The sequence below is a fragment of the Eleginops maclovinus genome, chromosome 13 (assembly GCF_036324505.1).
Source record: "Eleginops maclovinus isolate JMC-PN-2008 ecotype Puerto Natales chromosome 13, JC_Emac_rtc_rv5, whole genome shotgun sequence".
NCBI classification, from domain to species: Eukaryota; Metazoa; Chordata; class Actinopteri; order Perciformes; family Eleginopidae; genus Eleginops; species Eleginops maclovinus.
This window is the reverse complement of record NC_086361.1, coordinates 24,367,762-24,507,641: the sequence shown is the minus strand read 5'-3', so window position 1 is coordinate 24,507,641 and position 139,880 is coordinate 24,367,762. Positions and strand designations below refer to the sequence as shown.

The following is a 139,880-nucleotide window of genomic DNA, read 5'->3' as shown; positions in this document are numbered from 1 at the left end:
CCTCCAGCAGCTGCCTCTGCAGCATCTCCTGGGAAGGGGGGGGGGGTGTTACAACTATACACTCATCGTATGGGGGGGTCAGTTACTCTTCTTTTTCTATCTTTACTGATGTTTTCCAGTTTCTTGTTTTTGAAACTAAATGTCCCCCCCCTTTAATAAACCCCTGACTCACCGTCTCTCCGCCCTCGCTGTGGTTGTTGTTGGTCGCCTCAAGCTTCCTCTTCCTGGAGGGGGGGGGCTGCGCCTCCTCCGTCACGACCTCCTCCGTCACCGTGTTGGCCGGCACCGCCAGCACTGAAACAAACACACACATTAAATACCTAATCATGAGATGCACACACACACGTGCACACACACACACACACTCTTACTCTGCTGGCCGTGCTGCATGGTGACGAAGAAGGGGGGGGGCCATCCCCCCCGTCGTCTGCAGGTTTCCATGCTGGTCCGTTACTATGGTGATGACCCTCTGCCCCCCCTCGTTCACCACAGTGGCATGCTGGATGTTGGAGTCCAGAGCGCTGGCCGCCATCGCCTCCTCCGAGTCTCCTGAACACAGCGATCCCCCCACCATCAAAGTCTGTGTGCTTATTTGAATCCTGTGTTTCCTGGTATTAGTGTGTGTGTGTGTGTGTGTGTGTCGTACCGTGGTTGGCCTTGTTGAGCAGATCTGCGAGGTTCACCACCCCCCCCTGCAGAGAGGGGATGCCCTGGATGATGAACTGAGGCTGGTTGGTGTTGCCGCTCGTGTCCACGTTCATGCTCACCTGGTTCATGTTCACCTGGTTCTGCATGCCCTCCTGTGTACACACACACACACACACACGTTATAATCAGGGACTGCCCTTTTTTTGTGGGTCTGAGAGATGGGGTGGGGGGGCTCACCTGCAGCAGCAGCATCAGCTCTGTATTCTGGATGTCCACTGAGATGTCGAATGGCGTCTTGTCGAACTTGCTGAGCGCGTGCACGTCAGCGCCGTGTTTGATGAGCGTCTCTGCCACGCCGTGATGCCCATGCTGCGCCGCCCAGTGCAGCGCTGTCATCTTCAGCATGTCTTTGGCGTTGATGTCGGCGCCGCTCTGAGGATCAGAACTGAACCGTCAGAGCAGAGCAAACCTGACAGGACTCTGACAATAACACCCCCCCATACTGAAGTAGAATGACCCGGTATTCTCACCCGGACCAGCAGCTCCACGATGACGGCGTGGCCCTCGGCGGCCGCCATGTGCAACGGTGTCCGGTCCACTTTGGTGCGAGCGTCTCTGCTGACGCCGGCCCTCAGCAGCACGTCCGCCGTGGAGTAATGACCGTGCTGAGCAGCCAGGTGGAGCGGAGACGTCCCCAACTACAGGACAGACACACACACACACACACACAATTTCTTAAAGGTCCCCTGTGATGCTGCTTTTCAGGTCCATGTGAGTCGTAGGGCTGTCACTTTTTGTAAAAATCACAATCGATTTTTTAGCCTTAAATTTTCATTGAATCGATTATCCACGTCTACGTTTTAATTTTCAAAAGAGGCCAACACACTGCCATTAGGACGAACGTAAAGAGGGCGCAAGAGAGGTACAGGTCAGCATGTCTGATTATTTATTGCGTGAAGTTCGTGCAAACAGGAGCATTCTCGAAAAACAATGAGCAGTATGGACTGCCACAACATCGATGAGGAAACATACTGCAGGCTTCTGGCTGTTTACCAATAAATATGAAACACATTTCACAGGCAGGCGATGGTTACACAGTTTGAAAATAAAACTTAAAATTCACTTGAGGACTAGCCCACATACAAATAGGTTGAACATATTTCACTGAGCCAACACGCAGGATCGCTACAGTCCCCACAACAGACCGTGGACCAGAACACACTGAGTCTGCCCCCTCATAGCTGCAGTGCCGCTGTGATATGGGAACTCACGGTCGCACAGTTTGCATACCACTTTGTCCTTCTCCATAGTTTTGCCTTCTGCCCAAAATCCGAAGTGCTTCCATATGGAACTCCTCCTGTGATTAGGGGTTATCATTTGTCTCTCATGTCGCGCAGGTTGATCGCCGTTGCCCTCCATTTTGTGGCAAAGCACTGAGCCACGGCAGCCGACACTATCAGGCTGTTTCCGGTGCGGACAGTTGGTGGGGATTTACTTTTTAGCCCTCGCATGCCTACTGCACTTTCGGAATATTTTTCTATTCTGCTTGTTTGTGAGTTATGTCAATAATAATCATAATGAAATAAAATATTTTTTATTTGTTTAATTCGTTAAAAATCGATTCCCTCTTTTCATTTTCGAAACGTGTGTTGGTCGGTACAATCGATTCTCGAACGTAAAGTGACAGCTCTAGTGTGTCGTTGATCCACTCTGACATGTTTGCATGCTTCAATGTTGAAACAGCGCTTTATTTTCCTCACACTGCCTGTACATAAATGACCACTTTTCACTCGTCTGAAAATGCTCTGAAGAGCCCATGCCCCCACCTTTGCAAAAGCGCACTCTGCTCTGATTGGTCAACCGCTTAGAGATTTGTCTAATGTCCCGCCCCTGAAAAAAACTGAAAAAATGGCATTGCTTGCTGTGCCGTACCAGTGTATTAGAAATAAACACTGATGGATTATCAGTAATCATCTCACAGTGACAGAGAGACGTTAACATCCACTCTTTCTTGGCTGCTGGTTCAGTGAGTTCTGGTCGTACAGTGATGAGACTTATATCAATGGAATCTGTGGAATCTCAGGCTTTATATGATATGTGTTTTGTGCAGATAGCATCAAGTAAAAAAATCGCCGTAGCTCACTCGGTGCTATGTAGCATTGGCTCGTTTTCATTCAGTGCTGATTTAGACGCTTGGTGTTGGAATTATGTTTCGTTTTGGTAAACATGGTTACTATGGTCTGGTAGCTGAGTTTCTTCCCGTTAAGTGGGTATGCCACATTAGTAGGTTGTTAAATGTTAACATGTCCTGAGACGCTGTTTCTTACAGGTTGCTGCGTCTGGGCTTAAGAGTTTACCGTGCTGTGATGAAAAACCATCTCCGTATTTCTGCACAGTTCAGGTAAAGGTAGTGTGCATACAGCCTGAAAGCTCGGTAGCGTAGCGTTGATAGCGTTAGCTTGCTGCTTTGCCGAGGCTAGCAGTGTGCTTGCCGCTGAACTCCCACAACAGTTCCTCAATTCACTGAAATGTGGCGAACGCAACCATCATTTGGGTTTCTGCTCTCGGGGAATAGTGGTAAAAATAAATGCAGCCACTTGTTCTTCACATCTTCTTCCTGAGGTATGGGAACAAAGGAAGGTTTGGTTCGCAGCGAGAGTGTCTGCGTCTTCTCGCCATGGCTCCTCTGCTCGAGTCGGCTGTACGGAGCGGCCCGCACTGCTATTGGCTGAGTTCAGTTTCGTACCACGGTGAGGTCAGTGTGATATGGAACTGAACCAGGAAGTACAGAAAGGAATCCAATCCAGGCGTTTCAGGCAGGGGGGAGGGATATGAGAAATAATCTCCCTCCGGCCTGAACTTTGGGATTTTAGCTTTTGCAGACCTATTACACACACACATAAATAACACACTACAGGAAAGGGAGAACCCCAAAAAGCATAATATGGGACCTTTAAATTACAATATCAGTTTGGACCCTCCTGTGACCCTGAAGCCAGGAATTGTTATTTGAGTTCTTGAAAGGTCTGGAATGTACAGGTGAGAGTGTGTGAGGTGTGTTTCCTCAGGTCAGTGGTGAAGTGCTTTTAGTGGTGGCGTGTTGAGTCAGAATGAAGCCTCACCCAGTCGGTGGTGAATGGCGCTCCGTTGGCCATCAGGTTCCTGACCTCATCGTCCTGACCTTTCCGAGCCGCCTCCAGCAGACGCTTCCCCAGGTCCACCAGCGACATCTGACACACACACACACACACACACACACACACACACACACACACACACACACACACACACACACGTGTCCCTGAATGCATCTCAGTAAAACACCACGTACAAACCACAGATTTCTGCAGAGCATTTACTGAATAAAGTTTGTTTGCAGAACCAGATAAACAATACCAAATAAAATCAATAAAAACAATTGCAGAATGAGCACTTTTACTTTTGGTTCTTAAAGTCTATTTTGATGCTGATATTTTTGTTCTTTTTACTAAAGTACCATTTTGAATGAAGGGCTTTTACTTTTAACTGTGTTTTAACGGTTAGGACTGTTGTGTTGGTACTTTAGTATGTAATTAATATGGGTACTTTACTACTTCAAAAACACTTGTGTACGTTCATATGCAACCAGAGTATTCTCAGGATGTAGTATGAGTCCTTTAGCTTCATAGGTGATCTCCATACTAATGTTATTTTGTGTTAAACTGGAATCAATGGTTTTCTTTACTGGGAAAAGAGCCCAAGGATAGCCGAGTTATTAGCCCGATGCTGCATGTCCGATAATGGACCCCGCAGCGGTACACAGCGTTCTGGTGGCGAGGCAACAGAGAGAAACGAGGATTTTTTCTCCGCGGCCGAGGAGCCATTTTACGCGCCTCTATGGGCAGAAATAGTCCGCCATGTGGCCTGTCTCCCCGGGCTGTTATTCATCACAAACACCGGTAAAAACCGTCCCAAACATTCACAGCCCCGACACACAGGAAACTGTTTGATATTAAGTTGTTGGTTTTCCGGGGGAAGTCTCTCAGAAATGTCCTATTTTAACACCGAGAAAAAACTACTTCCACATCCGGTTAGTTTCTGCAGGCGGACAGAGGTTAAGGCTCTAAATAAAACGGTATCCTTATATATTATAATATCTTCAAGCAGGTTAAACATGTAGATAAGAGCTAATATTATGTACTCACCGCGGAAAGCTTCTCTTCAGGGGCTACTTCTCTCTGCTAAGATAATGCTAACAGAATAAATCCCTCCGAGGCTGTGAAGCGTTTTGTGTGTCCCTCCGCGGAACAAACAGGTCTGTTATTGGTTGAATTGACGAAACAAATATATAGGATAAAGGGAATAAAAAGGATAACTGGAATAGAGGGAATAAAGGGAGTAAAGTGAACATTAAGGAGCTGCGGATCCTCCGGAGCTCCGTGTTGTTTCTGAGGGAAAGTTACCGAGCCGATAGAACACACGATGTTGTGGAAGTAGCCTTCAGAATAAGAGCATCTGAACGGTATGTGGGTTACAGAGAGGCAGGAGGATCAGAACCCCTTTATTCTTCCCACAAAAGATAGACTCTATTAGATAAAAAGCATGCAAATAATATAAATAAAAAGGATTAATTTGATCAATCTAATCTAGATAACACTATCTGTTATCTTCTCAGCTGCAGACCATCTCGTCAGTCCGTCTTTTAAGTTGAAAGTCCTGACCAGAAGTGCGATGGTGTTTACAGCTACTGTTAGCTGTTAGCACATTAAATAAACCGATGTTTACCTTCTCCTCTTGTTGAATCCCTCGATTTTAGTCTCCTGATATGACTCTGATCCCGACAGGTAGCTCACCTGCACATACACCTCAAATAAAAGCTGATTTTCTAAAAAACTGTTGTTTTCTTCCCCAAACTGTAACAAATATGGCGGCTGCACCGGAGCAGGAAGTGAACCTCGTGTGGGCGGGAACAGAGTGGGCGGGTGTAGCAGACTTCAGGTCAGTTTGAGCGGGAGTGTCCTGGTGTCGGCGGAGATCTTCAGGAGAGCAGACTGACCTCAGATCAGATCTCAGGGTTAAAAACTACTGTCTGTTTCAGCCTTTCACTTCAGAATATAACAGTTTGTCTTATTTTCAATGTTTTAAGTTTTCTATTAGGTTTTTACGTTATTTTGCATATTTACATTTGGTGTAAATAGTTGTGAAATAGTTGTTTAAAAAGATTTAGTTTTATAATCGTTATTTATGTACTCTTCAGCTTATTCTCTTATGTTTGTTTCACAAAATAATCGTATTGATATGATTTCTATCTCGATGTGATGACTTCTGATTGGACTAGTATTTAACGGTATTTGACTCTTGGTCATAGTATCCGTACTATGCTGTATTTGTTAAACGTTTGAGTGTGGAGGGGACACATTTTAGCGGGGGTCGGGGGTCGGGGGTCCTCCCCCCAGAAAATGTTGAAGGAAGTAGATGCAATTTGCTGCATGGTGGTGCATTTGACCATGTTTTTAGATTGAAAGTGATCTCCATCTTCCGTTGTTTTTCCTTGGAGCTGGCATGGTCTGCAATTACTGACTGCTATTATGTTCTGGTGTAATACACAGAGGACTGACACTGACAACTTTGTTGGCCCTTTATTCTCTATTTAATGAGAGCAAAAGATGAGGACTAAACAAACAGAGTGCGTTAGAAAAGAATGAGGTAACTTTGAGGCAACATATAGCCCAACATTAATGTCATGCAACCAAATATCATACAAGTTATGAGTAGGGCTGTCACCTTTTTTAAAAACAATCGATTCTTTTAGGCTTACATTTTCATTCGAACGTAAAGTGACAGCCCAAGTTATGAGGAAACATAAAATGTGTTCCTAGGAAAAAAGCTAGCAAAAGCTGGACATTTTGACTGACTGTTGCTGAAGTCTGTCTGTCGTTGATCCGACTCTCAACATAGGCTTGTTGCCTGCGTGATGCGGCTGCGTGTAGGAAACCAGGAAAACGCGGAGTGGATTTCTATTGAGATGGGTATTCCCCCTATGAGGTGGAACGGATTTGATTGTGAAGCGATGGAAAGAACGCTGGACTAAAATGCACCAAAAACACTGATATTTTTGATGGCAAATGTGGGGGGGACTTTTTTTTTAAGGTGAGGGGGACGTGTCCCCCCCAAATTATATTGTGGCGACGCCCATGCTGCAATGTTTTTGAATGAATGAAATGTACTTTGTATTCAGACGTTGTTTTATACCCGTGTTATTCTATATTCAATTGTTTTGTTATTTTTTTGTTACTTATTTGTATTATTGCTATAATTATTAGATCTGCATTTACATTTGATAGTAAATTAGTCTGAAGGAAAAACAAATGTAATTTCCTGTTGGGGATTTAATTAAATGAAGACAACGGGGATCAGAGCCACACGAGGAGAAGATTACGGGATGTGACCAAAAGTTAAAGCGAGTTGAGATTTTCTCTCATTGTGAAAATATTTGTTACTGAATAAAAAATAAAGAAATACAAGAAGTTGTTTTGATTCAAAAAGGAGACTTTATTTTATTTAATGTTGGCAGGTTTTTACATTCTGACCAGATGTGAGGCCTGCTCAGTAACACATGAGAAATAATAAATACATAAATAAATGAAAAAATAAATAATCAGGCTGATCAGGGACAGTGGTAATAAGTCAGTTTAGAGATAACTAAAAAGGCACAAATGGAAACAGAAACTCTTCAATCTCGGGCTTTGAACGCATCACCTCCTAAAGTGACAGAAAAACATTTCTCCTTCTAACGTCCCGGACTGTGTTTACATGCATCGGATTATTGGGAATATTCTGGTTCTGAAATGTGAATACTGTAGATTTCAGGTCTGTGTATGGTAGAGTTTTACTGTATTGAATAAAAATATCCACTATGGCAGGAGCATTATTTAGACATGCTTACATTCAGACCAATGCCTCACTTTATACTGCAGCACTGCCACACTTTATAAACATGATTTTATTACGGCATCTGCTAAACACACAGGAGGAGTTAGAAATCTAGTTTTGACGGCTGAATTTCATCAGTAATATCCCTGTTCACAGATCATCAGGAATACTGGGTGATGGATGAAGAGCAGGAACAGGATAGAGAGAGAGTGTGTGTGTGTGTAAACACAGTCAATCTTTTCAAACACAAACTCAGATCTCTTAATGAAAACATGAATCAGTGTTTCTGGTATTGTGTCCGCCTCAGAAGGAGGATCCTGCAGGAACAGAGCTATAGTTTATTCGACATCTTTAACTAACCAAATGAACACGTTTCTTCGTGCTGTTCGTTGGATCCTCACATTTTTATCTTATGTCTAAGTATTTGGGTTTGTTGTTGTTTACGGAAATGACTGATTTTAGTTGCTGTTAAGTAGTGGATAATCAGCTTAAGGAAACAGCTCAAAGAGGAACGGAGCTGGAGATGAGATATGAAACCAGATAATCAGAGAGCCGCCTCTGTTTTCACCACGCTCTTATTTTGGTGACTTCCTGTTTCAGAGCAGCAGGTTGAGGTCGGCCAGCAGAGTGTCCACGTCTGCGATCGGAGCTCTCCAGTAATTAAAGGAGGAGAACTCCTTCATCTCACCCTGCAGACAGGAACACAAACACACACACACACACACACACACACACACACACACACACACACACACACACACACACACACACACACACACACACACACACACACACACACACACACATACTTTAACACCATCATCATTCTGCTGACTCACATATAAAATACTGATTATATTCAATGTTTACATTTTGAGAGGCTGATAGTCTGGAGCAGCATAATATGCACTGCCTCTGCTCTGCATTAATAGTGTATTCAACACATACACTATAGATATATGTCCTTCGTTATCTATATGTATATTCACTGTTCTGTGTACTTCGTTTATTAAACTGCTTTGAAAAATTGGGATCAATAAAGAATATAACATCTTATTATCTTAAACACCCCGCCACAATAAAAGGGATTAAGCAGGTTCTTTAAACACATCCCTTGATGTTGACGCCACCCAGAGTCCGGACCCCTGACTGGGGGATTCCTCCCTGCAGCCCCTCCCCCTCTCGGCCTCGTTAATAACAAAGACAATCAGGAGCAGAACATAAAGTCCCCTCACTTCCTCTTCCTGTTTCCTCACTTCCATTTCCTGCTTCCTCTCCTTCCCGGTGGCGCTGGTGGCTAGTCCCGCCCCGCAACTCACATCCATCAGCTCGGAGAAGTCGAGCTCCGGCAGCGGCGCTCTCCAGAAGACGAAGGACTCATACTCGCTTTTAGACTTCTGCATGGTCTCGGTCTGGGGGTCAGGACACACAGCGGGGTCAGAGGTCATCAGGAGAATATAAAACAATAAACTGAACTGCGATGACGTCGTTGAATATCATCATCAGTATATCTCTTAATCAAATGTTGCTCTTTGTTGTTTAAAATGAATTTCATCTTTTCATTTCATGTAAAGATGATTTCTTCATGAGGGCTGGCCGGCTTTGCCGTGATTGGTCAACTGCTTAGAGCTGTCCCGCCCCTTAGTGTAATGTGTTGGAGCGGTAGCCAATAGAAGCACAAGTGTTCCATAGTGAGGTCACTTTGTTCCGGAGGGGGGGGTCTGGGTTTGAGTTGAGGTGGTGGATTCTGCAGCGTGACGGTCGGTTTATTTAAAACCTGTTTTGGTTTTATTTTTTGTCTGCAGCGTCAACAACAAGCTGTTTACTGATAAACACCAGCAGGAATGTGGTTATTATTATGGGCTGTTTGTGTCCCTTTATACTAACAAGGCAGGGTCTTACAGCAACAATATGAAGTATATCTTTTATACAGTAATAATAAAGTGCTGTATGTATTTCAGGTTAAATGTCTATTTTAAATAAGAAAACCCAGCGTAAATCACAGCCTCCGAGGCTGAACATCCCATAGTCAGGAGGGTTTCTCACTGGTTTCACACCATCTACGGAAAGAATCTGCACCAGTACCTCAAGTCTTTTAAATGAAAACACAGCTAATAAAGAGGGAACGACATCATATTGATTACGTTTCCTGAGATGCTGTGTAATATGAATGCTAATGCTAATGCTAACAGCAGTACTCCACAGACAGACGGTTTCTGACATGTTTTACAACAGATTAGTAAAACCAGATTCCCTGATATGGTCTGGCACTAAATCCAGGCCATATCAGGGAGTGGTCCCCCACCCCACCCCCCATGTGTATTTATATATTTAAATATGGAGATATTTTTAATCAGATTCTTCCAGACGTCTGTCAGAGTATCTGGGTCATGGTGTCCTGCAGACTGAAATACAGCGAGCTGACTCAGCACTTCCTCTGGGTTCTGCGGCTGCTCATCCCGTCCCAGGACCCGGACTGCTGGTTTCACCCAGACCACAGTATATGGCCCTGTGTCTCTGCAGCAGTGTGAACCCGGGCTGCTGGTGAGACCCGGCCCTGGTCTCTGCAGCAGGTCTCAGGTGGTCTGAGGATGAATGGGGGCACTGACCGGGTTTATGTAAGAGGCGTTGGCCGGCTCTTCAGCAGCCGAGCATGAACCAGATCAGACCCGGTTTCTCTCGATGAATGTGTCACCCCCGACCCTACTCAGAGACTCAGATCCAGTATCAGGTCTGGGGGAGCCTCGTTTTTAAAAGATCTAATTGGCAGCCGGTTGCACAATCCCGGCTCTCCCTCAGACCCGGGCCCGGAGGCTCAGACCATCAGAATAAATGTTGTTGTTTACCTTGTTGTTGTTGTTGTTGTTGTTTCCGTAGAGGAAATAAAGCGTCAGTGGTTTCTGCTCTTTCGTCCTGAGGGTCTTTGTTGCTGCTGCTGCTGCTGCTGCTGCTGCAGGTGAATCAGCTCTGCAAGCTCGCTCACACACACACACACACACACACACACATACACACACACACACACACACACACACACACACACACACACACACACACACACACACACACACGGGCTTCCGGTCTTCAAAATAAAAGTAGGGCGTTTCCTTTATACTTCGCTTTTAATGAAAATACAACAACCTATTTTAACGACAGTTCTATAAATATCCTTATCTTTGTATTCAATATTGATTCTGTTTAGTATTTAAAGTAGGACAATAATAATACATGTGTTTTAGTCATCTCTACAGAATGTTTCACAGGAGGTTTTATTTACATCTGAGGATGTAAAATAATTTACTGAATAGAATCTGAGTATTTCTGAGTGAAGCTGAGCCACAGGTTTCATATCAAACACAAAGTTATGCTTTTATTTTTAAGGAATATTAGTTTCTGGTCTTTTCATAATGTCTCTGGCACACACACACACATACACACACACACAAAAACACACAGACACACAGACACAGACACAGACACAAACACACACACACACACACACACACACACACACACACACACACACACACACACACACACACACACACACACACACACAGACACACACACAGACACACAGACACACACACACACACACACACACACACACACACACACACACACACACACACACACACACACAGACACACACACACACACACACAAAGGAGGGTGTTATTTTAGATCTGACAGTACATGATAAATAAGGAGGGGGCTGTTTGTCTGAGAGACACGTCATCAGGCTGCATAGGAAGAAACAAAATAAACCTCTGAAATATTTTAAAGTTTTGGAATATAATATATTTCATATTGTCCAGCTTAAATATGTTTGAGCGAAACAAAAAGGAAAGAAAGATGACCAATCAGAGCAGACTGGGCTCTGGTTTCAGAGGGGGGAGAGGTGCTGCAGCTCAGGCAGTCTGAGAATCTAAGAAGAATTTTACAAACATTTCTGACCTTTTTCAAAAAAAATCAGATTTCTTAATTTCTTCAGAATGTAAGTTTTTTTTTAAATGTGGACTTTTTGGGGGGAAATCGCAGAATTCAAGAATTTAGAAATGTTATAAAAAATCGTCAACGTTTGGAGGAAAAGGTTTTTGGGATTTTCTTAAAATCTGAGAATACTGACTCGACTGAAAATCCGTAAAGCTAACTTTTTCCTCAACATTTTAATTCAGAAAATCTAAGAAATTCGGAAATTTTTCTCAAAATCTCAATTCTGACTTTTTTCAGAAAATGTTTATTTTTTCTGATAATCAAAAATTTGGCCTTTTTTTCTAATGAAAATCTCATAATTATCACTGATTTTGACTTGAACTTCAGTATTTTCAATAATATAAATCGATAAATGGAAAAAAAAATGGACAAACTCAAGTAAAGTACCTCAACAAAGTAGCTGTTAATTAACTTTTTATGTGCAAACCCGATAAGTATAACACTAAGTATGAAAGTACTATGTGCAGGACAGTGTTCAGGTTAATCTGCAGGGTGTGATGAGTGTGAGCGGCCAGCAGGGGGGGCCGAGTCACTGACAGCCAACAGGAAGCAGAAACAGGAAAAGAGAAAAAATGTAGTCCTTTATAAAAAACTGTGGATGTACTTCCTGTTTGGAGCCACACCTCAGAGAGGGGGGGGGGGTTCAGCTGTTTCTGATTCAGAGCAGCTTTCAGTTTCCAGCCCAGCACCGAGGAGCCTCTTCTTCTGCTGCTGCTGCCGGTGAGTCCTGCTGATATCTCCTCTTCTTCTCTGGTGTTTGCTCTCTCTTTTCTGTAGTCTGACATGTAACATGTAGAGGTTTATAATCCAGATCTCTAACGGCTGTCTCTCACAGCAGAAACCTCTCATACACACCATTCACACACTCCTGTACACACACTCTGTGAGAGCAGCTGGATGCACAAAGGGGGCAGGAATAAAGACATCAGGATGTGGAGATTACCTTCATCTTGAGAATCAGATTTGATGCTTTCTTTAAAGTGAGTCTCTGGGATCTGGATTATGGGCTGGACGACAGAAGACTTTTAAAGAGTTATAATTATTTCACTTTTTCTGACGTGTTATATAAAACCCGCCCTTAATGCCCCCCCCCCCCCGAATGCCTGCTGATCACACCGAGGTTATTCCTGACACAGGCAGCACTGTAACTGGCAGGGTTTCCAGATGTTTGGGGTCATACTCAGAGACTCTGCAGAGACCTTTGACTCTGATATGAGAACACCATGAGAACACCATGAGAACAACACAAGAACAACAAGAGAACAACAAGAGAACAACACGAGAACAACACGAGAACAACACGAGAACAACACGAGAACAACAAGAGAACAACAAGAGAACAACAAGAGAACAACACGAGAACAACACGAGAACAACACGAGAACAACAAGAGAACAACAAGAGAACAACAAGAGAACAACACGAGAACAACAAGAGAACAACACGAGAACAACACGAGAACAACACGAGAACAACACGAGAACAACAAGAGAACAACAAGAGAACAACGCGAGAACAACGCGAGAACAACGCGAGAACAACAAGAGAACAACACGAGAACAACACGAGAACAACAAGAGAGAACAACAAGAGAACAACACGAGAACAACACGAGAACAACACGAGAACAACACGAGAACAACAAGAGAACAACAAGAGAACAACACGAGAACAACACGAGAACAACACGAGAACAACACGAGAACAACAAGAGAACAACAAGAGAACAACACGAGAACAACAAGAGAACAACACGAGAACAACACGAGAACAACACGAGAACAACACGAGAACAACAAGAGAACAACAAGAGAACAACACGAGAACAACAAGAGAACAACACGAGAACAACACGAGAACAACACGAGAACAACAAGAGAACAACACGAGAACAACACGAGAACAACACGAGAACAACACGAGAACAACAAGAGAACAACAAGAGAACAACACGAGAACAACAAGAGAACAACAAGAGAACAACACGAGAACAACACGAGAACAACACGAGAACAACAAGAGAACAACACGAGAACAACAAGAGAACAACAAGAGAACAACACGAGAACAACACGAGAACAACACGAGAACAACAAGAGAACAACAAGAGAACAACAAGAGAACAACACAAGAACAACAAGAGAACAACAAGAGAACAACACGAGAACAACAAGAGAACAACAAGAGAACAACACGAGAACAACACGAGAACAACACGAGAACAACACGAGAACAACACGAGAACAACACGAGAACAACAAGAGAACAACACGAGAACAACACGAGAACAACACGAGAACAACACGAGAACACCAAGAGAACAACACGAGAACAACAAGAGAACAACACGAGAACAACACGAGAACACCAAGAGAACAACAAGAGAACAACACGAGAACAACACGAGAACAACACGAGAACACCAAGAGAACAACAAGAGAACAACACGAGAACAACACGAGAACAACAAGAGAACAACACGAGAACAACAAGAGAACACCACGAGAACAACAAGAGAACAACAAGAGAACAACAAGAGAACAACAAGAGAACAACAAGAGAACAACAAGAGAACAACACGACAACAACAAGAGAACACGAGAACAACACGAGAACACCACGAGAACACCACGAGAACAACACGACAACAACAAGAGAACACGAGAACAACAAGAGAACAACAAGAGAACACCAAGAGAACACCAAGAGAACAACAAGAGAACAACAAGAGAACAACACGAGAACAACAAGAGAACAACAAGAGAACAACAAGAGAACAACACGACAACAACAAGAGAACACGAGAACAACACGAGAACAACACGAGAACACCAAGAGAACAACAAGAGAACAACACGAGAACAACAAGAGAACAACACGAGAACACCAAGAGAACAACAAGAGAACAACACGAGAACAACAAGAGAACAACAAGAGAACAACAAGAGAACAACAAGAGAACAACAAGAGAACAACACGAGAACAACACGAGAACACCAAGAGAACAACAAGAGAACAACAAGAGAACAACACGAGAACACCAAGAGAACAACAAGAGAACAACAAGAGAACAACAAGAGAACAACACGAGAACAACAAGAGAACAACAAGAGAACAACACGAGAACAACACGAGAACAACACGAGAACAACACGAGAACACCAAGAGAACAACACGAGAACAACAAGAGAACAACACGAGAACAACACGAGAACACCAAGAGAACAACAAGAGAACAACACGAGAACAACACGAGAACAACACGAGAACACCAAGAGAACAACAAGAGAACAACACGAGAACAACACGAGAACAACAAGAGAACAACACGAGAACAACAAGAGAACAACACGAGAACAACAAGAGAACAACACGAGAACAACACGAGAACACCACGAGAACAACAAGAGAACAACAAGAGAACAACAAGAGAACAACAAGAGAACAACAAGAGAACAACAAGAGAACAACACGACAACAACAAGAGAACACGAGAACAACACGAGAACACCACGAGAACACCACGAGAACAACACGACAACAACAAGAGAACACGAGAACAACAAGAGAACAACAAGAGAACACCAAGAGAACACCAAGAGAACAACAAGAGAACAACAAGAGAACAACACGAGAACAACAAGAGAACAACAAGAGAACAACAAGAGAACAACACGACAACAACAAGAGAACACGAGAACAACACGAGAACACCACGAGAACAACACGAGAACACCAAGAGAACAACAAGAGAACAACACGAGAACAACAAGAGAACAACACGAGAACACCAAGAGAACAACAAGAGAACAACACGAGAACAACAAGAGAACAACACGAGAACAACAAGAGAACACGAGAACAACACGAGAACAACACGAGAACACGAGAACAACACGAGAACAACACGAGAACAACAAGAGAACAACACGAGAACAACAAGAGAACACGAGAACACCAAGAGAACAACAAGAGAACAACACGAGAACAACAAGAGAACAACAAGAGAACAACACGAGAACACCAAGAGAACAACAAGAGAACAACACGAGAACAACAAGAGAACAACACGAGAACAACAAGAGAACAACAAGAGAACAACACGAGAACAACAAGAGAACAACAAGAGAACAAGTGGTGATATCTTTTCGGTTTATGTAACCCCTTCCTCTCCAGTGTTTCAGATCTGAAAACATCCACCTGCCGCCGGCTTCTCTAAAACACGGAGCGTTGAGGTGACGGTGTGTGTGAGGAAACACCTGGGGGTTTAAACCGTTTACACACAGCTGCAGTATCAGGGATCTCATGTGGGGGGTGGGGGTGGGGGGGGCTCTCATCTGGGCTGCGTTCATGTGCCGTTGGAAATGAGGAACCATGAAGCCTTTAATGTAGTTCCTGTGGCCTGTGAGCGTCTTTACGACACCCCCCCTGTCCCATGTGAAAACAGCTGTTGTGTTTACTGACTGCTCTCTGTCAGACCCGCTCCTCACCTCAGGAACTCAGGAAACACACATTTCATCCAACTGAACGAGAAGCTGTGATTGGCTGACAGGTGCTAACACGCTGCAGCTGGGTGACGTTCAGGGTCATAAAGCTGTCTGTCTCTGTTGTTGTTTACCTGAAATGATTTCTGGTCTTATTCTAACAACGTGATCACATGACTTCTTCTGATGTCACTGCAGATCTGCTGGAAGCTAGCTCGCTAACGTAGCTAGCCTTCAGAAACTCTGACCAACACTTCCAGTTCTGAGACAGACTCACTCTGAGACAGAGTCCAGCCTGGTTCCTGATCTCATGACGGTCAGGAAGTTGTGTAACAATGGACCCTTCTCACACTCAACCAGCGCCATACAGGCTAAGTAGGGGTAGCAGCGGCACTAGCGCATTAGCTCCAGGTACCCCACAGGTAGGTAAAGTTACACCTGTGGGGTTTTTCTATATTGGAGCGATGCACCACCTCACTGATGTAGAGGAAGCCTCAGGTGAAGTCTTTGAGCGGTCTGTCAGGATCTGATACTGATGGCCGCTAGCTAACGGTGTGCCCAGGTGTTTGGAGGCTGCGTCCTAAAGGGAGATTTATTTATTTTTTAAAGATATTTTTGGGGCTTTTTGTCTTTAATCGGAAAGGAGAGTGACAGGAAAGTGGGAGAGAGAGTCGGGATGGGATCCGGAAAGGACCACGGGTCGGGAATCGAACCCGGGTCACCAGCGTACGGTTCAGGTGCCCCAGCCAGTTGCGCCACAGCCGGAGCCCACACACTGTGTGTTTGGGGTTTCCTGTCCTGGTGTGTGTTTCAGCTCTGCATCAGATCTGGTGTGTGTCCTGGTTCTGGTTCAGCAGCAGATTTGAGTCGTGCTTCAAACAGAAACCGTGTGTTAAACACTCTGGATCAGAGTCAGGACTTTCCCTCTGACTCAGAGTGACTGTTCACCCAGAGGAACCTGTGGGAACATCTGTAGTTACAGTAGAATATGTGTGTGTGTGTGTGTGTGTGTGTGTGTGTGTGTGTGTGTGTGTGTGTGTGTGTGTGTGTGTGTGTGTGTGTGTGTGTGTGTGTGTGTGTGTGTGTGTGTGTGTGTGTGTGTGTGTGAGATAGAGAGGCTGAAGGTTAAATTAACTGTTCAATGACAAACATACCGGTCAGAGTCCAAACACAGACACACACACACACACACACACACACACACACACACACACACACACACACACACACACACACACACACACACACACACACACACTCAGGTGTTATCAGCTGCTGTTATAAACACATTCTGAAGATAGCAGGATTATATAAGTGTATTAATGTGTAATCCCTCTGAGACAGACGTTGGTTTAAAGTTAACAGTGTGTGTTTCCTCCAGAGAGCAAGCAGAGTCCTCTGAGGAGGAGACGGTTATTCTGCCCATATCTTTCAGAGGTTTTAAAAAATATTTTACAGTAAAATACTTCATTTAGCTTTAGAAGGGTGTGTCCTCAACACAGAAAGGAACAGTTCATCCTTTAGTGGAATAAAAACACCCAAACTCACACTGAGGCCTTACTGCAGGCAGACTGAACGTCCTGCCTCATTCAAACCTCATGACCAGAGTGTGTGTGTGTGTGTGTGTGTGTGTGTGTGTGTGTGTGTGTGTGTGTGTGTGTGTGTGTGTGTGTGTGTGTGTGTGTGTGTGTGTGTGTGTGTGTGTGAATATTTGTCCCATGATGTCAGTGTGAGGAGAAAGAACAGGAAAACTGTGTGTGGAGGGAAGGAAACACACACACACACACACACACACACACACACACACACACACACACACACACACACACACACACACACACACACACACACACACACACACACACACACACACAAGAGAGAGAGTAAAAACATTGAGCCCAGACTGTCAGGATGAATTCTGTAAATAAAGGTTGGGAAGTGACACAGGAGGGTCTGTGGTGAAAGTATATTTAGGTCCTTCAAAGGTTTTTAAGTTATTGTATTCTGAGACCAAAGTCTCATATCTCAAACACACTAGGAGTCACTCACTTAGAGACACTAGGAGCTTTATGAGTTATTATAAAGAGAGAACTTATATTTATTCTCTCTCTCTACTCCTGCTGCTGATTCCACTCCTGATGTTCCCAGTTTAAAACGAATGAAGCGACCGACTGCAGGAGCCTCTCTACTGCAGGGTATTTCTCAGAGCAGTGAGAGAATCTGCAGAAAACAGAGAGCTCTTTCATTCAGCCAACGGTCCTCTCTACCGTCTGCTCACAGCACAGCTCCCAGAGCACGGAGAATACAATCATCAGCAGGAGAGGACTCTTTAAAGTAGAGACTCTACATACTGATATACACCTGAACATCAGCAGGAGAGGACTCTTTAAAGTAGAGACTCTACATACTGATATACACCTGAACATCAGCAGGAGAGGACTCTTTAAAGTAGAGACTCTACATACTGATATACACCTGAACATCAGCAGGAGAGGACTCTTTAAAGTAGAGACTCTACATACTGATATACACCTGAACATCATCAGGAGAGGACTCTTTAAAGTAGAGACACTACATACTGATATACACCTGAACATCAGCAGGAGAGGACTCTTTAAAGTAGAGACTCTACATACTGATATACACCTGAACATCATCAGGAGAGGACTCTTTAAAGTAGAGATGCTACATACTGATATACACCTGAACATCAGCAGGAGAGGACTCTTTAAAGTAGAGACACTACATACTGATATACACCTGAACATCAGCAGGAGAGGACTCTTTAAAGTAGAGACTCTACATACTGATATACACCTGAACATCATCAGGAGAGGACTCTTTAAAGTAGAGATGCTACATACTGATATACACCTGAACATCATCAGGAGAGGACTCTTTAAAGTAGAGAGACTACATACTGATATACACCTGAACATCAGCAGGAGAGGACTCTTTAAAGTAGAGACACTACATACTGATATACACCTGAACATCAGCAGGAGAGGACTCTTTAAAGTAGAGACTCTACATACTGATATACACCTGAACATCATCAGGAGAGGACTCTTTAAAGTAGAGATGCTACATACTGATATACACCTGAACATCAGCAGGAGAGGACTCTTTAAAGTAGAGACTACATACTGATATACACCTGAACATCAGCAGGAGAGGACTCTTTAAAGTAGAGACTCTACATACTGATATACACCTGAACATCAGCAGGAGAGGACTCTTTAAAGTAGAGACTCTACATACTGATATACACCTGAACATCAGCAGGAGAGGACTCTTTAAAGTAGAGACTCTACATACTGATATACACCTGAACATCAGCAGGAGAGGACTCTTTAAAGTAGAGACTCTACATACTGATATACACCTGAACATCAGCAGGAGAGGACTCTTTAAAGTAGAGACTCTACACACTGATATACACCTGAACATCAGCAGGAGAGGACTCTTTAAAGTAGAGACTCTACATACTGATACACACCTGAACATCAGCAGGAGAGGACTCTTTAAAGTAGAGACTCTACATACTGATATACACCTGAACATCAGCAGGAGAGGACTCTTTAATACGGAGGTTTATTAAAAAGTTTCTGTGATTTGTTTCCCGGCGGCTGAAACATTCCTGAGAGAATGTGAAGCATGAAGCTACACGTTTCACATTCCTCTGTTATCTGCTGCTCAGAGCTGCACTCTGCAGAGATCTCTGGGAATAGAAACAGTTTAACCTCTGCACGTCTTCAGGAAATGCTGCGATCAGCTGAGAGCCATTATCTGAAGATACTCCCTCCATTTATTCTGGTGCAGGAATCATGAAAGACAGTTACAGCTAAAGGTCTTCAGCAGAGAGACAGGAAACAGAGAGTGAGTCTTTTATTGCAGTTATCAGTTATGTCACCTCCCACCTCAGGTCAAAGTGCGTGCTTGTGTGTGTGTATGTGTGTTTTCAACAAGTTCCCTTCAACATTTCTGATCTGTCGTCTGAAAAAAACAAGAACAAAACGTCAAGAAACTCTTTAATTTAGACTTTACAATCTCCAGGGTGTGTGTGTGTGTGTGTGTGTGTGTGTGTGTGTGTGTGTGTGTGTGTGTGTGTGTGTGAGAGAGAGTGTTTAGACCACACCCAGTGTTTAGTCATATGTAATGTCTTCACTGTGTTGACAGAGCTTTTGGTTCCTATGCAGCTCAATGGGAGTGTGTTCTCGTTTCTCTACCGTTGTGAGGACCACGTTTGAGTTTGAGGACTTTTACTTTAGGAGATTTTGTTTTGGTAAATAACTTATTTACAGGAACACTTACACTGAGCTTCCAAAATAAAACTGCTTTAATCGAAACTGGGATTGCGCACTGTAACGTGACAGGAACACGTTATTACCTGAATAATACCCAGAGCCCGACCTGTGCTAACACGCCGGACTCAACGTTCCCTCTGAGAGACTCAGGAACAACGCCTGTCCAGAGAGCTGAAGCCAAACCAAACACACCGAGAGAAACACACCTGAACGCACCTGAACACACACACACACACACACACACACACACACACACACACACACACACACACACACACACACACACACACACACACACACACACACACACACACACACACACACACACACACACACACGAGAGAGTAAAACATTATGCCCAGACTTGAGTTAGATCTCCTGAAGCTCCACAGACGTTTTCTAACATTAACACTGAACGTTGATAAATGTTATTCTTCTCTGTCCCCACAGATCACACCTGAAGCCATTTGGATTTTAAGCTCTTTCTGGATTTCTTCTTCAGAGGATAAAAGTTTGGCTACGGACATATTATTTTTTTGAGACCTTTTTAATTTTTGGATTCCTGAGGATCCTCCTGGAGTCGGCCCAGCTTCCTGTCTGAGGAGAGATATCTATTGTGGTTTTTTTTGCGTGTTGGTGCTTTGTGATTCTGATGCCCCAGGATTACCCCCGGGCTGCAGTTCCCCCCCCGGCCTGCAGGGCGGCAGCAGAGAGCAGCCGGACGCTGGACACCCGCACCGCCGGCATGAGCGACTTCTGGCACAAGATGGGCTGCTGCGTGGTGGCTAAACCCCCCCCGGTAAGACTGACTAACCCGCCCTGTTACCTCTTTATATCTGCAGAGGTAATGTCCAGGTATCTGAGGCCACACACACGTTCTTGTTTTCATATCGTTGTGAGAGGGTTGTTGAGATAACGCTTAACAGGACCTCGACAAAAAAACCCTTCCTGCTTTAAAAACACATTTGACCCTCACAGCCGGACCAAATCAGACTGAGGGATGCCCTCCCTCACTTTGTTTAATATAAGACGGTCACCTCACGTCGGGTCTCTCCCACACAGCCACATATAATTCACTGTGTTCGTCTTCGCAGCGTTTTCTCTCTGGTTTTGAGTCTATTTATTGTTGCTTGGTGTTTCTTTGGAGACACTTCTGTGTCTGTGCCTCCTGGAGTTGAGCGTTGTTTCTGCAGGATATTGTTCGTTCAGCATCTCTTGGTTGATGAGTTGTGTCTTCAGTCTCTTTCTGAGGTGGTTTTTTGTCTCTAATTGGTCTTTGTGTGTCTGTGTTTAGTTGGTTTGAGTTTATTTTGGTGACTCCGTGACATTTCTTGTTCATCTTGAGGGTCTTTATGACTTCCCAGTAACTGAGTCTCTTTACAAACTGCACACTTGGTTAGGTTGAGTAGATCTCTGAATAGCAGGGAGTCACTGAACAGGAAACAGGAAGCAGGTGGCAGCACTTCCTCTTCCCGCAGACCCCCTCATGTTTAAACGTATTTATTTATTAAACTGTTTGTTTGGAAACTGTTTCTTTTATTCGTGTCATAAAACTCCATGTGTTTCATTTTCGCAGAAATCTGAGATTTATTTTGTAAATTGGGTGATTTTAAGAAAAGTGTTGGAACATTTCAGAATAAAGTCAGAGAAATGGTCCTACCTGCAGGGGAGATAAGACCATCTACAAGCTGTTCTAAAAAGATTTAAACTAAACTAAAGATGCAGAATTAAATATCGATGAGCATCTTTTAAACTCATAAGTGGGACGCTACATCCGGCATATCAACCTTTTTCAGATTCAGCACAAAGCTTTGAATCCTCTCATGCTTTAGATCTTCAAACAACAGGTGGAAGAAAATCAAGATTATAATATATTTGTAGATCTCTGTCTATAATCCCATAACTCCCAGCAAGTCACTGGTTTCAGAGAGATGGTGTCACTGACGGTTAATCATCTGCACCAGTTGAGGTACAGAAACAAAGATGGCCGCCGCTGCAGTTTGTTTGACAGGAAGTCTCGGCCAGTTTCTTCCTCCGTAATTTGATAGTTTCTGTTTGTTCTATTGTGACCCCACAACAATACACACACACACACACACACACACACACACACACACACACACACACACACACACACACACACACACACACACACACACACAGCTGGCCAGTAAAAACACAGCAGATGTTTAAACCTATTTAAATCCAACATCCTTACTTCTATCTTTAATCCTTGCAGAGATACATGAAACACATTAATACAGAAACAGCAAAACAATCTGAAACAGAAGCTAAATGTCTATAAAAAAAACACCAAATACGACAAAAAACAGAAGCAAATGTCAACAAAGAACATTCAGAAGGACTACAGAGGGAAGCAGAACTACATAACATGATGCAAGACGATCAACAAGACAGTGATTATCTATAAAAGAGCACAAAATAATGACAAAGAGGATCATAAAAATAGCAGAACAACCGAAACCAGAAGCAAACATCAACTAAGAGACGCACAACTGATCCTTTCTTGCACAAACAGCTTCAGAGCGCCCACAGAGGCCATCTGTAAACAGATAAACAACAACAAGATGGAGAGGACCAAACACAGACTGACGTCAGACACCGTTACACAACAGAGTTATCCTCTTACTGAAGCGGTTCTGCAGAGACTCCGGTTCTGACCCACAGGATTACCAGACTTTAATGAGGCGTTCAGGGGCAGGCTGCCAGACGGTCCCTGAACGCACCGCACAGAGACTAACACCTTTACAATACAAGCAGCACGTTCTACCATTATTACCATTATTATTATTATTGATTATTTGGTATCAATTGAATCAGATTATTTTATTACTATGAATATTATTTTTGTATTTTATTGTTATTATTATTTCTTCTATAATTAATCATCTGTAGTTTTATTTTGGTAAACAAAGGGTTAACTCACTTTACCTCATGTACCTGTGTGTGTGTGTGTGTGTGTGTGTGTGTGTGTGTGTGTGTGTGTGTGTGTGTGTGTGTGTGTGTGTGTGTGTACAGAAGAAGAGGAGGAGGATCGATCGCACGATGATCGGAGAGCCGACCAACTTCATCCACCTCACACACATCGGGTCAGGAGAGATGGGAGACGCTCTGCAGCCGGTGAGACACACAAACACACACACACACACACACACACACACACACACACACACACACACACACACACACACACACACACACACACATCTTCTCTGTTTCGTCATTGAGTTCAGCTGCAGGTCTTTACATTTAATAAGAAAGTAAATCATATTTTAATATTATGATCTTATATCAGCTAAAAAATAAAGGATAGAAAAAAGAAAACCCTAGAATTTAATGTTTTTAAAAACAGAATAAAATAGACTCTAATGTTTTTAAAAACAGAATAAAATAGACTTTAATGGAGACAATAGAATATATTTAAGATCATCTGATGACATCATGTGCGTGCTGATTGGTCCCCCTCTCTGATGATGTCATTACCTTTACCTTACCTTTATACAAAAAAGTATTACGACTTTTTCTGCCAACTGTGACGTATTTTTAACATTAATTGTACTGTGTGTGTGTGTGTGTGTGTGTGTGTGTGTGTGTGTGTGTGTGTGTGTGTGTGTGTGTGTGTGTGTGTGTGTGTGTGTGCAGTCGGGGACGGTTCAGGAACAGATGAGGTCTAAAGGCCTGAACACGAATGGCAGGAACAGCCTGTTATAGCCACAGGTAAACAAACACACACACACACACACACACACACACACACACACACACACACACACACACACACACACACACACACACACACACACACACACACACAGAGTTTCTGACCCCTTGTCTGTTGTTTCTCAGGAGTGTGTGAGACCGCTCGCACCTCTCTGCTGAAGTTCCCTTGCAGGGCTCAGACCTGCGGCCCCAGCAGGAGGCGCTGACTCCCCCTCCTCTGAGGATGATCTCCTCCTGTGACTCCTTCACTCAACAGCAAAGTATTATCTACAGACAACCCCCCGGAGGCAAGGACTACATCTCCCAGCATGCCTTTCAAGTCCCTCTCGGTCCGCATTGACATCAGACCTTTCTGTTAAACATTGCAGAGTATAAAGTATTTGAAATTCAGAGAAAAAAGTTCTTCTGATGTATTATATTCATTCTAACAATCCATGATTCATTGGACTCCATTTCCCAGGATGCTGTTCTGTGGCAGGATTTATGACACGTGACAGAATGTCTGTATTTAACAAAGTAAACTGTCTCCACGGTGTTAAATTGTCTTTATAAAAGACTACATCTCCCAGCATTCATAGGGATTCTTTCTCTGAACACTTCATCAATGGACTACATCTCCCAGGACTCCCCTCTGTTAGAGGGCTATTATTGTTCACGAAGCCTCAGCGATGACATCATTGGACTCCCAGGATGCATCACTGTGTAATGGGAAAGTCCCCTGAGTGTGTGTGTGTGTGTGTGTGTGTGTGTGTGTGTGTGTGAGAGAGTGTATGTGTGTGTGTGTGTGTGTGTTCAGTGTGTGTGTGAGAGTGATGTCATATGGTTTTGATATCCCTCCAGTTGAAATATAGACCCTCCCTCTCAGGGTCTCTGTTTATCTGAGTGTGTATCGGGCCCCAGCGGCTCCTAGAGGCCCCTGCTGCTTGTGATGTCCCTCCATTGGAGTCCTTTGTTCACTTCCAGGAACATAGTGACATCACTGTGGAACACTGGCGCTCCAATCACAACAGAGCCGGCCAGTTAACCATTCAGTGCAGGCTGGGCTCTGGTTTCAGACAGAGGGTGAGCAGAGGAGCTGCAGCTGAATGTGAGCAGGAGAGGCGTCTCTTCAGGAGACGTGTTTAAGGAGGTCTCTTCCATCAAGAGTTTCATTTTCTTTATGTTTGAAATATTTGAAATGATTTCTGCTGTTTTTATCTTCTTCTGTCTGGTCTCTGATGTGAGACGTTGTGGGAAACACTGAGAGTTTCTGCAATCTGGATTCAAACCCTGTTCACTTTTATTTAAAATGTTACAGATTAAACCCCCCCTAAAAGTTTAAACCCCCCACCAAAGTCTACACAGTATTTATTATCTGATGGTCTAATATTTCAAAGCCTCCTCCTTCATTCACGGTGAGGGCTTTTATTAAAGAATTTGAACTTTATTTTATTTATTAAGATGTTTTGCTTTGAAAGAAAAAGGATCTTCATAGATATTCTAGAAATATATAAAGTGTAATATACTTTTTTTAAACCCCAAAAATGAGCAGAAATATGAGTGTGGATATTAGACACAAATGTCTCAGTGTTCATTGATTTCAGAACATTTGTACACTTTTTTTGAGTACTGAGAAAAAAGTTTTAAAAAATGTAATTATTTTTGTTTCTGAATTCTGAGGATAATAAAAATGGCCTGTCTGTTGGATCCCAACCGTTCCTTCCACATGTGACCCTCATGCTCCTCCTTACACTGTGGTGAGTTCACTGGACTCCTCAGAGTGTGGGAGTTTTTAAATGTTCCTCTTTCTCTCTAAGAGATCCTCTCTGACACCCCCCACCGTGTGACTCCTCCGATCAGCTGACGGCGTTAAAATCAACAACAGACCTGAAAACAGGAATCACAAGACAGCGAGCACAGAGCTCTTCTTCTGTGGTTTGTCCTGATGCTCAGACACCCTGAAGTCCAATCAGAGGATTCCTTAAAATACATCAGCAGGAGAGGACTCTTTAAAGTAGAGACACTACATACTGATATACACCTGAACATCAGCAGGAGAGGACTCTTTAAAGTAGAGACACTACATACTGATATACACCTGAACATCAGCAGGAGAGGACTCTTTAAAGTAGAGACTCTACATACTGATATACACCTGAACATCAGCAGGAGAGGACTCTTTAAAGTAGAGACTCTACATACTGATATACACCTGAACATCAGCAGGAGAGGACTCTTTAAAGTAGAGACTCTACATACTGATATACACCTGAACATCAGCAGGAGAGGACTCTTTAAAGTAGAGACGCTACATACTGATATACACCTGAACATCAGCAGGAGAGGACTCTTTAAAGTAGAGACTCTACATACTGATATACACCTGAACATCAGCAGGAGAGGACTCTTTAAAGTAGAGACACTACATACTGATATACACCTGAACATCAGCAGGAGAGGACTCTTTAAAGGAGAGACTCTACATACTGATATACACCTGAACATCAGCAGGAGAGGACTCTTTAAAGTAGAGACACTACATACTGATATACACCTGAACATCAGCAGGAGAGGACTCTTTAAAGTAGAGACACTACATACTGATATACACCTGAACATCAGCAGGAGAGGACTCTTTAAAGTAGAGACTCTACATACTGATATACACCTGAACATCAGCAGGAGAGGACTCTTTAAAGTAGAGACGCTACATACTGATATACACCTGAACATCAGCAGGAGAGGACTCTTTAAAGTAGAGACTCTACATACTGATATACACCTGAACATCAGCAGGAGAGGACTCTTTAAAGTAGAGACACTACATACTGATATACACCTGAACATCAGCAGGAGAGGACTCTTTAAAGTAGAGACTCTACATACTGATATACACCTGAACATCAGCAGGAGAGGACTCTTTAAAGTAGAGACGCTACATACTGATATACACCTGAACATCAGCAGGAGAGGACTCTTTAAAGTAGAGACTCTACATACTGATATACACCTGAACATCAGCAGGAGAGGACTCTTTAAAGTAGAGACTCTACATACTGATATACACCTGAACATCAGCAGGAGAGGACTCTTTAAAGTAGAGACTCTACATACTGATATACACCTGAACATCAGCAGGAGAGGACTCTTTAAAGTAGAGACTCTACATACTGATATACACCTGAACATCAGCAGGAGAGGACTCTTTAAAAAAGTCCCATTAACCCTCTGCAGTATTACAGACCCATGAACACATTCAGAAACAGTTCATGTTCAGCCTCGATTCTTTTTTTGTCCTTAGAATATCAGACGTGTTCTCAGGTGTGGGTACTTATTTTTTAACACACACACACACACACACACACACACACACACACACACACACACACACACACACACACACACACACACACACACACACACACACACACACACACACACACACACACACACACACACACACACACACACACACACACGCCTGGGAAAATGAATCTAAAGTCGTTAATTCCTCAATCTGGCGGTGAGAGTCGACACTGCGCCTAGCTTTGGATGGTTAATGCTAATAATGCTAACACCAATGCTAATGCTAATTTTCCATAAGAGTTGAAGCTCCAAACGAGGAGGTTATTAACAGCTTTTCAAATGGGATATGTTTTGTATCGTCTGTGTACAAATATGTTAGATCTTATCAACCCAAGCGTATTATTTTACAAACACTAGTTATCTTTCCATCACAAATAATAACTTTTATTGAGAAGTTTCAGATCCTGCTTTCTTTCGGACAAAACAACGAGTCCATGAAACAGTTACTTCATCACCGCGTGTCTGACCCGCTCACATGTTCCCTTCAACATGGTTTATTACAAACAGCTGTGCAGAGACTGCAGTGTGTGTGTGTATGTGTATGAGTGTGTGTGTGAACCTCTGTATATGCAATAGGTGAGTCAGTGCTGCCCCCAGTTCCTCAAAACATGCTAACGTCAGAGCTAACGTGCTAACTCAGTGAAGAGAGTCGCTGTGACAGGAACAAACCCTCGGTATACACACACACACACACACACACACACACACACACACACACACACACACACACACACACACACACACACACACACACACACACACACACACACACACACACACACACACACACACACACACACACACATCTGTGTCCTGTTTATTGGGTTTCCTCAGCAGCTACCTCACCTTCCTTCCTGTAAGGCTCCATTCCCTACCCCCCCCCCCCCCACACACACACACACACACACACACACACACACACACACACACACACACACACACACACACACACACACACACACACACACACACACACACACACACACACACACACACACACACACACACACACACACACACACACACACACACACACACACACACACACACACACACACACACACACACACACACACACACACACACACACACTAATAGAGTTACACCGTTGCGCTCTGGTTTTTATTTTGCCTCTTTCTTTGTTTTTTGTTATTTATTCCTGATTTTGCTCCAGCGAATCAAAAGATATAATTCTACATAAAAAAGTCATTCAGCAACAAGTTCTGTTTCTACAGGATGAAGGAGGAGCCGCTCAAAGATCCACTGAGACACCACAAAGAAGATCCAACGGTTTTATTCAGCACCACAGACAGAAACACAGTCAGCTGACCTGAGCCTGATGTTAAACCCCCTGTCAGACATCTCTCAACCCTCTGCTGGGAGATAACTGGAAGTGATCCCACTGTTGAAATGTCATTCCCAGTACAAACCACTGGGGCTTCTTAACTTAAAATCATTGTAAAGAAAACCCTTTAAACCCAGGAACAGGATCTGTGTCTGAAGGGATTTAAATCCAGTTTTCTGATGAGAACGTTAAAGATTCTGTCGGGAAATAATCAGCATTGTCTCAGTGAACTGGGAGTCTGGGTTTAACGGGATTATTTTAACTGCTCTGAATAATACGAGGCCGGGTCGTGGTTCTTCTCTCAGCAGCACATTAAATAACCCACAGGTTTTAATAACTCAAAGCGGATTCAGACGTCCCTCTGCTGCAGCTTCACCTGGACAGCTTCTGGTCGTACCTGCACAGCAGAAATCATGACTTTATTCTCAGATATTTCAGATCGTCTGAGCCTTTCAACCAGCCAGACTCAGACGATCTGCTGGGTCTTACCTGTGAGGCAGGTTAGGGCAACGAAGCCGATATCACAAATCCACAAACAGTTAAGATGGGACCAGAGACCACCGTCTGAAACACCACAGTCTGAAACACCTGAGACCACCGTCTGAAACACCTGAGACCACCGTCTGAAACACCACAGTCTGAAACACCTGAGACCACCGTCTGAAACACCTGAGACCACCGTCTGAAACACCACAGTCTGAAACACCACAGTCTGAAACACCTGAGACCACCGTCTGAAACACCACAGTCTGAAACACCTGAGACCACCGTCTGAAACACCACAGTCTGAAACACCACAGTCTGAAACACCACAGTCTGAAACACCTGAGACCACCGTCTGAAACACCACAGTCTGAAACACCTGAGACCACAGTCTGAAACACCACAGTCTGAAACACCTGAGACCACAGTCTGAAACACCTGAGACCACCGTCTGAAACACCACAGTCTGAAACACCTGAGACCACCGTCTGAAACACCACAGTCTGAAACACCTGAGACCACCGTCTGAAACACCACAGTCTGAAACACCTGAGACCACCATCTGAAACACCTGAGACCACCGTCTGAAACACCACAGTCTGAAACACCACAGTCTGAAACACCTGAGACCACCGTCTGAAACACCACAGTCTGAAACACCTGAGACCACAGTCTGAAACACCACAGTCTGAAACACCTGAGACCACAGTCTGAAACACCTGAGACCACCGTCTGAAACACCACAGTCTGAAACACCTGAGACCACCGTCTGAAACACCACAGTCTGAAACACCTGAGACCACCGTCTGAAACACCACAGTCTGAAACACCTGAGACCACCGTCTGAAACACCTGAGACCACCGTCTGAAACACCACAGTCTGAAACACCTGAGACCACCGTCTGAAACACCTGAGACCACCGTCTGAAACACCTGAGACCACCGTCTGAAACACCACAGTCTGAAACACCACAGTCTGAAACACCTGAGACCACCGTCTGAAACACCTGAGACCACAGTCTGAAACACCACAGTCTGAAACACCTGAGACCACCGTCTGAAACACCTGAGACCACAGTCTGAAACACCTGAGACCACCGTCTGAAACATCACAGTCTGAAACACCTGAGACCACCGTCTGAAACAGCACAGTCTGAAACACCTGAGACCACCGTCTGAAACACCACAGTCTGAAACACCTGAGACCACAGTCTGAAACACCTGAGACCACCGTCTGAAACACCACAGTCTGAAACACCTGAGACCACAGTCTGAAACACCACAGTCTGAAACACCTGAGACCACAGTCTGAAACACCACAGTCTGAAACACCTGAGACCACAGTCTGAAACACCACAGTCTGAAACACCTGAGACCACCGTCTGAAACACCACAGTCTGAAACACCTGAGACCACAGTCTGAAACACCTGAGACCACAGTCTGAAACACCACAGTCTGAAACACCTGAGACCACCGTCTGAAACACCACAGTCTGAAACACCTGAGACCACCGTCTGAAACACCACCGTCTGAAACACCTGAGACCACCGTCTGAAACACCACAGTCTGAAACACCTGAGACCACCATCTGAAACACCTGAGACCACAGTCTGAAACACCACAGTCTGAAACACCTGAGACCACCGTCTGAAACACCTGAGACCACAGTCTGAAACACCTGAGACCACCGTCTGAAACACCACAGTCTGAAACACCACAGTCTGAAACACCACAGTCTGAAACACCTGAGACCACCGTCTGAAACACCTGAGACCACAGTCTGAAACACCTGAGACCACAGTCTGAAACACCTGAGGCCACCGTCTGAAACACCACAGTCTGAAACACCTGAGACCACCGTCTGAAACACCACAGTCTGAAACACCACAGTCTGAAACACCTGAGACCACCGTCTGAAACACCTGAGACCACAGTCTGAAACACCACAGTCTGAAACACCTGAGACCACCGTCTGAAACACCACAGTCTGAAACACCTGAGACCACCGTCTGAAACACCTGAGACACCACAGTCTGAAACACCACAGTCTGAAACACCTGAGACCACAGTCTGAAACACCTGAGACCACCGTCTGAAACACCTGAGACCACCATCTGAAACACCTGAGACCACAGTCTGAAACACCACAGTCTGAAACACCTGAGACCACAGTCTGAAACACCTGAGACCACCGTCTGAAACACCTGAGACCACAGTCTGAAACACCTGAGACCACCGTCTGAAACACCTGAGACCACCGTCTGAAACACCACAGTCTGAAACACCTGAGACCACCGTCTGAAACACCTGAGACCACAGTCTGAAACACCTGAGACCACCGTCTGAAACACCTGAGACCACCGTCTGAAACACCTGAGACCACCGTCTGAAACACCACCGTCTGAAACACCACCGTCTGAAACACCTGAGACCACAGTCTGAAACACCTGAGACCACCGTCTGAAACACCTGAGATCACCGTCTGAAACACCACCGTCTGAAACACCTGAGACCACAGTCTGAAACACCTGAGACCACCGTCTGAAACACCACAGTCTGAAACACCTGAGACCACAGTCTGAAACACCTGAGACCACCGTCTGAAACACCACAGTCTGAAACACCACAGTCTGAAACACCTGAGACCACCGTCTGAAACACCTGAGACCACAGTCTGAAACACCACAGTCTGAAACACCTGAGACCACCGTCTGAAACACCACAGTCTGAAACACCTGAGACCACCGTCTGAAACACCTGAGACCACAGTCTGAAACACCACAGTCTGAAACACCTGAGACCACAGTCTGAAACACCTGAGACCTCAGTCTGAAACACCTGAGACCACAGTCTGAAACACCTGAGACCACCGTCTGAAACACCTGAGACCACCGTCTGAAACACCTGAGACCACAGTCTGAAACACCTGAGACCACCGTCTGAAACACCTGAGACCACAGTCTGAAACACCACAGTCTGAAACACCTGAGACCACAGTCTGAAACACCTGAGACCACAGTCTGAAACACCTGAGACCACCGTCTGAAACACCTGAGACCACCGTCTGAAACACCACAGTCTGAAACACCTGAGACCACCGTCTGAAACACCTGAGACCACCGTCTGAAACACCTGAGACCAATGTAAACAATCCTCCGAAGAACTCAAGAAGAAACCCTGGAAACTCTGCGGGACTGAAGAGGAGGAACTCACTCTGTCACGACCTTCGGGATCTGAGCGTGCTCCGTGGGGAGGAGGAGAGACAGCTCCTCCAGACTCTCCACAAACTGAAGCTTCCTGCTGAACTTAGAGCTGAGGAGCAGAGGAGAGGAGGACAGGAGGAGAGGAGGAGAGGAGGAGAGCACAAAGGATGTAAGAAAGGTAGGAGGCAAGGAAACAAAGTAGGTGAGAGGAGGAAGAGGAGGAGAGGAAGAGGAAAACAGAAGTTAGTTTGGTTTGTTACGGCTGCAGACTCATGGGTCAATAAGAGGAGGGGGAGGAGGAGCAGGAAAAGGAGGAGGGGAAGGAGGAGGAGAGGAGGAGCAGGAGAAGGAGAAGGAGGAGAGGAGGAGCAGGAGCAGGAGAAGGAGGGAGGAGGAGGGAGAGGAGGAGGAGAAGAAGGAGGAGGAGAGGAGGAGCAGGAGGAGAGGAGGAGCAGGAGAAGGAGGAGGAGGAGCAGGAGGAGAGGAGGAGCAGGAGCAGGAGAAGGAGAAGGAGGAGGAGGAGGAGAGGAGGAGCAGGAGGAGAGGAGGAGCAGGAAGAAGGAGAGAGGAGGAGGAAAGGAGGAGAAGGAGGAGCAGGAGGAGGAGCAGGAGGAGAGGAGGAGCAGGAGAAGGAGAAGGAGGAGTAGGAGGAGGAGGGGAGGAGCAGGAGGAGAGGAGGAGAGGAGGAGAAGGAGGAAGATGAGAGGAGGAGCAGGAGAATGAGAAGGAGGAGAAGCAGGAGGAGGAGGAGCAGGAGAGGAAGGAGGAGGAGCAGGAGAAGGAGGACGAGGAGAGGAGGAGGAGGAAGGAGGAGGAGCAGGAGGAGGAGGAGGAGGAGCAGGAGCAGGAGAAGGAGAAGGAGGAGGAGGAGAGGAGGAGCAGGAGGAGAGGAGGAGCAGGAGAAGGAGGAGCAGGAGGAGGAGGAAAGGAGGAGCAGGAAGAGGGGCAGGAAGAGAGGAGGAGCAGGAGCAGGAGAATCAGAAGGAGGAGGAGGAGGAGGAGGAGAGGAGGAGAAGGAGAAGGACGAGGAGGGACAGGAGGAGGAGAGGAGGAGCAGGAGAAGGAGGAGAAGCAGGAGGAGGAGGAGCAGGAGAAGGAAAAGGAGGAGGAGAAGGAGGACGAGGAGAGGAGGAGGAGGAAAAGGAGGAGGAGCAGGAGCAGGAGGACGAGGAGAGGAGGAGGAGGAGAAGGAAAAGGAGGAGGAGCAGGAGAAGGAGGAGCAGGAGAAGGAGGAGGAAGAGAGGAGGAGCAGGAGCAGGAGGAGCAGGAGAAGGAAAAGGAGGAGGAGGAGGAAGAGGAGAAGGAGGAGGAGGAGAGGAGGAGCAGGAGGAGGAACAGGAGAAGGAAGAGGAGGAGCAGGAGCAGGAGAAGGAGGAGGAGGAGAAGGAGGAAGAGAGGAGGAAGAGGAGAAGGAGGAGGAGAGGAGGAGCAGGAGGAGGACAGGAGAGGAAGAGGAGGAGCAGGAGAGGAGGAGCAGGAGAATGAGAAGGAGGAGGAGCAGGAGGAAGAGGAGGAGCAGGAGGAGGAGCAGGAGATGAGAAGGAAGAGGAGCAGGAGCAGGAGGAGCAGGAGAAGGAAATGAGGAGGAGGAGGAAGAGGAGAAGGAGGAGGAGGAGAGGAGAGCAGGAGGAGACAGGAGAAGGAAAGAGGAGGAGCAGGAAGAGGAGAAGGAGGAGAAGGAAAGGAGGAGGAGGAGGAAGAGGAGAAGGAGGAGGAGGAGAGGAGGAGCAGGAGGAGGAAGAGGAGGAGCATGAGAGGAGGAGCAGGAGAATGAGAAGGAGGAGGAGCAGGAGGAAGAGGAGGAGCAGGAGGAGGAGAGGAGGAGCAGGAGAATGAGAAGGAAGAGGAGCAGGAGGCGCAGGAGGGGGAGGAGTCTGACCTGATGAAGGGTCTGATGATGGTGGCGAGGGCCTTGATGTACCAGGTGGGATGGACCACAAAGAAGCCCTTCAGGTTCTTCCTCAGCCTGCAGAGAGAACAGAGAGGCATCAGAACCAGGACCTGAGACTGGGGGGGGGAGTTGCTGGGCTGACAGGGAGACACTTGGGGGGGGGAGTTGCTGGGCTGACAGGGAGACACTGGGGGGGGGGGGGGAGTTGCTGGGCTGACAGGGAGACACTGGGGGGGGGGAGTTGCTGGGCTGACAGGGAGACACTAGGGGGGTGGAGTTACCTGCGGTTGATGGTGGTGTAGCACTCCCTCAGCCAGCTGATCCCCGGCAGCTTCTCTTTCTGGCCCCCGGCACACAGGTACACCATGACGTAGTTCTCCGACACCATCAGATCCAGAGTGCCCACCACGTACCTGCAGAGGGGCGGGGTTAAACACTGTTCCTCCTCCTCCTCCTCCTCCTCCTCCTCCTCCTCCTCCTCCTCCTCCCTGCTGGGTTTACCTGAACAGGTGGTCCATCACCTGCTGGTAGTTGTGCAGGCTGTTCTGCGGCAGGTAACAGGAAGCAAACACGATGATGTCGTTCATCCCGTCTCCATAGTAACCTGAGAGAGGAGGACCACCAATCAGAGATGATAATGATGATGACATCACTCTTTTCTTTAAGACACAAAGTACACGAGGAGAGTCGGACCCCTGCAGAGGCCGCTGACGCCCCCCCTCCCTGAGAGACTTTCTGATCCCTTGTTTTCACAGAATTCTCTCTTTCCTAAATATAATATCTTGAATCTTTATTTCCACTATTAAGACTTTTTCTCAGAATTCACGAAATGTATTTCTGTCTGAATTCAGATTCTTTTCCAGAGTTTTGACTTTTTTCTCTTCGCATCATTCTCACATTTTTGTCTTTAATCGGAGAGGACAGGAAAGTGGGAGAGAGAGTCGGGGTGGGGATCCGGAAAGGACCACGGGTCGGGAATCGAAACCGGGTCGCCGGCATACGGTGCAGGTGCCCCAGTCAGTTGCGTCACGGCCGGGGCAGAATTTGTATTTTTACAAATAAAAAAAAAATCTAAACTTCCACTTTTCCTCAAATTTGGACTTTTCTTAGATTTCTGTCTTTTTCCAGATTTTAGATTTCTCCCTTTCTCTCCTCAGGTGGTCTCTCCTCAGGTGGTCTCTCCTCATGATGCTCAGAGGCTCCGGACTGTTTCCAGAGCTCGGACTGGTTTCTCTGTACCTCCGTGGGAGAGCACCCTCAGGTACGGCTGCAGGACGCTCATGTTGACCCTGCTCTCCTGCCCCCCGGTGGAGAAACAGCGCCACCTGGTTCCCTGATGATCCACCACGTCTTCCCGCTCCAGAGCCCCCGGCCCAGCCTGCCCCCCCGCTGCAGACCCGGAGTCGAACTCAAACCTGGACCGCGGGCCGGATCTGGACTCTGCCCTCCGCCGGGTCGCCACGCCGAGGCGCCGCAGATCATCTGAAAGAACAACACAATCTGTAAGGGGGGTGTGGGGGTCACACATACAGGGGGGTCATACCTCTGACCTCTCACCCTCCAGGTCCAGCTCGTACACGGGGAAGTGCAGCGACTCGCTATCAGAAGGCGTTTCCATCGCGTCCAGGTCGAAGTCCGGCCCTGTGTCGTCGTCGTCCGGAGAGAGGAAGGCGGGGGGGAAATCCTCGGAGACCGTCGACTCACTGCGACCTGAAGGACGTCCTTATTATTACTCACACACACACACACACACATGCACACATATTTGTGTTTTAAATGATTATCATTTATTTGTTTTCTCTAATTATTATTATTGATTTATTATAATCATATTTGATCCTCTATATCTTTCTCTAGAATACTGACCTAAAGACAGACTGAGCGCTGGAGCCACCAGGACTTTCTTCTTCGTTGGTCTTGAGAAGGCCAGATTGCTGGGCGGAGCTGCGGACAGGAAGTGAGGTCACACATTAAACTGGACCGTATAATAGTACATAGTAATATTCTGAGTATTATGAGTGAAGTATTTTAGCAGTAGCTTCTCAACCTGGTCGCTCTGCGGCCGGCGTCCGTGGTGTCTGATCAGAGAGAAGCTCCACGGCTCCTGGAGACAGGAAGTCATTTCAGACTTTTTCACTTTACACGTGTGATTTGTTAAATTGTGACATATTTTTGGGTCATTTTTCACATATTTGTCACATTTGTTCTACTCACAAAAATGTAAGCCGTTTTACATACTTACATACTTACATACTAATTCTTAAAGACTTTTTGTACGTGTGTGTTTACTTTCTTTGAGCCGTATTTCACACGTGACCCTAATCATCTGCTTTTCAAAGTTCACTCTTTTACATTTAGATTTTCTTCTCAAAATTCACTTTCTTTCCAAATTTGAAATGCTTCTTCATGTGGCCCTAATCCTTTCCTACGCAAAATTCACTTTTCTTTTCCAAATTTGAAATCCAGACATTTTTCCAATTTCTGGATTTCTTTTCTAAATGTCGACATTTTTTGAAATTTCCCCAAAATTTGGCTTTAAAAAAAGAATTGTTCGACTTTTAAAAATGTCTGATTATTTTCTCATTATTCTAAGTCCTTCATGTGGCCCTAAGCAGTCAACCCAATTTTCTAAAAGCATTCAAATAAGAAGAGATTATGATGCCGTGTTCATCAGTTATGCGTTAGCGCTCTGGAGGTGCGAGCGAAGAGGAGCTCACCCTCCGCAGCTCCAGCAGACGGTTCTTCCTCTACTGGTATTTCTTGGCGTTGTAGTTCTACTGTCTCCTCGTCTAACGGACAGAGAGAGACGAGGATTAAAAACAACAATAAACAAACTTTACGAATAAAACATTACATCAGAGTGTTTATTCCCTTCATGGTTTTCAAACCAGTTAAACGTTGTAACTGTAATTCATTTAGTTTACCTGTGTGACCAGCAGAGGTGGGTAAAGCACCGCCAGCAGCTGCAGTACCAGTATCTGTAGCAGTATTCACAGTACTCCCAGTACTGGTGGTGTCTGCAGTGGTATTCGGGGTACTGGTATTAGTGGTATCCGGGGTACTGGTGGTGTCTGCAGTGGTATTCGGGGTACTGGTATTAGTGGTATCCGGGGTACTGGTATTAGTGGTATCCGGGGTACTGGTGGTGTCTGCAGTGGTATCCGGGGTACTGGTGGTGTCTGCAGTGGTATCCGGGGTACTGGTGGTGTCTGCAGTGGTATTCGGGGTACTGGTAGTGTCTGCAGTGGTGTCGTTCACAGTCCTGCACACGGAGGCTTTACATGTTTGAAACATGACTAACACAGAGTCACTTTATTATTTAAAGTTATACTGAACATAAAGTGGACCTCTGACCTGGGGGTGTCTTCTTCCTCTGCGTCTTCTCTGGACTCCATGATCCTCCTGCTGAGAGACAGCCTCATTACTACCTCAGTGTTAGGGAGCCTGTGGCTGGGAGGGAGTGTGGGCATCTCTGAACCAGTAGGCTGCTGGTTGGATCCCAGCCCTGCAGTCCATGTGGATGTGTCCTTGGGCAAGATACTGAACACTGAGCTGCTCCCCATGGCCAACGGTGTGTGTGTGTGAGTGTGTGAGAGTTTGAGTTTGTGTGTGTGTGTGACAGTTTGAGTGTGTGTGTGTGTGTGTGCGTGTGTGTGAGCTTGTGTGTGTGTTTGAGTTTGTGTGTGTGAGAGCTTGAGTGTGTGTGTGAGTTTGTGTGTGTTTGTTTGTGTGTGTTTGTTTGTGTGTGTGTGTTTGGTGTGTGTGTGTGTGTGTGTGTGTGTGTGTGAGAGTTTGTGTGTGTGTGTTTGAGTTTGTGTGTGAGAGCTTGAGTGTGTGTGTGTGTGTGTGTTTGAGTTTGTGTGTGTTTGTGTGTTTGAGTTTGTGTGTGTGAGTTTGTGTGTGTGAGAGCTTGAGTGTGTGTGTGTGTTTGTGTGTGTTTGTGTGTTTGGTGTGTGTGTGTGTGAGTTTGTGTGTGTGTGAGTTTGAGTTTGTGTGTGTGTGTTTGAGTTTGTGTGTGTGAGAGCTTGAGTGTGTGTGTGTGTGTGTGTGTGTGTGTGTTTGTGTGTTTGAGTTTGTGTGTGTGTGTTTGGTGTGTGTGTGTGAGTTTGTGTGTGTTTGAGTTTGTGTGTGTGTTTGGTTTGTGTGTGTTTTTGTGTGTGTGTGCTGCAGTAATCTCTAAGTAGACGCTCATACCTCCTACAGGGCTGCAGGGGTTAAAAGAACACACTTAATACAAATATGAAGAAGATAAAACTCACAGCAGCTCGTGTTCCTCCAGAAGACGACAGGAAGCTCGATCACACACAGGTGAGGCAGACAGGTGAGACAGACAGGTGAGGTGACAGATGAGGACAAACAGTCGGAGACTCAGAGAGAAACCATCACAGAGACTGTTTATGAGTTTAAGCGGACTCTGACACCTGACCTGGGTGTGTGTGTATGGGTGTGTGTGTACTCTCAACAACAGGTCTTGCAGAGGCGTGGTATGTGACTGCCAGGGTGAGGCTGCAGCATGCTGCTACCTGCAGAGGGTGTGTGTGTGTGTGTGTGTGTATTGCACAAGGATGAGTTATTGTGTGTGTGTGGGTGTGTGTGTGAGAGAGGCAGGGTTGGGTGTGATTACAGTGAGTTGTTGGTTAGTGAATATTAACCATAAAGTGATGTAATCTATTTCCATGAAACACAAAAGGATCCTGTTTGTGTTTCTTCAGAATAAAGGTCGACAGGAAAGCTCCAGAAACAAAATGCATATTCTGTTTTTCTAACTTACTTACAAAATATCGCTATATGCTACCATTAGCATACCAACAGCTATATGCTACCATTAGCATACTAACAGCTATATGCTACCATTAGCATACTAACAGCTATATGCTACCATTAGCATACTAACAGGTATATGCTACCATTAGCATACCAACAGCTATATGCTACCATTAGCATACTAACAGCTATATGCTACCATTAGCATACTAACAGCTATATGCTACCATTAGCATACTAACAGCTATATGCTACCATTAGCATACTAACAGCTATATGCTACCATTAGCATACCAACAGCTATATGCTACCATTAGCATACTAACAGCTATATGCTACCATTAGCATACTAACAGCTATATGCTACCATTAGCATACTAACAGCTATATGCTACCATTAGCATACTAACAGCTATATGCTAACACCAGTTTTTTGGAGCACTGACACATCTTTCATTTATGGGACAAAGCTGCACTGAAGTTTTACTCTGAAGGGGCGGCGTGGGAACATCTACTTCCTGTTTGTGTTGTGAATCAGCAGAGGGCGACAGGAAACCAAACACAGATCCCAGACATTTAAAGGGGCGTATTAGTATCAGACTCCCAGAGAGACCCCCACCTCAGTCTGCAGGGCCGTGCTTCAGACCGCTGCAGGAGAGGAGGGTCCACCTGAGTCTCTCTGATCCCTCCCCCAAACAGCTGACCAATAAACCAAGTGCATTCTGATGGTTGCAGAAACAGGCTTTTATCAAACAGAGAGGAAGACAACCTGAACATCTTCAACATCTTTATCTTCATCATCATCATCATCATCATCATCATCATCATCTGTGTAAATCTGCAGAAATCAAACCGCTTTAACTTATTAAAGATTGAGTTTATTTCAACACATCGAGTCACCTTCATAAAACATCTTCATTTACATTTAATGCTGGTTTCATTTTTTGTTGTTTGTTTTGTTTGAATGTGTGTGTGTGTGTGTGTGTGTGTGTGTGTGTTAGTGATGCGCGGGTTAAGGATTTTTAACCCCCGCACCAACCCAACCCATCGTGACAGCCAATCCGCACCGCCCGACCCGCAAAATTACGCTCTGATTTTTTAACCCAACCCGACCCAACCCGCGAAAACGGGAGTAAAAAAAAAAAAAGATACCAGTGAGTTTACGTCGTGATTTGCCAAACGGTAGGCCTATTAACGAGGGGTTTTGCTCACCTTGTACTGCTGTTTGATTGTCCCAAACTTTTATATGATGCATTACTTTAGGCATTCACGGAATCTCAATCATGGAACGGCAAAATGTTCCAAACAACATAGTTTTATTCTTAACACACAGCAGTGCACGCACGCACACACAACAGGCGGTCGCATTATAAAGCCAGAGAACATCAACCATAATGTAGCATAAACAAAACTGTCAAATGATTGGCTATGGAACACTCGCATTTTCTCCGCAATTTGAAGACGAAAAGAAAAGAAACTCACACAATACCGTAACATGGTAGGCTACATATCTCATTTGCGAGCCTATAATATTAGGCCACCTTCCCACTATGATGTAGGGCTATTTTCTTACCCGACCCGCCCGCTACCCGCATTTTCCACGGAAAAAACAACCCGGCCCACGGGTTTTGGGCCAGCCCGCGCATCACTAGTGTGTGTGTATCAGTGTCAGTGTGAGTGTGTGTGAGTGAGTGAGTGTGTGTGTGTGTCAGTGTGTGTGTGTGAGTGTTTCACTGAGTGTGTGTGAGTGTGTGAGCGTTGAGTGCCGGCCTCCACCTGAAGTGGCTCTCACACTGTGTGCAGCGGTACGGCTTCTCCCCGGTGTGAATGCGCAGGTGCTCCTGCAGCTTGTCCTTCCTGCTGAAGCTCTTCCTGCAGACGCTGCAGCGGTGCAGCCGCTTGCCGCCGTGCGTCTGCATGTGTCTCTGCAGGTGATTGGCCGACACCAGCCGCAGGCCGCAGACCGTGCAAGTATGGCGTCTGTTCTCCCCTGTGTGCGTCTGCAGGTGCAAGCGCAGGCGGCCCGGCTCACTGAAGCTGCGCCTGCAGACGCTGCAGCTGAAGGGCCGCTCCCCACTGTGAATGCGCATGTGGCTGCGCAGGTGCTCCTTCCTCTGGTAGCACTTCCCGCACTCCACACACTGGTGGCGCCGCTCTCCGCTGTGCGTCAGCAAGTGGCGCTGCAGGTGGCCGTTGGTGGAGAAGCGGTGGCTGCAGGTGCTGCAGCAGAACGGCCGCTCGCCGCTGTGCGTCTTCTTGTGCTCCAGCAGCCCCCCCTGCTGCAGGAAGCTCTTCCCACACTCGCCGCAGCTGAACGGCCGCTCGCCGCCGTGCGTCTTCAGGTGCGCCGACAGCACGCTGTTACTCTGGAAGCCCTTTTGGCAGAGCGGGCAGCTGAAAGGCTTCTCCCCGCTGTGGGAGCGCTGGTGGATCCTCAGGCGGCTCGGCCGGTCGAAGCCCCTCCCACACTCGCTGCAGAGATGCTGCTTCTTCACCCTCAGCTCGCCGCCCGGGCTTCCTGCTGCCCCCCCGCCGTCCTCATCATCCTCCACTTTAACCTCCACCTCCTGGCAGAGCTGCTGCTCAGGAGCCCCACTCTCAGGGGATTGTGGGAAATCCTCCTCTGAATAGAGACAAGAGAAAATAATTGATCCAAAACACAGAAATGTGGACAACATCATTCACACGGTCCTGGTGTTATTGCACCATCATCAACAACAGCCCCGGTAACTCCAAACAACTTTTCTACAATAAGTCACCTTCTCAAACCCCTTCACCCTCCCACTCTGAGGCCACCAAGGAGAGGTGCAACATGCACATCACTTTTTTCAGATTTCAGGTTAATAACATCCGCTCACACCTCTCCACCACTGCTGTCCTGCCCCCCCCAACTGCCGACCCACCGTTTGAGATTGTCCAGCCCCTCCGCCCCTTCTCTGATGTCACACAGCAAGAGGTGGAGGACGTCATCAGAAAAATGAAGCCGTCCACCTGTGCCCTGGACCCTTTCCCTTCAGCCCTGCTGAAGACCAACATCTCTGCCGTCTCTCCTTTCATCACCAACATTATAAACCACTCCCTCCTGGCCGGCTATATCCCATCAGACCACTACTGAAAAAACCCACCCTGGATCCAGAAGTCCTCTCCAACTACAGGCTCATCTCCAATCTTCCATTCCTGTCAAAGGTTCTGGAAAAACAGCTGCAGCAGAACTTCAGGATCACCTCAAACACAATTATGTGTTAGAGAAGTTTCAGTCTGGTTTCCGCCCTGGCCATAGCACAGAAACAGCCTTGGTCAGGGTCACCAACGACCTCCTGATGGCAGCAGACACCGGTTCCCCATCTCTACTCACCCTCCTGGACCTAACAGCTGCTTTTGATACAGTTGACCACAACATCCTCCTCCACTGCCTGTAATACACCATTGGACTCTCAGAAAATGGACACAACTGGTTCACTTCATATCTGACCGGCAGAACTGAGCACGTTGCCCTGGGTAAGGCAAAATCACACCCACAACGTCACCTGCGGTGTCCCTCGGGGCTCGGTGCTGGGCCCCACCCTCTTCTCCATCTACCTGCTCCCCCTGGGCAATGTCATTAGCAGGCATGGGATATCATTCCGCTGTTATGCTGATGACACACAGCTATACCTCAGGACAACCCCCACTTCTTCTGCTCTCCTGCCAACATCCACACGACCACCTGCCTGGAGGAGAGAGAGGCGTGGATGAAGCTCAACTTCCTTCAGCTGAACAGTTCCAAAACGGAAGCCCTCCTAGTCAGCACACCACATCAGCGCCACTCTTCCACCATCACCAGTATCACTCTGTCTGCCCAAAACATCTCCCTTTCCACATCTGTCACCAACCTGGGTGTTAAAATGGACCCTCAACTCACCTTTGACACCCACATCAAACACCTCTGTAAGACGTCATTCTACCACCTCAGGAACATCGCCAAACTCTGTCCAAAACTCACCCTGGCAGATGCAGAGAAGCTCGTCCACGGCTTTGTCTCCAGGCTGGACTACTGTAATGCACTCCTCATCGGGATCTCTGGCAAGAGCATCCAGAGACTACAGCACATCTAGAACAGCGCTGCCAGGATCCTGATGAGGGTGCGCAAACATGATCACATCACCCCCATCCTGAAATCTCTTCACTGGTTCTAGGGCTGTGCAATTTAATCGATCCTGCGATATATATCGATATTTTGTTTCCCGAGAAAGTATCGATATTTCAGCCGCGAGTATCGATACATTAAGTCCCATTCAAATCCCCCGTGTTCCGCGTGGCACTCTGCTCGCTGCCCATTACGTCTGCCAGCCGCTAGTGTCGCTGTAGAGCATTTCTAGATACACAGATCTAGTGTGTCTTCTTCTCGCGGTGAGTGCGAAGCGGTTCAGGAGAATGGCGGCGGACATTAACCCAGCACCTCCGCGCTTAAAAGCAGATGTGTGGGAGCACTTCGGGTTTAAAAAGAAGAAGGAAAGTGACAATTTAGATAAAACTATTGCGGTTTGCAAGCTGTGTCACACAAACGTGAAATACTCTGGAAATACCACTAACCTACGAACCCACCTACAACGTCACCACCCGGACAAGGTAATGCTAACTGAGGAACTCAAGAAGCTGCGGCCACCTGCTGCACCTTTGAATTCTCCATTGTGATACTGCACTGTATGTACTTATGTTTCAAAGGCTTGTAAGCTACAGTTTGCACTGTTTCAATAAATGAAACAAATTTTCTCACCACATATTTTGATTCATTTTGTCCAGCATTTGCAAGCTGTAGACTCTCTGTCTAGTCAGAGCCATATATTGTGTAATTGATGCTTTCAGTTGAATTAATTCAATCCAAGTCAATGGAACACTCACCAAAGATGTCACCAAAATCACACTGTCCCTTTAAAATCTTTCAGAAAATGATGTAAGTGTATCGAATTATATCGAATCGTATCGAATCGTATCGTTGGCTGAATATCGTCATATATATCGTATTGTGAGCTGAATATCGTGTATCGTATCGTATCGTGAGATTAGTGTATCGCTACAGCCCTAACTGGTTCCCTGTCCCACTCAGAATTGAGTACAAGTGTCCCTCCTTACCCACCAATGCACTCATGGACATGCCCCCCTTTACCGCCCAGACCTGCTCACTGCAACCACAAACACCCTCCACGCCCGCAGATCTAAGCTCTGCACCATGGGTTATAGGGCCTTTTCCTCTGCTACCCCGAGGCTGTGGAACCTCCCTGACCACCTGAGGGCTCCACAGACTACAGATGTTTTTAAACGAAACCTAAAAACACATCTTTTAAAAAAAGCATTCTGCTAAATGTCTTTTACAGGTTCTCCCTTTAACTATTTATTGACCTTGATATTTTTTTTTCATTCATTTTAAATGGGTTTTCCCGCTCTGTAGCACTTTTGCTGAAATGTAAAGTCAATACAAATAAAATGTATTGTGATTTTTACAGAATGTTTCCGGTATTTTATTATTTTACTTCTCTATCACCTTTAAACACTTTCACTGATACAGATGTTCGTGATGTAATCAGTCTCACCTTCCTTCATGCTCTCAGCTGACAGTCCGTCCTGGTCTTTGTTATTGCTGCTTCTGTTTTTTCCCGCACGTTGTTCTCCGGTCAGAGACACACCGGGAGACACTCGGCCTGTCTGCCTAGTAACCGGGGCTGAAACATGCTTTAACACTGGGATAAACTGAGTGATCTGAGTCCCCAGCTAATAACCAACAACCGTTAAACATCCGGCGCGGGAAACCTTTTCCGGTGCACTCCTTCTTCTTCTTCTTTGGGTTTAATGGCGGATCGCAACCAACTTTAGGTGCATACCGCCACCTACTGTACAACAGTGTGTAGCATCACGTCATTTACCCTTTCTTAAATTCTACTCACCAGCCTTGTGTCATTTACAAAAGTAAAGAGAGCCTTCCTGGTCCGGTGCACTCCTTAAAAATAAAATACGATTTAGGTATCAAATCATGGGGATGAAAATGTTTTAAATGATCATTACTATTTATTTAAATAAAATAAAAAAACATTAAAATAATTCAGATGTTTATTCTGTGTTTAAGCATCTACATCGTTGAGTCACAAGACATTTATTTTCTGTCAAAAATAATAATAATTAAACATAAAAATAAAAATAACACTGCTCTCCCCCGTGTGCGTCTGCAGGCGCAGGCATCACCAATTAATTAATATAGTTTCATTTAAAGTGTATTATTATTATTATTATTATTATTATTATTGGTTATTATTATTATTATTATTGGTTATTATTATTATTGTTATTATTAATATTATTATTATTATTATTATTGGTTATTATTATTATTATTATTATTATTATTATTGGTTATTATTATTATTATTATTATTATTGGTTATTATTATTATTATTATTATTATTATTATTGGTTATTATTATTATTATTATTATTATTATTGGTTATTATTATTATCATTATTATTATTATTATTGGTTATTATTATTATTATTATTATTATTATTGGTTATTATTATTATTATTATTATTGGTTATTATTATTATTATTATTATTATTATTATTGGTTATTATTTGTGTACCGCGGTCATCGCTGTTCCCCTGCGCTCTGCTCCGCCCTCCCGTGCTGCAGGTGGCGGTAAGAGCGCCCCTCCTTTGAGCCCGGGTGTGACGAGGTGTTGTTGGTTCCTGGTGGGCGGGGCCTAATGTCTGTAAACAGATAGCATATTAGCATGTAGCTCAGCAGCAGCACCGACACAGCTAATTAACGGACTCCCGGTGCCGCTGCTCCCGGTAAGACCCTCCTGTTTCCACAGACGTGATGTTCTGATGTGTGTGTGTGTGTGGGTGTGTGTGTATGGGGGGTTATCTGTGAAGAGATTCTCTGTTTGAGGAACAACAGCTAACTTAAGCTAAGTTAGCTTAGGATGCTGCCGTCATGCTAACAGAAGCTGCTTAAAGCTGTCTGTTCTATCTGTTCTCTATCCGTTCTCTCTCTGTTCTCTATCTGTTCTCTATCTGTTCTCTCTCTGTTCTCTCTCTGTTCTCTCTCTGTTCTCTCTCTGTTCTCTCTCTGTTCTCTATCTGTTCTCTATCTGTTCTCTATCTGTTCTCTCTGTTCTCTCTCTGTTCTCTATCTGTTCTCTATCTGTTCTCTCTGTTCTCTCTCTGTTCTCTCTGTTCTCTCTCTGTTCTCTCTGTTCTCTCTCTGTTCTCTCTCTGTTCTCTCTCTGTTCTCTCTCTGTTCTCTCTCTGTTCTTTCTCTGTTCTCTATCTGTTCTCTCTGTTCTATATCTGTTCTATCTGTTCTCACTCTCTGTTCTCTCTGTTATCTCTCTGTTCTCTCTCTGTTCTCTCTGTTCTCTCTGTTCTATCTGTTCTCTCTCTGTTCTCTCTCTGTTCTCTCTCTGTTCTCTCTCTGTTCTCTATCTGTTCTCTATCTGTTCTCTATCTGTTCTCTCTCTGTTCTCTATCTGTTCTCTCTCTGTTCTCTCTGTTCTATCTGTTCTCTATCTGTTCTCTCTCTGTTCTCTCTCTGTTCTCTCTCTGTTCTATCTGTTCTCTCTGTTCTCTCTCTGTTCTCTCTGTTCTCTCTGTTCTCTATCTGTTCTCTCTCTGTTCTCTCTCTGTTCTCTCTCTGTTCTCTATCTGTTCTCTCTCTGTTCTCTATCTGTTCTCTCTCTGTTCTATCTGTTCTCTCTGTTCTCTCTGTTCTCTCTGTTCTCTCTGTTCTCTATCTGTTCTCTATCTGTTCTCTATCTGTTCTCTCTGTTCTCTCTGTTCTATCTGTTCTCTCTGTTCTCTCTCTGTTCTCTCTCTGTTCTCTCTCTGTTCTCTCTCTGTTCTCTATCTGTTCTCTCTCTGTTCTCTCTCTGTTCTCTATCTGTTCTCTATCTGTTCTCTCTGTTCTCTATCTGTTCTCTATCTGTTCTCTATCTGTTCTCTCTGTTCTCTATCTGTTCTCTATCTGTTCTCTCTCTGTTCTCTATCTGTTCTCTCTGTTCTCTCTCTGTTCTCTCTGTTCTCTCTGTTCTCTCTCTCTGTTTTCTCTCTGTTCTCTCTCTGTTCTCTCTCTGTTCTCTCTGTTCTCTCTCTGTTCTATCTGTTCTCTATCTGTTTTCTCTCTGTTCTCTATCTGTTTTCTCTCTGTTCTCTCTCTGTTCTCTCTCTGTTCTCTCTCTGTTCTTTCTCTGTTCTCTATCTGTTCTCTCTGTTCTATCTGTTCTATATCTGTTCTATATCTGTTCTCTATCTGTTTTCTCTCTGTTCTCTATCTGTTCTCTCTGTTTTCTCTCTGTTCTCTCTCTGTTCTATCTGTTCTCTCTCTGTTCTCTCTGTTCTCTCTGTTCTCTATCTGTTCTATCTGTTCTCTATCTGTTTTCTCTCTGTTCTCTCTGTTCTCTCTCTGTTCTATCTGTTCTCTATCTGTTTTCTCTCTGTTCTCTATCTGTTTTCTCTCTGTTCTCTCTCTGTTCTCTCTCTGTTCTCTCTCTGTTCTCTCTGTTCTCTGTTCTCTCTCTGTTCTCTCTGTTCTCTCTGTTCTCTCTGTTCTCTCTGTTCTCTCTCTGTTCTCTCTCTGTTCTCTCTCTGTTCTCTCTCTGTTCTCTCTCTGTCTCTCTCTGTTCTCTCTCTGTTCTCTCTGTTCCTCTCTGTTCTCTATCTGTTCTCTCTCTGTTCTCTCTGTTCTCTCTCTGTTCTCTCTCTGTTCTCTATTCTGTTCTCTCTGTCTTCTCTGTTCTCTCTCTGTTCTCTCTCTGTTCTCTCTCTGTTCTCTATCTGTTCTCTCTCTGTTCTCTCTCTGTTCTCTATCTGTTCTCTCTCTGTTCTCTCTCTGTTCTCTCTGTTCTCTATCTGTTCTCTCTCTGTTCTCTCTCTGTTCTCTCTCTGTTCTCTCTCTGTTCTCTCTGTTCTCTCTCTGTCTCTCTCTGTTCTCTTCTGTTCTCTCTCTGTTCTCTCTCTGTTCTCTCTCTGTTCTCTCTGTTCTCTCTCTGTTCTCTCTGTTCTCTCTCTGTTCTCTCTCTGTTCTCTCTCTGTTCTCTCTCTGTTCTCTCTGTTTCTCTCTGTTCTCTCTCTGTTCTCTCTCTGTTCTCTCTCTGTTCTCTCTCTGTTCTCTCTCTGTTCTCTCTCTGTTCTCTCTCTGTTCTCTCTCTGTTCTCTCTCTGTTCTCTCTGTTCTCTATCTGTTCTCTCTCTGTTCTCTCTCTGTTCTCTCTGTTCTCTCTGTTCTCTCTCTGTTCTCTATCTGTTCTCTATCTGTTCTCTATCTGTTCTCTCTGTTCTCTCTCTGTTCTCTCTCTGTTCTCTCTCTGTTCTCTCTCTGTTCTCTCTGTTCTCTCTCTGTTCTCTCTCTGTTCTCTCTGTTCTCTCTGTTTCTCTCTGTTCTCTCTCTGTTCTCTCTCTGTTCTCTCTCTGTTCTCTCTCTGTTCTCTCTGTTCTCTCTCTGTTCTCTCTCTGTTCTCTCTCTGTTCTCTCTCTGTTCTCTCTGTTCTCTATCTGTTCTCTCTCTGTTCTCTATCTGTTCTCTCTCTGTTCTCTATCTGTTCTCTCTGTTCTCTCTCTGTTCTCTCTGTTCTCTATCTGTTCTCTCTCTGTTCTCTCTCTGTTCTCTCTCTGTTCTATCTGTTCTCTCTCTGTTCTCTCTGTTCTCTCTGTTCTCTCTCTGTTCTCTCTGTTCTCTCTCTGTTCTCTCTCTGTTCTCTCTCTGTTCTCTCTCTGTTCTCTCTCTGTTCTCTCTCTGTTCTCTCTCTGTTCTCTCTCTGTTCTCTCTCTGTTCTCTCTGTTCTCTCTCTGTTCTCTCTCTGTTCTCTCTGTTCTCTCTCTGTTCTCTCTCTGTTCTCTCTGTTCTCTCTCTGTTCTCTCTGTTCTCTCTCTGTTCTCTCTCTGTTCTCTCTGTTCTCTCTCTGTTCTCTCTGTTCTCTCTCTGTTCTCTCTGTTCTCTCTGTTCTCTCTCTGTTCTCTCTCTGTTTCTCTCTGTTCTCTCTCTGTTCTCTCTCTGTTCTCTCTCTGTTCTCTCTCTGTTCTCTCTCTGTTCTCTCTCTGTTCTCTCTCTGTTCTCTCTCTGTTCTCTCTCTGTTCTCTCTCTGTTCTCTCTGTTCTCTCTGTTCTCTCTCTGTTCTCTCTCTGTTCTCTCTCTGTTCTCTCTCTGTTCTCTATCTGTTCTCTCTCTGTTCTCTCTCTGTTTCTCTCTGTTTCTCTCTGTTTTCTCTCTGTTCTCTCTCTGTTCTCTATCTGTTCTCTCTCTGTTCTCTCTCTGTTCTCTCTCTGTTCTCTATCTGTTCTCTCTCTGTTCTCTCTCTGTTCTCTCTGTTCTCTCTCTGTTCTCTCTCTGTTCTCTCTGTGTTCTCTCTGTGTTTTCTCTGTTCTCTCTCTGTTCTCTCTGTGTTTTCTCTTGTCTAGTGTTAATCAGGTCTGTTGGTTGTAATGATCTGAAGCTGAGTCAGCTGACCCCCTCAGCACTGACTCAGTGTCTGTAGTCTTGGCAGTTTGGTGCAGGTCTTTCTGAGGGACTTGTTGGAGGGGCAGTCAGTAATCTGTCTGTGGTAATCTGCTGTCAGAGGAGGGGGGGGGGGCTGAGCTCCTGTTTATAGTACGGAGTCTCTTCATAAGGTCTGAGTTGTGTCACAGAGTGTCCTGATGGAATGATATGAAGTGTGAGGACAAAGAGACAGGAGGGGGACTAGAAATGAATCCTTTTGGGTCTGGTTTCATCTCTCCGTGCAGAGAGGAAATGTCCCTCGTCTGACAGACATCAATGATCTTCTACTTCCTGTGTGTTTCAGGTCTGACAGGAAGTCTGCTGACAGGAGAGGATCCTTCGACCTGCTGCATACCACCACAGAAGAAGAAGTTAGTCTCAGTTTACATTGAGTCATGTTCAGAGTCAGATAGAAGTTTTGTCTCAGAGGGACGAGGTCATCCAGGGTTGCCTGGGGGCCATGTTGGCTCAGCCCCCGTCTGACACCGACTTCCTGAAGCTGCTCCTCAACACGTGAAGTTCATCCCCTGCACACGTGTTCTTAGTGCTTCAGCCGTCTGGCCTTGTGTCGTCATGGCGGGGTCGAGCGCGGCGGCGGATCTGCTGATGGAAGGGGGGGGGCCTCCTCACAAAGAGCTGAGCAAGAAGACCCTGGAGGAGGAGGGGGGGGATACTGCTCTACCTGTTACAGTCCTGCAGAAGAAGAAGGAGGAAGAAGAGGCCACGCCCACTCCGCCTGATTCGTCCTCGCTGTCGTCAGAAAACGGGACGATGACGGCCGTCACCACCGAAGAAGAATCTCTGTCCACGCTCCTCAGACACAGCAGTCCGGACGGGGGGCGAGAGACAGGTAAATGCTTCTGTGCTGCCCCCCAACCCCCCCATCTGCAGGGATTAGTGCAGGTCAATGGTCTGCAGAGGCTAAAGTCCCCTAGGTTCCCCCCCCCCCCCCCCACAGCTGAAACGCTTCTATTGGACTCCTTTGTTTACTTCTGGAACATTGTGACATCACTAAGTTATTAGAAACTCCTCTCTGGAGGAAGCAGGGATTTGAGCCTCTGCAGACCATTGACCTGCACTAACACCTGTAGAACCACAGGGGGGGTATAGGACCTCTTTGAGGAGAAGCCTCTCTACAGTTCAGATGTTGATGTTTATATTTATATTTCTAACCTCTGGTCCAGACGTGGAGCTGGAGGAGGGCTCTTCGATGCTGGGGGCCTCTGAGGAGCAGAGAGGCTCCATGGACTCAGCCTCCTTCTCCCTCCCCAGCCTGGAGCTCTCTGAAGGGGGTCTGGCTGCAGGAGGAGGGGCGGAGGGCTGCTCCGCCATGGCGGTGGGGGCCAGCAAGGCCCCCCCGCTGAAGGAGGGGGAGACGCTGGAGGCTGAGGGTGAGACAAAAACACAGTTTATTATTCCGTGTGTGTGTGTGTGTGTGTGTGTGTGTGTGTGTGTGTGTGTGTGTGTGTGTGTGTGTGTGTGTGTGTGTGTGTGTGTGTGTGTGTGTGTGTGTGTGTGTGTGTGTGTGTGTGTGTGTGTGTGTGTGGTGTGTGTGTGTGTGTGTGTGTGTGTGTGTGTGTGTGTGTTGTTCACTGTGTGAGTGCAGTTCTGCTCCCGTCCACAGGCGGCGCTGCAGCGGCTCCGGAGGCGGGAGCCTGCATGCCGGCGTACTACCTGGTGAAGTGGATCAGCTGGAAGGAGAAGAAGACGCCCATCATCACTCAGAGCGAGAACGGGCCGTGTCCGCTGCTCGCCATCATGAACACACTGTTCCTGCGCTGGAAGGTCAGACACAAACACAGCATCCACACAACGTCTAACAACGTCCACACAACGTCCACACAACGTCTAACAACGTCCACACAACGTCTAACAACGTCTAACAACGTCCACACAACGTCCACACAACGTCCACACAACGTCTAACAACGTCTAACAACGTCCACACAACGTCCACACAACGTCTAACAACGTCCACACAACGTCCACACAACGTCCACACAACGTCTAACAACAAGTATTTGCCGTACTTGATCCTCTGGTCTGTTTCAGGCGAAGCTCCCGGCGCAGACTGAGGTGGTCACTGCTGAGGACCTGATGGCTCACCTGGGTCAGAGAACACACACACACAGTTTAGACGTCTTATTGTTGTGTGTGTACTATGTTCTGTATATTTATATTTACTGTGTGTGTGTTTACTACGCAGGAGAGTGTGTGTTGTCTGTTACACCCAGAGAGAAGGCCGAGGGCATGGAGCTCAACTTCCAGCAGGTACACGATACTCTGAGCTCTGAAAATACATGTACACTTTTACGACCTCTGTAGAACTGTGTGTGTGCGTGTGCGTGTGCGTGTGTAGAACATGAGCGATGCAATGGCAGTCCTGCCAAAGCTCTCCACAGGTCTGGACGTTAACGTTCGTTTCACCGGAGTCACAGACTTCGAGTATACGCCTGAATGCATCGTGTTCGACCTGCTGAATATCCCGCTGTACCACGGCTGGCTGCTGGACCCCCAGGTAAACACACTCACTCACTCACTCACTCACTCACTCACTCACTCACTCACTCACTCACTCACTCACTCACTCACTCACTCACTCACTCACTCACTCACTCACTCACTCACTCACTCACACACTCACACACTCTCACACTCTCACAGTAACAGGGCTTTCTCTGGGCAGCTGGAGTCGATCAAAAGGCACATTTGGGACAGTGTTGTAAATCAGTCTGAAATTAAAGTGTGTGTGTGTGTGTGTGTGTGTTCGTTCGTTCAGAGTCCGGAGACGGTGGCGTCGGTGGGCAAATTGAGTTACAACCAGCTGGTGGAGAAAATCATCGACTACAAACACTCTGCAGACAGTAGCCGAGTCAGTGAAGGTAACACACACACACACACACACACACACACACACACACACACACACACACACACACACACACACGCAGATATGAACATTTTGCACAAATATATGTTTGTATCTGAGTGTGTGTGTATGGCAATGTGGCAGCCCGTTGCTCCTCCCCTCTCCTCTCCTGCGGAGGACTAAGAAGAAGAGGAGATGCAAGCCTTCCGTACCGGCGGTAGTAATGGGGAACGTGAGGTCACTGGCAAATAAGATGGAAGAGGGCGTCAGCAGCATTTTGAGTGTGGAGGGGACACATTTTAGCGGGGGTCGGGGGTCCTCCCCCCAGAAAATGTTGAAGGAAGTAGATGCAATTTGCTGCATGGTGGTGCATTTGACCATGTTTTTAGATTGAAAGTGATCTCCATCTTCCGTTGTTTTTCCTTGGAGCTGGCATGGTCTGCAATTACTGACTGCTATTATGTTCTGGTGTAATACACAGAGGACTGACACTGACAACTTTGTTGGCCCTTTATTCTCTATTTAATGAGAGCAAAAGATGAGGACTAAACAAACAGAGTGCGTTAGAAAAGAATGAGGTAACTTTGAGGCAACATATAGCCCAACATTAATGTCATGCAACCAAATATCATACAAGTTACGAGTAGGGCTGTCACCTTTTTTAAAAACAATCGATTCTTTTAGGCTTACATTTTCATTGCTCTATATGAGAATGAACGATGGTGTAATCCCGGACATGTTACCGTGAAGGAGCGTTTCTGTAGCCCGGACATTGAGCTGTGAGCTGTTGGATTGCATCCTCACTACCTGCTCCGAGAGTTTCACTGCGCCGCTGTTGTTGTTGTTGTTTACATTCCTCCATCAGCTGATGCAGAGGTGGCCGGTGACGTCATCCACTCCACTGTGGCCAAACTCCAAACTCCGAACCCAAATGCTTTCATCCCCATCACTGGGGACTGTAACCAGGCTAAACTGGACAAAACTCTACCTACACTCACTCAGTATGGGAAATGCCCCCCCCAGAGACAACAACACTCTGGACCTTTTATATGCCGATACCAAGAATGCATACTGTGCCACTGCCGATCAGGAAACTGATCAGGAAAGCTGACTCTGTAATCGGCATTAAACTGGACCCTTTAGAAGCTGTGGTGGAGAGGAGGACTCTGAACAGACTGCTGTCCATCATGGATAACCCCCCCCCCACACTTCCAAGGTTCTGGAGAACCTTCCTGCCCTCTGCAGTAACGCTGTACTATAATTCCCCTCTGGCTGCAGGACTCTCTGCTCCACAGCCTCTCAGTGAGCTGGACTCAACGTGCACTCTGCACTCTGTACTCTTATATTATATTTATATGCTAATTATTTATTTTGCTTCATATTGTATTTTGCTGCTGTAACAAAAGAAATTCCCAGTTTGGGATGAGTAAAGTAGTTCTGATTGTGTATTAATGTGTGTGTGCGTGTGTTTGTGTTTGAGGTCTTGTTGCAGAGCAGTTCCTGGAGTCCACAGCGACGCAGCTGTCATATCACGGTCTGTGTGAACTCAACGCCACGGCAACCGAGGGAGAGATCTCCGTGTTTTTCAGGAACAACCACTTCAGCACCATGATCAAACACAAGGTACACACACACACACACACACACACACACACACACACACACACACACACACACACACACACACACACAGACACACACACAGCTGTTTCCTGGTGTTAACAAGGGCCCCCTCTCAGGGCCACCTGTACCTGCTGGTGACGGACCAGGGCTTCCTGCAGGAGGAGGGTCTGGTGTGGGAGTCTCTTCACAATGTGGAAGGCGACGGGAACTTCTGCGACTCGGAGTTCCGGCTGTGTCTCCCCCCCCAGAGAGCGCCGGCCGCCCTGCAGCCCAGCAAGCAGGAGCAGCAGAGGCAGATCGACCAGGTGACACAGGTCAACATCATGATACACACATTCTGTGGAAGCATATTGGGTCCACATGTTGTTATTTACACTTTTGACACATTGATCATGATTTCAGGCAGTATTGACACAGTTTTTAGGCAATTTTGATCAAACCTTCCTGAACATTCTGAGTGAGTATTCCCTCATGTTGGTGGCAGGACTACCTGGTGGCAGTGTCCCTGCAGCAGCAGCAGGGCGGGGCCCCGGGGCCCCTCAGCGACCTGGAGCTGGCCCGACAGTTGCAGCAGGAAGAGTACCAGCAGCAGCAGCAGCAGCAGCAGCAGCAGCAGCAGCAGCAGCAGCAGCAGAACCAGCAGGGGGCGCCGCAGCCCACACAGCAGGTACTAACACTAATACTACAGAGGGAATATTCAAAAGTATAAATATCACTTTTTAAATAATCTGTGTGAAAATAATAGTTCCACATGTTTTTACGTTTTCAACAACTTTTTCAACTTTTTACCCATTTTTCGCAATTCTTTCCATAAAGTGTGTGTGTGTGTGTGTGTGTGTGTGTGTACCAGTTACGGGGAATGTTGTTGTTAGCATCTGGAGCTAGCTGTGCTAACAGAAATGAGGAGCTGTCTGCACACTCATTATTCACACTACCCTTTGGTTTTTCATTTTGTAACACCATACTCCCTAAATGTTTGCACAAATGCAAGAAAATGGGATTCAAATCGATGACGTGTTTCTGTTTGTGTCCCCCACTTCTCAAACCAAAGTTACACCCTTGGCAACTTGCATATGTCAGTGGATGAACGCCAAGCTGCTGTCTGTGCCTGTATAGAGTCCGACAGCGTACCCCTCAGCATGTTGCAATGCTTTTCCAGTTCACTCCAAGGGATACAAAACAAGAGATTTGCTCTCCTGAAATTCTGTATGGAGGTCTGCCTTGATGTCGAGTCATGACAGGTGGAGGCAACAGGGCTAAACTATTCTCAGACCTGGTTCTTTGTCTGGTTCCATAAGCTGATGTATGGACTACCTCTCTTGAATCTTCAGCTAATCTTGAGATTGACAGAAATCCAGAAAAAGTTTCAATGTGGTCACGAAGTTCTCCATACATCCTCTCATGAACAAAGGAATCTGTAGCTTCTCTTTGTGTTCGTTCAACACACTCGTAGACATTATTAAAACAATGTCTGATGACATTTTCATTGCTACTTACTCCCCAAATGAAAAACTGCACAAGAAAACAGGATGACTTTGAATAGCATGATTGCATAGTTCTGCTTTTAACATCAGGATAAGCTGAGCAAGTCATGCCCGTGTTTTTCCTGATTTGAGACTGACCTCCTTCTTAAGGAGGAACTTCCTGTTTCAGTAGGTAATGGATACCAAAACAGATGAGACAAAATACATGCGAGTGTCAAGTATACACATATGTAGAAGTGACAATGTATGTGAGAATATGATGTGTGTTATACACGTGAGAATAAAAAAATACATGTAAAAGTTAGAACGTATTTATGTGAGAGGAGACTACACCTACAGCGGGTAAAATAAGTATTCTTAACTAAGTAATAAGTAACACGTCAGCGTCTCTCTCAGTAAATACATCTCTAAAGCTGCTGTTGACATCAGATGCTCATCAGCTGTCGGTAACAACCCATGCAATCCACACATGCAAAGAAATCAAACCATAGATGTCCATAGATAAAGTGATGTGTATTAAAATGGAATGACACAGGGGAAAAGTACTGAACACATGAAGAAAGGGAGGTGCAAACAGGCATGGAAAGCCAAGACACCAGCTGAAATCTATCAGTGATTGGAGAGCAGTCCTGCCCCTCGTCAGTGCAAATGAATATTGTCTGCTCAGGTGAGTCCAAAATGGAACTCTTTGGATGCCATAACACACAGCATGTTTGGAGGTCAGATGGCACTGCACATCCCCCCAGAAACACCACACAGGGAAGTTTGGAGGGGGGAGCATCAGGGTGTGGGGCTGTTGTTCAGCAAACGGCACTGGCAAACTTCATATACTTGAAGGAAGGATGAATGGAGGAATGTACAGAGACATTCTTGGTAAAAATGTGCTGCCATCTACCAGGATGAGGAAGATGAAACGAGGGCGGACATTTCAGCAAGACAATGACCCCAAGCACACAGCCAAGGAAACTCTCAACTGGTTTCAGAGAAAGAAAATGAAGCTGCTAGAATGACCCAGCCAATCTTGAGTCCAACAGAACATCTATGGAAAGAACTACAGAGTTCATAGAAGAGGCCCACGGAACCTCCAAGACCTGAAGACCGTTTGGAAGAATTGGCCGAAATCACACCTGAGCGTGAGACTGGTTTCTCCATACAGGAGGCGTCTTGGAGCTGTCATTACCAACAGAGGCTTTTGTACCAAGGATTAAATACATGTCCGTAAGCGTGTTCAGTACTTTTCCCCAGTGTCATTCCATTTCAATACACATCACTTAATGTATGGACATCTATGGTTTGATTCTTTGCATGTGTGGATTGCATGGGTTGTTACCGACAGCTGATGAAGATCTGATGAAGAGCACCTTTAGAGATGTATTTCCTGAGAGAGACGCTGACGTGTTCAACACTTATTTTACCTGCTGTATAAATGTGGAGGTGTACATGTACAGTATGTGTGTAGGAGTGAAAATACATGTGTGGCCCCTCATACTTTTAACACATATTTTCTAGGAAATCTTAAAATATATATTTCACGATCTTCCCCTTATTTCTGAAAGATTATACACATCATTTCCACCCACATTTCACATATTTTAGGATCTTCTTAAAATGTTTGTCACTTTTTTTAATATAAAAAACATCCCGTTCGTTTTTCATATATTTTTCCCTCGTTTACTGTTTTGACGGTGATGATGTCACTGTGTTTCAGGCCAGAGGACAGGGGGCTCAGCAGGGCGGAGCCAGAAGAAGAGAGAAGGACTCAGACTGCACCCTCCTATAGAGACAGACACACACACACACACACACACACACACACACACACACACTCAGCTCGATGCCAAACCCCCAGTGCTTTGTTGTTCAGACGTGATTTCTCCGGGTTGTTGCTCTGTAAAGACGGGTGTCTGATGAAGGTTATTATAAAGAGTCATAACAGATTTATTTATGGTCAATAAAATCTTTAATAAAGATTAGAAAAATACCTTTAGGATATCAGGGTGGAGAGAAGTATTGAGAGGATGTAAAGAATAGAAAAGTCATAATTTCTTCTGGTATGAAACTGATCGAAGTGAAGCAGCAGAACTCAGAGGCTACCTTTAAAGTTCTAAGAATGAATTATTATTACTTAACCAATTAATTGTAATTAAGGAGTTTTTCTCAAATTTTTCATCCACTTCTCAAAGATCTGAATTATTTCTATTCTTCTTTCGAGTTCACACTTGTATTCCTGACATTTACCCCTGTAATTTTAGGAAAGTATGTATTTAGCATTTAACAGCTTTTCCCATCAAGTCGCGTCTAAACCAGCATTCATTATATTTAATGTGTTGGCCATAAATACGTCTGTTATTCGTGTCATTAGGGAGGGATTTGTGAACACAGGGAAGGAAAGCTGTGACGTATTTAATGCAAATGAAAGGATTTCACTACAAAACTAAAAACGCCTCGGTCTGCGGAATATGTGTCATAAGGTTAATTATATTTACTGCAGATTCAAATTAAACTGTACATTGATCAATCCAAACCTCCTTCAGGTTTTACCTTTTTTCCACTGCAGGTTTTGAAAGAGAAAATAACTTCAATAAAAGCCTACATTTTAAACGTATGACCTTATATATCATAACATCTGACTATTATTTCTATTTCTGAATCACAATCTGATCATTTCTATTTTACAAGTTAGTATATCATATTTATGATTAAATATCTAATAATTTTGACCTAATAAATCAAACACATAACTCATCTCTAAATAAGATAATTATGGAATGGACCACATTCTGTCCTAAAACTCAGAATATGACTTCATATGTCAATTTGATTTACTAACTAATCATTTCTCACATTCATGAAATGGTGTTCTGTAATTATCTCTGTATAATCATGTCTTTATGAAAAAACATTACATTATACCTGATGTAGAACCTGCTGTGGAACAAACGTGAGGAACCTGTTGGGATGAATTTCAAAATAAAACATGTTTAATATCTGCTGAAACTGATTTTCAAAATAAAACATGTTTAATATCTGCTGAAACTGATTTTCAAAATAAAACATGTTTAATATCTGCTGAAACTGATTTTCAAAATAAAACATGTTTAATATCTGCTGAAACTGATTTTCAAAATAAAACATGTTTAATATCTGCTGAAACTGATTTTCAAAATAAATCTTCCTGTTTTGAAGCCACGTGCTTAAACCAAGTAATAAATACGTTTCTGTCGCTGAGCAAACTTTTCCCATCATGCCTCTCTGCGTGTGTTCGGAGGCGCTGCCGGTACTTCTTGTTTGTTGTCCGGTGTTTTTAAACGTGTCTGACCGCCGCGCGCTGTTGCAGCTTTGTATTTAATTTGTCATGATGTCAAATTATCAGTAAAAACTAAAGAAATGATGTCTGCTGTTGCCTCTGTTTGTTTATGTGTTAGCATCGTTAGCATTTTCCCATTGAATCCAATACAGCATGAAGCTAATTCACAGGATGACTCGACAGGATCAGTCTGCTGTGTTAGCATCGTTAGCATTTTCCCATTGAATCCAATACAGCATGAAGCTAATTCACAGGAGGAGTAATTGGGAAGAGCTGGAGGAGTCCCCATGCTGCTTTAATGGGTTTAGTGGTAAAAACAAATAACAGAAAACATTTTCATTCTGGATAAATGCACTTAAAGAGTTTTCACGTTGAAATTGTTAAATGTTTCGAGCTGATGAAAGGAAGATAAAAGGCAATGAAGGGTTTTTAGAAGCAGAGACGAGTTTTAACTGGTTTTTCTCTTATACAGAAACTCAACCAGCTAGTATTTAAATGCATTTTGGCCTTAATGTGCCTTTAGTGAATGTGGAAAAACAAAGAAATAAGATGCCTCTGACATCTTGTACTTTAAAGAATCAGTCTAGCTTCCAGGGAATAACTGTAATTACTTGTAGATATAAATCATTGTCCAGATGTCAGAGAGGAAGGCGTTAAAACTCGTCCCTGAAGGGTCAGATATAAAAGCACTTCTCAGGCCGACTGTCGGACCTCTTGGTGTCCGGTTGCATTGATCAGAGTGTGTACCTCCTGTGCGTCTCAAGGCATCTCATTTTACATTAAAGTTCATTTACATACATACATATTCACACAGGAACAGAACGAGATGGGGTTTGCTATTTAAGTTGCTTATCTGGTAAACTTTAGTCACAGCTGCGTCTCTGGAAAGCGCCGTGGTGTATAAAGTAGCGGCTAATGGGTAGCAGGCTAACGGTTAGCGGTAACATGGTTTCACAATAAAAGGTCTGTGCTTCTCCTTCAATAGTGGTCAAAACACACACAAAAACAACTGTACATACAATAATGAGGGTAACACCGAGTAGTGACGTTATTCCAGCTCTTATGTCTTTACAATCAGAGGGTAGTTTTATAATATTTAATGTTCACCACTGTGCTAACCGAAAACAGCTAGTTGTGATTACTTGAGGTTTTTTCTCTAATTGATGGAAACATAAATTAAAATAATCGAAGAAGGTAAACAGAAGTTGAGTTTGAACAAATAACTAACAGTTGATTGTTAGCTAGCCAACTAGCTTGTTAGGTTTATCTGTACATGGCTAACCTAGCTAGCCAGTCACTGTGCTTGTGCTCCACTCTAGCGTGTTAGCTACAACCACTAGCTCTTCTAAAACATACAACTATGCTTGAAAATATATATATTAAAAAAAGATAAAGTCACTGTCATGCTAATGGCTAACAACAAACAGCAGTCCTGGTATATTGATTGAAAATTACGTTTTGTTTTAAGTGAAAACAGTCCGTTCTTAATAGTTATATACTCTAACACTGTAAACGGTACTCATTACTGCTCTTGTTCAACAGTTCGTTCAGACGCTAGTTAGCTTGTAGGTAGCATAGGCCGTCCCAGTGTTAGAACAGTCCGTTACCATTATGAACAACTTCAACTTTGCGAGGAAATAAAACAGGAACTCAGCTGAAGTGTTTGCAAGCCGGGGAGGTTTTTTGTTTTTTCTCTACGGTAAAATGTACTATTAGCTTTTGCTTTCTAACTCACTCATAAGAAACTTATGCCAACTAATTCTGGGATCACAAGCTAATGTAGCTTTCACTAGGTTCGTGATCCGGTCCGCTGATTTCAAACTCACTAACAAATACTTAAATCGACATTCTTAAGGACACTAAACCCAGTTCATGTTAAAGTGTGATGGACTGGAATAAAGCCATTATTGTGTCACCAACATTAGTTACAACTTCATTATACGTGTTTAAGTTGCTCAGCAATACTAAGAACACATTAGTCTGAAAACAACATTTGTTTTAGTGGATTGGTATTATATAAAAAACATTCACATTCAGGAAATCCGTCTCCTCAAAAAGAAAAATAGATTTTCTGTCAAACACAAATCAGTCTCAGGAATGTTTCTCAGGGGGCTAATCAGCTAATCAGCCATCGTTAAATATGCACATATATCGTTAACAGACACGTCACTGTAACACATGAATCAGTTATACACAGATATCCAGTTAGTGGAAAGGAACATGTTCTTGCATAAATCTGTTGAAAAGGAATCGTTTCAGAAGTCACGTTGGCTTGCTCTAAGACTGCTGATCCATGTCGATCTTTGTAGTTCAACACTGTATAGTTGTGTTAGCGTTAGCATCCTTTATCAAGTCGTGAAGTGAATGGAACAAAATTACACCAAAGTTTCTCATGAAATTCAACACGGACCACGAGAACAGTTACTCAGAGACCAACGGCAGATCAATGGAGGCTCTTTCTCACCAGACACTCGAGTCAAACATTAGGAAGGGTAGCGGTTAGCACTGTACATAAATCTTATTAAAATAAAGATGTATAGGTCCATTAAATCTCAACATTACATGAAGCAATCTATTCACAAAGTTACGGTTTGGTTTTGGATCAACAAAGAAAACAACTGAGTTCTAGTGTTAGCACGTTAGCCGCTAGCAGAGATACTTTAGGCGGGAATATCTCCTACAAATCTTATCATCAGTGGTTCACCTCAAGTTAAAATGATGTTCATGTTTGTAGAAGTCGCTCTTGATATCTGACACCAGAGCATTTTAGCCTGCATGCAGCGCGGCATTTAGCATACCAACGTTAGCATGCATGCTCAGAGTTAGCAAGGTGCCGTGCTAACACTTAGCAGACGGAATGCTCGATCTGCTATGTGGCTTTTAGAGGATTCTTTTTAAAAGTTTGCAAAAAACTAACCGTGAAGAACCAGAATCCTCATCCAGCTGGAACTAGTTCAGATCTCCAGAAACAGATGATGAATGTCTGAAACATCTAAACTAAAACACAAAATAACCTGTTGGTGTGGAAACATGTCAGACCTTCAGTCAGAGAACACACGCTGTTCTCCTCTACGCAGCTCTTACCGCTCTGCTCTCTGAGAACACACTTCTTTATTTAGAGAGCCGTTTGCTATTTAGGTTCATATCAATTTAGGATTTGATCTCTAAAATGTCATTACATTTCACAAATTACCAGAAACTGAAGCGAGTTTCTGTCCGATCTGCAGCTGAATGTTCCTTGCTCATTACAGCTCTGTGGTTCAAACCATGTGTTGATGCTGGTTCAGAGGAACATCCAGGAGAAGTCTTGTAGTTTTTTTATTTAACTTGATGCCTCCAGTTTTGATAAAGTCCCAGACGCTGCAGTCTCTCAGCTGCTCATGAACCCAACACATCAAATCAGCTGATCGTCACATAAAGAAGAAACAGAGAATCCAGTAAAGCCCTTCAGCCCACACACTACAATTCTGCAGTGAAGCTTCGAGGTCAGAGGTCACATGATGCCGTTGGTGACGTACTGGAAGGAGTCGTACAGCTTGGTGGTGATGGACCTCATGGAGCCGTCCACCAGCTGCTCCACCAGCACCTGCAGCTGCTCCTCCGTCAGGGACATGTGGAAGCGCTCCTTCAGACCCCGGATGGTGCTGGAGCCGTGGAAGCAGGCCAGATGAGAGCCTGGGGAGACAATGTCGTCGTCAACAACAACAACAACAAGGGGAAACCTGAGTGAGACGTTCAGGTGGGTTTTGATAAACAAGATCTTTGTAATTGTTGTTTGAGGAGGACTCGTTACCCTGCTGCATGATCTCCACGATCTGCAGGACCTTCTCCATGTGCTTCCGAGCTGCGATGAGCCCCTGCAGCATCAGCATCTTGTAGTAGATGAACATGTCTCCGTCCAGACCCCCCATCACCTGAGACACATGTCACTCAGTCATCTCTCCAGACCAGGACGTAGTATTCAGAGGACACACAGAAAACAAACTCACGTCTACGAACTCCGAGGTGAGCTTGAAGGCGGAGGTCTCGAAGCCCAGGTTCCGAGGAGAGCTGGAGAGGATGAAGCCGAAGTCGATGTGGATGATGTGGCCTTCAGAGTCCAGCAGGATGTTCCCGTTGTGCCTGCAGAGAGACAGCATGGTTAGCTAAGCTTACCAGCCCCCTCACCTGTCTTTGACCTGCAGCCCCCCACCTCCTCACCTATCTTTGACCTGCAGCAGGTAGCAGATCAGAGAGTACCCGGCGCAGCTCTGCACGAAGTTCCTCTGAGCCGTCAGGAACTCCTCGGTGGTGAAGCTGCCGTGCTCCTGCAGGAAGTAATCCAGCAGGGACATCTGGCTCTGCTTACGCACCTGGAGGGGGGGGGGGGCACAAGAAGTCATTAAAAGGTTGTCTTGTGTCTCAGCACGGTTTATTGTTCTGTGTGAGAATCCTCATTTATCAAATGACTAAAGAATGTAAACCATGAACCTCCAACGTGTCTCTAAGCTTTAATAAAAGTACCCAGAGTACATGCAGTACACGTGTATTATCACCAGGTGCTTCAGAGTACATGCAGTACACGTGTATTATCACCAGGTGCTTCAGAGTACATGCAGTACACGTGTATTATCACCTGGTGCTTCAGAGTACATGCAGTACACGTGTATTATCACCTGGTGCTTCAGAGTACATGCAGTACACGTGTATTATCACCTGGTGCTTCAGAGTACATGCAGTACACGTGTATTATCACCTGGTGCTTCAGAGTACATGCAGTACACGTGTATTATCACCTGGTGCTTCAGAGTACATGCAGTACATGTGTATTATCACCTGGTGCTTCAGAGTACATGCAGTACATGTGTATTATCACCTGGTGCTTCAGAGTACATGCAGTACACGTGTATTATCACCTGGTGCTTCAGAGTACATGCAGTACACGTGTATTATCACCTGGTGCTTCAGAGTACATGCAGTACACGTGTATTATCACCTGGTGCTTCAGAGTACATGCAGTACACGTGTATTATCACCTGGTGCTTCAGAGTACATGCAGTACACGTGTATTATCACCTGGTGCTTCAGAGTACATGCAGTACATGTGTATTATCACCTGGTGCTTCAGAGTACATGCAGTACATGTGTATTATCACCTGGTGCTTCAGAGTACATGCAGTACATGTGTATTATCACCTGGTGCTTCAGAGTACATGCAGTACACGTGTATTATCACCTGGTGCTTCAGAGTACATGCAGTACACGTGTATTATCACCTGGTGCTTCAGAGTACATGCAGTACACGTGTATTATCACCTGGTGCTTCAGAGTACATGCAGTACATGTGTATTATCACCTGGTGCTTCAGAGTACATGCAGTACATGTGTATTATCACCTGGTGCTTCAGAGTACATGCAGTACATGTGTATTATCACCTGGTGCTTCAGAGTACATGCAGTACATGTGTATTATCACCTGGTGCTTCAGAGTACATGCAGTACACGTGTATTATCACCTGGTGCAGGGAGACGGCGTTGAGCACGGGTTCGATCATGCCGCTGTCCGATGACATCACCAGGATCTTATAGGGTTTGATCCACAGAGGAACCCTCTCCTGCTGCCAGATGCTCTACACACACACACACACACACACACACACACACACACACACACACACACACACACACACACACACACACACACACACACACACACACACACACACACACACACACACACACACACACACACACACACACACACACACACACACACACACACACACACTTAAAAAAAGTCGTAACTATCTGTGCCGCCCTCCACAGGCAGGACACCGGTACTACAGACAGGCTTCAGAAGACAACATCATCTATGAATGTTTAAAAATATTTCATTGGAACATAATGAAAAAAGGTGCTTGAAAACCAGACTAACAACAGTCAAAATGTCTTAATAAAAACAGAACCATAATAATATTAATGATCCAGCACGGTTACCTGCAGCTGCCGCAGCACCTGGTAGGCCAGCAGCTCCTGCCTCAGGTCGTCTCCACACTTCACGATGACCGACAGCAGGCGCCAGTTCAGCAGGTGACCGTACGGAGAGCCCTCCCTGATCCTCCTACACACACACACACACACACACACACACACACACACACACACACACACACACACACACACACACACACACACACACACACACACACACACACACACACACACACACACACACACACACACACACACACACACACACACACACACACACACACACAGGTAATCATGATTATTGATCTGGGTAAAACCTGCTCTCTTTAAAGGAGTGTTTTCGTTGTAGATTTCCCGCTCCATCACTTCCTGTTTAAAGCAGGCTCTGAGTTGCCGGCACTGATTGGCTCCACTAAAGGCTCACGGGTAAACAACACCTGGGATATTAACCAAGGGTGGCAGTGGCTTAGTCTGTAAGGGCTTGGACTGGAGTCCAAAGGGTCGCCGGTTCGTGTCTCGATTGGACCAAAATAAATGGAGTGAGCTGGTAGCTGGAGAGGTGCCAGTTCTCCTCCTGAGCCGAGGTGGCTTTGAGCAAGGCACCGAACCCTGAAACTGCTCGCTGGCCGAGTACCTGGCAGCCTCCCTGCTCTGCCAACTCTCCTGCATGTGTGTGTTTGTACATGTGTAGCATGTACACTACAGAGTTTCCCTTAAGTATTTCTTCTTCTCAATGAACAGCGAGGAACTCTCACCTGACTTTCTCCTCCCAGGGTTCTTTGAGGGCGACGGCTGACGGGTCCTCAGGGTCTCTGCGGAACGAGGTGGGGGTCTGAGCCAGGTTCTCCGAGAGCCGCCGCCTGAGAACCAAAGGAATCCGTCAGAACACTGAGGACAAATTGGACTTTATACTGGGAAATCAATCCAGTGAAGGGACTCTCAGTCGGGGGGACAGAGAGCAGTATTCAGTGTGTACTGGTTGTGTTGTTGTTGTGTACCTGATGTCTCCGGCGGCGATGAACACTGGCTCTCGGCTCTCCAGACTGGTGATGCTGTCCACGGAGAACTGGCTGATGTTATCGGAGCTGCTGGTCTGAGCCTCCACCTGAACACAACAATAAATATATCATGACACAGACTTAAATAAAGTGGTCTTCAGTACATCTATCCCCCGCCTCACCTCCACCTGCAGCTGCCCGATGTCGTCGGTCGCCCAGGCCTCGTCGTCGTTGTCGTAGTTCGGGACGGTGGAGAAGCTTCCGGTGCGATGCTCTGAGGTCATCGTGCTGAGGTTAGCGTTAGCCGCGGTCACGCCACCGCCGCAATCCAGGTTCTCCGCGGATCGAGCCGAGCGGATCCTGGTCTCCGGGATCCGGGCCGGAACCGCAGACGTCTCGAAGCTGTCACATTCCAGGACCTCCACGTAGATGATGTACGGAGCCTGGGGACGAGAGAGGCGTTCATTTCTACCTGTACTTTTCTAAGCTAGGCTAACAGTCGCTACCTAATGCCAGTCTTTGTTCTGAGTTTGTTGCTTCAGCGTTGATTGAACTTCTTGTAAGTCTAATTGATTTGTAATATGATTGAAGCTAAGCTAATGGTTTCCAGTCTTCATTTTATGCTAGGCTAACAATTTCCTCCTGCTTGCAGTCTTTGTGCTAAGCTAATGCTTTTCACACTGTAGTTACCTGTGTCAGGTGTAACCTTGTCTTTATGCTAAGCTAACAGTGGCAGGTGTGTTCTCAGGTGTTACCTTGTCTTTATGCTAAGCTAACAGTGGCAGGTGTGTTCTCAGGTGTTACCTTGTCTTTATGCTAAGCTAACAGTGGCAGGTGTGTTCTCAGGTGTTCTCACCTTGTCCTTGGAGTTGAGCACCACGGCCTGAGTGTTTGGGATCCTGCAGACGTGGTGCTGGTTCTCGGCCGTGGGCATCCAGACTCTGGCGGGCAGCTTGTGGTTGAGCAGCGAAAGTTCGGAGATCAGACGCTGAGTCTTCTGCTCTTTGGTCGGCAGCGTGGCCAAACGCCTCCCGATGCCGAGCAGAGATTTCACCAGCTCCCTCTGAGGCCGCAGACGCTCCAGCTGCAGAGTGGGGGGTTAGAGGTTCATTAAAGCATTTCCTTTTATAACGCTGAGAAGCAGATCAAAAAACTGCTTCCCTTCTGTTCCTCTTATTTGTTCGTTTTTTCTTCCCCCTGCCAGACAAGTCCCAACAATGAGACGAGTTTCAAAATAAAAGCCTCACCTCCTCAGGCACGGCCTCCACTCTCGGGTTACTTCCTGTCCGCCGGAGGCCGGATCCGAACCCGCTGCTGGCCGTGGTGGCGTCGGACTTGGACCTCTGGTGGGTCCTCCTGGAGGGGGAGACGAACACCTCCGACTCCCCTGGTACTGGACTGTCGGGGGAGGGAAAAGGTGAGGTTGAGTCCACGTTGTGGCTGTTGTGGCGGCGGTGGCAGCGGCGATTTGACGGGGAGGATGCCGGGCTTCCAGAGACGGACCCCCCCCGTTGAGGGTCGGCAGGGGGGGCAGAGGGTTTGAGCTCATCGGACAGGATGAGTTTCCGCAGTTTGTTTCCTCTGGAGTGACGCTGGGTGGAAATGTGCATGTCGGAGGAATACGCGCCCAGCAGCCAGGCGGTCAGCAGGGAGAAGGTGATGCCCCCCCGGCAGCGGTGGATCTGAGAGACAAAGAAGAAATAAAAACAAACAGGTATCAGGTTCTGAAGTCAGGAGGTTTTGTGTCTCAATAAAACAGTAGATATGAACATCTGTGGGGAAAGGGTTGGACCTCGACTTTTTGTGACCTTTCCCTGATTTTTGGAGCAACAGAAAGGATCTTGAAGTGACAGTGAGGTCTGCCTATTTGAAGGTATAAGTGTTCAACAGATGGAAAATGTTCTAGGGTTTGGGAAGGTTGTAGCATGAGCAGAGGAATCACCCATTACATTTTGGGCCAACAGTAACCTGTAAACTGGAACTCTGAAACTCTGCAAAGCAAATGGGAAACTTGCTGGGTAAAACTGGAACCCCCAACAACAGGAACCTCAAAAGGGACCTTCCGCCAGACTCACTGTAAGCTCTGCTACCCCACCCGAGACCGCCGCTAGACCAACAAGAACCTCATCCAGGACAACTGGAACCTCTGCGGCTAAAGGGAACACTCACCAGGCCAACATAACGCAGCCAGGCCAAATGCCAAATATCCGTTTCAGCGGTCCGTCGTCATAAGTCCAGTGTCTGATATCTAAACCCTGAAGTCGGTTGGACAGGTGAAGTGAAATCAACAGAATGCTGCTCAGGACTCACCAGGTACGGACTGATGGCGTCGCCCACCTCCGTGTCCATGTGGACGTACATGTTGAGCAGCTGCGGCAGGTAGAAGTCCACCTCGCTGTCAGGGAAACTGAACAGCCGGTTCCCGATGTAGGCCTGAACCCCCGGCTCCTTGGACTTGTACAGATAGGCGATCGCCATGGAGACGTCAAACAGCTTGGACTCGAACAGGCGGAGCAGCCAGGACTGTTTGGATGAAGACGAGGCCGACAGCAGCGAGGAAGACTCCAGCCGAGAGGAAGAAGGAGGAGGAGTGTCTCGCTGGGAAGAAGTGCCATGTTGTTTTACTTCATCTTTCCCAGAACCCCCCTCTTCTACTTCCTCCTCATCCTCCTCTTTGATGGAGCTGGTGTCAGGGCTGATGAGCCACTGAGGGCCGGAGCTCTCTGTGGGGTCTGTGCAGGGAGGGTGTGTTTGTTTTTGTTGATTGTCCTGTTGTTGTTGTTGATGATGATGATCGTCCTGTTGATGTTGTTGTTGTTGATTGTCCTCTTCCTCCTGTTGTTGTTGTTGTTGTTGGTGATCGTCCAGTTCCTGTTTGTTGTCCACTTGTTGCTGGTCAGGCACCTCCCTGTTCTGTAGCTTCACCTTGAGAAGAACCTCCTGGCAGGCCTTCAGAGCCACTTCTGGGTCGATCACTGAGAGCAGAAGAGAAGGAGGCGTCATAAGGATCGAAAACATTTACAAAACAAGAGTAAAGTGTTGCAGCTGGGGGGCGACATGATACCAGAAGTCTGGTGGTATCATGTGCTATGTGTAGGCCTGGGACCAGCCACAACGAGCCAAACGCCCTTAAGTGAACTGGTTAGATGGGAATACACCACCCACTTCGATCTACAGTGTCAGGATACAATAAGGTCTTCTCTGTGCTCTTACCCTGGTCCGCCCCCAGGTCCATCTCCATGGCGTCCTCAGATATGGCATCCAGCGGGGGGGTGGGACCTCTCTGTTCGCCGCTCGATGAGCCGCCGCTGCTGCCAATGCCTTCGCTGCTGCTGCCCAGGCTGCCGGTGCTGCCGATGCTGCCGCTGGGGGAGGAGCTGCGGGGGCTGGCGCTGGGGGAGGACGGCTGTTCGCTGTTGGGGGGGGGGGGCAACTGCAGCTGGGGGCGGTGGGGGTGTCGGTGATGATGGTGGTGGGGGCAGTCGGAGGAGCTCTCAGAACAACAGGAAGATGACGACGAAGAGGAGGAAGAGGAGGCACTGGAGGGGGAGGAGGGACAGGAGAAGGTGGTGGGGGAAGTGGAGGCAGGTGGGGGGGGCGGGGCTGCGTGGGAGGGGCTAAGGTGAAGCAGAGCAGGGGAGAGGGAGACTTCGGCGTCGGCCATCTTGGAAAAACAGACCTAGAGGGAGCGAGAGAGAGTATGGGAGAGAGAGTGTGTGAGAGAGAGAGAGAGTGTGTGAGAGAGAGAGAGTGTGAGAGAGAGAGTGTGTGAGAGAGAGAGAGAGTGTGTGAGAGAGAGAGAGTGTGTGAGAGAGAGAGAGTGTGTGAGAGAGAGAGAGAGTGAGAGAGAGAGAGTGTGAGAGAGAGAGTGTGAGAGAGAGAGAGACAGAGCGAGAGTGTGAGAGAGAGAGAGAGAGACCAAATAAATATACTTAAATACTTTAACTAGTGTTACTCAGACACGTCTGAGGAGTACTGTGGGAGGGAAACCCCTCCGGAGGGAACACGGGTTCAGCCTCTGCAGAGCATTAAGATTTAGTTCCTGCCTTTTAGTGAAACTGTGAAGCCATGAAGGAGAGGCTGGAACATGGGAGTACTCAGTATGTTTCTACAGTTTAGTAACAACTGTGGTCCCTTGGAAACATTGTGGATCTCTAGATTACATAATTCCCGATTTCCATAAAAAAGCAAAACTTTGTTTTCAGGATTAAAGGAAATAAAAAATGTGTTTTACGTCTGAGAGGAGTCGTGTTGTGTTTCCATGATCATGTGACTGCCTCCTACCTATACATCTGTGTGTGTGTGTGTGTGTGTGTGTGTGTGTGTGTGTGTGTGTGTGTGTGTGTGTGTGTGTGTGTGTGTGTTATGTAACATCATCCTGCTGCACGAGGACCTGTCATATCTGATGTCTCTGATCAGAGCTGCATCACTTCCTGCTGATAACACTCTGAGGGAGCGCTTGTTCTGTTGTGCTGCACCTCCCTGCTCAAACCCATCACAATCACTGCCTGAAGAGGAAGAGGAGGAGGAGGAAGAGGAAGAGGAAGAAGCTTGTGTGATTCTCTTTTCCTCCTCACACTGCTTCCCCTCTGATCATTTTGTAATTTCCTAACATTTGAATAAATCTGTATTTTTCTCTAAATTGAAGAACTTTTCGGAAAATCTTGAAATTCGTAAATTGTTCTAAATATCTGAAAAAATTAGATTGATTTTTTGAAATCTTAAAATTCTGAATATTTTCTCAAAATTGAGGCATTTTTCTAAATATGTTAGAATTCTGACCTTTTCTCCTTAAAATCTGAAATCCAGCCAGCTAACCAATCACAGCACACTGGGCTCTGGTTTCAGACGGAGGGGGAAAAGGGACCCTTTAAAAACACACAGTACCGTCCTCAGTAAATGCTGTCTGGTATTTAAATATGAAACTCCACATCATAAATCTGTCTCCTCCTGATGACATCATCTGATCACACACAGCTGAGAATGAGGTCATGTGTGTGTGTGTGTGTGTGTGTGTGTGTGTGTGTGAGAGATGGTTTCCAGATGTGAGGCGTGGGCTCCACACACCCTTCAGTATTTCTCTTACAGTTTGAATTCTGTTAGACTTATTTATGTTGATGCTTTACATCAGTCAGGTGCATTTGCAGTACTTTTACTTGCAGCAGTACTTGTGAGTATTTGTACACACTGGTAGTGCTACTCTATTCCCTGCTGTGATGACCTCTGACCTGCTGACTGATCATCAGAACAAAAGGCTGACCTTTAGTCACATGACAGATCTACAGAGCAGACAAAGGAATCATTTGAAATCAGTTTGACTTTAAGTTTGTTCTTGTTTACAGATTTAATAAACAAGATGTTTCTGACGCTTACATTTATTACTTCACTTTATTTTCTAAAGTAGAGACTCTACATACTGATATACACCTGAACATCAGCAGGAGAGGACTCTTTAAAGTAGAGACACTACATACTGATATACACCTGAACATCAGCAGGAGAGGACTCTTTAAAGTAGAGACACTACATACTGATATACACCTGAACATCAGCAGGAGAGGACTCTTTAAAGTAGAGACTCTACATACTGATATACACCTGAACATCAGCAGGAGAGGACTCTTTAAAGTAGAGACACTACATACTGATATACACCTGAACATCAGCAGGAGAGGACTCTTTAAAGTAGAGACACTACATACTGATATACACCTGAACATCAGCAGGAGAGGACTCTTTAAAGTAGAGACTCTACATACTGATATACACCTGAACATCAGCAGGAGAGGACTCTTTAAAGTAGAGACACTACATACTGATATACACCTGAACATCAGCAGGAGAGGACTCTTTAAAGTAGAGACACTACATACTGATATACACCTGAACATCAGCAGGAGAGGACTCTTTAAAGTAGAGACGCTACATACTGACATACACCTGAACATCAGCAGGAGAGGACTCTTTAAAGTAGAGACACTACATACTGATATACACCTGAACATCAGCAGGAGAGGACTCTTTAAAGTAGAGACACTACATACTGATATACACCTGAACATCAGCAGGAGAGGACACTTTAAAGTAGAGACTCTACATACTGATATACACCTGAACATCAGCAGGAGAGGACTCTTTACAGTAGAGACTCTACATACTGATATACACCTGAACATCAGCAGGAGAGGACTCTTTAAAGTAGAGACACTACATACTGATATACACCTGAACATCAGCAGGAGAGGACTCTTTAAAGTAGAGACTCTACATACTGATATACACCTGAACATCAGCAGGAGAGGACTCTTTAAAGTAGAGACACTACATACTGATATACACCTGAACATCAGCAGGAGAGGACTCTTTAAAGTAGAGACACTACATACTGATATACACCTGAACATCAGCAGGAGAGGACTCTTTAAAGTAGAGACACTACATACTGATATACACCTGAACATCAGCAGGAGAGGACTCTTTAAAGTAGAGACTCTACATACTGATATACACCTGAACATCAGCAGGAGAGGACTCTTTAAAGTAGAGACTCTACATACTGATATACACCTGAACATCAGCAGGAGAGGACTCTTTAAAGTAGAGACACTACATACTGATATACACCTGAACATCAGCAGGAGAGGACTCTTTAAAGTAGAGACTCTACATACTGATATACACCTGAACATCAGCAGGAGAGGACTCTTTAAAGTAGAGACACTACATACTGATATACACCTGAACATCAGCAGGAGAGGACTCTTTAAAGTAGAGACTCTACATACTGATATATACCTGAACATCAGCAGGAGAGGACTCTTTAAAGAGCGCTGTTGCTCTGATCAATAGCACTGATGTACTTTAGTACTGAATCAGTATTTAAGGGGGGGTTGGAGTGTGACGTGTGCAGTTCAGGGCAAAGTGTGAAGTTTACCACCACAACGTGTGTCCCACACTCTCTCTCTCACACACACACACACACACACACACACACACACACACACACACACACACACACACACACACACACACTCTTAGTTTTTGGCTATAGTTTAAAACAGGGCTAGATTACATGAGTATTGATGGAGTATTACAGTAGTTTTTAAATGTATGAAGTATAAATAATTCCAGAATGTCATATAGATGTTATATTATTATATTTATATATATTATATAAATATAATATATATGAATTCATTAGAGAGCACTCTGAGAAACAGCGGTATAAAACACAGGTACTTGATGGAGCCTCCAGCGGTCAGTCATACCGGTTCAGGATCGCAGTCCGCTCTGCTGGAGGCTCCATCAGAGTCACTGCACCAGGTCTAAAGAGTGACCCCCAGCAGGAGGAAACACCCCCGACCAGGAGCCTTTCCCCTGGCAGCAAGAGGCCCTCAGCCCGGGGACAGAACATCCAGAACATCCGGGGAACAGAGCGGCGCACCTACCCGGGTTAGAGGCTCTTATCCCGGGTTAAACCTGGCTAAGGTCCGGGTTAATGATCCAGCCTGTGGTCCGGGTGTCCAGTCCGGGATCAGGCTCTGATCGGGAACATCTGGTCCAGAGTTTCTGATGTGTTTTTGGCCTGGCTCGGATCGGCTCGGCAGCAGTGACGCAACTTCCGTAAAGACAGCCGCAGCCCCGGAGAACCACACGTCCGCTGCGTACTTTCAAAGTAAAAGTACAGTTTTAGAGAAAGAAGGGAAATAAAAATACGTTTAATTTTCTGGAAAGTTTTGTTTTCTCTCGGTGGTTTTATGTTTGCATCAATGTGTTGGTATGTTCCGTATTATTTCACAAAGTGTAGCAGACAAAATACCTATATCTAATACTTCAATGCTCCTTTAATACCAGTATAAAACTCTTATGAAAGGACTCTATAAAACGTAGATACAAATCATTTTATGTTAACATAAAATGTATTAATTATATAAAACTTGTATTAAAACACCTGTAGTTTAATGTCTCCTAATGTGTTTTTGTATAGTGGACCAGTGCTCAGATTTTTAGCTTTATTAAAGGTTTCATTCTTTACTCTCAGAAAATACAGTAAATTGAGCTGATGAATGCAGAGGATATTAAATATATCCTAACAAATTGTTCTAAATATGGTGCCTGAGCTCATAAAAGGCCTCATATTATTTATATTATAAAGAATTGCATGACAACAACAAACATTTAAGCGTCACATTGTCATATGGCTTTTATTTTGAAGACCAGCCTGCGTCAGTTCCGGTGTTCCTCGTCTTGATGCTGGTTTTGGCTCAGTTTCCGGTGGGATGAAACCAGTATGTTGTTCCTCCCACAGCTATATATATTTATACTTCCCACAATCATCAGAGTCTTGCTGAAGAAGATCCTGATTCAACAACAGTTTGACTTCCGATTCCGGGAAAAAATAAAGACATTTATTTTGAAAGAAATCCGAGTTTTTCTCTTTATTTAAAACACATTTAATGTAGATTTTATGATTATTGAATTTGAACTATATATTTCTGTGATTGTTTAGTTAATTATTAAACTAGATTGTGTTTTTATATACATCATTTTTTTCAAATATTAATAACAATACTTTATGAAATGCTTGTAAACATACATGTTTATAAAGTACAGTATTATAACAAGTACTTTTGACTTTCCTTTACCTGTTTTGTTGCTGATATTAAATCTGGAAACTAGGAGATTCTGATCAGTTTAATTTGGAGATAAAATAATAAGTAATTAAAAGACAGAGAAAGGAAAACAATCAGTAACACAAAGTAAAATAAACCCCAAGTAAAAGAAGGTCAGGAAACAAAGGAAATGAAATAAATCATCAACTTAAAGGAAAACAGCCAAATAAAGACAGGAGAAAATGTCCGAATGAAAGAGAGCAAATGAAAGAAGGAAAAGCCTTTAATAAAAGAAGCGTGACTAACGGACTCTGCTTGCTGCCATTGAACGTCACTCCCTTTATTCCAGTCTCAGGTAGGAAAATATATTCACATTAAAGTCCTCTTCACAACAACAGGGGCTCACGGGGGGGGGGGGGGGGGGGGGGTTATTGGGCAACGTTTACACTTTCTTTTTTTTTGGACCAACTCCCCCCTCAATATTCAATTAAAGTGCAAAAAAACAACAACAGCTGAGCACGGGGGGGGGGAGGGGGGGATTGATATACAAAAACAGACACAGGATCAAAACCATGCAAAGCAAAACAAATATCTTCGTAGCAACACTTATAATAATAATAAAAATCTGCACAACGAGCTGTACACAGAGGACAGAGGTCAGAGGTCAGAGAAACCAGAAACGAGGTTCTCTTCAATAAAATACACTGAAGCTCTTAATCTGTCTGACGTCACAGGCACTCTCAGAGACTACATTACCCAGAAGCCCCAGAGGCAGCATGAATTGGTGAGATGTGACTCTGATTGCGTCTCCGACAGGAAACAGGGCTACTTCCTCTTACGCTGGGTTCACTTTCTCCACCACAGAATCTGCGGGGCGAGACCAGGACCCTCGAATGCCTCGTCATACCGTCACCATTTCTAACTAGAGATAAAGTAGTTATGACTGACCCTCGTTCAGGTCACATGACGGCCGTTTACCTCAGGAGTTAGAGGGACAGTTCCTGTGTTTGCAAGTTGGGTTCAACCCCCAGACCCCACTGAAACAACAACCTGTACTGCTGCCACCTTAAGCACGTCATTGTGTTGATTAGAGACTCAGAAACATCCCACAATAACACAAGAAACAGACCTATCGTACAAACACTAAACCAGCAGGTCAGATCAGGGTCTCTGGGACTGGAGTCTGGGGGTGCCAGTCGGTTGGTTAACTGGTCTTGTTGTGTGACTCTGAAGAACCCCTTTAAACACCAAAGGAACTGATGGACACCACCAGACCAAAGCATTTGTTAGCCTCAGCTGCTGGTCAGACTGGAACCCCTTTAAAGAGTTCCGCCCCCGTGTGAGGAGTCAGGAGGTTGGGTTACAGCAGGGGATCTAAAGTTAATCTAAAGAAATGTAAGTCACAGCTTCTTTAGGAGTCTTTAATACGTCCACAGCTGGACCTCAAACCCCGACTCAGAAACCTCTGGAATGTCCCTTTAAGACCCTTCTGACCCTTTGACCTGCACGAGGTCTACAGGCTGACCTGTGACGAGTGTGTGTGTCACTTTCACTCGATCAATCAGAGTTAAAGTGAACACAACAGGAAGTGACATCAGAGGTCGCTGATTTCCATCCTTGCTGGTCGTCGCACCGCTACCCGAATCCCGATCCTTAAATCTTTGATTATCTGACCCGTTTCTGGTTTTGAGCCACACGGCTCCACAGTGAAATATTCCCAGCACCGCCTCCAGAACCAGAACCTGTGCTGGGACTCTTCCGCCTTAACCTCCCTAAGATCTGCATGTTTTCTGGACCAGTTAGTCCCAGTTAGGCTAGCTGGGACGAACTGGACTCCTTGGCATCGGGACACTTTGTTTCCCACTGAGACTTCCTGAAGCTTTACAGGCGAGTTTCCTGTCTCCAAACGCTGCTTTAGATCCGGTTTCTGAACTCTGTTCAACATTTCCCGCTCCTCTCCAACATCTGCCACCCTCACTCTGACGCGGGGAACAGAGAGAGTTCTCTCGATGCATAAAAACCACAAAACCAAGATCCCAAAAAACCAAAAACCCGGAGGACTCTCCCTGGGTTTACCTTCTGAACAGCTTCAGTTCGGTCTGAAGGACGACGCCTTGTTCTCTTCCACGTGATGGCACTTTGTTTGATTTAAAAAAGAGAGCATCAACAGTGCTGCTTAAAACTCACTTTCCCATCATGCAACAGTTTTAACAGACAAAAAAATACGTGCTTAAACAACCTCATAGGACGGAGGGACACACACACACACACACACACACACACACCAGGCACCAACGAAGAAGACGACGCCCTCCGCAGTTTGGCAGCAAAAACAAACATCATAAAAACGTCAATAACGAAGAAGAAGGGGGGGGGGGGGGGCCAGATCATTTTCTTTGATTAATTTTTGGTAATTAAAAATAATAATAATAAAAAAGTTCAAATTTAAATCAGACTTTTTTAAAAGTAGTTTTGATTCATCTGCTGCGTAGCATTATTACATTAAAGCATAATAATTATAATAATATTCATATATTTTGTTTAGTTTTAGAGACGAAAACCCGTCATAGATCAGAGGAGGGCCAGTACAAAGGGCGCATGGCAAAGACTGCTTAGCTAGGCTAAGGCTACAGAGGCCTCATTAATACTGCATCTCTTCAGGTCACTTTGTGCTGTGCTCTGTGCTGAAGACTTTAGGCCACATTATTAATAACTGTAATATTAATAATAATGAATAAACTGAAACGTGTTTAGCTCTGCGAGGTGGGGCGGCATGTTGTGGAGCTCATAAGTTGTAAAGTCAGAATGAGAATGACTAAACTGTCCAGCGTGCTGTCAGCTGTTTTCTCTTGAAGAAAAATATCTGAACACACTTCACACACTCTGTACACTTTCTCCAGTTTCAACTTTGAGGAGCTCTGAAGATGTTCAGATATTTATAGTCTTTCTATAGAAGGTGTTTAAAACGGCACACCTGTCAGCAAGAGAAAGTCATCAGTGTTTTAAGGAGGGATGTATATGAACAAAACAAAAGTGATAAACTACAATAAATAATTCTAATTTTACTAGAAAAACATAAATACTATTCATTTAAATTTCTAATTTTTTGAGACACAAATTTAGGGGCTTGTATTACGGCCACAAATATAAATATTATAACGCCTTAACGCAACTGGAATCATAAGAAAACACCTGAAATTAAAGGAACTCGACCGACTGTACGTTCCTAAATTTAAATCCAAACAGGATTATGAAGCAAATAAATATCTGAGTTTACTGACAGCCTGGATCCTCTCTACACCGGGTTTCTGCACGGTCAATGAGGGCGTTGAAGTTGTGTATCTCCCAGTCACTCTCTCACACACACACACACACACACACACACACACACACACACACACACACACACACACACACACACACACACACACACACACACACACACACACACACACACACACACACACACACACACACACACACACACACACACACACACACACACACACACACACACACACACACACACACACACACACACACACACACACACACACACACACACACACACACACACACACACACACACACACACACACACACGAAACAGAACACACATCCATTCACACTCTGGCAGGACTTCCTGTTCCTGCATCTCCATGAGCTGGGGGGGGGGGGGGCGCGGCACTCCGGTTAAAAGGTCATCTTTAATGTTCAGCACATAGGAACCTTCAGAGGCTCCGACCCGTAGTACCTACTCTTCAAACGCTGTGTCTCCTTCCCTCCTTCCTTTAGTCACTCTGTCCTTTATCCTTCTTATACAAATCAGCTGCTCTGAGGCTGGAGATGGAGGAGGAAGGACGCAAGGAAGGAAGGAATGAGGAAAGAAGGGCAGGTGTGAATATGAAAGCGTGTGATTGGCTTCATGTATCCTCAGTCTGGGATTTCCACCAATCAGGAAGAGGAAAGGCGAAGAGGGGCGGGACTTAATGGTCCAGGTGAGGTAAACAGATGATAGAAGAGAGTCAGAGTCCCTCCTTCTTTGAGGAAGAGCTCTCCCCCCCCTCCTCTTCCTCCCCCCTCAGCACTGTGATGGAGCAGGAAGCAGGAGCGGAGGAACAGGAAGTGGAGGGGTTGAGGTGCAGCTCCACGGGGGTGAGGGTGATCTCCACCTGGTCATCGTGCAGCGTGGGGGGGGGCAGCGGGGGCAGGTGTGCAGCGGAGGGAGAGTGCATTGTGGGGGGAGCCAGGTTGTTTCCTGGCCGCGGAGCCTTCCGGATGACCTCCACCATGGGGGTGCGTCCCTGCAGCTCCCAGCTCGGGGGGGTCCCTGCACTCTGCAGCAGCAGCAGGGGGCGAGGGAGGCGGTCCGACTCCCCTCCCCCACGGTGCTCCTGCAGCACCAGCCCTCCCCCCGGCTCCTGTAGAACCAACTCCAGCACCTGCTGCTGGGAGGGGGGAGGACAGGACGAGGCTTTCTGGATGACGCCCCCCGCCACCGAGGTGATGATAGGGAGGTGCGAGGGAGGAGGTTTGGGAGACAGAGCGGCGGGAGGCGGGGGGGGCGGGGCGTCCTCTGGTCGGGGTTTCCTGGGTCGTCCTCGCTTCCTCTTCAGGGGTGGGGCGGGGGGTCCAGGGTCTGGGGGCCGCTTGCTGCCGCCCCCCCGGGGTTTCTGCAGCACGGAAGTGGGGGCTGCGAGCTGAGGGGCGGGCGGGGGAGGAGGTGGGGAGGACAGGACGCCCTGCGGAAGGATCATCACCGGCAGCGCCCCACCCCCCATGGCGATGACCTTCATCCCCCCTCCGGTCGCAGCGGACGGACCTCCAGTCGCCCCTCCCCCGACACCTGGTGAGTCTTTGGGAGCCAGCGAGGGGGGGGAGGAGCGAACAGAGAGGTGAGCCTTATCAGGGAGGGAGGAGCGGGGGAGGATTCTGGGTAACTGCTTCATGAAGGCCTCCACCTGAAACACATCGTTGTTGTTGTTGTTGTTGTTGTTGTTGTTGTCATTCAATGTAAACACAGATTACTGTAAGGTGTGAACGTACCGCGGGACACAGAGAGGAAGAGGAAGAGGAGGAGGAAGGAGGAAGAGGAGCGTCCAAAGAGGAGGGCTTCCCTGTTGCAGCTAATTTGTCTCCAGGCTTCAGTGAAGACGAGGAGGAAGAGTCCCCGAGGTCCTTCTGCAGACAGATGGGGGAGGGGGGGGGTGTTAGCAGCAGCGCGAGGAAGTGATGAACAGTCAGGATCATGTAACCTCACCTTCAGATCTGCCGCTCCCTCGCTCTCTGCTTTAGAGATCACCGGCGTCTTCTTGATCACTTTGTGGGATTTGGCTGGACCTCCTGCAGAGACACAGCTGTCAATCAACTCTAAAACATCACACATCTGAGGGACTGTTGGCCTTTTTATCAAAATCGGAACATAGTGACATCACTATTGAACACTGCTATTGGCTAGCGCGCCAACACATTGTACGTGAATGGCTACGCGGTCAACAAATCACAACAGAGTCCATCACGTTGGTCTGTGTCCTGTCAGGACCGGACTCCGGTTCAAACATATATGACCGTAACACATAAACTGATGCTCAGCTGTAACGGGAAGACTTGGAAAGCATTCTGTTAGACAGAGGCGGAGCCTCTCTGGTTGTTGACCAATCAGAACAGAGTGGGCGAGCTGACCAATCAGAGCACACTGGGCTCATAGGGAGGGGGGGGGGGCAGGAGCTCAGACAAGGCCTTAGGACAGAGAGTGAAGAGAGGTACTACACTGAGATGCTGTATGAGGAAACCAATGTGATTTTGGAACATTGAACAATGTAAAACTACTCTAGCACACCTCAACAATGGAGTCATGATCAGCACCTTTACCTTTTGGCATCTTTAACATTTCAAAATTCAGATTTTTTTTGGAAAATCTCAGAACTCTTTTCGGTAAACTCAGATTCTGACCTTTTCTCAAAATTCTGACTTTTTCTCAAAATCTCCGACAAACACCCACCTGCGAGGGCAGCAGAGGCCACCAGCTCGGCCTGGCTGCAGCGAGGGTTTACGATGTGCTCCTGGATCAGGTACCGGGCGATCTCCACCACCGTATCGAACGAGCGCTTCAGGATCTTCTGCGCCCAATCACAGATCAGCTCGCACGCCGCCTCCGTCACCTCCTGTTTGTACGTCTGCACCAGCTCCGTCAGCTCCGCCTGCAGCCGAGGGGAAACACAAAGGGGTTCACCAGTCCACTTAATAAATAACTAAGTGTGTGTGTGTGTGTATGTGTGTGTGTGTGTGTGTGTGTACCGGGTCGTTCTTCAGGTCCAGGTTGGGCAGTAGAGGCATGTTAAGCACCGTCTTCCTGCGGATGCCGCTGTAGCAGTACGTATGAGCGGCAGGTTAAAGAAACAACAGATCACTTCATGGCCCTCCTGCACGTCTGGATCTGAAGTGATCAGAGGAAGAAGCTAAGCTAACGTTGACAGCAGCTGAGCAGCCTGCAGGAGGAACTGTAACCTCAAACTGAAACAGTGTTTACCACTTTATAACTGAGGAGACTACATCTCCCTTGACGCATTGCTGCTTTAACACCCCTCTCAACTGAAAGGATATTTGGACTGTCCTCTGCCGCCAAGCCTCCGAGCCTTGATGTTGGGGAAAATGTCTCGGATGATCTTCCCGAAGTTGGCGGCGCTGAGCGGGCGATGCTGCAGGTTCTCACAGTGCCTCCTGCAGGCACAGACAGGAAGTGAGTGAGTGAGTGAGTGAGTGAGTGAGTGAGTGAGTGAGTGAGTGAGTGAGTGAGTGAGTGAGTGAGTGAGTGAGTGAGTGAGTGAGTGAGTGAGTGTGTGTGTGTGTGTGTTCTGACTTGTATGTCTCGTAGACGTCCTGTTTGGGCAGGCAGGTGTCCGAGTGCTCCTCCAGGTGACTGCGGATCCAGTTACAGGTGTGGAGCTGGTCCGCTGTGTTGAAGGAGCTGGAGTCCCCCCCCCCACTGCACAGGGTATAGTATATAGTGGTTACATTATAGAAATGTATGGCTTTAAACTCTTGTCCCCGTAGCAAATAGAAAATACAAATGAAATGATATAAAATAAGGCCTGACCTCTTGTCCCCGGCGCTGGGTCCCGAGGGCAGCTGGAGGTACAGGTACAGCTTGTCGTTGTCGGAGAAACGCTGAACATCTTGCTGTTGAAACAGAAAATAAGAATAAGATCACACACACTTCCTCTCGTCTGCACACACTGATCTGATATTTAACACAACAGGAGAGAGTCCTCCTGTAAACACGCTCACCAGGATCTGATCCACTTTGGTCTGAACACCTTTACTGCAACACAGAAACACACAGCGGTTTAGAGACAGGACTCTGGTTGATTTACAAACAGGACTTTAGAATAATGTCATGGGATATCTTACGAGATGTTGCTCTTGAGTTTCTGCAGCAGCATGCTGGGCTCCGTGTCGCCCTCCCCCCCCTCCAGATCGGTCTCCCCCCTCCGGGAAGCCTCGGCCTGCCGCTGGTCCTCCGACATCTGGACCGTCTAACCAGCGCTGAGAAACACCATCTGAGGACAAAACGCTCTTCACACTCATTTTCCCTTCAGAGAAACACATTTCACTTTCCAATTAGTGTCATTTGTTTTAAGGCTCATCTGAAAGTGTTGGTTTTCCCACAAAGAGACTCAAAACAACAACCAAAACAATCACAACAGGATCAGAAATACTGTAAATCTAAACAAAACTCAAATACCACAAATCATAGCAAAAACAACCACCAAGAGACTCAAAACAACAACAACCACAAAGAGACTCAAAACAACAACAACCACAAAGAGACTCAAAACAACAAACATTACCACAAACAGACTATCACAACTATCACAAAATACCTAATAATAAAAATAACAACAAAACAATAAACAAAGAGAAACACGATAGTAAAGACACAGAAAATACGTAAAACAACACATTATCACAGATAGAAGACAAACAAAGACACTTTATGTTAAACTCAGGTTGTAAACAAAGGCCCGCTGCATGTCGGTGGAGACCGGCGGCAGTCGGGGCGCCGGTAAACGTTGCGACCTCTACCGGAGAAGGAGGCTCGTTCTTGCGGGGAGACGCAGCCCGTACTCAGCCCCCACAATGCCATGTCTCACTGCAGTCTTTACAGAGAGCCAGTGGTCATGTGCCTGCCATTTACTATCAGCGCGTGCGCGCACACACACACACACACACACACACACACACACACACACACACACACACACACACACACACACACACACACACACACACACACAGTCTTAAGAGACAGAGGCGGGGCTCCGTTCATTCCTATGAGAGCTGTGTTCAGTAGCGCATGAAGCTCAGAATAGAGCGACTGTGGGTTCAGAAGGTACCCGGATGTGGGCCCACAGAGCATGCACAGTAGTTTCCCTTCGCGCCGCCACCGCTCTCTCACTCTCAGATAAATCACCGAAGCTGCAGTACCACCGTCAGGCCAATACGGACATACCAAATATGGGCTTCAACGCCCCGCGCAAACATACACACGCACACACACGCTCTATCTCTCTCACACACACACACACACACACGCTCTCTCTCACACACACACACACACACACACACACACACACACACACACACACACACACACACTCTCAACACGTTACTGCTACGCTAACAGGCTAGCAGACAACACTCCCGATGCAGCAACATTTCAACACAATAGCTGGATTATAAACACGCACTTTCAACAACCGTTTCAAACCAGAATAAATGCTTTTAACGCTAAATTATCTTTGGCTAATATTAGCTTCGTTCCTAGCTGCTAACTGGCTAACTAGCCTAGCCGCTTGCTATCACATAGCATTAGCTAGCAGGCACTGAAACACCCGTTAAACATGATTTACCTCGCTGTTTTTTAATTCAAAAATAAAGCCCGATAACGGGGAATTTATTCTGTTATTAACGTATTGCATTTTAGGTGAATCCCTTTTCAGTATTTATTTTAAAAACAAAAAGAAAGTACCTGAGCCAAGATACAGCAAAAATCCCCTTTCAGATTTTTTTGTGATTGGACGACTTTGTTATGTCTGCCTGACTACAAAGCCAACGTCTATTCCCATTGGCCCGCTATCACCAACCTACCCGGATACCAAAAGTGGGTGGGGTTTCATTCGTCGAGCAGAATTAGTTTTTTGACAGGGATTATTCTGATTGGAAGCGATTAGCTGGTCTGCCCAGTTACAAAACAGATGAATTTATCTCGCAAAGTCTGCATAGCAACAGCCACCTTATTAGGTTGTGCAGGCAAATTACTTCAAATGAATTTTTTATAAATAAGGTTTAAACTCATCTGTATGTTTACTCATATACAGTCCAGAGACTAAACAGAAGAACTATATGTATGTATATGTGTGTTTTTGAGGAAACAGTTGATAGTGTATTTAATGCACTTATTGTTTCTTTTAAGCTGAATTACATTTAATATAGTTCTGAGGTTTATTTTTGTATCACATTCAAACATCCAGTCTATCAGGGAATCTAAGACACGTTCAGCAGGAAAACAAGAGAATGCTTTGTTGATTGCAACTAAATTCCATAACCATGCAAAAAATATGATTAGCATAAAACACGTAAAAAGGTAAACCTGAGGGTGTGTGTGAATAGTGGCATTACTGTAGGATATTTACAGTATAGTGTGATTTACACTTTTCCCAAGCTTTGACCACATTAATCTGAACCACACATGCAAATAAAACAAGGAAAACAGATTTTGTGATTTAATACATTTATTTTCCATTATACAAAAGCTACAATGAACATGAGAAAACACTAAACTGGGGAAGATAAGTTGCAGAAGTTGTTGTTGATGCAGCTCGTCTTCATTCAAAACCACTGCAGAGAAACAGAAAACACATTTAAATAATCTCTAAACATCAGGAAAACATCAGCAGGGACACTCCTATACAGGTTAACAACTAAAGATTTTATAGTAATTAACATTTAATAAAGTGAAACTGTTATCCTGGCGAACCCCTCCCACCCCCTCCATGCAGAGCTAGTGAAGATGAGGAGTTCAGCCTCAGACTCATCCCACCTCGGACATTCCTTTGTGCCTGTAGCCACCAGGCTGCACGACCAGGGGCTGACCCTGTGACCCACTAATAATACCCAGGACAAACATAAAAACTACACTGATTGTACAAGACCTGCACTATTTTCATCGGAGCTGTTTATAATATTCAAAGAGAACTCCTTAATTAGCTCTGAACGTTTCCCCCTCAGCTGGGATATAAATGCCCTGTTTGAGCACCTGTTGACGTACCTGACCATGTGAGCGATGTCCCAGTTGGTCTCTGAGGACAGCGGGCCGGTGATCTCCACGCCTTCCTCCGTCACGATGGCGATCTCATGCTGAGAAAAAACATCACAAGTTAAACTTTGGAAAGGTAGAATGAGAAGGAGAGAAACATGGAACAGAGTTCTTTGACATCATTTGGTGTTTATTTTCTTTTAAATGTACAAAAAATCTCAGAAAGTTTTAAACCTGAGAAATCCCCCCTACCCCCGGATCCACAAATCATTATTTCCCTACAGCGGCCCATGAATGCCTTCCTCGGAGGAACAGCAATGCTTTAATATAAAGACCACGTTTCTCTGGCTTCAAAACTAACAGTACATTACAAATAATATTGATACAAAAACCCAAGAAAAACGTACAAGGAAGTTCTACATATGTAATTGTAATTATGTAGAACATGTAATTGAGACAAGTTAAGAGATTTAACCACAAATATTACCCCCCCCCCCTCCCCTGCCTTAAAATACAGAAAGCAGTGAGAATTTGGTGATTTTCAGAAAACATTTCTCAATATTGAGAAAAGGGCATTATGTAAGAAAAGGTCAGAATTCTGAGATTTTCCAAAAAAAAGGAAAATAAAGTTTAGGTTTTCAGAAATTTTTTTGGGAAAGGGCAGAATTTTCAGATAAAAAAGGGTTGTCTCATAAAGGCTTAATTTAGGGGGAAAAAATCTGAATCCTGAGATTCTCAGACTGCCTGCAGGAACGAGGACCTCTTTTCACCCTCTGTCTGAAACCAGACTCTAGTGTGCTCTGATTGGTTAGCTGGCCGGCTCTGTGATGATTGGTCAACCCCTTAGCGATTTCCCCCCCCCTTAGACTATCACGTACATTGTGTTGGATCACTAGCCAATTGGAGCGCGAGTGTTACTCACCCGGTTGTAGGAGCGAGCGTCTCTGTAGTACAGCACTTTGAGGCAGCGCTCCACTAGCTCCCGCGCCTCCTGCTTGCTGATCTCCACCTTGTTCTCGACCACCTCCCTCATCAGAGGCTACACACACACACAAAATGTTTATTAAACACCTGTATTACAGTAAGAACAGGGTCCGTATCTGCAGGTTAGACTCACCTGAGCCAGGTATGCTCCGAAGCCAGTGGCCACTGTGGGCGCCTCGTAGGCCACGCCCAGTTTATCTACGTAACCTAGGAAACTAGACACAAACACACGACACTGTTAGGAATGGGAATAAGAGGATCTGTACAACCAGATGGTTTTATGAATAAATAAGTTATAGTCAGCTGATCCTAGAGCTTCACACAGACATACAGTCACTGAACAGACTTTAAACTGGAGTAGCAGCTTTTACTTTAACTAAAAAGAGAGTAAAGACTGGAGGGTCCTGACCTCTCCCCGTTGTAGAAGCCTCCGATCACCACGGTGTTCCACAGCGGGTTCATCTTGCTGCGCCGGTTGTACATGACTCTGGTCAGCCAGGAGTGCACGGCCTTCGGGCTGTAGCTGTGCCCGTCGCCCAGAAGCTCCTCGTCGATGCTGAGGACACACAACCAGACGTTAAATACATCCGAGCACAGAGCACAGGAGGTCCCTTCTGTTCCTGGTACTTACACCATCTGCTCGATGATGTGCTTCAGGTGCTGGTAGTCGGCGTAATCTCCTGAGGCGCCCAGGATGGTGTTATCGTTCACCTGGAAAACACAAACAACAAATACCCTTGACTCGCAGGTAGACGCACTTCAAAACAACAAACAGTATCTGAGAAACAACATCAAAGAGGTCAACACCATCGACCTTGAGGTGGAAACAACTTCTCTGAAGCTCAGCCAGCACAGAATATTGTTTTTGATGTTTATCTTTCCCATTACTTTAATCAATAACTACGCTGTGTCTCCTGCAGGAGAGACGTTACCTTCATGAGGCGCGAGACGTTCCTGAAGCGAGCAAGAGAGCCGTATGAGCCCAGCATGTCCGCCGCGATGATGACGCCGCCGGTGAACTTCACGCCAAGCACCGACGTCCCGGTAACCATCGGGTTCCTGCAGGGGGAGAGAGAGAGGGTCATCTATGAGTAACAGAGCAACACCTTCGTAGAGTCTGAACATATGAGGTCAACTTATATAATATAGTATCCCTATTCTTCTTCTGTGGTGTTCCCTCTCCTGTAGTTCTATAGATTTTAGTGCATGTAAACGGTCTGCAGAGGCTTAAACCCCTGTGTTCCCTTTTATTTCCTGACTTAAAAACATGTGAGGGATTAGCTCCGTCAACGCTGGAACAACCTCCTGCACTTTACCCCCCCAAGTCCGTCTGTACTGTCTTTACCTGTTGCTAATGTCATATCTATGTTTGTATTAGCATTTCAAGTATTGTAAGCCTCTATGATGATGTATTCACATGTTATTTCAAATGAAATGTGTCTTTAGGGTGACTTACAACATCTGTCCAGGGACTACAGATAAAAATAGCCTCTAATAATGTGTCTAATTGGAATAGCTGAAATGTACTTCCCTTTCAATCGAGTAACAACTGTTTGTATTTTCTATATGGTTTACTTTATTATGGGATGTGTTCATTTAATCTTAGATACGGTGTTTTACTCATTAGGCAGATATTGACTTTAACAACCCGCTTTGTTGTTAAAAGTGAATGTTTCCTCCGGCGCATTAGCAGAAGGCTGCTAACAGTTACTCAGCAAAACGGACTGAAAAAGTCAAACTATCTGATATTTAAGTCTTCGAAAATAACCAGAAAGATTCTTATGTATCATTTAAGTTAATTAAAGACACCTCAGAGTTGACATTCTGATCTGTTAACAAGTTAAACTAGCAGTTAGCATAATTTAGCTTAGCATCAGTTAGCTCCATGATGCAGCACTCAGTAGAACCGAAACTGATATCTGATTCCCGGGTTCGTAGGACCGGCTCTCAGCCCCAGTTCTCCAGGATCACTCACAGTGTGTGTCGGACCGGCCCGCAGGAGGTCCTGGTGCCCCCGGACAGAGAGTAGAACTGTCCCGGTTGTGGTCCATTCTCCCAGAAACTCAGCTTCACTCCGCTGGACTCCATGGTGGAATAATATATCTGGAAGTGACGTCACACCGTCTTCTTGTTGGGGCAGAGGCTTGTGACGTCACTGCAGCGCCCCCTGCTGTAGGGAGGAATTGTTCACTGAACTTTAAAGGTGACGGATTTTAATTCATGGGAAGGATTCACATTCACAAGAAGAAATGGATTGACTTCAACCATATTATTTTACTGCGAATTACAACAACGTGGCATCAAAACCAAATGTGTATTCATAAATATTCTACTTGAATTGTTACCTTTTGTTTTTATCAGTATTTTCTTGATCAGAATAAGAATACAGTGTATTGCCAGGTACGTTTACACATACAAGGAATTTGAACAAGTTGTAAAAGTAAAATATAAAGATAATACAAGTTGTATTTTAAAGAAACTGTTTAGTATTAAAAAATAAGTATTTACACCAAATTAAAATTTTAATATACAAAGAACCTTAAAAGCTAAAAAAACAGACACACTTATGCCAATCAAAATATGGCAAACTACAGAAGAGAGTTGTATTGTATTATTTATTTCCTCTGTACCCTCTACACTCCTAATGTCAATGTTTGCTGTGCAAATATATTTTCTTTAATAAAGGAAAACATAAAAAGTTAAATTGTCATTTAGTAATAAAGTAGAAGGGAAAACAGAAGACGTTTGACACAAACTGTTTTAAAAACCGTAACTGTTCTTTTAAAATGACTTCACAGCATTTATTGAGGGAAACATGTTCCTGCTGAATATTATTTACAACATAAAATTGATTATATTATTTTTGGAAAAGTCCAAATTCATAAGAACAAAAATCACTAAATAGATAAAGGTGGAAATATTATGTGGAAGTGACGTCACACGGTCTTCTTATTGGTGAAGAGCCGTGTGACGTCACTGTAGCGCCACCTGGGGGACAGGTGCTGTTTAATAGCTTCAAAGCTCTTCATATTTACTCAAAAGTATTTGCATTTTATATTTTCAGGAACATTTTACAAAACTCTTTTGATGGAAACTTTTTCTGTAAAAATGACAATTAATGCAAAAATAAGTATAGTGTATGTTTTAGTAAAGTTAAACACACACACACACACACACACACACACACACACACACACACACACACACACACACACACAGAGGTTTCAGTATTTGCTTTTATTGCTTGGTAAACAACATGTTTGTGTTGACGCTCGGTGTCTGTTGGATCTCCTCCCGTCCTACGCGATGTGCGGCTCTTCTGGAGAGGATTTCTTATTGCAGACATCTGTGAGGAAACAAAATCAAGAAGTCATTTACGTTCCTCATTCATCTCAAAGAGGCACTGCTCTTCTTCTGTGGTGTGTTCTAGAGGTGCATGTAAATGGTCTGCAGAGGCTGAAATCAAAAAGTTCCAGAACATATTGACATCACTATGGAGCACTCCTATTGGCTAGCGCTTGTATGTGGACATCTCTAAGGTGTTGACCAATCACAAAGGAGCTGGCCAGCTAATATTGCAAAATAATAACAAACACTAACAAAATGTGGCTAAATGAAGTCATTGTTAGATATTTATAAATATTTAAATATCTTCTGACATATGACTCCGTCGGAGATGTACGGCTCGTCGTGTTTGAAGCCCAAACACTCGGCCAGCTTCCTGTGCTTCTCGTGATCTGCTTTCATGTGATCCACATCCTGATGGTGACCCTCCTTCCCTGAAACACACACACACACACACACACACACACACACACACACACACACACACACACACACACACACACACACACACACACACACACACACACACACACACACACACACACACACACAGTTTAGTTTCTGATCTGATGAACAGAACTCTATGAGACTTATATATACTTTACTGAAGATACTAAACTATACCATACTACACTATAAACAGTAGTGGGTGAGTGAGTGTGTGAGTGTGTGTGTGTGTGTGTGTGTGTGTGTGTGTGTGTGTGAGTGTGTTTACTGTAGTTCAGCAGGTATCTCCCAGCTGAGTCCTTGAACACCATCATCATGCAGTTTGGACACGTCTCATAGACACCCACCTCAACCGTATCATTGTAGAGAGAGAAGACTCCATCGGTTTCCATCTCTGACACACACACACACACACACACACACACACACACACACACACACACACACACACACACACACACACACACACACACACACACACACACACACACACACACACAGTCAGTTTCGATTATTTTAGAAAGGTAAAACAGCATATTCACAGTTGATGTAGCTGTCATATCTGTGTGTGTGTGTGTGTGTGTGTGTGTGTGTGTGTGTGTGTGTGTGTGTGTGTGTGTGTGTGTGTGTGTGTGTGTGTGTGTGTGTGTGTGTGCGTGTGTGTGTGTGACTCACTGCCGTGGAGGTGTTGCATGGTGTCCTCGGGGTTGTTCAGATGTTCCGTGGATATGTTGATGTAGTAGTTGATGCACTTGTTGTCACTAAAATACACACCAGTTAGAATACACACCACACTACAGAACTACAGCTCCCATGAGGCTTTAGGGGAAGAAAACAGGAAGTAAATGGAGGATTTAGGGATTATTTTGTCTATTTGATTATTATAATCTGTTACTAATATTTCCCTTTTATTTTTCTCTGATTTATGATTGTTTTTATGTTTCTACATTTTTCTATTTACATATTTAATCAGTAGATTATTTATCTTCTTATTTCCACATTTGTATTTATTAGTATTTATTTGAGATGTTATTTCTGACCGGTAGACGTTCCTCTCGTTGAACATCAGGGTGTCATTGGCTCCTACGAGACGCATCTCCACATGGGAGCTGCTGACGTTCTTCAGGAGGTCCTGACCGTCCTTGTGGTCCGACACCGACCAGACCAGGACCCAGTCACCGAAGATCTGTAGACCACCAGTTAATAATCAACACATGGATTCATTTGCAGTGTAGCTACAGTGTAGTTAGCTGGGACCGGAGCGCTGGGTGACGTTCAAGATCTTAAAGCTGTCTCTGTCTCTGTCTCTGTCTCTGTCTCTGTCTCTGTTGTTGTTCTCCTGAAATGTTTTCTGGTCTTATTCTAACGGTGTGATCACAGGACTCCTTCTGATGTCACTGCAGATCTGCTGGAAGCTAACTCGCTAACGTAGCTAACCTTCAGAAGGACTGACAAACTTTTCCAGTTCTGAGACAGACTCACTCTGAGACAGAGGTCCAGCTTTATGGTCCTGAACGTCACCCAGCGCTCCAGTCCCTCTCGTTAGTGTCCCCTGGTCTCCAGCTGTATGCGTCTCTCTTTAGTGTCCCCTGGTCTCCAGCTGTGTGCCTCTCTCTTTAGTGTCCCCTAGTCTCCAGGTGTGTGTGTCTCTCTTTAGTGTCCCCTGGTCTCCAGCTGTGTGTGTCTCTCTTTAGTGTCCCCTGGTCTCCAGCTGTGTGTGTCTCTCTTTAGTGTCCCCTGGTCTCCAGCTGTGTGCGTCTCTCTTTAGTGTCCCCTGGTCTCCAGCTGTGTGCGTCTCTCTTAAGTGTCCCCTGATCTCCAGCTGTGTGTGTCTCTCTTTAGTGTCCCCTGGTCTCCAGCTGTGTGCCTCTCTCTTTAGTGTCCCCTGGTCTCCAGCTGTGTGCGTCTCTCTTTAGTGTCCCCTGGTCTCCAGCTGTGTGCGTCTCTCTTTAGTGTCCCCTGGTCTCCAGCTGTGTGCGTCTCTCTTTAGTGTCCCCTGGTCTCCAGCTGTGTGCGTTTCTCTTTAGTGTCCCCTGGTCTCCAGCTGTGTGCGTCTCTTTTTAGTGTCCCCTGGTCTCCAGCTGTGTGCGTCTCTCTTTAGTGTCCCCTGGTCTCCAGCTGCGTGCGTCTCTCTTTAGTGTCCCCTGGTCTCCAGCTGCGTGCGTCTCTCTTTAGTGTCCCCTGGTCTCCTGCTGTGTGCGTCTCTCTTTAGTGTCCCCTGGTCTCCAGCTGTGTGCCTCTCTCTTTAGTGTCCCCTGGTCTCCAGTTGTGTGCGTCTCTCTTTAGTGTCCCCTGGTCTCCAGCTGTGTGCGTCTCTCTTTAGTGTCCCCTGGTCTCCAGCTGTGTGTGTCTCTCTTTAGTGTCCCCTGGTCTCCAGTTGTGTGCGTCTCTCTTTAGTGTCCCCTGGTCTCCAGCTGTGTGCCTCTCTCTTTAGTGTCCCCTGGTCTCCAGGTGTGTGTGTCTCTCTTTAGTGTCCCCTGGTCTCCAGCTGTGTGCCTCTCTCTTTAGTGTCCCCTGGTCTCCGTTGTGTGCGTCTCTCTTTAGTGTCCCCTGGTCTCCAGGTGTGTGTGTCTCTCTTTAGTGTCCCCTGGTCTCCAGCTGTGTGCGTCTCTCTTAGTGTCCCCTGGTCTCCGTTGTGTTTGGTTTCTGCAGCTTTTAGTAAACTGCTCATGTTTCCTCTGCTGAATGTTCTCTAGATGCTGCATGTGTTGAAGAGCTGCTGCAGATGTTGCTGCATGTGTTGAAGAGCTGCTGCAGATGTTTCTGCATGTGTTTGATTTGTGTTTCTATATCTGCATCCTTTCTGAAGCAGCAGTTCCTCCTGATGGAAGAGGTTTGGGATGTTTGCACCTGTCGGCCACCGTAAAATAAAGGATATTGGGGATCTCACCTGGTGGATGTCTTCTTTGGCAACCTTCTTCAGTTTCTGGCAATGGTCATGGGCCGCGTGGTCGTGGGCCGCGTGGTCGTGGTCATGGGCCGTGTGGTCATGGCTCGAGTGGTTGTGGGCGGCGTGGTCGTGGTCATGGGCCGCGTGGTCATGGGCCGCGTGGTCATGGGCATGGTCCGGCTTGGCGCTAGCAGCGACCAGCAGCAGCAGCAGCAGCGCTCCCTTAAAGACACTCATCCTGAGACACAAATCAAATGCGCCCTATGGGATATGTGGAGGCACTGAGACCGGGGGGACGCTGGTCGGTTTTTATACCCCGTGGGACCCCGGGCCGGTCCAAAGAGTGTGTGCTCAGAGTGTTATTGAACTGTGATCAAACCGGCCCACTGTCCTTTATGTGTAAAAAGGTTCAAAACTAACAGACTGCAGAGAGAAACACCGACCATCTGAAACATAAAATACAGCAGGAAGCATAAATATATTTGAAGATCTTTAACAAATATCAACGTTTTAGTTTGTTATTTGTGTTTATTTTAGAATACAAAGTTGAAAAGGTTTTATGTCTGCGTTGTTTCTGAAACTGCAGGGTTTGGACCTGTGGGCCACCGTAGTGCAGTTTCAGTTTTTATAATACATATATACAAAAATACTAAATAATGAAACATACAAAACAAAAAAAATGAAACGTAACTTCATATTTTGGTGTTTTTTTGTATTTTATTTTGTATTTTTATGTCATTAAAAGTTAACACGCTGAAGGAGAGGAAATGTAAAATATGAAATAGATGTTTCTGTTGTTCTATTTGCAGCATACATGATTTAAAGTACATGCATTACAGTTTTTTTCAATTGCTAAAACACCTTTTTTGAAAGCCGCTCATTTTCTCAAAACACAATTCACAAAACCACACACTCAAAGCGCAAAACACCTCATATATCCTGCAAAATGAAGCACTGTCCAACCAACTCCCCAAGGATGAGATCGGTCTGAAGAACTCATCTTTATGGGCTCTTTCTGTATGGGGAGGATTCTGCACCAAAGAAAATGTGCAGAAACACAAATATTCTGTTGAAACCAACCTTTTTATTTTTCTACACAACCAATGAGCCAACATGCATGCACAGCACATACAGGTACAGTTGTGTGAACGAATCTGTGCTCAACGTCAAAGACAGGAAATGGAAAGAAAACTTTGAGGAAAAATCCAAAAACCTTTCTCTAAAAGATGGAGAAATGTTTAGGCTGCCTTTGACCTCCTGGCTGGGTCTGGCCTCATCATCAACAGCAACATCTTCCCTGCAGACATGGAGGGAAGAAGCTAGATCTGTCACACCATCTACACACTGCTGCTCTCCCTGTGAAGACTCTCATCTGGCTGGCAGATGGCTCAGTGGTTAGCGCTGGTGGCCTGTACACAGAAAACTTTAGCCCAGTAGGCTGGTTCCAGTACCGAGCCGGCTGGACAATTCTGGTGATGACGTCCCTTCTGTCTCCCCTTTTACTCTAACATCTCCAATAAAGGCCATCTGGCCAAAAGATACCTTTAAAAAAAGCATTTGCATTTTTGTTGTATTCCTATACCTCCTCCCCCTCACAGAGGATATCTCCCCTCTCTCCCACTGCCCGTAGAAGAGGAGGAACACTGGGCTGACGCTCATACAGCTCCATGCTGAAAACCTCCATCACTAGATCTCCCTCTCGCTCTTCCTCTCGCTGCGATGTCCATATTTACATTGTTGCTGTAAAAAGTTATGACCTGAAGTCTTCTCCAGCGTCCTGATTATTGTGTCCAGAATAAAGTGGTGTTATGGTCTTTTGGTGCTTGTGTTTGTTAACTGGTTCATGTGTGTCGCATTTTTAATGGCAGAGTTTTGAAAATGGCAAACAAGTGAATCCGATTTCTGTCTTCCTGAGAGAACTGTGTGCAGTGTTTTGGGGACTTGAGCTGAGGTCTTGCTCTTTGAGCGTCATTTTAAATAATCCTGCTTTATGTGCAACTTTACTGTGTTAGCAAGGGGGACAACTGTAATTATACAAACAGCATCCATCTTATTAATATCTATTAAGGTTTAATCATCTGGAGGACAAAGGTTCACAGAAGGATAAGCATCGTAAAAAGTATCTCACTATTATGACGTCCGTGTTTTATAACCATGATCATGAACTGGAGGTTTTTCCATGAAAGCTGCTGGTTAAAGTCTAAAGGACAAACACACCAATGTCCGCCCACACACACACACACACACACACACACACACACACACACACACACACACACACACACACACACACACACACACACACACACACACACTCCATGTGTCTGGCGGTGTTGTTGATGCTGAGGAGCTGACAGCCGTCACAGCTGGGCAGCAGGTGGAAGGTGGAGGAGAGGATGTTACCGACTAAACACCGACAGGAACATAAGGGATTACAGTTCAATAAAGAGTCCTCTGTCAGCATGCTAACACAGTGACAAGCTAACATGCTAATGTTTAGCAGGTACAACCCGACCAATATTTGTTGAACTATATGACTTGAAACCACAAATAAGACATCAATGTTTTCATGAAGACTCTCACTGCCTGAACGTAGACCCAGGTCCTCATTGTCTAACCAAAGGGGGTAATGACTCCAATCTCAATCACAAGAGCCACCAATCTGGCGATATCAAGCTAGATAGCTCACATTCGTTAGCTAGCTTGATTGATGGGTAGCTAAAGTAAGCTGGCTAACTTGATAGACAGATAGCGAACGCTGGCTAGCTCAATGTCTAACGATTGCTAGGTAGCAGCACACTGACGGGTTACCTGAGCTGCTCTCGAATAACTGGTGTTATAAATGTGAGCTCTGTGGACCTTAGGACCTTCAGTGGCCTGAAGAGTGTCAGGTTGGAAAACACACTTGACGCTGATGCCGTGTTGCTCTCAATAGTTAAGTTGACAGATATCGACATGCAGACGCCATTCCTGAGGAGGAGGAGGAGGAGGAGGAGGAGGAGAGTTTATTTCTTGGTCTAAGTCATAGCCTATCTAAAGGTCTGAATGTGAATAACTCTTAATCAGAGCACCAGATATTTGTGCTTCCTGACTAAGGTTATTATATTTTGTATCAGTACAGCTTTCAGGTCAGTTGCTCGTCCACTCACAGTTTGTCCTCGTGGAAAATAACTATTCGGACGTCGGATGGAGACGGGCTGATATTCCACCAGGAGCTCTCAATGTGCTTCAGGATTGCTTCAAACGCGCCACTATCCGCATAACCCACGAGGAAGTTGGACCTGTTGTACATCTGCAAACATGCACGCAGACACGCACGCACGCATGCACACACACACACACACACACACACACACACACACACACACACACACACACACACACACACACACACACACACACACACACACACACACACACACACAGACACACACAGAAAATTCAGACTTCTGAACATTTTTAGAAATTCTGAGAAAAAGTCAGAATTTGGATAACTTCCATGGAGTGTGTTCTTGGTGGACTGTTTTTGTTTTGAGAAATTAGTACTAAGGGTTAAAAAAGCCCTGATTATTAAAAGATGTGTGTGTGTGTGTGTGTGTGTGTGTGTGTGTGTGTGTGTGTGTGTGTGTGTGTGTGTGTGTGTGTGTGTGTGTGTGTGTGTGTGTCTGTGTGTGTGTGTGTGTGTGTGTGTGTGTGTGTCTGTGTGTTTGTTTTACTTCAAACATTAACTGGTGATGATTTTGGTTTTGTCGAGCATTGGTGTCACTGTTAACTATTGACGGGGTCGGGAGGGCGACTCTAATACTCTGTTACAGGTGCTAGGTACCTGATGTAACCGGATCTGAGTATCACAATATGAAGAAAACAGAAAACTTGAAATACAATCAATAATTCTCCTTATGATACATTTGGTCCTCATTGAGAAAAATGATGTTGCTTAGCGAAGTAAAACCCGGATAATATTGCAGTTAAGAGGTTTGAGTAACTCTTCTGTACTTTGTATTACTGGAATGGGTCATTATGCTTTTACTGTTTGCCCTTTAAGTATATTTTGATGCTACTCCTTTTGTACTTTAACTAAAGGAACATACTGAAATCAGGACTTTGACTTGTAGTGGAGTATTTCAAGACCTTATTATTTGTACCTTTAGGATCTTGTTCCTACTGGGTCTTACAGTGAATGAATGAACCCAGTGGGGGTCTTACCATGGAGGGGTCAGCCAGAGACACAGGCGTCACCAGGGGCTCGCATTCTTCAGGAGCCAGAGCCCAGCTGCTCAGGACCAGGCCGGCGACCAGCAGGAGACCTCGGAGACACATAATGCTAAAGATGCTAACAATGCTAAAGATGCTAACGGGACAGACGCCTGGAATAACAGCGACTGAGCCTCATCGGGCTGCTCAGCCTTTAAAGTGGCTCCTGGCTTTCCCAGTATTTACATTTTGTCAAACATTTAATTTTTTGCAAAGTCATGCTAGTGATCTTTTACCTGCAGCCACCCCCCCCCCCCCCCGTTTGCGCATTAATGATTAATTAAGACAAAATAATTCAATTCAACTCCAGCTGCTGCCTTTAATGACTCTGAAATCACTTTGAACACGCTTTGAAAACACGCTAATAATCACTACCCCAACAACATATTAACACTCTGAGCCGAGCCATGCCCAATCAGACACACAGAGTCCCACCATTTCATAATAAGACTTATTATAGGGCTCGGTTCTCGCCAACAGACCGTTGCTAAGGAGAAACTGAGGGCTTTCACATTTCTTCAGCATTATCTTAAGGGTTTAACATTTTGAGTCATGAATCAGGAAGATGGTGCAACTCCACATGTGACGAGCATGACAACGGTCCAGCTGATGCGACGGTACAGAAGAACACACAGTTGTTCTGAGTCAGTTTTTGTCTCTTTATTTCCTCAAAGTTCTTCCTCTCTTCAGAACTATATCTTAGTGGACTCCTCTTCAGTACAGAAACCTGCCGATGGAAAATAAATCAGTTATAATGCATATGTATATTCCTATCGCCATTTGATGGTTTAATCAGGTGATGTTAAAGGTGAGGCACCGTTCTCCGGGTTGTAGATGTAATCTGGTTCTCCGGGGAACCCGAGGCAGCTCGCCTGCTTCTTGAACTGTTCAAGGTCCGAGTCGCTCAGGGTCGCCTCTCTGCCTGCAGACAGGAAGGGAGAACCAGGAGATGATGAACCCAGAACCACAGATAAATAAAGGGAAGTAAAGCAGGCAAAATGAGCACAAACAAAGCTCTCCTTCCTACCCATCAGGTAGACAGCGCGCAGGTTGATCTCCTTTGTGTTTTCACTCGTGATGTTCAACTTTCTAAGCACCAGGTCAAAGTGTCTGACGGTGCTGTTGACGCTCGTCACCGTCAGGTTGTTGCTGCCAGGCAGGATGTGCATCGTGGTGCTCATGTTGATGACTGAGGACAGAAACACAGACAGATTATTTAAATATAAAACCACAATACAGAAAAACCTCAGAGGGTGGTGCAGGGACGACCGATTTCTGTAGTCTGACTCGCTGGTTTCAGGGGACACTAAAGAGTGACGCACACAGCTGGGACCGGAGCGCTGGGTGACGTTCAGGATCGTCAAGCTGGAGAACTGTCTCTGTTGCTGAGTGAGTCTGTCTCAGAACTGGAAGTGTGTATCAGAATATCTGAAGGTTAGCTATGCTAGCTAGCTTCCAGCAGGTCTGCAGTGACATCAGAAGGAGTCATGTGATCACATCCTTTGACTAAGACCAGAAAACATTTCAGGAGAACAACAGAGACGTCCTTCTTCACGTGGCCCTAATCATCTTCTTTTAAAAGTCACACTTTTTTCTCTCCCAATCTTTTTCATTTTTATTTTATTTTCAAACTTCTGATTTCTTTTTTCCAAATTTGAATTTCCGACTATTTCTTCAGAATCATCATTTTTTCCCTAAAAGATCTGCTGCTCATGTTTCCTCAAGCTGCTGAATCTTCTCTAAATGCTGCATGTGTTGAAGAGATGTTTCTGCATAAGGTTTGATTTGAGTTTCTGTATCTGCATCCTCTCTGAAGCTGCAGTGCGATTACTCTCGTGTTTATTTCAGATGGGTTCCTTACATGACACTGATACTGTGTTCCCGTCAAAAGTGACGTTGACAGCTTCTCTGGTGAAAACACAGTTTCCATACCTGAGAACAAAATGAAGAAAAAGAGTTATATATATAATAATTATATTAAGAAATAAAATCACACAAGTGTTGTGCTTCTTTGCAAAGGAGACAACAGTGTAATGAAATGATATATTTATAATAGTACATACATCGTCCGTCTTCAGGCTAACCTTGTATTCCTCAAAATGCATACAAATAGGGTTAACTCTGAGCAACACCCCCGATCATATCTGCAGAGGGATGGATGTGGCTGTGGGGGTTAGGATGGTACTCTACAGAAGTGACTGTGTGTCCGCAGCGTGTTTTCCACTCACAGTTTGTTAAACTGAGACATGAGGGCACCAAAGGGGGAGCTGATGACATTCAACCAGGAGCTCTGGATGTTCTTCAGGATGCCTTTAAACACATCGTTATCATTGTAACCCGCCAGGATATATGACCGTCCGTACATCTGCACAAACAGAAACACATCTTTCAGGTACAAGGGAAGGATGAACCCCAGTAGCCTCGTTTACTTTCCTACCGACCCTTTATATTTCTCCAACGCAGGATCTGTGTGTTGCATTGTAACACACTGTCTTTGTCCCTCAAACGTTCAAAACATGCATTTTTTATTCATAGCTGTTATTCACGAGTAACACAAGATATCTGTTAGCTGACTGTTTAACCCTGCTATAGCATTTAAGCTAACGGCGAATAAAGGAACCAGAGGGGGTCTTACCATGGAGGGGTCAGCCAGGGACAGGGGCGTCACCAGGGGCTCGCATTCTTCAGGAGTCAGAGCCCAGCTGCTCAGGACCAGGCCGGCGACCAGCAGGAGACCTCGGAGACACATGATGCTAACGATGCTAAAGATGCTAACGATGCTAACAGGACAAACGCTACCGAGCTGATGGAAAGCTACAAAGAGGACTGAGCCTCATTGGGCGGCTCAGCCTTTATAGCAGCTTCTGGGTTTTATGTTATCTGCATTTGAGTTTGGTTGACGGTTATGAAAGTGTGTCTGTACTGGCAGCGTTCCTTCATGTCGGTCCAAAGGGGATCCAGCGGGGGACGTTTCATATCAATGTGTGCGTTAATCATTCACTGATAGCCAAACACAGGCTGCACTCTGACATATCCAAACCTTCATTATTTAATGGCTACACAAATTGGGGTTAACCAACCGAACGATCAGTGGCCCAACTCCCCCCCCTCCAGTTCATGGGGGAAGTGTCCTGTGGCAACGTCCTGTACCTTAAACTGCTCCTGTAGGCCTGTCTGTGGTGTAGAAGAGTCTGTAACTCACCCTGTAATACTAAATCCTGCGTTTCAATGAACATTTGTGGAGGTATATTGCAGGCCAACCCTTTGGGAAACTATAAATCAGCCTCAACCAGAACCAGAACCAGAACCAGGAGTCTAAGTGTCTCAGATCAGAGAAACAGTGCCTGTGATGTCATAAGGTCGGACTGTAGAGAGGGTAAAGACTTTTGGACATGTTGCCAGTGATTGTGAGGTGATGCTGAATCTGTTTCTTATCTTGCAGCTCCCCCATGGTGCTGTTTTAAACGTCTGTAATAACCCTGTCTCCCCCGTGGGAAGAGACTCAGCATTAAAGGGTCTCTTTCCCCCGGCTGATCCAAGTGCGTGAAAGCCGCTCAAAAAGTTAGGTTTTCAAAAATGATGTGAATTAATTCATTTTTATTTGACTGTGAAGAAGAAATACAGAAGTTCTGATTCCTCTTTATTTCCTCAGTTTGAAATGTTGATGAAAGTTGTTGCTCTCCTCAGAACTGCACCGTAATGGCCTCCTCTTGAGTACAGAACCCTGCAGGGAGAGAAAAATGAATTAGTTTTATTATATATATTCCTGATGTCCGTCTGATGGTTTAATCAGGTGATGTTAAAGGTGAAGCACCGTTCTCCGGTTTGTAGATATAATGTGGTTCTCCGGAGAACCCGAGGCAGCTCGCCTGCTTCTTGAAATCTTCCAGGTCTGAGTCGCTCAGGGTCGCCTCTCTGCCTGCAGACAGGAAGGGAGAACCAGGATGAACCCAGAACCACAGATCCTTCAGCACAGACTGAACGTCCAGCAGTCTTCCTCAGAGTGGAACTCAAGCCCACAATATAAATACTAGGTTTATGTTGTATCACTAAAGTGTCTCTTGGCCCAAAGGACTGAGACGTATCTGTTGAAACCGGACCAGACGTTTGGATCATCACAGCGACTGCTCTATTAAAATGTCCTTCATAAGACTTCATTACATCACCTGACACTGTTATCCACTCGCTCTGTACTGAGGACAGTCCCCACAGGAGGGTGAGGGGTTTCGCCCAGGGAGACAACGACGCTGACTGCAGTGGGACTCGACCACCCTGATCTGAAGATCACTATCCCACTGCGCCACAGCCTCTGATTATGGAGGCACGGTTGATCCCTGTTACCTGTTCAGATTAAGCTATCCCATGTTCTCTCCTCACCCATCAGGTAGAGGGCCCGGAGGCTGATCTCGTCCTCTGCGTCCTCGCTGTCTATCTGCATCCTCTTCAGCATCACCTTGCAGTTGGAGGCGGTGGCGTTGAGGCTCATCACCAGGAACTTATCGCTGCTCGGCAGGATGTGGAACGTTGAGGTGATGTTGGCGTCTGGGGAGGCAAATGGAGAGCACAAGGTGTGCCGTTACTATTCACAATCACCTTTCATTACATTAATAACTGCGGGTTGCCTTTCTTTAAAGATGAATATAGTTTCAAAGTGAAAGCATTTGATATAAATCATTAAGGTTGATTTGCCTTGTTTGCCCCCCTGTGTTCGTTTGTGGTACCTCGGATATATGTGCATGTAATAGGGGTATGTTTACATGCTGCTATTCCGACATACCTCTACTCCGACATTGGCGTCTAATTGTCGGAGTAGAGGCATTTCCATTTTTTTTTTAAACGTGCCAACATGGTGCGTTGGGTCTGCATAGCTCCACTTCAGTGGAAGCATTCGGAGCGGTGGTTGACACTGTCAGACACGCAGGGCCCCCCTCCTCCCTCATGGACGCTTCTGATAGCCCTCCCGAATCCACCGCCACATCTCCTCCAAGTCTCTCCATCGTCATCCCATCAGCTCCGGTCTACAGCTCTGCAGAATTGGGAGCAGCCTCGATGGCTTGCATAGCTTTAGCTTTCTTTGCGCGACTCCCTTGCAGATCGGATGCAGGGCGATAGGACAACAACGAAATTGAGTGCCAATCAGTCAGTGCATCCATTACAACAACAGGCTGTATTATATTATACAAATAAACTGAGTATGTTCAAAAAGTTTATGTTAACAAGACACACAAACAGAAATGAAAGGAAGACGAAGCCCCGACGCGCCTGGGTAGATTGTCGGGATGGCGGTACTAAAATTGTGTCGGAATAGGGTCATGTCAGAATAGGGGCATGTCGTAATAGGGGCATCTCGTAATAGGGGGATGTCGTAATAGGGGCATGTCGTAATAGGGGTATGTCGGAATAGGGGTATGTCGGAATAGGGTCATGTCGTAATAGGGGCATGTCGTAATAGGGTCATGTCAGAATAGGGGTATGTCGGAATAGGGGTATGTCGTAATAGGGGTATGTCGGAATAGGGGTATGTCGGAATAGGGGCATGTCGTAATAGGGGTATGTCGTAATAGGGGCATGTCGTAATAGGGTCATGTCAGAATAGGGGTATGTCGTAATAGGGGCATGTCGTAATAGGGTCATGTCAGAATAGGGGCATGTCGTAATAGGGTCATGTCAGAATAGGGGCATGTCGTAATAGGGGTATGTCGTAATAGGGGTATGTCGTAATAGGGGCATGTCGTAATAGGGTCATGTCAGAATAGGGGCATGTCGTAATAGGGGTATGTCGTAATAGGGGTATGTCGTAATAGGGGCATGTCGTAATAGGGGCATGTCGTAATAGGGGCATGTCGTAATAGGGGCATGTCGTAATAGGGTATGTCGGAATAGGGGGATGTCGTAATAGGGTCATGTCAGAATAGGGGCATGTCGTAATAGGGTCATGTCGTAATAGGGGAATGTCTTCAGCAGACTCCCGGTGCTGCAGAGTTCATCTCTATTTACGCTTTTGCTTTGGCTACTGTTTATCTGTAAGTAGAGAACATAATGTATACCCTGTGTAACGTTCATATGTTGTAGAAAATGTGAGTCTGTAACATTTGCTCTGTTTAGCGATTGTTAGAACATGCTTCATTTAGCAAGCAGTTAGCAGTTAGCTTTACAGTTAGCCTGCTTGTGGCAGCAGTATTGTCAATGCACTATGTATAGGCTCATTGCATTTAAATGTGTGCGTGTTTACGCACTTACATTTAGTAAGTATTTAGTAACATTACATGCAGATGCTGTGTAATAAAGTATGCTGTATTCCTGTTTTGTATTTCCAGTTTCACAATCAAAATCTTTCAGTAAACTTCAAGAAAAGCCAAGCCTTGTGGTTATTGGAGGATTCAAGTTGTTAGCTACCTGTCTAGCTCTGCATGGTCACGCGCTGCAAGGGCAGAATAAACTGGTATAAAGCCTTTCAAGACGTATCATGACGGGTCAGTCGGCCTTGGTGTCTTCTCTATCTAAATGTCTTCGAGTGATTTTTAAAGAAGCTCTGCTGCGTGGTTTGTTTACAGCGACACCTTGTGGAGAATCCTCTGCAACACAAACACAAACATCCTGTGTATGGACTACCACGCAAACAAACAAGAGGCAGAAACCCATTTGTCCTCAGGCCTGCTTCCTGATGTACGCACAGCTCACAGTCAGGTGTCAGCAGCAGTTTCTGCTCAAAGAGGGGCTGGCTGTCCCTCTGCCGGGCCAATCAGGAGGTCCAACCTGTCCGCAAGCTTTTACACTTCTGGATTTGAAGAGGGGAGTGAAAGCTGCACAGAACATCACCAGGACGGACCCTAAAGGACCTCTCCTTCCAGCGGCTCAGGAAGAAAACCCCCAGGATTATCAAAGACCCCCGTCTGGCAGGCGGTACCACAGCATCAGGACCAAAAGCACCAGACTCAGGGGCAATACGACATTTAAACTCCTGAGCTGCTCAGTTCTATCTCTATTTCTGTATGTCTTGTGCTGCGCTGCTGAGGAACCTGGGGTCTAAGTTCTTCATATGGTCCGTCACTACACTAGCTGTGTAACGGTATGATGATCAACCTTTGGATCTTGAATGAGTTTGATGTTTCTTAGGGTTAACGTGCGGAGCTGTGGTGACGCTTCAAACACAGCTGTAGCTTGGGCTAAGTTGCTAACTAGCGTTATCAGGTTAAAATATAGTGCTGAAAGGCTGTCTGAACAACAGCTGCACCAGAAATGGTGGAGACATATGGAGACGGGTTTTGGTTGGAGTCACTTTGAAACAGGTTCAAGTGTGGAGGTGTGTTTGTGGAACACCTACTGACCCCCTGAATCATATCCAGTGTTTAAACGGAGATTGAATTGAATTAACCACTGTGACTGAGCCCTACAAAACCCTGCCGGTCCTGAAGGCAGCAGGGGGATATCGGGTGAAACTGCAGCAGCAGAGCCAGAGAAACACAGGGAACCTACGAGAGACTGTGGCCGTGTCCCCGTCAAAAGATGTTTTGACCGTCGATTGGATGCAGATCCTTTTCCTGGGAACCAATAGAGAAACAGGTAAGTTATCAATATTATATGTTATAGAACGAGGTCAGTATGTCTGAGAATATACAATGAGGTTCATTATAACAAATGTAACGTAACAGTAAATATTTAAAAGCACATGCATCCCACAGGCTGGACACCCTTTATTCCTCACACAAAGCAATGCCCCGGATGTCCTCTGAACGTCAGCTGATTGACTAACAGATAACCAGCAGAGTCACTGTGTTGTGTTTCCACTCACATTTTGTTCAGCTGAGACATGAAGGCTTCCTGCGGGCCGGCCGGGGACGCGCTGATGTTGATCAGGGAGCTGTCGGTTTCGCTCAGGATGGCTCTGAACACATTGTTATCGTTGTAACCCGCCAGGAAGTTCGACCTGCCGTACATCTGGACAGAGAGGATGTTATTCAGATCAGACATAAGGAGAGTGAAGGAGCCTCAGCGTTTCATCAGAGTCCTCATCTTGTTTAGAAGGAGGAGGAGGAACCCTTACTGGTCCCTCAGAGGAATCCTTACTGGTCCCTCAGAGGAATCCTTACTGGTCCCTCAGAGGGGGAACTACTGACAGGATTAGGACTCTTACTAAACTATTACTCATGCAAACCTCTGGACTGCTGACTGTCGAGACATTTAACTTCTACAAACTTATTTAAGGAGAAAGAGGTTTTTGATCTACCGCAGTTCAGGTATTCCATGAGTATAGAAACGTGGGTGTCAGGAAGGCAAAAGGAAAGGAAAATAAAAAAGACACTTAGATGCTTTCTGACAGAGTGGACAGTCTTTATTTGGTTTATTTCAAGAACCCCCCCCCCTATGTAAAACCCTCTAATATGTCCACATGAAACAGGAATATGGACCTGTCTTTGGTGACGGAAATGACACAAATCACAGTTAGAACATGCATGGTATTCAGGGGGTCTTACCATGGAGGGGTCAGCCAGGGACCGAGGCGTCACCAGGGGCTCGCATTCTTCAGGAGTCAGAGCCCAGCTGCTCAGAACCAGCCCAGCGACCAGCAGGAGACCTCGGAGACACATGATGCTAACCATGCTAACAATGCTAACGGGGAAGAAACCACTACTGAGCCTCGTCGGGCTGCTCGGTCTATAAAGCAGCTCAGGGCTTTTTTGCAGTATTGCACAAATTGTTTTCCAAAATTGGGCAAGAGAGATCCGCCGGCCAGCCCTCCCTCTGCTCCGGGTCAGACGGTTTCTGAGGTGGACCTGTGGTTGCATTTTTACTTTATAATGCTGCTAATCATTCACTGATTCTGTCGGTCGGCCTTGGCCCCCACCTCATATCAACAAATCAATACAAACACCAGGATTGAGACACAGTGCAAACTCTGGCAGCAACTAAAGTCCATCATCATCATCATTCAGGGAACAGCTTCAGTCTGCATTCATTCATAATTCACAACAACAACAACAACTCTACAGTAACCGTGGAATAACACCTTCGGCCTCCATCACATGACGCCATGAAGCCCAAAAATACCCTCAGTTTGCCATCGCTATCTCAGTTCAGACAACTCAGGATCAAAAGTAGAAGTACTCTGATCTGTAGAGAGAGAGAGAGAGAGAGAGAGAGAGAGAGAGAGAGAGAGAGAGACAACACTCTGCAGCAGCTAAAAGAGGACCTCCAGCAGCTCCAGAGAGACAACGAGGCCTTGGCATCTGACCTCAGAGGAAGTGTGGAGGCACTCAAACAGGAGAACAGTGTGCTCCGTGCTCAGTTAGCCAAGAGAAGGAGGATGCTGAGTATAGAGAGAAGAGCTTCACCAGGCAAATCCAACACCTGACAGAGAAACTCTCATCAGTCCTCACAATGATGAGTACAGAGACACAGACTCTCCCTGCCATTGCCCGTGGTCCACCCTCTCTGCTCTGCACCCAGCCCAACACCACCCTGGCACCTCCTGATATAACCACACAGCCAGCTGCCAACAGCCAGCTTTGCCCATCCCAACTTCCCTCTACTCAGCCTGAAGAACAAGCCCCACAAGTGGTCCTGCTGGCTGACTCAAATGGGAAGTTCCTGGACCCAAAAAGCTTTTTCCTGATAAGTGCTGTCTAAATGCTGCAGCCCCACAGGCCAGGCAATGAAGCTGTTCAAAAAGGAGACCCTCAAGAGCCCTCAGCACCTGGTGATCCACCCGGGAACAAATGACCTACACAGCCTCCATAGGGACACTGCTGAGGCAGTGAGGAAAATGGCGGAGCAGGCCAGTAAAGAATTTCCCGACAGCCGCATTGTGGTCTCCACCCTAACCCTCCTCATGTCATCCCTGACATTAATATGGAGATCAGAAGAGGATGCGCCACCTTACCAAATGTCCACCTGGCCCTCCACTCAACCATTGGCCCCTGGGACCTCCATGATGGACTCCACCTACACAGAGAGAGAGTGGGGATATTTGCAAAGACCCTCAAAGATGCGGCCCTGGGACGCAGTCCTTCCACCCCCTCCTCCGCTAGAGGCTTTATAGAGCCTCCCAGACCCCTTCCTCCCCATCATCACCCCAGGATCACCACCCCTGCTGTGAGGAGACACAACAGTTCAGCCTGGACCTCCCACTCCCCACGCCCCCACCACAACCAGAGGAGGCAACTTTCAACCACCTCACCCCCTGCCCACCAACCCCCTTTACAACATCAGCAGCAGAAATATGCAGCCACAGCTGCTCCTGGTCTCCCCCCCCCCCCCACCTACAGCAGCGGAGCTATGCTGCAGTTGTAGCCCTGCTGCCACACTCCCTCCCCCTGCTACCTCTGAACTGGGAGACATCAGGGTGAAGCTGCACACCCTGTGCATCCGACTTCTGTCCAGATAAGACATTACACTTCTGTGTTATTAGTAGTACATAGATAGCTGTAGTTTGTTCTTATATGTCTCACTGTACCGGTTCATTCTGATTGTTTGATTTCATTCCATATAAGCAGCTGGAATGCTCAGGGACTCCACTCCTCAACCTTTGAGGTTAAAGCTGTGGCTACACTGGACGCGCAACTGAAGTGCAGCGCATGTTGAGCGCACGTTGAGCGCACGTTGAGCGCATGTTGAGCGCACGTTGAGCGCATGTTGAGCGCACGTTGCAACAATCGATTCCATTGTGATCAATGAAAGTGGCTACACCAGACGTGAGAGCACTCCAAAGCCAAGAGCTAGACCCAGAAAAGAGTCCCCTATGTCAGCTGGTGCTGAGGCTAACTGCCCCCTCTCAGATCCACTCTGACCAGGCTCACAACACTGCTCTCCAAAAACCAGTCACAGTCAAACTCATTCTAACACACTGTAAAGCAGCAGTCCCCAACCTTTTTTGCACCACGGACCGGTTTCATCTAAGACAATATTTTCTCCGGCCTTCATTTGCTCGATAATCGTTAATGACGCATCTTCAGGACGGCTGTAGTCCAATAATAAATCACCCGCAGTGGTTTTATGTCAAATGCAAACATCAACAGACAATAAACAACCTTTTGTTAATACATTAATAATCAACAACATCTGTGAACGAAATGATGTATTTGACAACGAAAATCCTTTCTAATAAGAAATAATTATAATAAGATCTGAGCTTTATGTTGAATACAGCGACTTATCAGTGCATTCAACGTAGGAGAAACAGGCCTACTAATAACTTCTACCAGGTGAACAAGTCAATAAAATAATAATAATGATGACAATTAGTGGGAGCCCTGAGCTTGTTTCTCTGCAACGAGCCGGTCCCATCTTGGGAGACAATGACACCCGAAGTGTGATCCGTACATCCAGTCTGCTGCGTAGTGTTGTTTTCGTTGCCGTCCCTGCAGAAAATCCCACTTCACAAAGATAGGAGGTTGGGAATGGAAGCAGGGTTTTCAATGCCTTTTGGGCTACCTCTGGATATTCTGCCTTGACTTTAATCCAGAACTCTGGCACAGTTGTGGTCTGAAACGTACTTTTAAGGCCACCGTCATTTGCAATGTCCAGCAGTTGATCTTCTTCTTGCACGGACAGGCTGATTCACCAGGTTTTGTTCACAAATGGGTCGCGGATCCATTCTTTGGCAGTCCGTGGGTCTTTTGTGGTCGGGAAGTACCGCTCAAGCTCTTTCAAAAGCAAAGACAGGTGATCGTGCACCAGCTGGGAGAATGATGGATCAGCCTCAGTCTCTTCCAAAATCCCCGACAATGTTTGAAACATGTCAAATATCCCTCGGTTCACTCGCCGTCCCCACAAATCCAGTTTGCCTTTGAATGCAGCTACTTCATCTGCCAACTTGAAGACAGCTGTCATTTCCCCCTGAAGTGACAGATTAAGTTCATTGAGCAGGTTGAATATGTCGCACAAATAAGCAAGTTTTGTGACCCATTCCTGGTCCCTGAAATGTGCTGCCAGGGGGGACTCGTAATTCAAACACTCTTGCCAATGATCTGCCTTTAGATAGCCACCTCACTTCAGTGTGTAAGAGAAGGCGTGTGTACTCCGCGTCCATCTCCTCACAAAGCTGCTCAAACAGACGCGAGCTAAGGGCATGCGCTTTGATGTGGTTGATCATTTTAATGACATCATTCAACACGCTGTTGAGTTCAGGTGACATTTTTCGGCTAGCCAGCATTTCCCTGTGAATGACACAGTGCGTTGACTCACATTCAGGTGCAACCTCCTTTACCCGAGAAGTTAAACCAGAAAGCCGTCCGGTCATAGCAGCAGCTCCGTCCGGGCATATGCCCACACAAAAGGACCGATTTAGTTTTCCTGATATGTAATCATCCAGAGACTTGAATAGTTCTGCGGCTGTGGTGTTGGTTGGCAACGATAGTGCACACAACATATCCTCCTGCACATCCTCCTGATATATATCGCACATAAACACGTAGAGTCGCCTTGTTATCAACATCAGCAGACTCGTCCACCTGGATTGCGTACCAAGGTGACTTATTAACCCCCTCCAACAACTGCTCCTCAATATCCTCTGCGATATTCTCAATTCGCCTAGTGACGGTACTGGCTGAAAGAGGAACCTGTGCTCTCTTTTTAACTGCAGCCTCTCCTAGAAGTTCACGGCAAATGTCTTTAGCGGCGGGCAGGATCAATTCTCCACCAATAGTAAAGGGTTTCTTCGCCTTAGCAATAAGATCAGCCCTAAGTATGATGCTCTCAGTGCACTCACATGCGTTGATGTGGTGGCCATCACTAATCGCTTCTTGTTCACGTTTTTTTCTTTCAAAAAACTCCAAAGGCTTTAATGCAGGGTGCTTGGTCTCCAGGTGCCGAGCAGTTTTGAAGGCTTCATTGACTCATTTGCCAGCTTGTCGCCACATCTTCCACAGAGCGGCGGCGCATGAGAATCACCTGTCGGGATGAACCCGTATGTAAGTAGGACTCCTGATGTTGACTTTTAAATGCAGATTTACTTTTCTTGGAAGTCGTAGGCTCTTCTTCTGTCTCTTCATTGGGCCTTTTCCCCTTTCCAAAGAAGCTCGCCAAAGATGTTTGTTGTTTACTCATGTTTGCTATCTTGTCGGTTTAATTTTCGCGGTAACGGCTGGTGACGTATCACGTGACCGAGACCTGTCAAGAGGCACAGACGCATGCGCCATTCCGCCAGAAGTCACTTTTCAAAATAAAACATATTTAGACTGATAATCAATAAAAAAAATCAAACGTTTTGTGCGGCCCGGTACCTAATGGCCCGCGGCCCGGTACCTAATGGCCCGCGGGCCCGGTACCTAATGGCCCGCGGCCCCGGTACCTAATGGCCCCGGTACCTAATGGCCCGCTGCCCGGTACCTAATGGCCCGCTGCCCCGGTACCTAATGGCCCCGGTACCTAATGGCCCGCGGCCCGGTACCTAATGGCCTGCAGCCCCGGTACCTAATGGCCCCGGTACCTAATGGCCCGCGGCCCGGTACCTAATGGCCCGCGGCCCCGGTACCTAATGGCCCCGGTACCTAATGGCCCGCGGCCCCGGTACCTAATGGCCCGCGGCCCGGTACCGGGTTGCGACCCGGTGGTTGTAAAGAACACTACTGAAAGCTTTAGGAAGAAGAAACTGAAAGCCAGAGCAGATTAGATTACTGCCTGGCTCTAAAAGAGATTATGGACTGTCAGAATATCTCTGTACTGTCAGAGACACACACACACACACACACACACACACACACACACACACTCTGTGTATAGATCAGTAATATATTCTCATTTGAAAGGTATTTTAATGCTGTTTGTATTTCTTATTATTCTGTTAATGCTAGGCCCAGGGGGCGTCATTGAACATCAAAATGTGATTGGCTGATGAATCTGTCACTAATGCTTATTACAAATCAAATGTTCTCTTTCAAAAGGCCAGCAGGAGTTGTTGTGCTGGCCCCCGCCAACTAAAATAACTGTGAGGTGTTTAAGAGACTTTTTGATGTAGGGAAATCCAGTACACACACACACACACACACACACACACACACACACACACACACACACACACACACACACACACACACACACACACACACACACACACACACACACAATACTGTGCTAACTTTAATATAAATCTGATATAAGGTACACTGCCTTCAATGCTGTACATTTCAAATCAAATCAGACTTTATTTATGTAGTGACTATCATTCACAAAGTGTTTCACAAACCAAAGACATAATAAACAATAGATCCAGAGCACCGGTTCCTTTACTTCCTCTCCAGAAAAAAGGAGAGTAAAAGAAAGGATCAGAAATCTCAGTCTCAGTGTCAGCCTGCTGCCTGCCACTCGTCCCCCGCAGACCCACCGGACATCCATCCCCTCTTTATTCTCCGTAAGCTGTCTCTGCCGTCTGACCAGACACCTGACCCCATCTCGCTAATCCTGGACTCAGTAAACCCTTTCTGACCAACAGAGAGAGGGGCAGAGACCCTGATACTGGTTTAGAGGAAACCCTGCTTTGATATTTTTGTGGCCCTTTGCAAAAACACAGACTTTTAATGAATAAAAAATACAATTGTTCTGAATCAGTCCTTTCTCATTTACAATTAGAAATATTGGTGGAAGTTGTTCTTCAGTAATCATACTTCATGGACTCCTCCTTCGTACAGAACCCCCCTGCTGAGGACAGAGAGAAACATCCATCACATATTATACGTGTAATCCTAATCTCTAGTTGATGGTGTGATCAGGTACCGGTCTCATGGTTGTAGAGGAACTGTGGTTCTCCGGAGTACCCGAGGCAGCTCGCCTGCTTCTCCAAATGTTCCAGGTCCGACCTCGCTCAGGGTGGCATTCCTGCCTGCAGACAGAGAGAACCAACAGGAGTTAATGAACCTCAGAGACATCACACCATCAGTACTGCTGCAGATCATTCACAGATCTTTACTGATGTTGGAACACAACCTCCTTCAGATTGGCTACCAAGGACGGCATGCTTTAACATCTGTTTCACTTTAGAAACCGTCTGGTTTTAGTATGACTGTTGTTAAGCGTCCAAAATCCTCTTTGAAAAGCCTCTCATTTGAACATATTGTGTTTAAAATGACACAAAAAGTTATAAATGTTTACAATTAAATACAAAGTCTTAGAAATCGTTGACGAATCATCTCCATAAGAACGTAAGCAGTGTTGGAGTCGTGTAACTATCAGATAAAGGTTTATAATAATCATATATATGAACACTCCTTCCTACCCAACATAAAGAGCGAAGAGTTGATGAACTCCTCGGGGACTTCACCGATGTTCTTCATCCTCCTGTTGACGATGGGAGAGTTCCTGATGGTGTTGTTGATGGCGACGACGATCAGGTGGTCGCTGCTCGGCAGGATGTGGAACGACTGGGTGATGTTGGCGACTGGAGACAGAAACCAGAACACAGAGAACGTCAGCATGTGGGTACAGAGTGGGGTGGTATTCCTGTTGGTCCCTGAAGGCAGCATCTCTCTGGTCCAATCAAACACCACCCCTAAGCTAAAGGAGGCTAATGTTGGTATAACTATGGAAGGGTTTCTTAAAGTAGTTATATTGAAAACAAAGGAATAAAGAGATTGAGATAACTTACAAAACCCTGTTGCTGTGTGCACGTCAACGGTAACGTTGAAAAGAGAGTGAGTGCAGGATCCATTCCTGAAGCATGAGAAGGGATAGGTCAGTCAAACATAAAACAAGGCCAGCTCCTAAAAGTCTGTGTTCTTGCAAAGGGCCACTATCGTAGAAATGTTGAATCGTCCCATTTGATTATATACGTGTCACTGTAAGGTTCTTCTGCAGTTGGACTTTCCCACAGTTTCACTCCACATCTCACTGATGAGGTTCACATCAAGCTGCTAAAATATTGACCTCCTGAGAAAGGCAGATGGCGGCCTCTCTCTAACCTCTGTTAACTTTGAGCTTTAGCTTGGAATCACCATGTTTGCCTCTCTGGCCAACATTTACCCCACTGTAGTGTAAATGTTGAATACAGTCTGTCTCTCTGTCCTTTGATTGAGCTCCCCCTTTCCCCCCCTCCCTTTGTTTTAGTATCCTGTAATGTAGAATCTGATTGGCTGTTCCCCTCCTTCCTTCCCTTTAAGAGTCTGGTCTCATGTTTGATCGGGTCAGGTCCTGGTAGACTTTGGTGGTGCAGGTTATCTGGCCTCCAGCTGGACCTGATTCTGTTAAATGCTCTTTATTAAATAACACTACTTTGATTTGAAGCTGGTAGATTTGGTCTATTCTTACCAGAAGGTGATTAAGTGTGGAATTTCCACAACAACATGGTGACAAGGATGGGATTAGACAGCTGACGGGTCCTCCGAAAGAGGACAGAGATTTGTTTTGTGTGTCTGTGAAGATGCAGTCGTACTCACACTTTGTTAAACTGAGCAAAGACGAGGTTCTGAGGGCCGGACTCGGTGACATTAATCCAGAAGCTGTCGCAGTTCCTCAGCAGGGCTTGAGACACGTTGGTTTTAGCGTAACCCGCCAGGAAGTATGTGACACCATGGATCTGAGCGAACAGGGAGGGAGTTAGTGACAGCAACCAACATCTCTCAGAAACACAGTGAATACTGAACTCCGTAATGGACAAAGTACACCGACTAACTTTACCCAGTGGTGGGCCGTCAGGGCCAGCAGGGCCGTCTCTGCTAGCCCTGTAACTAACAAAATGAAGTGTGTGTAAAATGTTTTCTGGAGTTATAAGATTGAATCGTATAATATCCTCAAAATGACACAATTAACTACATTTGTTGAGGCTGTACATCAAAAAGTCTCTTAAACACCTCACAGTTATTTTAGTTGGCGGGGGCCAGCACAACAACTCCTGCTGGCCTTTTGAAAGAGAACATTTGATTTGTAATAAGCATTAGTGACAGATTCATCAGCCAATCACATTTTGATGTTCAATGACGCCCCCTGGGACTAGCAGCGTCGTGAACTCCCTTCACAGCTATAGAGCGAAACAAACATGGCTGCCGCTGCCAGTGCCGAAGCTAGTCTTATTGCCAGTCCACTGAAAACACCTTTTTCAAGGCGTCCTTTTGGAGAAAAAGTGAAATATTTAAAAAAGGAAGACTAACAGTACAGGTGATCTCCTGACTGCAGACAGTATGGCAGAACTGGATGCACTCACATGCCTGATCCTAACTATCCCAGTGTCTGCAGCCTCAGTGGAGCGCTCCGCTTTAAAGCGGATAGAAACCTACACAAGGAACACAACTGGACAAGTAAGACTGTCTTCTTTGGCATCTCTCTCCATTGACAAAGGACTGCTCAATCAACTGGAAAGGCCATCTACATGATGCGGTGATTGAGCTCTTTCTTAAAAAAGACCGACGCGTGGACTTTGTTTACAAGTGACGGCTGAGTGCTACTGTCCGCGTCCTTTCAGAGTGACGTGAGACCAGTGCACAGTGACACGAGTAATAGCAGAGGACTTGTTGCTTTGGCTGGAACAGAGACATGCGATATGTATTTATGTGCTTTTCAATTGTTTACTGAAGGCCCTGTCTGCACCCCCACGGTACGCCACTGACTTTACCAAAGGATGTACTTCATTCTCCCCGTAAGACAATTTGTTCTGGACTCTGTCCTGCAGTTCCACATGTACGTATAGAAACATAGACATTAAAAGACATTAACATGTTATCCCTCAGACACACACCTGCTGACCCACTGCCCCCCCTCATTGCCAACCTATGAATATATAGTGAGTGTTGAGAAGCGTTACGGAGCAGGAAGGACCTCTTCGGTTCAGCGCTCTCTTGGGACCCTGATCTTCTACCAGAAGGTAGGAGCTGGGATGTGTGTGGGTCACTAATGACGGACTGCTCATATATGTTTGGGATGTTCTTTAACAAGTGCCAATAAAGAGTTTAACAGTCACATAAAAACAAGTAAACCTGCTCTGTGACAAAGAACCTCAAACTAAGGTCCACTAACTTTAAAGACTGAAGATCCACCAAGCATTTCTAGAGCTGCTGACAGAGATTCTAAAATCTCTTCTGGAAAAACCTTTGACTCGAACATATCCAACAGGGTCAAGAACCTGGCGTCATCACTGGTTCCTGTTAGTAAGATTATGCATCCACTTCCTTCTACAATCTGACACTCAGTTTAATAAAGTCTGAAGCTCAGTCACTCAGAGCCAGGTCCGAGGCACGCAGAGGGTGTCTGGGTGTTTCTCTCAGTGAGGAGGGGTTATATTAAAGGTCTGTTTACTTGTTGTGTTTTAATATCTGTCTGTTTGTGTGCAAATGGAGCTGCTGTGACGAGGATAGGGTTAGGCAAATGTCAGTCTTGATCTGACCGTTAAAGTAGTACTGAATCTCACTTAATTCAATGCTGCTGCGACCACCTTACCTCTCATCTTCATAATTCATTGATAATAATTGTATTTGATGTACTGCTGATATCCACCATCAAACTGACTCTATAAACACTGCTTATTATTTTCCCTGAATGTGAATTATTTTAAACTTTATCTATTTGTGTTTTCTTAGATTGTTCCTCTCTGTCTGTAACTGTAAATGTCCGCTCTGTGGGACGAATGAAGGAATTCTGATAACCTGAATTACAAACATAAATGTATAAAATCATCTGGAGAAGATTCAAGGAACCAGAGGGGGTCTTACCATGGAGGAGTCAGCCAGAGACACAGGCGTCACCAGGGGCTCGCATTCTTCAGGAGTCAGAGCCCAGCTGCTCAGGACCAGGCCGGCGACCAGCAGGAGACCTCGGAGACACATGATGCTTACGATGCTAACAAAGCCTCCGAAGCTAAAGGGAAACTTTTAGTGAGCTGAGGGGAAGCTACGAAGACTACTGAAGCTCATCAGGCGGCTCAGCTTTTATAGCAACTTCGGGGCTTCCATTATTCCCCCCCTCTAGATGTTTGGCGGGGGTATCTAGGTTCACAGTGGGCTCAGATTGGCAGTGGTGCATTATCCCACCACTGGTCACTGTTCAAAGAACCCTCTATGATTGCTCTTGTTTACATTTTGACCCACGCTGTATGTTTGCTCAGCATCTGAAGCCTTTCTCCCCTGCCAGCCCAGGGGGGGGGGGGGGGGGGTTATAGGGTTGATTTTCTATAGGTTGATGGGATTATAGGTAATGTAAATTCATCTGAGGTGTTTTTCTTTCTTTTTCCAGTAAGTAGAAAAGTGAGCGTGGAGGCACGCCACTCAGTCCTTCACCAAACTCAACTTCAACTCAAGTAGTATAATTCTGAGGGGCTTTACTGGAGTATTTCCATTCTATGCTACTGTGTACTTTTACTCCACTACAGTTATTTGATCCCTTTAGTTACTTTACAGATCTGGATTACTGATGGTAAATATAATCTCCCTTAAATCAGACTGTAGTTCACCTGCAGTAAATCCAGCAGCTACCCTGCAGTATACAAAGCCATTCAAACTAGCTGCACCTTTACCAGCTCTGAGAACACTTTAATGATCAATCATTATAAAACAGATCAGAGATATTATTCTGAAATGGACCAATCAGACAATGACTACTTTTACTGTCGCTACTTTAAGTACATTTAGAGGAGAGTACTTTCTACTTTCACTGGAGGAACATTTAGAATACTTTCACTGTGACAGAGTATTCCTACACTCTGGTACTTCTACTTTACTCAAGTACAAGACCTGAGTACTTCTACTTTACTCAAGTACAAGACCTGAGTACTTCTACTTTACTCAAGTACAAGATCTGAGTACTTCTACTTTACTCAAGTACAAGACCTGAGTACTTCTACTTTACTCAAGTACAAGATCTGAGTACTTCTACTTTACTCAAGTACAAGACCTGAGTACTTCTACTTTACTCAAGTACAAGACCTGAGTACTTCTACTTTACTCAAGTACAAGATCTGAGTACTTCTACTTTACTCAAGTACAAGATCTGAGTACTTCTACTTTACTCAAGTACAAGACCTGAGTACTTCTACTTTACTCAAGTACAAGACCTGAGTACTTCTACTTTACTCAAGTACAAGACCTGAGTACTTCTACTTTACTCAAGTACAAGACCTGAGTACTTCTACTTTACTCAAGTACAAGACCTGAGTACTTCTACTTTACTCAAGTACAAGATCTGAGTACTTCTACTTTACTCAAGTACAACATCTGAGTACTTCTACTTTTACTCAAGTACAAGATCTGAGTACTTCTACTTTACTCAAGTACAAGATCTGAGTACTTCTACTTTACTCAAGTACAAGATCTGAGTACTTCTACTTTACTCAAGTAACATTTTGAATGCAGGACTGTTCCTGTACCACAGTATTCCTTGACTCACTTTAAGAACATAGTATTTGTACTCAGCGTTGGGAGTACCTGCTCTGTGATCCTCTCAGGGAATGTGAGGCTCTCTGTAAGCTTTTATGACTCATGTTTAAGAAGAGAATCAGAGAAACTGACAGAGAGCCACGCTCTGTTCACTATGTCTCAGGAGTGAAGGCTCCATGAGGTGTTTAATGATACAAGTATGACTCTGAAAACACAATTAACCTCCTCCTGCCTAATCAGTGAAGAATCAGTAATTGCAGAGGGAACCGTGGATGAGTTGGCTTAACATTGCCCGTCCGGATGCAGGGTGTTTATTCAACATGCTGCTGCCACTGATCACCGTCTGTTCGCTTTGGCACAGTCTGCAGACGTCCAGACTAGCACCCAGAGGAAGCTCAGGACGCCGGCTTTCTCCTGCAAAACGCGTCTCCTCAATCAGGATGTCCAACACCACCTATAGGTTCATTCAACCATGAAGAGACGGGCTCAGAACAGCCAGAATCCTGCAGGTAGCTCTGAAACCAGACAGGAGGAACTGCTACTGTGTTAGCTTTAAAAACGCCTACACTTCACTTCCAACTGATACAACAGAAACACACCTGTTGCTGGAGGACAGCAGATCAGACTGAAGACGCACCTGTCTCCTATTCACCTTTTGCTAAACGCACCAAACCTCCTCTGTTGTACGGAGCACTAAAGTGGATTTGGTTTGAGGTGAAGCTAAAGCAGTAGCATGAATCTGATTGGGCCTTACAGACAGGAAGTGAACCTGCCGGATGAGTTGGTTTCGTCGTGGTTACAAGGTGTGATGGACACAGGTGTGATGGATACAGGTGTGATGGACACAGGTGTGATGGATACAGGTGTGATGGACACAGGTTGTGATGGATACAGGTGTGATGGACCCACAGGTGTGATGAACACGGTGTGATGGACACAGGTGTGATGGACACAGGTGTGATGGATTACAGACCAGTGTGATGCAAACACAGGTGTGATGGACACAGGTGTTATGGATACAGGTGTGAGGACACAGGTGTGATGAACAAGGTGTGATGGATACAGGTTGTGAGAACACAGGTGTGTGGATACAGGTGTGATGGACACAGGTGTGATGAACACCGGTGTGATGGATACAGGTGTGATGGACACAGGTGTGATGAACACAGGTGCGATGGACACAGGTGTGATGGACACAGGTGTGATGAACACAGGTGTGATGGATACAGGTGTGATGGACACAGGTGTGATGGATACAGGTGTGATGGACACAGGTGTGATGGACACAGGTGTGATGACACAGGTGTGATGGACACAGGTGTGATGAACACAGGTGTGATGGACACAGGTGTGATGAACACCGGTGTGATGGATACAGGTGTGATGGACACAGGTGTGATGGATACAGGTGTGATGGATACAGGTGTGATGGACACAGGTGTGATGAACACAGGTGTGATGGACACAGGTGTGATGGACACAGGTGTGATGACACAGGTGTGATGGATACAGGTGTGATGACACAGGTGTGATGAACACAGGTGTGATGACACAGGTGTGATGGATACAGGTGTGATGGAAACAGGTGTGATGGACACAGGTGTGATGGATACAGGTGTGATGGATACAGGTGTGATGGACACAGGTGTGATGAACACAGGTGTGATGGACACAGGTGTGATGGATACAGGTGTGATGGACACAGGTGTGATGGATACAGGTGTGATGGACACAGGTGTGATGAACACAGGTGTGATGAACACAGGTGTGATGGATACAGGTGTGATGGACACAGGTGTGATGAACACAGGTGTGATGGACACAGGTGTGATGGATACAGGTGTGATGGACACAGGTGCGATGGATACAGGTGTGATGGACACAGGTGTGATGAACACAGGTGTGATGGACACAGGTGTGATGGATACAGGTGTGATGGATACAGGTGTGATGGACACAGGTGTGATGGACACAGGTGTGATGGATACAGGTGTGATGGATACAGGTGTGATGGATACAGGTGTGATGGACACAGGTGTGATGGACACAGGTGTGATGGATACAGGTGTCTTCACTGACGGGGGGCTTTTGTTTTGAAATAACTACCGATTTTCTGGTAATTGATTATAAAAACAACAATCTGTTGAATCGACGGTTCAGACTGTTTTGGAAGTTAATGATTCACTGATTCTGTTGAATCGTCCTTGGGCCACCAACGCATACAGATCCGTTACATCACAGTCCCAGATGAAACTCGCAAGACCCCTGAGTCTGTCACCGAAAGTCCATCATCTGTTAAGTAATGATTACACTGCATTAAGGTCATTATTCTCAATCCCAGGGATCAAGTGAAACGTGGCCAAAAGCAAGTAACATTATGACCTCACTACGTGGGTCGATGTCTTCCAGCTGGTGGTGTTCAGGTGTAACATGAAACACATCATCTCCTATCAACAATGTCCAATTACTGCAGAAATCATTTCCCCTCACTGGCTTGCATCGGAGAACCAGAGGTCTTACTATCAGCAGATCTATCTTGCATGAGGCTTTATTGGCATCTCAGAGCTAAAAACACAAGGGGGGGAAGAAGGCTTTCAGCAGGCTTCACACTGCATGCAACAAGATGTTTGTCTCCTCGTTATTTACTCGTTAAGCACCAGCTGACACAAGACAGTTTGCTGGCTAGTCCATCTCTTCTCCCCTTTGGCACATATCTTAGCTAGAGACAGGACGTTTGTGGCTTTGCTTATTATGCTGAAGGTTGATCATTCTCTCAGAGCTCAGGGGACTGGGGGACAGGTCTTCAGGTTGGCAAATGTCCCCGTCCTTAACTTAATTTATAATCCTCCAGTGCCACCAGGTCCAGCTATAGTCTATTCTACTCAGATACCCCTATCTGCACACATGCTCTCTGGTCCTCTCTTATCTGTCCATGAGTCACCCTAAATCTTGGGTCCGAGGTTCTTCCATTCATAGATTGAGCTCTGTTTATTTGTCCTCAGGACAGGGTTACGTAAAACAAGCTTTCCAAACACAGTAATGTTATCTGAGTCCAGTTTTGGTTCAAATAGCATTTCCAGTACTTTCTATAGGTCTTCCTCTCATGTCTCAGAGACAAGTTGTTCCAAGAAATACATTCCTGAACCATTGCTTCTCTGAAGCTGTGGGAGATCTCCACTCTTTCATTCTGCTGGGATGTTCCCTGATAACACTGAAACTACAGTTCGGTTGTGAGCGGATTATTCATCTAACCTCGAAAACAAAGTAGTAGTCCTAAGAAATATGAAAAGGATCAGCAGACTCATCACCACACCCTCCAGCGTTAACCATCCCCTTGACTGTGAGACTTTACTGGTTTTAAAAAGAGGATCTTCTTTAACAAGATATTTTGTAGAGCTACAGCCACAGGAGCTGCTGTCCCAAATAAAAACAATGTAGTCGTTTTTTAGGGTTTCGTAACTTCATGCCTTTTTGCCGCCGACCACTGTCCCACCCTTTACTGGGAATACTGGCCCAATCATCATCAAGACAGAAGGGATAATAATAAGGATGACTCACAGGGTGCACTCTCCATAACTTCTCCACAACATCCAACTACCTTTCCATGACTGAATCTCAGCGGGATCACTGACAATGGAACATTGTAACGCTAAGTAAAATGAGATCTGAAACATAAAGGGCCTTTGGAAAACAAATCTGTTTCTTTAGCTGCCAGCTTAGGGAACCCGGAGATGTTGAGTACCCCAAAGTGTGATGTAGGGGTCCCCAGCCTCCATAAAAAGCTGGATGCTAAACTGCGTATGTTGGGTAATTTGGACAATTAGCATAAGGAAACAATAGCTCTGTTGTGATTGGTCAACCGCTTAGAGATGTCCCGCCCCGTAGCCTATCAAGTACAATGTCAATAGCCAATAGGGGCGCAAGGGTTCCATAGTGATGTCACGGTGTTCCGCGACTTTGTGTTTTAGCCTCTACAGGCCTTTTACAACCCTAAATAGAATATATATATATACACACACACTGCCTGGCCAAAAAACAGATCCCCAGCCTGTGGGGGCAGGGCTATGATCTGGGGTTGCAGCAGTTGGTCTGGTCTAGGTTCAGCAACCCAAAGAATGAGGTCAGCTGACTCCCTGAATATCCTGAAGGACCAGGTTATTCCATCCATGGATCTCTTCTCCCCTGATGGAGCCGGCATGTTCCAAGAGGACAATGCCAGGATCCATCGGGCTCAGACTGTGAGAGAGTGGTTCAGGGAGCATGAGACATCATTTCACACATGGATCGGCCCCCCCAGAGTCCAGACCTGAACCCAATGGAGAATCTTTGGGATGTGCTGGAGAAGACTTTGCACAGTGGTCTGAATCTCCGTCATCAACACAAGATCAAAAATAAATGTTGAGACAGAAATAAATGTTGAGACGTTGCAGAAGCTCGTGGAAACGATGCCACAGAGAATGCGTGCCCTGAAGCTGAAGGCGGTCCAACAGGTATTAGAGTTCCTTCTCTGGACCCTTCAGAGGATCCCTGGCAGACTTCAGATGGCCTGTACATGTGCCTTCTTCAGCAGGGGACCTTGAGGCGCTGCAGGATTTTAATCCATTACAGCGCAGTGTGTTACCAGTAGTGTTCTTGGTGACTGTGGTCCCAGCTGCCTTCAGATCATTAACCAGTCCCTCCTGTAGTTCTTGGCGGACCCCTCACCTTTCTCAGGATCATTGATCGTGGAGCCCCAGACAGAGGGAGATTGATGGTCCTTTTGTGCCTCTTCCATCTTCTAATAATCAGACCAGGTGTCTCTCTCCCACCAGGCTGCTGCTGCTGGTCTTGTCTTTTTTTATTTTATTTATTTGTTTATTTGAAAAGGGACAGTGCACATTAATTAACATTCTCAATGTAAACATACACTAAAAACGTAAATGTGCCGGAGTTAGCCAAAGCTAATTTTCGTCCGTAGTCCCCCGGCAGGTCAACACATCATCAAACACATTACAAAAGAGTAAAGACAGAATAAATACAAATGGCCTAGAATGAATTAAGACAGCTATTAATGAGTGCAGTTTTGATTGTTTTTAATCCATCTCTTAAGTGTTGTTTTAAATAACTGATAGCTGGTGCTGTCTCTGATTTTGTGTGGAAGGCAGTTCCAATAATTTGAGGCCCGAACTGAGAAGACTGTTTGGCTAAATTTACTATGTCTGTACTGTACAACACAGTCTCCCCTGGTGGCTGCCCTAGTTGCCCTGCCACTGCTGCTCTTCTGTTGAACAAATTCATCCAGTGGAGGAGGTGCAAGCCCATGTAATATTTTAAAAATAAGACAGGCATCTAGGTAATGTAAAAAACTGTCAAAGCTAAATAAATTATATTTTGTAATGATATGACAGTGGTGGTAACTGATAGGTTTTTGATCTAGTGTTTTTAAAGTTTGCTTATAGAGGGTTTCTATTGGTTTAAGAGTTGTCATGTTTGCTTGGGACCAGCTTGTGTAGCAGTATGATATGTGAGAAAAGATCATGGCATGCATAAAAAGTTTAGCTGCCTCTGTTGTTAAGTATGGCCTTATATGTCTAAAATTAGCCAGATTATATCTGATGGTATTAGCCACCTTTTTAACATGCTTTTTAAAAGTTAAGTTAGAATCTAGTCTTCTGTCCCAGTCTTGTCCCTGATGTCCTTAGACATTAGTTCCACCATGATCACAGACCGGTCTCTGGTCCTCGGTGGAGAGGTTGTAACTGATGTATTGACTGTGGACAGGTGTCCTTTATCCAGGTGACTTCAGGAGTACTTTCTTAAAGCCATAGGACTTCTTTAACCGGTCCGTGGGAGCCAGAATCCTTGTTGGTTGCAAGGGGATCAAATAATTATTTCCCCCAGTTAAACACAAATCAATTAATACAAATAGTAAATTTCTTTTTGATATTCTGTCTCTGTGGAAATAAACCTATCATGAAAATGATGGACTGTTCATTTCTTTGTAAGTGGGTAAACTGACTAAATTGGCAGGGGATATATGTATATACACATATATATATACACATATATATATACATATATATATATGTGTATATATATATATATATGTATATATATATATATATATATACACATATATATATATATGTGTATATACACATATATATATATATGTGTATATATATATGTGTATATACACATATATATATACACATATATATATACATATATATATATGTGTATATATATATATATATGTATATATATATATATATATATACACATATATATATATATGTGTATATACACATATATATATATATGTGTATATATATATATGTGTATATACACATATATATATATACACATATATATATATGTGTATATACACATATATATATATGTATATATATATATATATATATACACATATATATATATGTATATATATATGTGTATATATATATGTGTATATACATATATATATATATACATATATATATATATGTGTATATACACATATATATATATGTGTATATACACATATATATATATATGTGTATATACACATATATATATATATGTGTATATACACATATATATATACACATATATATGTATGTGTATATATATATATGTGTATATATATATATACACATATATATATACACATATATATATGTGTATATGTGTATATATATATACATATATATATATACACATACATATATATATACACATATATATATACATATATATATACACATATATATATATGTATATATATATGTGTATATATATATGTATATGTGTATATACACATATACATATATATATATGTATATGTGTATATACACATATATATATGTATATACACATATACATATATATATGTGTATATATATATATATGTGTATATGTATATACATATATATATATGTATATACACATATATATATATGTATATGTATATGTATATAATGTAAAAGCCTATAAAACCTACACTGAAAAACAACATTGGATCAACTAAATTTGATAATCGATCACACAAAACATTTTGACGTTGACTCAATGAAAGTTCATTTCTTCACATTAATCTGTATATTTGAACTCCAGCAAATCTATTATCTGATGATGAAGTAAACCAATTATTTTATGTTATCCTAATTAAAAACAGTGAGTTGAACCTCAAATAATTAATTCAATTCAAAACCATTTCTAAACTAACTCAAACCATTTCTAAAAACTGTTCCCACTCGTTTAAAATGTGTGCAGACACAGCTGAGTAGTACCAAACAGGAAAGAATAGCACCGTCAAACAACCAATCACAGCAGTGTTTCTCCGGCTAGCTCTGTCCAATCACAGACAAGAAGTGTTCTCCCTAAACGAATACCCTTTCTGTAATCTTTGAAATGTTGAAGTGTTTTGTGAAATGTTGTTTTGACTTGCACTTCAGGGCCACCGTACTACTACAATGAAAAGCAGTCAAACTGTAAGTGCAACTTTTGAACACCAAAACCTTTTCTGCACATTAGTCTGTGATTCTTGGTCTTCGAAATTCAGCAGACACAATAATACGCCAACATCTTATGCAAAAGAACTCTGCACATGTTGAGTAAACTCTTCCTACATGTGCAAACTCCAAACCCTAACATTTATACAATTATACAAAACTTTGGTTTTTAGAAACACTATCGATTAAGAACATCCGTGAATGCAATCAAGTGAGTGAGTGCAACAAATGGTCTACTCTGGGATGTACAGCTGGGTTCTCAGTCTATTCACTTTTGGGGTCATCTTGTTTCCCTCAAGCTCCATCAGGACGTTTTGCACAAACTCAAAAGTGGATTGCAGTTCTTTCGGATATTTTAGGTTCAGTGTGTATATGAGCAGAAGAGCATGGCAAAAGCTGTCGCAACCGAGGACAAGTCGGTGAGGACCTCTGTTCCTTCGATGAGAACCTTGACGTCTTTGGTTGGATGAAACTGATCGTCTTTCCCAGTGACAAAGATTGCCATTGTTGCCTGCTCAACTTCTTCAGCCTCCTTTTCCTGCATATCATGCAAAAAAAGGGGGAAATGCATGAGGACCACAGAATTCAGTTCAACAGGCCTAAGGCCCAAAAGTTTACCCAATTTGCTGCTACTTTTACAAATACAAGACTATAATGGATAGATGAAAGGAAGTTCTCCGTTTAGTCTGATGGTGGCCCATGAGTTAAGCTCAGGAGGTCGTAAAAAAGGACTAGTTTTTTAACCAAGCCGTTATTTGCATGGATAACTGAGGAAAAAGGAGATACAAGAGATACCTTTGACCTGAACAGTAAAGCGGCTCTGCTCGATGTGTCAACATCGATTGAATACAACATGTTTGCAAGAGCCCAATTTGAAGGGTGGCCTGATTATAACGAAAACCTTCATGAGATAGGTTTAAAAACTAAAACAACTTACCACAAGCAATGAACATTGACAGGAGAATCCACATGGAAGAACAGCAGGAATAGACGGCTGCTTCCCTGATGTTTCAAAGACAAAACCTCTCATTAGTCTTTAATTAGACATCAAAGGGTCTAACAATAACATCATTGACATGTCAAACATTACATCTGTTACTCATAAGCTATACTTTAGGAGAGTGGTCAACATTTTGGCTCAATATAAAAAGGTATACAGGGTTGTAAACTAACATTACCGGCCAGGGTTAGACGAGCCCTTGTAACATTACATCCATACTAAACACAAGGTAGTCAGGAGGAAGAGGAAGAGGAGGAGGAGGAGGAGGAGGAGGAATACTTTATTAATCCCATACAGGGACATTTCTTTCCCCACTCTGTAGTAGGGGGGGGGGGGGATAATCATCAAGTTCAAAATTTCAACACACCCATTTGGGATTGATTAACACTATCAATACAAGAACTTTGACACCAAAAGTAACTCTGTATCTTGAAAATGAAAAAAAGAACCCAAAAGTGGCATTTTCTGCACATTCCACCTGGTATGCATACGCTGTTCTTACTGTTTGCCTATATACTGTTGAATAAATGCTTTCAAACCCATTTGATATTTAATAAACACTATTAATTTTTAGCTGTTCTTTGTATGCATTCACTATTCTTACACTCTGCCAATACTAAAAGACTAAACTCATTTGGAAATGTTTTATTTCAAATACAAAACAGTTCATTCATTCTTATTCAGTCACATTGACAAGGAAAGAACTTGAACTGGTCAGTCTTAAGTAGCACCTTACATTTTTCTTAGCCTTTCAAGACTTTCTTGGAATTTTGCATATTCCAGTGTGGTTCGGTCACTCCTCTTGCCTAGGTACGCCATGAGAGCATCTCCAAACTCCTGTGCTGTTTTCATCCTCCTCTTCCCACTGGGCAGTGTCACCTGGATTCTGAAGATAGGATCGACTTTAGGCAGAAGCGTGGTGCTTTCTCTGGCAAACTGAACCTCAAGCTTCATCCTCTGCAGCTTTGCGTTGTTGTTCAGACTTTCATCCACAAGGAACTTTTCAACTTCCCCACTGTCAGTGAAGGGGCCACCTCTAGATTTCAGTGTGTCCAGCATGTCTAGTCTCTTCCTCTCCTTTCTTTGAGCCATCTCCTGTTTCTCGTCTGCCCCACTCTCGAATTTCGCCTTCATGAGTTTACTCCAGTTGAGTTCAACCTCTCTTTTTGCTTGGGTTGCTGCCTTGAAACCTCTGAAGGACGGAATCTGTCCATCCCTAAGCTCCTGGCTCTTCTGTAAAATGATTGACCTCACTTCAGTGTGCCTAGCTTCTTCAGTCTGTAGTCCACCTTGCCACATTGTCTCTCCATCCCAATGTTGTGCACAGGGGTGCCATCAATGTTACTAGCCTGTTCACTGACAGGGTAGTCCATTGGGAAGGTCTCCTCATCAATCCCATAGTCCCTCCTCTGCCTGGCCAGGACAGTCTTCAGATGGGGCTGCTTGAGATCTGTCAGCTTCTTCACTTCATCCAAGTGTCCAGCAGCCACGTCTGACACTGAGTTCAGGACCTCTTCCGTGTAGGTCTTCTTTACGCTACTGAAAAGCTTGTCAGACACTACAGGATACTCAGGTGTTGTGAACGTAGTGTAGTTGTCGCTGATTGGCTGGCCCAAGCCTGTATGCAGTCCATTGTAGAACTCCCTGAACTGAGTATGGGTAGCATCTTTCTCTTTGGTTCTGGCATAGAAGGGCTCCACCAAGTGCACACCCAGGCAGGCAAACACCAAAAGGGCCACTTTGAGGTAGGGAAACTCCATCACTTCTCTGACGAAGCAGGCCAGGCGGTTGTTTATGTGAGGGTTCTGGCTCAGGAACTCTGTCAGATGGCCAAAGTGGTATATTAGGACAGCTGCTGCCCTGGAGAGACATCCAAACCTGCTGTCTTTGTAGGAAAACAGCACACTGGATACCTGCCTTTGCTCAAGGAAGAGGAGGAATTCCCTGTAGCGGTTCCAGGGTTTGTTGCACTGCCGAGTGTTCTTCACTGGTCACTGTACGCTCTGAATAGGGGCATGCTGTAGTTAGCGGTAGCTTTTATGGCCTACTCAGTCAGTCACAGCCAGACATCCTCAGGCTAAAGTTTCCTATAAGCAACGTTACCCTTTCTTACCTGAGCTAAGGGACGCCAGTAGCGTTAGCCATTGAGGACTCAAAGGGCTAAAGGCTAAAGCTAATGTCTGAACAAAGCATGTTAGCATTAGCTTGTACAGGCTATCGGCAGACGGTCGAAGTCACGGCCAGAGTCAACTAAGATATACTCAGACTAACGTTTCCGGTATGCAAAATATATAATTGTATCCTTACCATTATCAACTTTGATCGTTTTCCAAGTGTCAAAGGCTGGATAGAGGCGGTTGTGTTACCTGCACCGAACTGCGAAAGACAGCGATTGTACCGCCAGAACATTCTGTGACGTCTCATTGATGCGCATGCGCAAACGAAGAGCGATATAATAAAGCTACTGACCAAATGAATGATTTCAGTTTCGATGTCGTTCTGTCAGTTTATATTCTATCAATATAAAACATTAGGCTCAACCATAAATGTAAATTAGGGAGATTAGTTTAAACCATCAAACTATTAATTTGCAATTATTGGAGTGAGAATAAACACATTAAATGAATAACGGCTATGTTTTACTGTTTTCAGTGCAGAAAGCAGAAGAGGGGTCCTTTAAAAGTGGAAAGCAACCAGACTGCCCCCCCAGCTTAATCCTCCTCTTTCAGTGTTGAGGTTTAAAATAACAGGATTATTTCCCCGGTGTTTTAATTGCAGGTTGAGAAAAAAAAGAATATTCTGTGTTTCCTGGACATTAGCGACTGCAGGAAGATAAACCTCCAAATCCGAATGAAACTGATGCTCTGGAAACCTTTACATCCTGTTTCACATGCAGCTCAGGTTTCAGACGCAGGAAAACAAATCTTCTTGCTCCAAAAATATAAATAAGAAACAGTTTGGTTTTATAATCGTCACCGAGGAGGAAACATTAAGTCCTTAATGAGAAAATAAAGCCTGCTGTGCTGATGAGGAATTTAATAGAGTCTAATTAAAAAAAGGCAGGAAAATAATGTGTTTAATCAGGATAATCAAAATCAACCCCAACAAATGTACATTATTGTTCTGGGTTTCAAATTATGAATACATGAATATACTTTTTAGTTTGAAATTGTGAAGAATCTTGTTCTATGAAATGTTACGTTCTCTCAAAGTTTTTATTTCCTGCTTTTAAAGTGTTTCTCGACTTTGAATGCTTTGTGAAATATTACGTCTTTGAAATGTTTTTATTTGAAAAGTCGTCCTGTTTTGTGAAGTGTTTCAAAATGACCCCAAAAACATTCTCAAAAATGCTTAAAAACCAAAAACTGAGGAAAAACCACAACAACAAAATCCAGAAAATAAAGGAAAAGTATCACAAAGAAACAAAGAAAGACCACAGAGGACAAAGAAAGACCACAGAGGGACAAAGAAAGACCACAGAGAGACAAAGAAAGACCACAGAGGACAAAGAAAGACCACAGAGAGACAAAGAAAGACCACAGAGAGACAAAGAAAGACCACAGAGAGACAAAGAAAGACCACAGAGAGACAAAGAAAGACCACAGAGAGACAAAGAAAGACCACAGAGAGACAAAGAAAGACCACAGGAGACAAAGAAAGACCACAGAGAGACAAAGAAAGACCACAGAGAGACAAAGAAAGACCACAGAGAGACAAAGAAAGACCACAGGAGACAAAGAAAGACCACAGAGAGACAAAGAAAGACCACAGGAGACAAAGAAAGACCACAGAGAGACAAAGAAAGACCACAGGAGACAAAGAAAGACCACAGGAGACAAAGAAAGACCACAGAGAGACAAAGAAAGACCACAGAGGGACAAAGAAAGACCACAGAGAGACAAAGAAAGACCACAAGAAACAAAGAAAGACCACAGAGAGACAAAGAAAGACCACAGAGGGACAAAGAAAGACCACAGAGAGACAAAGAAAGACCACAGAGAGACAAAGAAAGACCACAGAGAGACAAAGAAAGACCACAGAGGGACAAAGAAAGACCACAGAGGGACAAAGAAAGACCACAGAGAGACAAAGAAAGACCACAAGAGACAAACCCTTAAACCTAAACCTCTATCTGCCCAGCAACAAGGTTACCGTGGCGACCTGCTGCAGCACAGGCTCATTCAGGATGGGCGAGGCAGCTGTTTGAGCCGCTTAAAGACACTGTGTTTTGTTTTTGTCAATCACTTGGATATATTGAACACATCGGGACAATGCTGACTCATTCTGCTGCTGAAATCTTCTTAAATCCTGTAAAAAGAGAGAGTATTATGGGATTTAGAGCTGGTTTAAGGTCTTTCCTTCAGGAGGTTTTATAGCCCCCTTCCACTCAGTGATGATTTCCCCACTCTGAATGCTCTGTCACACACACTACAAACCCTGAAAGTCTTGAGAATTGTCTAAACTTTAAATGCTATTTCTACGTTACAGTATGGGGAGTCAGTATGACCCCAAATGTGGGTGATTTGAGCGCTGGTCAGGGGGGTTTCCCATTCAGTTTATGGGGAAAGGTGTGTGCGGCTCCTCAGTCTCACACAGTATTAGTAGTACAGCACATAGTGTTTCTGTAGACTGATGGGAACCCCCATGGGAAGATCAGAGGCTGTGAATGATCACAGGATTGACTCTTTAATATCTGTGAAAGGCCTGCAGCTGCTTACTTAATGGGTGAGCAGCTGATCAGCTCATGTCGTCATTAACGAAGCGAGGAAATATTCACTGCTTCATCAGCAGCTCCCAACGCTGCTGATTAATTCATCAAACTCTCCAATCAATGCATCCCTCAGGGATCCTCCGCTGGGTATTACACACTCCTCAGATTTACAGTACACACACCAGGGTTCATTAATATCAGATACACTGTCCTCTTACGCAACCAGAGGTGGGAAGAAACATACATTTACTTAAGTACAATTTACAGATACCTGTACTTTACTTGAGTATTTCAATTTAATGCTTCTGTGTACTTTTACTCCACTACATGTACTTAATCCCTTTAGTTCACCTGCAGTAAATCCAGCAGCTACCCTGCAGTATACAAAGCCATTCAAACTAGCTGCACCTTTACCAGCTCTGAGAACACTTTACTGATCAATCATTATAAAACATATCAGAGATATTATTCTGAAATGGACCAATCAGACAATGACTACTTTTACTGTCGCTACTTTAAGTACATTTAGAGGAGAGTACTTTCTACTTTCACTGGAGGAACATTTAGAATACTTTCACTGTGACAGAGTATTCCTACACTCTGGTACTTCTACTTTACTCAAGTACAAGATCTGAGTACTTCTACTTTACTCAAGTACAAGACCTGAGTACTTCTACTTTACTCAAGTACAAGACCTGAGTACTTCTACTTTACTCAAGTACAAGACCTGAGTACTTCTATTTTACTCAAGTACAAGACCTGAGTACTTCTATTTTACTCAAGTACAAGACCTGAGTACTTCTACTTTACTCAAGTACAAGATCTGAGTACTTCTACTTTACTCAAGTACAAGACCTGAGTACTTCTACTTTACTCAAGTACAAGACCTGAGTACTTCTACTTTACTCAAGTACAAGACCTGAGTACTTCTATTTTACTCAAGTACAAGACCTGAGTACTTCTACTTTACTCAAGTACAAGACCTGAGTACTTCTACTTTACTCAAGAACAAGATCTGAGTACTTCTACTTTACTCAAGTACAAGACCTGAGTACTTCTACTTTACTCAAGTACAAGACCTGAGTACTTCTATTTTACTCAAGTACAAGATCTGAGTACTTCTACTTTACTCAAGTACAAGACCTGAGTACTTCTACTTTACTCAAGTACAAGACCTGAGTACTTCTACTTTACTCAAGTACAAGACCTGAGTACTTCTACTTTACTCAAGTACAAGACCTGAGTACTTCTACTTTACTCAAGTACAAGATCTGAGTACTTCTACTTTACTCAAGTACAAGACCTGAGTACTTCTACTTTACTCAAGTACAAGACCTGAGTACTTCTACTTTACTCAAGTACAAGATCTGAGTACTTCTACTTTACTCAAGTACAAGACCTGAGTACTTCTACTTTTACTGTCGCTACTTTAAGTACATTTTGATGAGAGTACTTTCAAAGAGACACACTCGTCTCTTAAATGCACGTTTCTGTATTAGTTGTGACTCAGATCTGTTTTTCAGCTTGTGTGTTTGTCGCCCGTCGACCATCTGTCAGCCTCGCTGTGACGCACAGACACACACACACACACACACACACACACACACACACACACACACACACACACACACACACACACACACACACACACACACACACACACACACACACACACACACACACACACACACACACACACACACACACAGAAATTCAGGCTAATATTAGATTTCTATATGACCGTCTGCACAGAAGCAGCTTAACGTCAAAACCCTTTCCTTCCTGATCTGCTTCTGAGAGTCGTCCGTGCATTAGGGAAACGGATTCACAGCCTAGAGGACAGTTTGATTTATTCCGTTGTATTGAAAGCATTTTCTGCATGAAATGTTGAAGTAAGGTTTGCATATTTTTCGACATAAACTACTGTATTTTATGAAATCAGTTTTCAAATTAAAAGTATTTTCTAATCAAACTATTGGAGACAGCAGCAGAGAGGTTTGAGGTTTTAGAGAAAATATTTGAATGATTTTTGTGTTGGTTTTTGTACCTGGAAAAAAACCACACCTTCAAAATAAAGTTTGATCCAACAGGAAGTTTTATTTATTTTACAAAATAAGAGCGCAGACTGATAAAAGAGCTCGTACAGAAGGCAGGAAGTTAAATCTACACTTCGGTTTCATTACGACAACTTTCAACAACTTAGAAAATATAGAAGAGCTCTGATCACACAGAGACACACAACCTGCAGCGGTAAAAAAACAGACGTCAACAAGCCAGGAGAATCTGCACGGTAAAACCAAATATATTGGTGTTGATGTTTTCTACCATTTCACAGGAGATTGGGAAAGTCAAATAGTTGAGTTTCATTTTCAAACATTGACTATCGTGAACATCTGTAACGAGTTCTGGGGATTTCCAGAACTCGTTACAGATGTTCAAATGTTTCCAGTCACGATTTTATAACTAAAAATGTAGTTTTACTTTGAAAAACCACACTATTTAAGAAACCACAAAACAACTGAATTTACAGTCAGGTTTTTTTACAGGCTGTAAAAAATGTCAGTTTGATAATAAAATAAAATGCATATTAAAAACAAAAGACTCTTAAAGGGTACAAAACTGCAGCGACAGAGCGCTCTACGTAAACAGCTTAGAGTAAGGCAAGGACGAGGAGGAGCAGGAGGAGGAGGAGGAGGAGGAGGAGGAGGAAGATGGCTGAAAGGTAGACGGCAGAATTAAAGGGTTCAGACGCTGAAACTACGAGACAAGTGAACGCATCGCTAAGAAACTGGCATCAGTCTGAAGCGTTTTTTACATCAACGACGTCTATCCATGAAATGAAATGAAATGTATTTTTCTTTTTGAAATTAATAAACCAATAAAAGTATGGAAGGTCAGAGAGGACAAGATCAAACAATTAAAAATGTGAACTATTTCATTGTTATTATTTTCTGCAAATATCTAACGATTCATTTTGAAATAAAATGTAAGAAAATGAAATCTGAGAATTTAATGTATTAAGTTGAAAGGTATAGTTTTGGTAAATGACATGTAATGATATAAAGAGTAAGATACAGTTGATATTATTATATATATCTTTAAATGTATTCTCCCAATCTGAATATCAACATGTTATTGCATTCTTGATATTGAATACAATTTATTAGTTCATTTAAGCGATTACAGTTGACAGAAATGATAGGCTAAGGGGCGGGACAGCTCGAAGCGGTTGACCAATCACAACAGAGGCGGCCAGCTAACCAATCAGAGCAGACTGAGCAGTATGAGAAGAATAACGGGCTTTCTGAACATTAAAGCATGGATGAACATTACATGTCCCAGTAAATGACTGTTTTTATTGAGTCTCCTGTCGTGTGTTTCCTGCGTTCGATGTTCGCAGAGTTTAAGTGACGTCTCATTTTCTCTGAGTCTCTCCGGTTTACCTCGAGGGATTCTTTTCTCTGTCGTCTCATGGATTTAAAAAGTAACAAACTGGAAAATCATGTTTCTCTCGTCACAGTCTCTCCGTGTTAAATCCAGCTGTCCCTGTGTGTTCCTGCAGGTAAAGGATTAGTCGCTGTCGTCGTGGGAAAGTAATGTAAGAACAGATAAACAAATACACCTGAGTGTCCCCATAAAGTCCTCTAATAAATAAAATATGAACTTATATTTGTCCATGGGAAGTGACTCCCTGACAATACAAACTGTTCTTTGTCCCTGCAATATAAGAGCAAATAAACCTTTCTAAAACCAAAACATCCCAGCTTGTATCTTTAACAGGTTTCTTAACTTCAGTGTGTCCAGACGAAGGTAAGATTAAATATACCCCAATAAAATAAAAAATAAGTCCCTCATAAAAAACTTCCTCTGCCTTATTTGTCTGCAATGAAGGTGAGTCCATACATTATAGGTGTCTAAACATATCTCGATCCCCACAATGTAGGTGAATAAGAATGTATTTGGTCCCCACAATGTCGGTATATAAACAGTGTCCCTGCCCTGAAACACATGCACATACCTGTCCAACACCTTAAATAAAAGCCCACATTTCCCTCCTGCAGGTCTGACAGCAGAGTAATGAGAGTTTCAGAGATAACTCGGAGAGGAACGCCTTCCTCTTTATTGCTCTTTCTTTCTCTATCCAGTATTTCTCTTCTTTATATTCTCCTGAAACACGAAGGCATCTCACCGTCAGTCGGAGGAGTGAAATACATTTAAAGAAATGTCAGAGTGAGGAGAGGACGGATAAGAGAGGCAGATAAAGTGAATTAAGGTGCGTTTGAGATTAGAAAGGTGAAGACATCCGGGGAGACGGGAAGAGGGTTTGGCAGTGAGCTGCTGAGAGAGAGTGTGTGTGTGTGTGTGTGTGTGTGTGTGTGTGTGTGTGTGTGTGTGTGTGTGTGTGTGTGTGTGTGTGTGTGTGTGTGTTTTGTGGAGAAATGAAGTGCATTAACTCATGCATTATTCAACATTTTGAGAAAATTGAAAGGTGAGCTTTGGTTCCAACTTGGGGAAAATGTCTTTCATAAAAAAGTGATGCTGACTTTTTAAAATCCCAATTCAAAGATTTCCCCTCCTTATAGTAACGCGACTGAAAAGAGAGAAAGGGTGAAGCTTGGATTGGACAAACGAGTTCTAACCACTGACTCTTTGGGCTTTTTACACAAATTGTTTAAGATGCCTACTGAAATGGGTCCAAATTGGTACAGATATGATCTCCAATTGTGGACAAAATTTGTGAAAAAGGAAAAGAGATTTGGACCAAATTTTGAGCGAGTGATTGAGTTTAGAGACAAACCGATCTTAAATTAAGAAATGCATTTTCTTTGACAAAATGGGAGAAACTCTTTAAGAAGTTGAGTCCCTTTTGGGGGAAATTTTCTGATTCAATTTTGGAGAAAAGAACCAGGATTGTTCAAAACGGTTGGTGTTTTTCTCCTAACTCGCCGATACAGAAGCTCCATCGCTGATCCCAAAGAAACCCTGAAGCTTTCTGAAGCTCAGCAGGAGACTCCAAGGCGCTGAGATTAAAACCCAGTGAAATAAAACTCAGAGAGAGTGACGATTTAAAATGAATCTGCATCAGTGAGGATCTCAGTCGTCCTGCTGAGCCTTTCACCCCCCCCCCCACCCGCCCCAAACCTTTCACAAGTTTCTGCACAAAAAGAAAAGTTCCAACCATAAATGTAAAAATAAATCAAGTGCAGTCAGGTGTGATCCATCGAGGACAGAAATAAAGAAATAAAATGATCCGTGTTTCGATGCTTCCCTCCGGCTGGGGGGGCTCAATCTGAGGGTTAAGACCCCCACCCGGGCCGTGAGGTAAAGGAACCTGAAATGAATCCAGGAAACGAAGGAAACTGATGGCGTGTCGTCCCCGTGATATGGCCTCCGATTCCAGCGCCTTGATGCAAACAGGAAGTGACCAGGCTGCGGCCCCAGGCAGATTCTCCTCCTCTCGGGGGGGGGGTTTGATGGCAGACCTCCGCCTACCGTGAACCTGTGACTACGAGTTTTCTTCAGGACCTCTGAAGGCCTCTGCAGCTGCAAGAACAAAACAGAAACACAAACATAAAAACGTCTGCAGCCGATTCAAGCGGTGGCTTCTTTAATGAAGGGCATGTTGATGTGACGGCTGCAGATTCAGATTCCAAATCAGCCTGGGTCTCTCTCTGGATCAAATGTCCCGCTCACAATAAAAGCCCAAGACATAAACATGGACTCAACCCTTCCAGCTAGTTCAGGGAACTGTCAGCAGGTAGAATACTCCAAAGCGCCCGGGAGACAATAGTCCTTCTGAAGCTATTCGACTATTCAGCCACAACGTCGGGTGCAAATAGCATCTGCCTATGTGAGGGGCGAAGCACTCTCACACACACATGAAGCGCTCTCACACACACACACACACACACACACATACACACACACACACACACACACACACACACACATGAAATGCTCTCACACACACATGAAACACTCTGTGTCTGTGTGTGAGAGGGATCTCAGTGTGTGTGTGTGTGTGTGTGTGTGAGAGAGAGAGAGAGAGAGAGAGAGAGAGAGAGAGAGAGAGAGAGAGAGAGAGAGAGAGAGGGATCTCAGTGTGTTGTATGTGAGAGCACTTCATGTGTGTGTGTGTGAGAGCGCTTCATATGTGTGTGTGTGAGAGCGCTTCATGTGTGTGTGTGAGAGCGCTTCATGTGTGTGTGTGAGAGCGCTTCATATGTGTGTGTGTGAGAGCGCTTCGTGTGTGTGTGTATGTGAGAGCACTTCATGTGTGTGTGTGAGAGCGCTTCATGTGTGTGTGTGTGTGTGTGTGTGTGTGTGTGTGTGAGAGCGCTTCATGTGTGTGTGTGTGAGAGCGCTTCGTGTGTGTGTGTGAACGGTATTTCTGAACAATGTCCCTAACAGCCCCCCTTCTTCCTAATCCGCTACATCTCCAGAACATTTTGTGAACATTTTCTTCCAAACACACCTTGGAAGGCTTTGGGACCTTCGCTGGACTTTAAATTCACACAGGCCTGACTGAATGATGCTCTGATGCAGACCTACCTTTGGCACTGGAGAGTCATTTTGGGGGAACTGGACCACCCAAAATCAAGCTCATGGTTGTTGGTTTTGTGTCAGAAAAATATCGCTTCTCCACGATGTCCTTGGCGGTAATCGGTCTCCGGACCTTCAGATCTGTGTTTCCATCATCAGAAACAGTCTGGTCCTCGCTCAGTAAAACCCCTCAGTGTCCTCGTCACAAGTTCTGTTAACACGAGTCAACTTTGAGGACGGAAAGTAAAAAGTAAATAAAAAAGAGATTCTGTGGTGAGGAGCAGCAACCCCAACGCGCTGCCTGGCAGGCAGTCTGATAAGGTGTAGAAACCACAGAGAAACCTCCCTCAGAGTGTTCCTGCAGGAGGAGCACAGTGGGGGGGCGCTAATGACTGGATCTGGGCAAAAGATCACAGCAACATGTCTTCAGAAAGGACAGTTCAAATCATCCTAATATTCCACTTCTGTTTTGTGGAATGGAATTCTTTCTGGAATATTCCTCATTATGTTATTTCATAAGCAGGTCCTTCACTGACACGTTTTCAAATATACACCAAACGTCGCACGTGCAGAACAGAGAATGATCTGCTCGTGTGAGGAACATAATTAGTGAAACCCTGATTAAATAGTGTCTGTATCTTTGGATGCTGTGTTTTAGTTTTTTGCCCGGATGTTCTGCCTGCCAGGCAGACTGAGACGACGGTCGGACAGGAAGCAGAAACACCAGGCGCACGTTTCTCGGACAACACACTCTGTTTTGTTTCCAGAACAATAAAGTTTACTTGTAGTTTGAGTCGAGTTTAAGGTGTGAGAGGCAGAAATCATTATTTTGGTCAGCGATGTCTTGCCCCTGAAGACAGAGCAAAGATAACGGCTGTCTTTGCATCAAATTGGCGATAAGTTGAATCTTAAATTGTAAAAGTGTTTCAGGTCCTGGGAATAAAGTATTTTGGCCTCCAGATCTCCGTGTTATCTTCCTGATCGTGCGCCGTGTTTCTGCTCGACGCCGCCTCAGTTTACCGGTGTTGCCTCAGCGCCGCTGCCCCTCACGCCGCCTGTCAGGAAATCCGGTAGTCGAAGGTGTCCTTCTCCATGTAGTCGGTCCAGGTGGAGGATGGCATGCTCCGGTACGGGTCCAGAAGAATCCGGAAGCAGCGCACGATCAGCAGGCCGAGGAAGATGAAGAGGATCAGGACGAAGACGAAGGCGGCGCGCTGTTCGAGCGACAGGAAGGAGGCGGAGGAGGAGGAGGAGGAGGAGGAAGAGGAGGAGATGTCCGACTCTGATGCTGAGAAGGTGCTGCTGTACAGGTCGTCGGCCATCTTGGTTCAGACGATCCTGCAGAGAAACAAGATTCAAATAAATGAATAAAATATGCCGAAATCAAGAAGACATTTCTCTTTATTTGTATTATAGTGAAGCCAATATTCACTTTTCCATTCCGCCTGGCTTTGACATCCAAAGAAACAGAAACGACGAATCTTAAAGCCCCGAAAGATTTCTTTAGGATGCTTTATTGGTGTTGACCCCCCCCCCCCCCCCCCCCACCCAGACAACAGGATAAATAAAGTATTTTGTTTCTTATAAATAAAACAGGTCTAAAAAATCCAATTATGAAGTAAAAGTAATTTTAAAAAAGTCGGAAAAAAGTGAAAATCTAGGAGGAGGCCGGAGCCTGAAGGCATCGCGTTATGAAAGCAGAGGCCGGAGCCTGAAGGCATCGCGTTATGAAAGCAGAGGGCGGAACCTGAAGGCATCGCGTTAAGAAAGCAGAGGCTGTAGCCTGAAGGCATCATGTTACGAAAGCAGAGGCTGTAGCCTGAAGGCATCATGTTACGAAAGCAGAGGCCGGAGCCTGAAGGCATCGCGTTACGAAAGCAGAGGCTGTAGCCTGCAGGCATCGCGTTACGAAAGCAGAGGCCGGAGCCTGAAGGCATCGCGTTACGAAAACAGAGGCCGGAGCCTGAAGGCATCGTGTTACGAAAACAGAGGCCGGAGCCTGAAGGCATCGCATTACGAAAACAGAGGCCGGAGCCTGAAGGCATCGCGTTACGAAAGCAGAGGCCGGAGCTGAAGGCATCGCGTTACGAAAACAGAGGCCGGAGCCTGAAGGCATCGTTGTATGAAAAGGTTCTGCAGGAAGAGAGGAGCTGCAGGATCTGGAAGAAGAAGTGGGGGGGGGGGGGGGTCAGAGACATTACCATTCACCAGATTTGACTGGATTAAAAACAGCTTCATGAAGACATAGATTTCTAAAAGACCATCAGCACCATCAGCACCATCAGCACCATCAGAACCATCAGAACGCGTTCTATCCATCCACCCACCCATCTGATGGCTCTGATGGTTCTGGTAGTTCTAATGGTTCTGATGGTTCTGATAGTTCTGATAGTTCTGATGTTTCTGATGGCTCTGATGGCTCTGATGGCTCTGATGGTTCTGATGGTTCTGATGGCTCTGATGGTTCTGATGGTTCTGATTTGAGATGCACACATTTCCAAAAGCTACTGATCTCTCTCTCTGATTCTAAACACAGCCCAAGTGGAACACTAACATATCTACAGTGTGGTTCTGAGCCCGAGTGGAACACTAACATATCTACAGTGTGGTTCTGAGCCCGAGTGGAACACTAACATATCTACAGTGTGGTTCTGAGCCCGAGTGGAACACTAACATATCTACAGTGTGGTTCTGAGCCCGAGTGGAACACTAACATATCTACAGTGTGGTTCTGAGCCCGAGTGGAACACTAACATATCTACAGTGTGGTTCTGAGCCCGAGTGGAACACTAACATATCTACAGTATGGTTCTGAGCCCGAGTGGAACACTAACATATCTACAGTGTGGTTCTGGTTCTGTTGTTGTTGTCCTTTGTTTGTTTGATGACAGTCAGTTGTTGATTCCATGCAGACGTTGATACAGCTGTCTCAGCTGATGGATATCACACTCATTCAGAACCACTTAGACATGTTGGTGGTCCGGACCTTTGCTTGAGGACATTTCCTCTAACTGGACCTGGTTGAGTTTTAGTGGAATACCCCTGCCGTAGAGCATCTGGTGAGGAAGGGGTTTTCTCCACACTCATCTGAATTGAAACTCGTGCTGCCTTCAGGT

At 45.0% G+C, this 139,880-nt stretch overlaps 12 protein-coding genes and 1 long non-coding RNA gene across 29 annotated transcripts in view; 2 read left to right on the top strand and 11 right to left on the bottom strand.

The window, feature by feature from the left end:
- The window catches only part of gabpb2a (GA binding protein transcription factor subunit beta 2a), a 7,524-nt gene extending 2,146 nt beyond the window's left edge, over positions 1-5,378 (bottom strand). The window contains 9 exon segments of the mRNA XM_063899079.1: positions 1-28; positions 173-294; positions 372-423; positions 425-549; positions 647-800; positions 886-1,080; positions 1,179-1,346; positions 3,771-3,878; positions 4,833-5,378. The exon segment at positions 1-28 is cut by the window's left edge and continues 2,146 nt beyond it. Of these exon segments, the coding sequence (XP_063755149.1) occupies positions 1-28; positions 173-294; positions 372-423; positions 425-549; positions 647-800; positions 886-1,080; positions 1,179-1,346; positions 3,771-3,878 (952 nt within the window). The 5' untranslated portion in view covers positions 4,833-5,378.
- A 1,777-nt stretch (positions 5,379-7,155) lies between these two features.
- mllt11 (MLLT11 transcription factor 7 cofactor) lies at positions 7,156-12,603 on the bottom strand. Of its 3 annotated transcripts, none has more exons than XM_063899086.1 (5): positions 12,500-12,603; positions 12,161-12,334; positions 10,407-10,973; positions 8,796-8,972; positions 7,156-8,249 (listed from the first exon to the last, which is right to left on the bottom strand). In XM_063899086.1, the coding sequence occupies exons 4-5, from the start codon at positions 8,961-8,963 to the stop codon at positions 8,157-8,159; spliced, it is 261 nt and encodes an 86-aa protein (XP_063755156.1). In that variant the 5' UTR covers positions 8,964-8,972; positions 10,407-10,973; positions 12,161-12,334; positions 12,500-12,603; the 3' UTR covers positions 7,156-8,156. The 3 variants fall into 3 exon arrangements, with proteins under 3 accessions (XP_063755156.1, XP_063755157.1, XP_063755158.1); XM_063899087.1 differs by having other exon boundaries at positions 12,180-12,334; XM_063899088.1 differs by having other exon boundaries at positions 8,817-8,972; positions 12,500-12,571.
- Positions 12,192-25,780, top strand: cdc42se1 (CDC42 small effector 1). 4 transcript variants are annotated; one of them, XM_063899081.1, is made up of 5 exons: positions 12,192-12,276; positions 20,798-21,146; positions 23,387-23,488; positions 24,011-24,085; positions 24,215-25,780. In XM_063899081.1, exons 2-4 carry the CDS (start codon positions 21,000-21,002, stop codon positions 24,077-24,079), a joined length of 318 nt encoding a protein of 105 aa, XP_063755151.1. In that variant the 5' UTR covers positions 12,192-12,276; positions 20,798-20,999; the 3' UTR covers positions 24,080-24,085; positions 24,215-25,780. The 4 variants fall into 4 exon arrangements, with proteins under 4 accessions (XP_063755151.1, XP_063755154.1, XP_063755153.1 ...); XM_063899084.1 differs by lacking the exon at positions 12,192-12,276 and adding an exon at positions 19,625-19,919; XM_063899083.1 differs by lacking the exon at positions 12,192-12,276 and adding an exon at positions 19,928-20,325.
- Positions 25,781-32,341: 6,561 nt separating this feature from the next.
- Positions 32,342-39,164, bottom strand: LOC134875341 (bcl-2/adenovirus E1B 19 kDa-interacting protein 2-like protein). Of its 5 annotated transcripts, none has more exons than XM_063899886.1 (13): positions 38,616-38,825; positions 37,711-37,761; positions 37,606-37,618; positions 37,281-37,575; positions 37,074-37,145; positions 36,404-36,460; positions 36,223-36,300; positions 35,914-36,066; positions 35,596-35,838; positions 34,858-34,960; positions 34,638-34,769; positions 34,345-34,431; positions 32,342-32,574 (listed from the first exon to the last, which is right to left on the bottom strand). In XM_063899886.1, exons 2-13 carry the CDS (start codon positions 37,749-37,751, stop codon positions 32,472-32,474), a joined length of 1,377 nt encoding a protein of 458 aa, XP_063755956.1. In that variant the 5' UTR covers positions 37,752-37,761; positions 38,616-38,825; the 3' UTR covers positions 32,342-32,471. The 5 variants fall into 5 exon arrangements, with proteins under 5 accessions (XP_063755956.1, XP_063755957.1, XP_063755955.1 ...); XM_063899887.1 differs by having other exon boundaries at positions 37,711-37,758; positions 38,616-38,824; XM_063899885.1 differs by having other exon boundaries at positions 32,343-32,574; positions 37,281-37,618; positions 38,616-38,824.
- Positions 39,165-39,849: 685 nt separating this feature from the next.
- On the bottom strand, positions 39,850-44,331 carry LOC134874627 (zinc finger protein 239-like). Its single transcript, XM_063898696.1, has 3 exons — positions 44,284-44,331; positions 43,103-43,199; positions 39,850-41,743 (listed from the first exon to the last, which is right to left on the bottom strand). Exons 1-3 carry the CDS (start codon positions 44,329-44,331, stop codon positions 40,851-40,853), a joined length of 1,038 nt encoding a protein of 345 aa, XP_063754766.1. The 3' UTR covers positions 39,850-40,850.
- A 1,475-nt stretch (positions 44,332-45,806) lies between these two features.
- Positions 45,807-58,995, top strand: mindy1 (MINDY lysine 48 deubiquitinase 1). Of its 2 annotated transcripts, none has more exons than XM_063899135.1 (12): positions 45,807-45,947; positions 49,933-50,478; positions 50,813-51,019; positions 51,253-51,413; positions 51,681-51,738; positions 51,835-51,899; positions 51,988-52,146; positions 52,408-52,510; positions 53,978-54,120; positions 54,237-54,425; positions 54,605-54,787; positions 57,313-58,995. In XM_063899135.1, exons 2-12 carry the CDS (start codon positions 50,202-50,204, stop codon positions 57,382-57,384), a joined length of 1,617 nt encoding a protein of 538 aa, XP_063755205.1. In that variant the 5' UTR covers positions 45,807-45,947; positions 49,933-50,201; the 3' UTR covers positions 57,385-58,995. The 2 variants fall into 2 exon arrangements, with proteins under 2 accessions (XP_063755205.1, XP_063755204.1); XM_063899134.1 differs by having other exon boundaries at positions 54,237-54,434.
- Positions 58,996-59,174: 179 nt separating this feature from the next.
- On the bottom strand, positions 59,175-73,503 carry LOC134874881 (phosphatidylinositol 4-kinase beta-like). 2 transcript variants are annotated; one of them, XM_063899122.1, is made up of 14 exons: positions 73,328-73,503; positions 69,093-69,558; positions 68,190-68,854; positions 67,127-67,561; positions 66,736-66,963; positions 66,062-66,322; positions 65,880-65,986; positions 65,637-65,741; positions 64,888-65,011; positions 64,407-64,520; positions 63,112-63,263; positions 62,901-63,033; positions 62,705-62,825; positions 59,175-62,586 (listed from the first exon to the last, which is right to left on the bottom strand). In XM_063899122.1, the coding sequence occupies exons 2-14, from the start codon at positions 69,541-69,543 to the stop codon at positions 62,405-62,407; spliced, it is 3,078 nt and encodes a 1,025-aa protein (XP_063755192.1). In that variant the 5' UTR covers positions 69,544-69,558; positions 73,328-73,503; the 3' UTR covers positions 59,175-62,404. The 2 variants fall into 2 exon arrangements, with proteins under 2 accessions (XP_063755192.1, XP_063755193.1); XM_063899123.1 differs by having other exon boundaries at positions 66,068-66,322.
- A 452-nt stretch (positions 73,504-73,955) lies between these two features.
- Positions 73,956-83,580, bottom strand: rfx5 (regulatory factor X, 5). 4 transcript variants are annotated; one of them, XM_063899133.1, is made up of 11 exons: positions 83,523-83,546; positions 81,902-82,687; positions 81,779-81,812; positions 81,588-81,670; positions 81,351-81,476; positions 81,095-81,211; positions 80,789-80,867; positions 80,493-80,691; positions 79,752-79,834; positions 79,538-79,672; positions 73,957-79,452 (listed from the first exon to the last, which is right to left on the bottom strand). In XM_063899133.1, exons 2-11 carry the CDS (start codon positions 82,015-82,017, stop codon positions 78,517-78,519), a joined length of 1,908 nt encoding a protein of 635 aa, XP_063755203.1. In that variant the 5' UTR covers positions 82,018-82,687; positions 83,523-83,546; the 3' UTR covers positions 73,957-78,516. The 4 variants fall into 4 exon arrangements, with proteins under 4 accessions (XP_063755202.1, XP_063755199.1, XP_063755200.1 ...); XM_063899132.1 differs by having other exon boundaries at positions 73,956-79,452; positions 81,351-81,670; positions 81,902-82,050; positions 83,523-83,580; XM_063899129.1 differs by having other exon boundaries at positions 73,956-79,452; positions 81,351-81,670.
- A 687-nt stretch (positions 83,581-84,267) lies between these two features.
- psmb4 (proteasome 20S subunit beta 4) lies at positions 84,268-87,941 on the bottom strand. Its single transcript, XM_063899146.1, has 8 exons — positions 87,769-87,941; positions 86,726-86,852; positions 86,425-86,504; positions 86,203-86,349; positions 85,927-86,008; positions 85,732-85,848; positions 84,822-84,910; positions 84,268-84,391 (listed from the first exon to the last, which is right to left on the bottom strand). Exons 1-8 carry the CDS (start codon positions 87,879-87,881, stop codon positions 84,379-84,381), a joined length of 768 nt encoding a protein of 255 aa, XP_063755216.1. The 5' UTR covers positions 87,882-87,941; the 3' UTR covers positions 84,268-84,378.
- Positions 87,942-89,015: 1,074 nt separating this feature from the next.
- Positions 89,016-92,748, bottom strand: LOC134874893 (saxitoxin and tetrodotoxin-binding protein 1-like). Its single transcript, XM_063899147.1, has 6 exons — positions 92,476-92,748; positions 90,626-90,771; positions 90,261-90,346; positions 89,854-89,979; positions 89,453-89,572; positions 89,016-89,139 (listed from the first exon to the last, which is right to left on the bottom strand). Exons 1-6 carry the CDS (start codon positions 92,710-92,712, stop codon positions 89,093-89,095), a joined length of 762 nt encoding a protein of 253 aa, XP_063755217.1. The 5' UTR covers positions 92,713-92,748; the 3' UTR covers positions 89,016-89,092.
- A 4,626-nt stretch (positions 92,749-97,374) lies between these two features.
- LOC134874625 (uncharacterized) lies at positions 97,375-105,504 on the bottom strand. The gene is made up of 11 exons (XM_063898695.1): positions 105,204-105,504; positions 104,522-104,667; positions 104,206-104,270; positions 101,107-101,271; positions 100,544-100,648; positions 99,365-99,564; positions 98,958-99,094; positions 98,591-98,661; positions 97,757-97,918; positions 97,547-97,651; positions 97,375-97,456 (listed from the first exon to the last, which is right to left on the bottom strand). The coding sequence occupies exons 1-11, from the start codon at positions 105,327-105,329 to the stop codon at positions 97,422-97,424; spliced, it is 1,317 nt and encodes a 438-aa protein (XP_063754765.1). The 5' UTR covers positions 105,330-105,504; the 3' UTR covers positions 97,375-97,421.
- An 18,955-nt stretch (positions 105,505-124,459) lies between these two features.
- LOC134874900 (uncharacterized) lies at positions 124,460-127,927 on the bottom strand. Its single transcript, XR_010167139.1, has 3 exons — positions 127,818-127,927; positions 125,448-125,512; positions 124,460-125,048 (listed from the first exon to the last, which is right to left on the bottom strand). It is a non-coding gene; the product is annotated as an uncharacterized LOC134874900 (long non-coding RNA).
- Positions 127,928-134,649: 6,722 nt separating this feature from the next.
- The window catches only part of LOC134874898 (cortexin-3-like), a 16,327-nt gene continuing 11,096 nt past the window's right edge, over positions 134,650-139,880 (bottom strand). The window contains exons 2-4 of one of the 3 annotated variants that reach the window (XM_063899161.1): positions 137,785-138,102; positions 136,774-136,975; positions 134,650-135,765 (exon numbers count right to left, since the gene is read on the bottom strand). In XM_063899161.1, the coding sequence (XP_063755231.1) occupies positions 137,823-138,086 (264 nt within the window). In that variant the 5' untranslated portion in view covers positions 138,087-138,102 and the 3' untranslated portion in view covers positions 134,650-135,765; positions 136,774-136,975; positions 137,785-137,822. Of the gene's footprint in view, positions 135,766-136,773; positions 138,103-138,196; positions 138,287-139,880 lie in introns of those variants that run through there. The other 2 variants (XM_063899159.1, XM_063899158.1) reach the window with 2 other exon arrangements.

Excerpts from the sequence above, each read along its gene's own strand:
- LOC134874893 (XM_063899147.1), bottom strand. The coding sequence starts at position 92,712 with ATGAGTGTCTTTAAGGGAGCGCTGCTGCTGCTGCTGCTGGTCGCTGCT. Across the intron at positions 90,772-92,475 it reads CCAAAGAAGACATCCACCAG|ATCTTCGGTGACTGGGTCCT; the intron begins GTGAGATCCCCA and ends GGTGGTCTACAG. Across the intron at positions 90,347-90,625 it reads AACGAGAGGAACGTCTACCG|TGACAACAAGTGCATCAACT; the intron begins GTCAGAAATAAC and ends TGTGTATTTTAG.
- mindy1 (XM_063899134.1), top strand. The coding sequence starts at position 50,202 with ATGGCGGGGTCGAGCGCGGCGGCGGATCTGCTGATGGAAGGGGGGGGG. Across the intron at positions 51,900-51,987 it reads TGGAGCTCAACTTCCAGCAG|AACATGAGCGATGCAATGGC; the intron begins GTACACGATACT and ends GTGCGTGTGTAG. Across the intron at positions 54,435-54,604 it reads AGATCGACCAGGTGACACAG|GACTACCTGGTGGCAGTGTC; the intron begins GTCAACATCATG and ends TGTTGGTGGCAG.
- psmb4 (XM_063899146.1), bottom strand. The coding sequence starts at position 87,881 with ATGGAGTCCAGCGGAGTGAAGCTGAGTTTCTGGGAGAATGGACCACAA. Across the intron at positions 86,853-87,768 it reads GGGCCGGTCCGACACACACT|GAACCCGATGGTTACCGGGA; the intron begins GTGAGTGATCCT and ends CTCCCCCTGCAG. Across the intron at positions 85,849-85,926 it reads TCGGAGCATACCTGGCTCAG|CCTCTGATGAGGGAGGTGGT; the intron begins GTGAGTCTAACC and ends GTGTGTGTGTAG.
- LOC134874627 (XM_063898696.1), bottom strand. The coding sequence starts at position 44,331 with ATGGTGCAGAGCTTAGATCTGCGGGCGTGGAGGGTGTTTGTGGTTGCA. Across the intron at positions 43,200-44,283 it reads GGAGGGTGTTTGTGGTTGCA|TCTCTGGATGCTCTTGCCAG; the intron begins GTGAGCAGGTCT and ends GATGTGCTGTAG. Across the intron at positions 41,744-43,102 it reads GCTTCTCTGCATCTGCCAGG|AGGAGGATTTCCCACAATCC; the intron begins GTGAGTTTTGGA and ends GTCTCTATTCAG.
- LOC134874881 (XM_063899122.1), bottom strand. The coding sequence starts at position 69,543 with ATGGCCGACGCCGAAGTCTCCCTCTCCCCTGCTCTGCTTCACCTTAGC. Across the intron at positions 68,855-69,092 it reads GGACCTGGGGGCGGACCAGG|TGATCGACCCAGAAGTGGCT; the intron begins GTAAGAGCACAG and ends TTCTGCTCTCAG. Across the intron at positions 66,323-66,735 it reads TGCTCAACTCCAAGGACAAG|GCTCCGTACATCATCTACGT; the intron begins GTGAGAACACCT and ends TCTCGTCCCCAG.
- LOC134875341 (XM_063899885.1), bottom strand. The coding sequence starts at position 37,751 with ATGGAGTCCAGAGAAGACGCAGAGGAAGAAGACACCCCCAG. Across the intron at positions 36,301-36,403 it reads GCCGGCCGCAGAGCGACCAG|CTCCGCCCAGCAATCTGGCC; the intron begins GTTGAGAAGCTA and ends TCCTGTCCGCAG. Across the intron at positions 34,770-34,857 it reads GTGATGGACCACCTGTTCAG|GTACGTGGTGGGCACTCTGG; the intron begins GTAAACCCAGCA and ends GCCCCTCTGCAG.
- mllt11 (XM_063899086.1), bottom strand. The coding sequence starts at position 8,963 with ATGCAGAAGTCTAAAAGCGAGTATGAGTCCTTCGTCTTCTGGAGAGCG. Across the intron at positions 8,250-8,795 it reads TGAGGAAACAGGAAGAGGAA|GGTGAGATGAAGGAGTTCTC; the intron begins GTGAGGGGACTT and ends TCCTGTCTGCAG.
- LOC134874625 (XM_063898695.1), bottom strand. The coding sequence starts at position 105,329 with ATGGTTAGCATCATGTGTCTCCGAGGTCTCCTGCTGGTCGCTGGGCTG. Across the intron at positions 101,272-104,205 it reads GGACACGGCCACAGTCTCTC|ACGCCAACATCACCTCAACG; the intron begins GTAGGTTCCCTG and ends TTGCCTCCCCAG. Across the intron at positions 98,662-98,957 it reads ATGTCTCAGTTTAACAAACT|GTATGGAAACTGTGTTTTCA; the intron begins GTGAGTGGAAAA and ends TTTTGTTCTCAG.
- cdc42se1 (XM_063899081.1), top strand. The coding sequence starts at position 21,000 with ATGCCCCAGGATTACCCCCGGGCTGCAGTTCCCCCCCCGGCCTGCAGG. Across the intron at positions 21,147-23,386 it reads TGGTGGCTAAACCCCCCCCG|AAGAAGAGGAGGAGGATCGA; the intron begins GTAAGACTGACT and ends GTGTGTGTACAG. Across the intron at positions 23,489-24,010 it reads TGGGAGACGCTCTGCAGCCG|TCGGGGACGGTTCAGGAACA; the intron begins GTGAGACACACA and ends GTGTGTGTGCAG.
- rfx5 (XM_063899132.1), bottom strand. The coding sequence starts at position 82,017 with ATGTCGGAGGACCAGCGGCAGGCCGAGGCTTCCCGGAGGGGGGAGACC. Across the intron at positions 81,671-81,778 it reads CCAAAGTGGATCAGATCCTG|CAAGATGTTCAGCGTTTCTC; the intron begins GTGAGCGTGTTT and ends CTGTTTCAACAG. Across the intron at positions 79,835-80,492 it reads GGCCTCTGCTGCCCTCGCAG|GAGGTCCAGCCAAATCCCAC; the intron begins GTGGGTGTTTGT and ends GTGTCTCTGCAG.